Source organism: Scyliorhinus canicula, chromosome 18 (assembly GCF_902713615.1).
Source record: "Scyliorhinus canicula chromosome 18, sScyCan1.1, whole genome shotgun sequence".
Lineage (NCBI taxonomy): Eukaryota > Metazoa > Chordata > Chondrichthyes > Carcharhiniformes > Scyliorhinidae > Scyliorhinus > Scyliorhinus canicula.
In genome coordinates, this window is record NC_052163.1 from 99,112,446 (window position 1) to 99,256,624 (window position 144,179).

A 144,179-nucleotide genomic window follows, 5' to 3' on the forward strand; every position below is an offset into this window, starting at 1 on the left:
GGTGTTCGGGATCCCCCTGAGTCCCAGGTGGGGGTGTTGGGGGTTCCCCTGAGTTCCAGTTGGGGGTGTTGGGGGTTCCCCTGAGCCGCAGGTGGGGGTGTTGGGGGTTCCCCTGAGCCCCAGGTGGGGGTGTTGGGGTCCCCCTGGGTCCCAGGTTGGGGTGTTGGGGGTTCCCCTGAGTCCCAGGTGGGGGTGTTGGGGGTTACCCTGAGTTCCAGGTGGGGGTGTTGGGGGTTCCCCTGAGCCACAGGTGGGGGTGTTGGGGGTTCCCCCTGGGTGCCAGGTGGGGGTGTTGGGGATCCCCATGGGTCCCAGGTGGGGGTGTTGGGGGTTCCCCTGAGTCCCAGGTGGGGGTGTTGGGGATCCCCCTGAGTCCCAGGTGGGGGTGTTGGGGGTTCCCCTGAGTCCCAGGTGGGGGTGTTGGGGTTCCCCTGAGCCCCAGGTGGGGGTGTTGGGGGTTCCCCTGAGTTCCAAGTGGGGGTGTTGGGGGTTCCCCTGAGTCCCAGGTGGGGGTGTTGGGGTTCCCCTGAGTCCCAGGTGGGGGTGTTGGGGTTCCCCTGAGCCACAGGTGGGGGTGTTGGGGGTTCCCCTGAGTTCCAAGTGGGGGTGTTGGGGGTTCCCCTGAGTCCCAGGTGGGGGTGTTGGGGTTCCCCTGAGTCCCAGGTGGGGGTGTTGGGGTTCCCCTGAGCCACAGGTGGGGGTGTTGGGGGTTCCCCTGAGTTCCAGGTGGGGGTGTTGGGGTTCCCCTGAGCCACAGGGTGTGGGGGGGGGGGGTGGGGGGTGTCTCCCCCAATCCACATCTGGACCTGGATATGTGCAGCTGATCAATTGGAAGTCTCCACCCCGCCTGTTAGAGGCTCTCTGGTAGTTGGAGACTTTGCGCTAGGTGGCAGCTTTAGTTCAGCTCTGCTCTTGGCCAGGCTGAGTGAGAATCCTCTACCTGGAATTCACTCTGCCGGCTGAGCCGTGTCCTACTCCCGCCTTCTCGGCTGCTGCTTTACCAAATTATCAAACCAGTGTCGAAGTCACATCAGCTGCAAGCGGCAGGTGGGTGAGAAACTTTAACTCAGAAACGGTTACCGGAACTTTCCCGGTTGTATGAATGAAATGAAAGGGTTGTGGACGGAGGGATGGGAAGAGAAGGAGAAGGAGGTGGAGTGGGAGAGAGGAGGGGGGTAGGGGTAGAAAGAGGGAGAGAGACAGAACCTCGGGGCAGGAAGGTTAGAATTGTTCAGCTTACTGGAAACGAGTGAAGAGACAGCACCGAGAATAATGGGGCAGGTATGAAGTGGGCAGAGTGCGAAGGAGGCTTGTTTATGCTTCATTATTTACTTTCGTGTTTTGTCTTAGGACATTTGCAGTTATTGTCTTTTAATTTTTATTTGCGATTGTGCAGTTAGACAACTGCCTGAAATTCTGGGATTAACCCTCCACTGAATTCAATATGTGTATTTTAAAGTTGGAGATTTCTGTTTGGTAAATTGGTAGAAAAACTATCCCTGAGCACTTTTCTCCCCCCTCCCTCCCCCTTCCTCATCTGGAACATTCTCAATGCTGTGTTGTGCGTTATGTTTTCAACCTGGGGGTTGGCTGGATGATTGTAAAGGATTTTTTTTTTGTCTGGTTGTGCAGGCTCAAAGGGTACTTTGATATGACCCAGGTCAAAGTGGTTGTGTGTATATGATCTGTTGGAATCGTGCTCCTTCAGGATATCCACATGGAGCAATGGCCCATGCTTACATAGAAACACAGAAAATAGGAGCTGCTGTAGGCCATTTGGCCAACTGAGCCTGTTCTACCATTCAGTGTGATCATGGCCGTATGCTGGCAGTGTTTGGCACTGCTGCCTCACTGTGCCAGGGACCTGGGTTGAATTCGGGCTGTGGGTGACTAGGTGGAGTTTGCATATTCTCCCTGTGTCTGCGTGGGCTTCCTCCAGGTGCTCCGGTTTCCTCCCACAGTCCGAAAGAAGTGCAGGTTAGATGGATTGGCCATGCTAAATTGCCCCTTAGTGTCCAAAGATGTGTAGGTTAGGTGGGGTTATGGAATTATAGGGATAGGGTGGGTGCTCTTTCAGAAAGTCAGTGCAGACTCGACCGGCCGAACAGCTTCCTTTTGCACGGCAGGGGTTCTACGGCTGATCCTCGATTTCGACTCCGTACTTCCCGTGCTCTCTCCCCATACCTTAAGAGTTTAGAAATCTACCTATTTCCTTCTTAAATATATTTAGTGATTTGGCCTCCATAGTCTTCTGTGGTAGAGAATTCCACTTGAGTGAGGAAGTTTCTCCTCACCTCCATCCGAAATGGCCTACCTCGTGTCCTGAGACTGTGACTCCTTGCTCGGGACCTTCCCCAACCAGAGGAAACAGAATTCCACCATCCAGTCTGTCCAGCACTTTTGCAAAGCGCATATCTCCATACAGAACTTTGAAATGTTGTATATCCGGTATTATCTGTGGAAAGAGTATCCAAGTTCATGTTACAAATTCAATATGCCTCTTCACATTCAGACAGACTCAAAACATTGATTCTGTTTCTCGTTGCTGACTTTTTCCAGCATTTTCTGTTTTTATTTCAGACTTTCAGCATCTGCAGTATTTTACTTTTATTTGGAATCGATAGAAAAATATTTTTTGGGTGTTTTATAAACATAATTGTTCTTTTTGACCACCGTTCCTAATCACGGATTAAAGCAAGTCATGCAAATGAGGTAATTTTCTGGAGAAGAATTAGGTTTTTTTAGTGGGGCAGAGTAATTCTTAAGACTATATTATGCAGGTTGCTGTCTCTACCACCCTTTCAGGCAGCGAGTTCCAGACTCCCACCACCCTCTGGGTGAAAATATTTTCCTCGCATTCCCTCTAAACGTCCTGCCCCAACCCTAACCCCCTGGATATTGATCCCTCCACCAAGTGGAAAAGTTTCTTCCTGTCTACTCTGTCAATGCCCCTCGTAATTCTATACATCTCAATCATGTCCCCCCCTCGGTCGCCTCTTCTCCATGGATGAGATGCTATTTGGCCTATCTTCAGTCTTTCATTCGCTTGATCTGTTTCCTGGATGAGCATCCAGAGAGATCGGTGTTGAACACACTCTGTTATCTCTTTCATTAGGAAAGAGGTGGAGAGTTGGACAATGCCACAAAGTTTAAATTGGACGGAATTATCAGCAGCCAGTGTTGACAAAATGTTTGGATATGGGGAGGGATGTAGGAAGCACGGGTGAGAGGAGCCAGGTATGGCGTGTGTCCAGGTAGAGCCTGTGAGCAGGAGGAGCCGAGGACCTGAGGGATAGGGATGTGGGCAAGGTTACAATTTACAGTGGGATAGGAGCACATCCTGCTTGAATGAAGAACAACGATTTTTAGAACCACTTTTTGTACCCCCCCCCCCCCCCCCGGCCCTGGATTGCAACAAAGTCCCATTAGACCATGTGGTCTTTCTCACCACTGAGAGTGCCAGGAAGCACCCGGTTAAACACGCTTGACATGGGACTCTGCTGCAGTTCGGTTAGATCGTGCCCAATGTCAACATTTAAGAATAGGCTAGAAAGGTGGTGGATGATGAGGAAGACCATGGCATCATGGGAATTTCTGAACAGCAGTAAGCCCTTAAGCCTGCTCCAATATTCAATAAGAAGGCTAATCTGGTTCAGCTCCACTTTCCTGTCTGCCTCCCTCCTCCCTCCACATTACCCTTAAGTAACAAAAATCTGTCTAAGTCAGCCTTGAATAAATTTAATGACCCAGCCTCCACTATCTTCTGGGGAAGTGAATTCCACACTAATGAGCCTCTGGGAGAAAACATTTCTCCTCAACTCTGTCTGAAAAGTAAGACTACTTATTTGAGACCACAACTATGTTCCCTCCTTCTAGTTTCCTCCACAAGTGAAAACGGCCCTTCAGTATCTACCCCCAAAAATCCCCTTGTGTTCTTGTATCCTTTAATACCTCTCATTCTTTTAAACTCTACCGGGTATAGGCCTAACCTGTTCGGCCTTCCTTCATAGGCTTTTCATCCAAGTAATGGAGTTTCAAAGCGGTTTTTATAAAACTGTAAATTGGAAGGCCGCTCGTCTTTCTCCCCTTCTAGGTGATGTGATGTGGAGGTAATAAAGAGGTTCATTAATAAGAGCTCCTCAACAAACCTTTTGCACTTGAGAAAGGATAGTAACTGTAGAACAAGCCCAACCACAATATTCAGGGATTCTCCAGTACATCCAACACACTCAGGCCGGTATTAATCTTCACCAAAAGCTGCATGCAAATTCTCCAGTATGAACATTCAGACTAACTGAGAAACAAACAACAGCCTATTGTAAAATCCTGAAAAGGGGACTGCAACCAGACCTTAATTTTAAAAACTGGATTTGAATTTTCGATTTGCTGTGGTGCATTAATTATCTAAGTTAAAACAGACGGACTTGAGAGCGACTTTACACAGTGGGAGCTGTACATGGTATAAAACCACGTTTGTACACAGCATAGCTGTCAACCTGCCTGAGTTGGTTGTGCCTTTGCCTCATGAGTCAGGAGGTTGAAGACCTGTTTTGCTAAGCTGCTTATCCACCCCTCTTTCATGAGATCAGCAATGGGGCTCTTTGCTCCACTATATTCAGCTCTATGTAGGGGGTTGGTTTAGCTCAGTTGGCTGGACAGCTGGTTCATGATGCGGAGCAACGTCAACAGCATGGGTTCAATGCCCGTACTGGCCCTGCCTTCTCAACCAAGCCATTGGGTGAGATGGCCGAAACATTGGTTAGAAGTAAGATTTGAAAAGCCTCTTGGAGGGAAAGGAGGGGTCCACATGGATTATTCAGCATTCAGCCTGCCATCAGGCTCAACTGTGTGCTGGTGTTTATAATCCACACAAGTCTCTCCCATTCCATCTGTCTTTTCTCAGCCACTCCTCATATTGTTCACTTTTCCCTTGTACTTGTAAAAGAAAACTAGATGAGTACATCTGCTCTTTGTTTCTATTTCCTGTGGTAATGAGTTCCACATTCTAACTGAATAAAGAAATTTTTCCTGATTTTTTTTTTCCTGTCAGATTTGTTAACTATCTAGTATTTATGGCCTTTAGTTTTGAACTCTCCCACAAGTGGAAACATTGCACATCCAGAATGTTCAACTCATTAATATTTTAAAGGTCTCAATCAGGCCTTCTATAAGTCTTCTCTTTTACAAAGAGTACCAATCTGGTATGAGGTCCTCCGTTCCAATACCTTTTCTTATAAATCTCTTTTGCGCTTTTTCGAATACTTAAGCCCTTATGGGGAAAAAAAAAACAGAACTGTGCACAACATTCTGAATGAGGCCTAACCATGGTTTTATGCATGATAATTTCACACATTTTGAATTCTATAGAAATAAAAAAAGTGCTTTGGTAGCATTTTAATTACCTTTCTGACCTGTCGTGCTACTTTTAAATTTGTTCACTTGAATCCCTAGATCCCTTTGCTCTTGTACTACTTATTTTCTAATTCAATGTTTTCTCTTTTTCTTATGAAAATGTTTGGGGATATAATTCTAGAGCTGGGGCCTAGGTAGCAGAGGCCTCAGCCACCAAAGATCTTGCCATAGAAATCAAGGACGCTGAAGCATTCAAAACTGAAAGAGTGAAAAGACCTCGGAGGGTTGTAGGTCTGGAGGAGGTTACAGAGGATCGGCAGGGCGAGACCATGGAGAGATTTGAATGAGTGCATGAGAATTTTTTGAGTTGTGGTTAAAGATCTTGCGAGCAAGTGCTTCCAAGTGTAAAGATGTGTGCGAGTAGCAAACCATGTTTGCAGAGAAGCAGTCAGGAAAGATGAGCTGTATCTAATTATCATAGAAGCCCTACAGTGCAAAAGGAGGCCATTTAGCCAATCAAGTCTGTACCAACCCTCTGAAAGAGTACCCTACCTAGGCCCATACCCCAGTAACCCCACCTAACCTTTTGGACACTAAGGGGCAATTTATTGTGGCCAATCCACCTAACCTGCACATCTTTGGACTGAAGCAGGAAACCAGAGAACCCGGAAGAAACCCCCACAGACACAGGGAGAACATACAAACTCCACACAGTCACCTAAGGCTGGAATTGAACTTGGGTCCCTGGAGCTGTGAGGCAGCAGTGCTAACTACCGTATCTCCCTTTCTCCTATGCATTTTCTCATGTGCTTTCTTTTCGTTTCCCCATTAGTTCTAACCACACGTCTATTGGTTTTCCCACTCACTTCATACCTTTCTTTAAGATAATTGTTGGGTGTGACCATTGGTAGCTCAATGCCTGATCCAGTAAGTTAGCAGCAAAGGTGGATCTCTGGTATTCCTGATTAGTCAGTGGCTTGCAGAATTGACCATTATTAGTGTCTCCTTATTGGTGACTTCAGGTTTATTTTCAGCAAGAGAATGGCAGGCTTTGAGAGATTTCAGTGTTAAAAGAAAAGGAGGCAACACTGAGACTAAGTAAGCAGCATGGATGGTGCATGTTGTGCAAAAGTAATAACCAATTATAATGCAAGAGCTTTCTAAATTGTTCAGCTTTAACTGTAGCTGCAGGGATTGAGTTTCAAAGGTATTCTTCGCCACAGCCCCGCCTGTTCCATTAGTTAGTTCCTGCTGCCACCATCATCTGATGTTTGTGTTGTAAGAAAGCTTGGCAAGAGTCACAAGTTTGAAAATAGGTAGCGTGAGGAGGCAGGGAATTGGGAATCAGGTGACGCCCAGTTTGGGTTTTGAACACCTGCAGATTCTAGGTGGTAGCTGAGAGTAACAGAGAGAGAGGAATTTACCAGTCTTATTACATAAAGGGAAAGTGGGTGATCAGGAGCAATGTTGACCCACTACAAACTGGAAGCAGGGATATTGTCAATGAATATGGGAAAAAGGCAGACATGTTGAATAATTACTTTGCCTCAGTATTTACAGTGGAAAAGGAGGATAGCTTGCCAGAGGTCCAGAAGACATTGAGTGGATTGGGGACAAGGACTAATTGAAATTAGCGTAAGCAAAACATTAATAATGAGGAAATTAATGGAACTGAAGAGTGACAAATCTCCCGGACGATGGTTTCCATTCAAGAGTGTTAAAGAAAGTAGGGGAGCACATTGTACATGCCCAAGAACAATCTTTCAGAGTTCTGTATTTTCAGGAGTCCCTCCGGATTGGAAAATTCCCATGTCACTCCGCTTTTTAAAAAGGACAAAGAGGAAAACCAGGGAATTATAAACCAGTTAGTCTAACATCTATGGTGGGGAAATTGTTGCCGTCTATAATCAAGGATAGGATAACTGAACACCTCAAATTTTCAGTTAATCAGGGACAGCCAGCATGGATTCATGACAGGTAGGTCATGCCAGACTCACTTTTTTATTAAAAAAAAATAAAAAAAATAAAAATTTAGAGTACCCAATTATTTTTTTTCCCCCCAATGAATGGGCAATTTAGCGTGGCCAATCCAGCTAGCCTGCACATCTTTTGGGTTGAGGGGGTGAGACCCACGCAGACACGGGGAGAATGTGAAAAGTTCACGAACAAATGATAAGTATGGGAAGTTGAGAGAGCTTTGGATAATGAGGGATATTATGAACCTTGTCAAAAAGAAAAAGGAGACTTTTGTATGGTCTAGAAGGGTGGGGATTGTCAAAACCATTGAGGAGTACAAAGCAAGTAGGAAGGTACTGAAGTAGGAAAGAAGGAGGGCTAGGAGGGGTCATGAAAAGTCCTTGGTAAGTAGAATTAAGGTGAATCCCAAAGCTTTTTATTCATATGTAAAACACAAGAGAATGGCAGGGAAAGGATTGGACCATTTAAGGACGGGGGGGGGGGGGGGGGGGGGGGGGGGGGGGTGGAATCAGTGTTGAGCCACAGGAAATGAAATGAAAATTGCTTACTGTCACGAGTAGGCTTCAATGAAGTTACTGTGAAAAGCCCCTAGTCGCCACATTCCGGCACCTGTCCGGGGAGGCTGGTACGGGAATGCTTTAAAAGTCAGCGATTTAGCCTGGTGAGCTAAACCAAGCGAGGTACTGAATGAATGCTTTGCATCAATGTTCACCAAAGAAAGATTTTGTGGAAGATGATTCTTGGGTAGGGTGTGCGGACAGTCTGGATCATGTTAACATCGAAAAGGAGGAGGTATTGGGTCTTCTAAAAGATATTAAGATAGAGAAGTCTCCTGAGCCGGATGGGATTTATGATTTACCCCAAAATACTGAGGGAAGCAAGGGTGGAAATTGCTGGGGCCTTGACATTTTTGTATCATCAATGGCTACAAGTGAGATCCCAGAGGACTGGATAATAGCTAATGTGGAACTGCTGTTTAAGAAAGGTAGCAGGGATAATCCTGGAAACTGTAGGCCGGTGAGCCTCACATCGGTAGTAGGTAGATTACTGGAGAGAATTCTCAGGGACAGGATTTATACCCATTTGGAAACAAGTGGTGATGGATGTCAGTAGAGTCAACCAAAGATGTCAGGAGTTTAGAGAGCACTTCTATTGGTGAGGTTTTCTGAAAAGGGAATAAATGGGATCTCCTCAGCCTCTTGTCCTTATTCATTTGGCTCTGGGTAATTTGGGATGGGGTGGAGGATGTTTTGTTGAAATTTAATTGCATTGCATCCCCTTTTATATACTTGTATTTTGACTTGAAGCTTCACACAGGCATTGCTTAGGAAACAGTGACAGAATGATTCCACAGGGGACTGTTCTGGTACCCTGGCTAACTACCTGTCTGTAGTGATCTGCTTAATAGAAATATTTTCAAAAGTTAAAAACTAAAGAGTTTTGAATATCCTCTTGAGATTTAGACCAATAATGTGGGAACTTTAAATGTGGGATTGGGTAGAGCTAGTATATATAATCTGAAAGGTATTATTTTTAGATGGCCTTTACCCAATCCTGTGCTCCCACTGATCTTGGAAAAAGCATCCCTGAGAAAATAACAGGAAAATTCCGGCCGGGGACTCCAATTCAAAAAGCCTCCTATAAAACTCCTCAAATACTCCATTAACGGTGGGATGGTGGTGCCAGCGAGATGAGCTGCTTCCTGTGCTTGCCCACTGTCGTCTCCACTTTCCGAGCAGCCTGGCCCTGGGACACCAGCCTCTTGTTCCCGCAATCAATTCCTGCTTTCAGCAGTTCCATCGTCCTTGCTAGGTCCTCCTGGGCTTCCCCCTCTGCTGGCAGAACTTCTCATTCAAGAAGTCATCCATTTGCTCCGTTGATCACTGGGCAGGCAGGACATTTAGACAGGCAAGGGCTAATTAGGGAAAGCCAGCATAGCAATGAAATGAAAAGAAAATTGCTTTTTGTCCTAAGTAGGCTTCAAATGAAGTTACTGTGAAAAGCCCCTCGTCGCCACATTCCGGATCCTGTTCAGGGAGGCTGGTACGGAAATTGAACCATGCTGCTGGCCTGCCTTGGTCTGCTTTTAAAAGCCAGCTCTTTAGCCCTGTGCTAAACCAGTCCCTTTTGTAAGGGGAAAGTCATGCCTAATGAATTTGATTGAGTTTTTTTGAAGGGGTAACCAAGAAGGTAGATGAGGGCGGTGCAGTCGACGTTGCCTACATGGACTTTAGCAAGGCCTTTGACAAGGTACCACATGGTAGGCTGCTGCAAAAGGTTAAATCTCACTGTATCCAGGGTGAGGTAGCCAATTAGATCCAAAATTGGCTTGCTGACTGAAGCCAATGGGTGGTTGTGGAGGGTTGTTTTTCAAACTGGAGTCCTGTGACCAGCGGTATGCCTTGGGGATTGGTGCTGGGTCCACTGTTATTTGTTATACATATTAATGATTTGGATGAGAATGTAGGAGGCATGGTTAGTATGTTTGCAGATGACACCAAGATTGGTGGCATAGTGGATAGTGAAGGTTATATAAGATTGCAACAGGATCTTGACCAGTAGGCCGATGAATGGCAGATGGAGTTTAATTTGGATAAATGTGAGGCGATGCATTTTGGTAGATCAAATCAGGGCAGGACCTACTCAATTAATGGTAGGGAATTGGGGAGAGTTACAGAACAATGAGATCTAGGGGTACAGGTTCGTAGCTCCTTGAAGGTAGAGTCGGACAGCACGGCGCATTGGTTAGCACTGCTGCCTCACGGCGCCGAGGTCCCAGATTCGATACCGCTCTGGGTCACTGTCTCTGTGGAGTTTGCACATTCTCTCTGTTTCCATGGGTTTCACCCCCACAACCCAAAAGATGAGCAGGGTAGGTGGATTGGCCATGTCAAATTGCCCCTTAATTGGAAAAAATTAATTGGGTGCACTAAATGTTTTTTAAAGAAGGTGGAGTCGCAGGTGGACAGGGTGATGAAGAAGGCATTCAGCATGCTAGGTTTTATTGGTCAGACTATTGAATACAGGAGTTAGGATGTCTTGTTGAAGTTGTACAAGATATTGGTAAGACCACCCATGGAATACTGTGTTCAGGTCTGGTCACCCTATTACAGAAGGGATATTGTTAAACTATAAAGTGTGCAGAAGAGATTTATGAGGATGCTACCAGGACTTGATGGTCTGAGTTATAAGGAGAGGCTGGGACTTTTTTCCCTGGAGCATAGGAGGCTTAGGGGGGGGATCTTATAGAGGTCTATAAAATAATGAGGAGCATGGATAAGGTAGATAGTCAATATATTTTCCCAAAGGTAGAGGAGTCTAGAATTAGAGGGCATAGGTTTAAGGTAAGAGGGGGGAGGTACAAAATAGGCCAGAGTGGAAATTTTTTCACACAGAGGGTGGTGAGCATCTGGAACAAGCTGTCAGAGGCAGGTACAATGTTTCCCGCTCCCTTCTTTTCAACTCACTTCTGGTCAGTGGATCCATCCACCAGCCACACCAGTGGGGTTTCGCTTTCTCCAATCACTCCTGCAGCTTTTCTCATCAAAACATCCACCCTACGAGCAGGGAAAAGATCCAAAAAATCTGCCTTGAGCGGGAGCTGCCAAATGTAGTATATCAAGAACCTCTGTTTGAGGGAGACTGGGTTAGGGGTCCCTGTAATCCCTTCTGGGTGCAAGATGGATTCGATTTGGATGTCATATCCCTTGTGTTCAAATCCCTAACTGGCATTGGCTGGACACATATGATGAATATCCACTTGGGCAGTGTACCGAAAAGAGCCCAGCAAACATCGACCCAGTGAGAGCCCCCACCTTCATGAGATGGATGGGGCAAGGAAAGGAGTTATGACGGGGTCGTTGAGGTGTCAGTACTGGTTTCACTGGGTGAAAGGACCTGTATCTTGTCTCGAGTTTAGACGTTTTGGACATGAGGTAGCACTCTCCCATTTTGAGACTAAATGCTGTGGTGGGGACGGGAACACAGGAGTGTTCCTCGCTGCAGTATCCGACGGAAAAACAGGCCATATCTTCCGAGCCTGATCTCATTAATTATACACCCAGGTATGCACCATGTTAGGTGGTGGGGCAGACCTGGGATTGCGTATATTCTGCTCTTTGTATTCGGCCGCTATATTGAAAAGGTGCCGAACACACTTTTGATGAAAGAAGGCGGACCTCCTGAAAATTGAAGATGGATCTCCAGGAACGTTCTAAGACTGTCCCTCCAGGACACTGAATCTGGTAGGTTGACATGTGGATGCACCCCCGACCCACTGCAAGGTTGTGGGCGGCCTCCACCTTTGGAGCAATCCCAGGTATTGTTCGGATGAATCACGTCGTCAGGAGCTTTGGAGAAGTCTGCCAACGATCTCCATTTTAGTACAAGATCAATAAGCTCCTGCAGCACCCTTAACTGAACCCAGCTACTTTGTGTCATGAAGTTTGCCAGGAGTGGAGCCATGACAACTGCAATGTTATGATTAGCAGCTTGTTGTGTCAACCCTGCTGGTGAATGACTTTCCTTGTTGGGGGTGGAAACAGGGCTTGGCCCCAGCTCTGAGATCGGAGATCATCCTGCACGAAGGCTAAGGCTGGCGTTTGTGCACCAAGGCTTTCTAAATTGTGCCAATAATTTAAACTGACAGCTGATCTGCTCCCTCTGAAAATAGCCTTGCCTTTGATATTCGCAGAACAATGGCCTGATCACATCTTGGGCAGTAAACCAATGTAATGGAAATTTACGGGGGAGATACATAAGGGGCTAACTCGCCTCACCTGGGGGTTAACAGAAACCACTTGTGATCAGGATCAGGAAATTACAAGTGATGGAATGTGATTTAAGATAAAATTACATCAGCACGAATAATTTTTAAAATATTTCAGGTTTGGGTTCTCTTTTCTGCTCTAAACTGGACATCCAACACCTTTGGGCTTAAAAAGCGGATGGTCTGAAGTGTTAATTGTATATCAATTATGTTTAAATATATACTGGTAGAGGGCATTAATTAGGGATTTTACCTGAGCACATATAAAGAGACGCTTGTGGAAATTGGCCACAGGGTAGCATTGTGGACAGCACAATCGCTTAACAGCTCCAGGGTCCCAGGTTCGATTCCGACTTGGGTCACTGTCTGTGCGGAGTCTGCACATCCTCCTTGTGTGTGCGTGGGTTTTCTCCGGGTGCTCCGGTTTCCTTCCACAGTCCAAAGATGTGCAGGTTAGGTGGATTGGCCATGATAAATTGCTCTTAGTGTCCAAAATTGCCCTTAGTGTTGGGTGGGGTTACTGGGTTGTGGGGATAGGGTAGAGGTGTTAACCTTGGGTAGGGTGCTCTTTCCAGGAGCCGGTGCAGACTTGATGGGCCGAATGGCCTCCTTCTGCACTGTAAATTCTATGATTGTGTGGTTACACTAGCTGTATGCTTGTAATATTGCACTCGGTAAATTAATAGACTGGAATAAAGATTTGATTCATGATCATCCTTCAACTACTTTCCAGATTATGACAGTAATTTGATTTTGTATTTTTTCTTATTTAAATTCTGCTCTTTGATCTAAGATCCATCAGCTGTATCTTCATCGGATCTCGGTTGGCAAAAGGCCCCAGTTAAAGGCTAATATTCATTTCTAACTAATTGACAACACAGTCAACTCTGGGTTTTTTTAAAACAAGAAACAGCTAAACGATTTGTTTCTATCTACTTTGCTATGCTTACCCCTCCTGTCCTGCATTTGCTGGAAAACTAAATCCTGATGACTCAATATTGCTGCTGGAAGGTGTTTGGGCTCGAGGCCTGGTCTGGCCAGAGAGGTAGGTTTAAGGAGCGTACTACAGGGGAAGATCTGGGGTTTGCATATTCTCCCCGTGTCTGCATAGGTTTCACCCCCACAACCTAAAGATAGGCAGAGTAGGTGGATTGGCCATGCTAAATTGCCCCTTAAATGGGATTTTGTTTTTTTAAAAGGGGAAGAGTGAAGTACAGAGGGAATTCCAGATTTTGGTGACTGAAGCTACAGGCACCGGGCCAGTTTAGGAGGGCCAGTTTAGGAGGGCATGAAAAGCAAGAATACAAGTGTCATAATATACATCCATGTATATAATGGGGTGCAGACAGGCAGTGATTGACACACAGGATGACCAGTGAGCACACAGCACAGTGCAGCCAATCACCAGACAGGACACGACCACTATAAAGCCAGAGGGCACCAGTTTTCCCGCTGTCTCGGGATCCAGCCTCTGAGACAGTCAGAGCTCGTGAGCATAGCCAGTGCAAGCACCATGTGGTAGTCAGTAAGTCTGATCAGGCTAGCCTCAGGTCTCCAGTCAAGTCAACGTAGTGTCAACCCATAGTTGAACATGTAAAATAGTTAGATGTGAAATAAAATCGTGTTGCATCTCATCAAGTGTTGGAAGTCTGTCTCTCGCTACACTGCATTAAACGCAGTCCACATAAACCCAGCTTACCCAACACATCAACAAGGGGAGATGAGAATTGGAGGAGTGCAGATGTCTCAGATGGTTGTAAATCTGGTGAAGGTCACTTACAATGAATGCCTTTGATCTCACCACTGTAAGTGGGATAATTACTGGAATGAAATTGATCCACACAGGACAGTTCAGCAGCTCCCTAAAAATAACAATTGAATCTCAAAAATACACATCCAGTTGCCCTTAATGTCCGATCCTTTCAATTGAGATTAATTTAAACAATTTCTGACATCATTGCCTGGACACTCACCTCTGAATCCATTTCTGTAATGCCAAGATTGTATAATTTAATGCCTTTAGGGCTGAATTTCCATTATGCTGTCTTTCACCTAGTTGACACATTTATGAAATTCTGGTGTATTGTTTTTATTTTGTTTTAAGTCACTACCCGTTTGAATTTTGAAATGCATGCAGGAATTTGATGCAAAATGATTTAGGGTGCTAAAGGTTCCACAGGGGGAGTTCAGCCTATTTGTGTTTCAGTTACATATAATACTGTGAAAATGATTGGTGGGGGGGGTGTAAAACAAAGATCTCACCCCCTTTCCCCCCCCCCCCCCCCCCCCCCCCCCGGCCACTGTGTCAACTCTCCGTTGCTGTTGTCATGGGGCAGTGTGTGGGGGTGATTCCACCATGGCTGTGTGGGCATGCGTTACTCTCATTGTACCAGGCAACAACACCTCGTGAACCCACTTGGGACCTTTACTCCCTTTGTGAAGTTTGAGTGGACGTACTCTTGAGGAACAGGCGCCAGAATGTGGCGACTAGGGGCTTTTCACAGCAACTTCATTGCAGTGTTAATGTAAGCCTAATTGTGACAATAAAGATTATTATAATTTCCCACCCCCAAATGTTTTGTCTGGTTAGACAGCCTTTCACCCATCTACAATACTTGCATAACTAATAAACAAAGGTGTTAAAATGACCAAAGATCATTATTATAATGTCCCTGAGTTTTAAGTGCCCAAAAGATTATTATTCGAAACACCAGGCCAAAAAGTCTGCGGTAATCCTGTTAGGCCTGGGGTAAGTGGGGGGGGGGGGGGGGGGGGGGGGGGGGGTCCAGAGGAATTGTTGCAAGTGAGATATTGCTGAAGAAGAACTCGTCCTGCCATTTCAAAATGAAGTTTCACCTTCTGCAGCACAGTTTCAGTGGGCCATTGTTAAGGGTGCTAGTAGTTGATCTTTGGTCCCTCCTGTTGATAACATGTAGAGGAGATGGATACAAGTTTTATCTTGCTATCACACTGAGTTATTAAATCTGATCACTGGATGTGGAATGATTTGAACTGTTTATAATTCTGACACAGCTTTCTCCTTCCTCATGTCAATACAGTTTCGAAGTGTGATTTTTTTGAAAGGGCAGGCCCTTGAGTATTGGTCCTCAATCATATCCTTTCACTTAGTTTTGACTGCAGAAAGTGCTGTCAAAGTTCAGCTTTGGGTTTGTGTCTGCCAGCAATTTGTGTGACACCAGCATTTAAGTACAGGGTTGTTGTGAGCACTTCACTTATCTCTCGAGTGTGTTAGTGTGGTATATTTATAGAATAATGCCAGTACACATTTAGAGCTTTGACATTATTCTTTGTGATGGTTTAAATAAAAGTGATCCAAATAAGTCCCTTTTCAATTTGAAGTGAGGAATATTGGAGGGATTGATTTTAAATTACTGGGTGCATTTTATACTGACTGCCTAACAGTGGAAAGGAAATTAAACTTGTCAAATAAGAGAGGTGTGTTTTAAGGATATAGTAGCAGGATATTCTAATTATACAAAGATAAAATTGGAATAGGTGAAATATTTGTTTCTGGTGAGAAGATTTTGCCAGTGCATTCCAGACAATTCTCACTGTGTGGTGCTATTTCAATAAGTCAAGAGTGCAACTTCATGTCCGAGGTAATGAAGGGAAACAAGTATAAAAACAGATGAGCCTTTGAGTAAAGTGATATTTATTCGGTTCTGTGTAGGAGGTAGCTGTGCTCCGAAAGCTTGTGATTCGAAACAAACCGTTTGGACTTTAACCTGGTGTTGTAAGACTCCTTACTGTGCTCACCCCAGTCCAACACTGGCATCGCCACACCATGGATCCTTTTATAGAACATGATCAGTCCACATTTAAAAAAATATATTTTTATTCAGATTTTTATCGAAACATTATTTTTTACATAACCATTAACAACATTAAACAAAACCAGGTGAACGTTAACATTATTTAAAGAAAAAAAACAAGAATATACAGTGAATGAACATCCTCTTTCTCTCTCTTTCCCACCTCCCCCACCCAAACTTTATTTTCTGAAGACTGAGAAACCCAGCCATGTCACTAACCCAGCTCTCTACACTCTGGAGGCTTCGAGTCCCTCCACATTAATAAGATCCGTCTCCGGGCTACCAGGGAGGCAAAGGCCAAAACCTCGGCCTCTTTCCCTTCCTGAACTCCCGGATCGTCTGACACGCCAAAGATCACTATCTCTGGACTCGGCACCACCCGCGTGTTTCGGATCTTGGACATTGCCTTAGCGAATCCCTGCCAGAATCCTTTGAGAGCCGGACATGCCCGGAACATATGGACATGGTTCGCTCGGCTTCCTGCACATCTCGCACATCTATCCTCAACCCCAAAGAACTTGCTCGTTCTCGCTGCCGTCATGTGTGCCCGATGGACCACCTTCAACTGAATTAAGCTAAGCCTGGCGCATGATGAGGCGGAATTAACCCTGCTTAGGGCATCCGCCCACAGGCCCGCATCTAGCTCCCCGCCTAGCTCCTCCTCCTCAAGTTCCACCACTGGGGCTTCCTCCGCCTCCTGTAGTTCTTGGTAGATGTTCGACACCTTCCCCTCCCCTACCAGGTGCCAGAGAACACCCTATCCTGTATCCTACGTGTGTGGGGCAGCGGAAATGTCACCACCTGTTTTTCTTTTAGAAAGGCGCGTACCTGAAGGTATCTGAAGGCATTTCCAGGGGGCAGATTAAATTTCTCCTCCAGCGCCTTCAAGCTGGGAAACATCCCATCTATAAACTGGTCCCCCCCCATCCTTTTAATACCTGCCCTATGCCAGCTTTGAAACCATCCATCTGTCTTGCCCGGGACAAATCTGTGATTGTTGCATGTCGGGGTCTGAACTAAGGCTCCCTCCACCTCCCTGTGCCTTCTCCACTGACCCCAGATCCTCAGGGCTGCCGCCACCACTAGACTAGAGGAGTAGCGTGCCGGTGGGAACGGCAGAGGTGCCGTTACGAGTGCCCCTAAACTGGTGCCTTTGCATGAGGCTGCCTCTAGCCGCTTCCACGTCGACCCCTCCCCTAATACCCATTTCCTAATCATGGCTACATTAGCCGCCCAGTAGTAGCTGCAAAAATTTGGCAGCGCCAGTCCACCCTCCTCTCTTTCTCTCTCTCTTCCCCCCCCCCCCCCCCCCCCCCCCCCCCCCTCCCAACCGACTGCACTCCAGGTACAGTCTCTTCACTCGCGGGGTCTTATTTGCCCATACAAATCCCGAAATGATCTTGTTCACCCGCTTGAAGAAGGACTTGGGGATGAAGATGGGAAGGCACTGGAAGACGAACAAAAATCTGGGGAGGACCATCATCTTAACGGTCTGCACCCTCCCCGCTAGAGAAAGCGGGAGCATTTCCCACCTTTTGAAGACCCCCTCCAGCTGATCTACCAGCCGGGATAAGTTAAGCTTGTGGAGGGCATCCCAGTTTCGAGCCACCTGTATGCCAAGGTACCGAAAGCTCTTCTCTATCACCTTAAGCAGAAGCTCTCCCAGTCTCATCTCCTGCCCCTTTAGCTTGGATCACAAACATCTCGCGTTTCTTCTCGTTTTAATTTGTACCCCGAAAAGTCACCGAAGTCCCTCGGAATCTGCATGACCTCCCCCATCCCCTCTAGTGGGTTTGAAATGTACAGGAGCAGATCATCCGCATAGAGCGAGACCAAATGCTCCCCCCCCCCCCCCCCCCCTCCCCGAAACAACCCCTGCCAGTTCTTTGAAGCCCTCAGCGCTATGGCCAATGGCTCTATTGCCGGGCAAATAGTAACGGGGAGAAGGGGCACCCCTGCCTCGTCCCTCGGTGAAGCCTAAAATACTCCGACCTCACCCTGTTCGTGCATACACTTGCTACAGGGGCCTGATAAAGTAGTTTGACCCACCCTATGAATCCCTCACTGAATCCAAACCATCTTGGCATTTCCCACAGGCACTCCCATTCCACCCGGTCAAAGGCTTTCTCTGCATCCATCGCAGCCACTACTTCTGCCTCCCCTCCTTCTGAGGGCATTATAATAATGTTTAGGAGCCTCCGTACATTGGAGTTCAGTTGCCTGCCCTTAATGAAGCCTGTCTGATCCTCCCCTATCATCCCTGGGACACAGTCCTCTATTCTAGTGGCCAAAATCTTGGTCAGCAATTTGGCATCTACATTCAAGAGCGATATTGGTCGAGGGGGGAGCAAGAAGAAGGAAAAGGGGAGGGGGGAGCAAGAAGAAGGGAGGGGGAGCAAGAAGATGGGAGGGGGGAGCAAGAAGAAGGAAAAGGGGAGGGGGAGCAAGAAAAAAAAAAAAAAGAGCGATATTGGTCTGTCGGACCCACACTGTAGCGGATCTTTCTCGCTGATTGTACCATCAATTCACTACAAGACGATGAGAAGGATTGAACATAGGCTTTATTATCCAAGAACTTGTCTGCCTGTGACTGCTGTAACAATGAGCGCCGCCCACAGGTGGCCGGTCTATATACTGCCCCGAGGGGGTGGAGCCCACCAGGGTTCCAGTACAATACGTGGAAGGAGATCATATTACCATTCCTTGCCGATAGGCCACAGTACTATACAGACAACTTATATTATGGTGAATATATTCACCACACTCCCGTTTGAGAATGAGTGAGATCGAGGCCTGTGACATTGTTGGGGGGAGGGTCCCCCTCTCTTCAGCCTCGTTAAAGGTCCTTGGCAGGAGTGGGCTCAACAGTTCCGAAAATTTCTTGTAGAGTTCTACAGGATAGCCGTCTGGCCCAGGGGCCTTGCCCGACTGCATACTCTCTAGGCCCTTAACAATCTCCTCCAACTCTATCGGGGCCCCCAGTCCATCCACCAGATCCTCTTCCACCTTTTGGAAACCTCAACTGGTCCATGAATTGCTTCATCCCTCCTCTTCCACCGGGGTTCTGACTTGTACAGTTTACCATAAAACTCCTTAAAGACTTTGTTCACCTCTTCTGGGTCCAAGACCGTGTTACCTTCCTTATCCCTGACACCCCAATTTCCCTGGCCGCCCCCTCTCCTACGAAGTTGGTGCGCCAGCATTCTACTCGCTTTCTCCCCATACTCGTATACTGCCCCTTTTACCTTCTTCAGCTGAGCTACCGCTTTGCCCTGTGGTCAGCAGATCAAACTCCGCCTGCAGTCTCCGGCGCTCCTTTAACAATCCCTCCTCGGAGGGTATCCGCGTACTTCTGTCTACTCGGAGTATCTCCTCTACTAGCCTCTCTCTCTCCCCTGCCCTCTCCCTCTTATCCCTATGGGACCTAATATAAATCAACTCCCCTCTAATGGCTGCCTTCAGAGCCTACCAAACCATAGTCACCATTATCTCTCCCGTATCGTTTGTCTCCAAGTAGTTTTGGATGTTCCTATTTATCTGCCCCCAAACCTCGTCATCCGCTAGCAGTCCCACATCTAGCCTCCAGAGTGGGCGCTGCCCTCTCTCTCCACCAAGTCGCAAGACCACCCAGTGCAGAGCATGGTCAGAGACTGCAATGGCCGAGTATTCCGTCCCTTCCCCCCGTTTGGGATTAACTCCCTGCTCACAGCAAAAAAATCTGAGAATAAATTTTGTGAACGTGGGGGGAAAAAGAGAACTCCTTCGCCCTCAGCCGAGTGAACCTCCTTGGGTCTACGCCCCCAAACTGTTCCATGAAACCCCTCAGTTCCTTAGCCGCTGCCGGTCGCTTTCCTGACCTGGACTTTGGCCGTTCCAATACAGGGTCAATGACTGTGTTAAAGTCACCCCCCATGATCAAATTATCTGAGTCTGATTCTGGGATTTTACCCAGCATGCTTCTCATGAATTCCACGTCATCCCAGTTCATGGCATAGACGTTCACTAATGCCACCCGGATCCCCTACAGCTTCCTGTTAACCATTATGTATCTGCCCCCCTTTATCAGTTACAATATTCCCTGCCTCGAATGCCACCTGTTTACTGACCAGGATTGCCACCCCTCTGGTCTTTGAATCCAGCCCTGAATGGAACACCTGGCCCACCCACTCCTTTCTCAATCTTGTTTGATCTGCGAGTTTTAGATGAGTCTCCTGAAGCATGGCTACGTCTGCCTTTAACCCCTTTAGGTGCAAGAACACGCGAGCCCTCTTGACCGGCCCATTCAGACCCCTCACATTCCATGTGATCAACCTGGATGGGGGGCCCCTCTCTTCCCATGGAAAGCCCAATTTAACTGCCTTTACCGCCCCAAAAGAATATTCCACCCCCCCCACCCCAGTGAAACAAGAAATAAACCGCAGGCGCTAACCCGGCCCCATAAAAGAAGCCGCTCCAGATTCTTGAAGAGCAGCCCTAAGTATAAAACCCCTCTCCCCGTCTTGTGCTGAGCTCCACAAAAGCAGAGAGCATGGCCAGAGAAACAGGAAACAAAAAGGGAAACAACATAACACAGCTCCCTCCAGCCACCTCCCCAGCCCCCTCCAGCATTTACTGGTAGCATGGTGGTTAGCATAAATGCTTCACAGCTCCAGGGTCCCAGGTTCGGTTCCCGGCTGGGTCACTGCCTGTGCGGAGTCTGCACGTCCTCCCCGTGTGTGCGTGGGTTTCCTCCGGGTGCTCCGGTTTCCTCCCACAGTCCAAAGATGTGCGGGTTAGGTGGATTGGCCATGCTAAATTGCCCGTAGTGTCCTAAAAAGTAAGGTTAAGGGGGTTGGCTTACGGGTATAGGGTGGATACGTGGGTTTGAGTAGGGTGATCATTGCTCGGCACAACATCGAGGGCCGAAGGGCCTGTTCTGTGCTGTACTGTTCTATGTTCTAATACTCCCAATCTTGTTAGGCCAGCATCATGTTACACTTCCCCACCACAGCGTTTCATCAAAGTGTAGCTGTCCTTTAGCTCGAGTCCAACTTTTCTTGTTTGATAAATGTCCACACCATGTCCGGTGTATCAAAGTAGTGATGCCGGTCTTGATACGTGACCCAAAGCCTCGCCGGATGCAGCAGCCCGAATTTCACCCCTTTGTTGCAGAGGACCGCCTTAGCCGGTTGAATCCAGCACGCCTCTTAGCCAGTTCTGCTCCCAGGTCCTGGTATATGCGAATTACACTGTTCTTCCAACTTGCTGCTCCGCTCCTTTTTGGCCCACCGCAAGGCGCATTCCTTGTCCGAGAAGCGGTGAAATCGTACCACCATTGCCCTCGGCGGTTCGTTAGTTGATGTGACCATCAATTCAACCAGAGTCATGAGTTGGAGTAAACTGTGGCTTTAATCGGCTTACAACTGAGCCTGTCTGCGACCGTGCTGAACTGGAGGCGGACTTGCAGGACCACAGCACTTATACTTCCTGTAGGGGGCGGAGCCAAGGGCGGAGCACTGTACATGCTCCTCATCTCCCCCTGTGGGCAGAGCCGTGCAACGGCTCACAGATGGAGCCCACAGGGGGCTCCCGGAGTCGAAGAGGCACGGTGTCTCGTGGCCGTTGATCCGGACGGCCATCATGGAGCTTTTGAGGTGCTTGGGCCGCGACTGGTCCAAGGTGACAGCGCTGAGTTGAGGGTAGATGGCGGTGTGGTCGGCGGTGCTGGAGTGGCCCCGCGATGACTGTTCGAGTTGGGTAGCGGATGATGGCCAGGACGGCGGCCCCCGTTAATCGCACGTGGCGGGCAGCGAGGAAGATGACATCCAAGCTGGACGCCCCATGGATCGCACGTGGCGGATGGTGAGCAAGATGGGCGCCCCCATGGATCGCACATGGGCGGCGAGGAAGATGGTGGCACCCATGGATCGCACGTGGCCGGCCACGTTGGGGAGGATGGCCAAGATGGCGGCCCCCGTGAGTCACACATGTTGTGCGGAGTCGGCAGACACACTGCCACGTTGCGGGGTCTGCGAGCCTGAGAATCAGAGGAGCGAGTGTTCGAGTTGGGGTTCAAGTTTTTGGATTTGGCCAGGCAGACCTTAGCGAAGTGCCCTTTCCGCCTGCAGCTGCTGCAGGTCGCGTTGCGGGCCGGGCATTGCTGTCGGGTGTTGGGGCTGGCCGCAAAAATGGCACGTTAGCCCTCTGATGGACGGGTGGCCGAGCGGCACAGGCCTGGGGCAGCCTTTGGTCGGGGGTCCACGATGGCGTGATCAGCCGGGAACGCAGTTAGGCTTTGGAAAGTGACCTCGCCAGTTTTACCGTGTCCTCCAGGTCCTGGGCCTCTTTTTCTCAAGAAGACGCTGCCGCACATAATATGATCGTACCCCCGATCATGAATGTACATGTCTCGGACGGCGAGTTCCATGTACTGAGAGGCTGTCACGGCCTGGAAGTTACAGTCGCAGGCTAGGGCTAGGGCATAGATAGTCATCTAACCACTCCCCAGGGCGTTGGCGACGAGTTGTGAAGATGTGTCGTGTGTAGACTTCGTTCATGGGCCGCACGTACAGGTGGTCGAGCATCGCAAGGGCTTCGGTGTAAGAGTCAACTTCATTAAGTTGAGTAGAAATACGATGGCTCACCCGTGCGTGGAGAAGACTTAGTTTCTGCTCATCTGTAACAGAGGAGGTCGTCGATGCAACCAGGTAGGCCTTGAAGCACCGAAGCCAATGCAAAAAAATTTCCTTTTCCTCTGCGGCCTGTGGATCGAGTTCCAAGTCGGTCAGGTTTTGAGGGCTGATTCCATAGTAGTTATTTAAGCCGATTAAATTGATGCAACCATCAATTCAACCAGAGACACGAGTTGGAGTAAACTGTGGCTTTAATCGACTTACAACTGAGCCTGCCTGCGACCGTGCTGAACTGGAGGGGGACTTGCAGGACCACAGCAATTATACTTCCTGTAGGGGGCGGAGCCAAGGGCTGAGCCCTGTAAATGCTCCTCATCTCCCCCTGTAGGCAGAGCCGCGCAACGGCTCACAGATGGAGCCCACAGGGACACAGTAATGTACAGTGTGAATTATAGTGGTTACACATTCACCACATTAGTCTTGGGCTTCCTTGCAAGGTCTCTGTGCGCCCCGTCCAGTTTCAGAGGCCTAGAGAATGCCCCCGTCCCCATCAGAGTCCCTGGCAACGAGGTCACAAATGCACTCGCATCAGCACCCTCAGGGAGGCCCAGAAGTTGCAGATTTTGTCTCCTGCACCTGTTTTCAAGGTCTTCCAATCTCTCCTGCCATTTCTTATACAAGGTATCATGTGCCTCCACCCTGACGGCCAGACCAAGTATCTCGTCTTCGTTATCATGAAACCTTTCTCTCTATCTCCTTAATCGCCTTTTCCTGCATCTTCTGGGTCTCAACCATCTTCTCCATAGCGGCCTTCAGCGGGGCCAGCATCTCAGTTTTAAGTTCGTGCAAAACAGCTTCTAAGGAAGTCCTGCTGTTCCCGCGACCACCAGGCCCACGCTGCCTGATCCAAGCCGGCTGCCATTTTGTGTTCCCGCGCCTGTTCCACCCACTTCTCGGCACTCGCTTGCTTCTCCGCCCTACTTGTCCCCTCCATAAACCGATGCGGGGAACTCTTCTAGCGCTGTTTGCCCCGCCGAATTTCACCGATGGAGAGCCGCTAAAGCTCCTGAAAAGTGCCCGTAAGTCTGTTCGCGGCGGGAGCTGCCGTTGCGACCTACTCTCGCATGGCCGCCACCGGAAGTCGGCCGATCAGTCCACATTTTATGGTGAACCTTCTCTGAGTCACTTTGTTATTGATTTATAAACCATTTTGTGCCCAAGAACCCAACAACAGCACTAAACAAATGACCAGTTAATTGGTTTTGGGCATTGATTGAGGGATGTTAGTTAGGCCATTGGAATAACTCCTGCATTTTTATAAATGAGCAGGTAGGTGGGGCCTTATTTTAATACCTCTGTAAAAAGACGATTTATTTTGCAATACGTACTCTATCTGGATTGTGTTCGGGTACGTTGTGCTTGAACCCATAAACTTCTGTTTTAAGAGGAGGAGAAAATATCAACTGAGCTAAGCAAACACCATCAGAGTTAACTTCATCTTCAAAAATGTCCAAATTAATCTGCAGAAATTGCCAATCTGCTTTTACCCTCCCCAATAACACAACTGATGGAAGGTTGGGCAGAGAGGCATCTTCTAACATGAGAAGTTCCTGGCCCACGGGATTCCCGTTGCTATTTTTGCACATGCTGAGTGAAATTATTGGATTTCTGTTTTGACGAAAACAAACTGACTTGCGGTGTGCAATCTGACAACATTTACTGGGGTTGAGAGTTTATTTTTAAAGTGAGAATTTAAATTCAAGCCGTAAGTCGTTAAATTTTTTTTAATTGGACTGTTTTTCAATTGTCAGCATTTTATTTTGGCACAGCACAGCTCAATAGATATTCATCAGCTTTTGCAGGTTAGCATGATGCACCCAATTAGTCTGCATGGGGAAACCGTGGACAGTGCTCGTAACCCTGGCTGACCTCCCTTTTCCTTTCTATGTCCAGGGAGTTCAGGCCAATTGTGATGCTCTGTTCCTGCCCTTGTTGAGAATGCTCATTTCTGCCTTGATCAGAGAATGCCTGAGGCAGAGATCAGCAAATCTTTTAAGCAGATGTTGGAGATTGGACAGGATACCAGCAGGGCAGTGAATTAGAACAATTCAAAACTAATCGAGGGCTAGCATGCACCTGATGGGCCAGATGGCCCCTTTCTGTGCACCAGGCTTCTGTGGTTCCCTTTGAACTGCAGCCTGTGACTTTGCACTATTAAGTGACTCGGCTCCACACCACACCGTGCGTTTACCCACTGAGCCATTGTATATCTAAGCACCAGTTAAAAGACTCATAAAGGGGGTCTTTGCTTTCTGTGTAGATAGTGTTTGATCAGGTGGCACAGTGGTAGCACTGTTGCCTCACAGTGCCAGGGACCTGGGTTCAATTCCTGCCGCAGGCACTGTGTGGAGTTCGCACTTTCTCCTCTTGTCTGTGTGGGATTCCTCCGGGTGCTCCGGTTTCCTCCCACAGTCCAAAAGTCTGCAGGTCGGATGGATTGGCCATGATCAAATTGCCCATTTAGTGTCCAAACAATGTGTAGGTTAGGTAGGGTGGGGGTGGCACGGTTGTGCAGTGGTTAGCACTGCTGCATCACGGCACAAAGGGCCCAGGTTCAATCCTGCCACGGGTCACTGTCGATGTGGAGTTTGCACATTTTCCCCATGACTGTGTGGGTCTCACCCCCACAAAACCAAAAGATGTGTAGTGTAGATAGATTGGCCGCACTAAATTGCCCCTTAATTGGAAAAAATAATTGGAAACTCTAAAAAAAAATTTTAAAGGTGGGGTTATGGCAATAGGGCAAGGGGAGTGAGCCAAGGTAGGGTGCTCTTTCAGAGAGTTGGTGCAGACTTGATGCGCCAAATGGCCTCCTACACTGTAGAAATTCTATGATTCTTTTATGATTCTATGGAGCAGAGGAATGTTACAAGCATATTGTTTGGTTAGAAATATTACTTCCTCAAAGCTACAATATGACTCTCAACAGCATTTATTATGATGCAATGAAATAAACATGATCGGAAACTGGTTCAACAAGAAACCCATGGAAAGTGACTTGTAATTAATTACTGTAAAGAAAAGCACTGTGGGTGGAATGGGGAACCAATGCGTTTTCTTTTTGGCGGCCTGACTAATTGGGTAAATAAAGACACCTGAATTGACCTTGGTTGGTGAGAATGGAGACGGCCACAGGCCCATCCCATTGCACACCAGCATACCGATCAGATCCTTATCACCTTCACCTAGTTTTTTTACTTTTCTCCCATCATGTCCAGAAGGGACAATTCCCTCACTTTGGTTGTTGTTCCATGTTGCCTGTGCATTTTCAGGTGCTTGGGCAAGGTTTCAGCCTTCATATCTAAACTTTGAGGAAGTACTGATTGAAGTTCCTCGGAACTGGGCCTAATTCCGTCATCTTCTGGTGCCTTCCCCACACTTGACTGTTCACCAACTGGGGTTTCTGCTGAGCAATGAAGATGCCAGAGCCCGAATGTCCCTCTTTGGATAGTGATTCCCAAAGTAATATCGGGTTACGATGGAAACATTTGCTTGTCTGAGATATGCACTTGTGGTTCATTACTGAAAAAAAAGTATGGTCACCTTACTCCATGTTCACCAAACTTCATCTGGGACGGTGTGAAATTCTGCCATGTCCGTTTTTGTTATTGAAATCCCAGTGACTGCACTGGAAACAAAACCAAACCATTGGTGAGAAGTGGTGCCTTTAAACAGAACATATGAAAAGTCCTGCATTTATATGGTGCTTTTCATGACTACTGAATCATCTTGAAGCAAAGTGTTGTGAGGTAGAAAATGTGACAGCCAACTTGCACACAACAAACTCCCTCAGAGCACAATGCGATAATGATCAGATGACCTGTTATCTATGATGTTGTTTGAAGGGTAAATATAGGTAAGGGTGCAAGGAATAACTACTCCTATGGTTGTCTTTGAAATAGTGCCATGGGATCTTTTACAATCACCTGAGTGGTGGATGGGGCCTCAGTTTAATGTCTCCTCCAAAACACTCTGCTCCTCACAGTGCAGCACTCCCAAGGACTACGCTGGAATGCCGGCCTTAATTTTTTTTTGTGCTCGAGTCGTGGAGTGTTTTCATGGAGTGGATGTGATGTTATGGAAGGAATTGTGTGAAAATCTTTTTTTTTTAATCTTCAAAACTGTCCTCGCCCAAGACATACAACTAGGAATTCTGCCTATGTATCCTCTGTATTCGGGATCATGTTTTGATATGAAATGGGATTCCTTTAATGTATTAGGTTTGTGCACTGCACTTGAGCTCAAATTTGGGTTAATAGCTTATTTGCAAAATAGGATTGAGGCAGAATTCAGGGAAGTGCAAGAAAATGAACTGAAAGCTCTCGGCATTGACTTTTGTTTGACCACCTCATTTCCTCCCACCCCCCAACCTTGCCTCTAGGATGTCTTCTGTCCTGGACAAGTGGCTGTGGCACCACGAATACTGGCTTCCACCAGGTATCACATGGAAAGATATGGAAGATTCTGAACATGCCCGATATCCCCGACCTCGTGACCTTGCCATCGCTATCCCATATGCCTTTGTGTTTATCGCTGTACGCTTTCTGTTTGAAAGGTAAGTTTAGCGTCAACTCGCCAATATTCCTATGTTTGGTACTCATTTATTTCTATATTATGTTCTCGTTTGCATGGCTATAATTAGAAGATCCTCTTTAATAATTTATAGTCTAGTCTAGATAAAACTATTTCAACTTAAGATTGTTGTTTAAAAACCATTTGGCAGGATTGAAGTAAGAAATATGATCAGGGTATCGGCTCAATATTTTGAAAGGCTGGCAATTATATTGGTACCTTTCGTGACCACTGTTTGCTTTGCAACCAATGAAATCCTTTTGAAGCATTGTTCCGATAGTAATGTAAGAAATGTGGCAGCCAATATGCCCTTGGCAAACTCCCACAAACTGTTGGGTGATAATGACCAGCTATGTTGTGAGGTTCCGAGAAAGAGACATATTGGACGCTATGTTAATTCTGTATTTTTCTCTCCGTAGATGCTGCCAGATCTGCTGAGTTTTTCCAGCATTTTCTATTTTCGTTTCAGATATATTGTGATGCTGATTGAGGCATAGATGTTGACCAGGGCGATCTCCCTTGTCCTTATTCTGTGACCGTGGGATCATTGAGATGCAGCCGAGAGGGAATGGGTCTCGTGTAAAAGATGGCAGCACAAGACAATGCAGCACTCCCACGGTACTGCACTGGATTGTCAGCCTACTCGATTAACCTCCTGGTTAACCGGCACCAAAATTGAAATCCAAGCAGCAAAGTTAGTACGCAAGTACAGCAAGTGATTAGGAAGGCACGTGGAGTGTTGGCATTCATGGTAAGGGGCAGAAAGTGTAAAAGTAGCAAATTGTTGTGGCAGCTGATGGTTTTCATGATGTGGTCATGTTCCAGAGAGGCTCAAAAACTGAGAAAGCTGGGGATATTGGGCCCAGAGATAGTGGATTTGAGTGAAGTGGAACTATTAAGTGTAAACCCATTTTGTTACATAGATATATAAAAAACACGTAAAAGGATTTTCTGTTTTTTAGTTCCAAACCATTTTTCAAGCCACAATTGTAAACTTGATCTCTCCTCTTGATTAAAAGTCTCTTATTGTTAGTTGGGAACTGTCACAGCTTTCTAGACTTGTTGATACAATCTTATATAAAATAAATTTCGAGTACCCAATTCATTTTTCCAATTAAGGGGCAGTTTAGCGTGGCCAATCCACCTACCCTGCACATCTTTGGGTTGTGGGGGCGAAACCCACGCAAACACAGTGAGAATGTGCAAACTCCACACAGACAGTGACCCAGGTCCGGGATCGAACCTGGGACCTCGGTGCCATGAGGCAGCAGTGCTAACCACTGCGCCACTGTGCTGCCCCCGGCAGTGGTTTATAGAGCATGACTACTGCCCGTGTGATTTTTAATTCCCAACTTCCTGGTCACCTCGAGTTTCAATAACTCGCACTTGACTAAGACAAATAAAGCTAATCCTTCTAAAGAGAAAGTAGAGCTTAAAGAACTTAATATTAGTAAAGAAATAGTATGAGAGTAATTAATGAGGCTAAATGTTATCGCCTACAATCTAGGTTTTTAAGAGATGGCTGCAGAAATTTTGGATATGTTGATTTCCGTCTTTCAGAATATCCAAAATTCAAGAATGGTCTCCATGAATTGGATGGGAGCGAATATAACGACACTCTTTTTAGAAAGGAGGAGAATGAAAATAAAGCATTCATAGTCCATTTAACCTGACATCATCATTAGTAGAGGAAACATAGGAAACTAGTAGAGACTTGGACAAATGATACATAAATCCACATTTGATTGATGGGGAGAGTAGACACTGATTTATGAAAGGGAAGTGGGGTTTGACAAATCAGTTAATGTTTTGAGGATATAACTTTCAAGGGTCGATTCGGGGAACCAGTCAGTGGATTTGGATTTGAATTTTTTTTTTTTAAACCATCAATAAAATGCAACAAGAAGTTGCTTTACGCGTGGAACTCGTAGGATTGGGGCCAATATATTAGTATTGATTGAGGATTTGTGATGGTGCTGATAATCGAGTGAGTTAGCCATTCCTTTTTGGGTTCACAGGCTTTGACTGGAGGAATATTGGGCCTCCGCTATTTGCAATCTTTATCAATGCCTTGGATTCTGCATAATGTAACCAAGTTTGCTAATGATACAAATGGGAAAATAAACTGAGAATGACCCGAAGACACAGATGGGCAAGAACATGGCAGATGTAGTATAATCCCGTACCAGCCTCCCCGGACAGGCGCCGGAATGTGGCGACTAGGGGCTTTTCACAGTAACTTAATTGAAGCCTACTCGTGACAATAAGCGATTTTCATTTTCATTTCACTTTCAATGTGGAGAAGACTCAAATTATCCTCTTTTTAAAAATAAATTTAGAGTACCCAAGTATTTTTTCCAATTAAGGGGCAATTTAGCATGGCCACTCCACCTAACCTGCACATCTTTTGGGTTGCAGGGTCAGACCCTTGCAGACATGGGGAGAATGTGCAAACTCCACACAGACAGTGACTCAGAGCCAGAATCGAACCTGGGACCTCGGTGCTAGGAGGCAACAGTGTTAACCACTGCACTACCCTGCTGCCCCTATTATCCCTTTTTTATGGTGAATAGAAAAGCAGGATATATTTTGAATGGTTTCAGAGGAATATAGGTGCCCCTGTGCACAAACTGCAGTAAGTAAAGCATAGAATCCCTACAGTGCAGAAGGAAGCCCAATCGGCCCATCAAGTCCGCGCCAACCCTATAAAAGAGCACCCTACCTGAGCCCACTCCCCACTCTATCCCCTTAATCCCATAATCTGCACATCCTTGGACACTAAGCCATTTAGCATGGCCAATCCACCTAACCGGTATAATTTTGGACTGTGGGAGGAAACTGGAGCACCCAGAGGAAACCCATGCAAACAGAAGGAAAACGTGCAAACTGCACACACACCCAAGACCTGAATCATGCCCGATCCTGGGTCCTCTGAGGTGCCCAAGGCTGGAACTGAACCCGGGCAGCAGTGCAAACCACTGTGATGCCCTCAGATACAGCAAACACTTCAGAGCAATTGGTATGTCAAACTTTATTACAAGGGAATTGGAGTACAAGGGTAAAGAATTCTTACTACAATTCTATAGGGCATTGGTGAGACCACACTAGAGTACGATGTACAGTTTTGATCTCCTTGCCCAAGGAAGACTAGACTTTCTTTGGGAGTCGAACAGATGGTTCACTAGGCTCCTTATTGGCATGAGGAGAGATTAAGTAGACTAGGGCTACAATCCCTAAAGTTTTGAGGGATGATTTACCAAAATATAAAAAGATTCTGAAGAGGTTTGACGGGGCAGATGCAGGGCGGATGTTTCCCCTGACTGGGGAGTCAAGAATTAGAAGTCACCTTCTCAAAAAAGGGATCAACCATTTAGAATTGAGATGAGAAATATCTTCACACAAAGGTCTGTAAATCTTTCGAATTCATTGAATATATCCAATGCAGATATGAATAGATTCTTGGATACTAAGGGAATCCAGGCATATTGGGGATAGTGTGGGAAGGTGTAGCTAAAGTAGGCAGTCAGTTATGATCCAATTGCATGGTGGAACAGGATCAAAAGGCCTGAATGGCCTACCCCTCCAATTCCATGTGCCCTTGTGTTGTGTGGCACCTTGTATTGGTCAGAGATTGTACATGCAAACCTTCATTGAGGAATTTCAAGCTTTGGGCAACCTGCAGTAGTGAGGTGATGCTGACTATTTCCATTTTTAAAAAATAAATTTAGTGTACCCAATCATTTTTCCAATTAAAGGTCATTTAGAATGGCCAATCCACCTAGCTTGTACGTTTTTGGGTTGTGGGGGCGAAACCCACGCAAACACGGGGAGAATGTGCAAACTCCACACGGACAGTGACCCAGAGCCGGGATCGAACCTGGAACCTCAGCGCCGTGAGGCCGCAGTGCTAACCCACTGCGCCACCGTGCTGCCCCTGCTGACTATTTCCATGTCTGTGCAAAAAATATTCATGTTCATGTAGCAAAATCAGGATTTAACTGAAGAAGCAACTGCTGGGCCGTGAATAGCGGCAACTGACTCTGATCTCCTTGCAGTAAAAATAGTTCAATTTTTCACCCAGCATTCTGTGGCTCTATATATGTCCTGGACTGCTACTGTTCAAAGTATTTGCATTGACAGTTATGCCTTTTCTGCTTATTCAGGTTTATTGCTTTACCTCTGAGCAAACATATGGGTGTGAAAGAGAAATCCCGAAAGATCGCACCTTCTCAGCCGACCTTGGAGAAGGTGTATGCAACACAGAACACGTGTCCCAAGAAGGTGGGCGAGTATATTCTATATCATTCCAACATGGGGTGGGAGGGACTTGCAGCTCGATAATACAATTCAGTACTCTCCCAATAAGCTTCACAGCAAATGGGCAGTTTTCATCAGGTGGCCAGCATTTCATGTGATCTGAAATTTGCATCCTTATCCGTGACATAAATGAGTTAGTATGGCACAGGACAATGATTACCTTCTATACTATTGTGCATTCACAACTGATTTCCTGGAATCACCGGTCCATTCTCCAATGCGGAAAATCAAAGTCCCATTTACATACAGAAAATTAATTAGCAGAATAATATTTGACTTGCACCATATTTTAACTGTACTGAGGGTGGGTGGGTGGGGAGATGGTGTAGGGATAAGGGAATGCAATAAAGTACATATCCTAAAGGACACTCTGGAGTGACACGGGCACATTCTGGTTCTCAGTTCCCTCCATTCCTGAAAAGATTTTTTGGAAACGTTCCCTCATTTCTCTGATTTCCTTAACTAGCTTGCCTTTAGGTTTCCAGTATGTTTTTTTTAACCTTTACTCCATCGTATTGCTTTTCTACTAGCAAGACTAAGAGATTCAACCTCTTTAGCCTTCTAAAACACATTTGTTTTCAGCAGAGCTGTGAGCGCTACCTATCTCCAACTGCAATCAATTTCAGCTAACTAAAACTTAAAAGCCCCTCTGCCTTACAAGGCTGCAGTTGCTAATGTTGCACGTTTTACTGTGGTTGTAAAACGCGTTTATTGGAGTGTATTAACACGCCTCCGTATTCGACGTGTGCTTAACACTACTAGGCTCTGTTCTATGTAATTATTCAGCTCTGGAGTCGCCAGTTGCCGTATAGACAACGTCACAAGTATTCCAAGGTCAAGTTCAAAGTAATAAAGACGATACACCGATTAGTAAAGTTCAAATGATCAATATTTATTATACAGTTATAATAAATACTCATGCACACACTAAGAGACTAAGCTATAACTAAACTTAAGTGAACAGAATACTTATCTAACAGGAACAGGCAAGGTCAGAGAACGAGGCCTTCGTCCTGGTCTTGTACTGCAGCCTTCAGCAAGCGTTCTGGTACTGGGGGTCTAGTGGGCTTGGATCGCGTAGCGAGCGTTGAACTTACGGTTTCGGCGGCTGGTGCTCAACGGCTGGAGTCAGGATGCAAGATGTCAGTCAGAGCCGGAGCACGGGTTTAACAGACCGGGCTCTGTGGGGAATTTGCCTTTATACCCCTCTCTAGTGTCCTTGCCCCCTTCTAGGCGGGCTCTACCTTTCGGTACCGATTGGAGCGTTTCCAAACGGCTACCTTCGAAATCCTCCAATGCGGGGGCTTCCCTCGATGTTGGGGGGTGGTTTCGATATTCTTTACTCTGGTGCCATCCTGTCTGCGCAACCAATTAAGTGTTACATTGAGATGGAAATGTTGCCATTGTCCGTGCCTGGATCTGGGCTGCCTCATCAGAATGCTAAGCGCTTTGCCATTAACACCTTTGGCTTGGAGATCTTGCACCTGGCCAGAAACTGGTTTGCTGCTTGCAAAATGCTAATTAGTTGAGAGCAGGCTGTCTGCTCACTAAACAGGCTTTTCCTTCTGTCTTCCATTTTAGTTTGGCTCAGTGTCCATTTTGCGTGGCCAGCATGGCTACACTAAGCAATCACTGCTACTTCTATTTATTCTTCACACCATAACCCTCTCTAAGCACAATAGAATCACAGTTGGAATTGAAATCAACCCCCACACATACAAACCTTTGTCCAACATGACTCTAACTGCAGCTTTTACCTTTTCAGGCACATAAGCATTAATTTAAACGCACATAGAGCTATATCTTATTTCAAATATTTACCAATACATATATAAAATCCCTTAAAACTATCTTTGTTTTCCTAACACAGTAATAGTGACCATGAAATTCAGTAATTATTGTAAAAACCCATTTTCTTCACTAATGTTCTTTTTGGGAAGGAAATCTGCCATCCTTACCTGGTCTAGCCTCCATGTGACTCCAGGCCCACAACAATGTTGGTTGACCCTGAAATACTCTCTGAAATGGCGTAGCAAGCAACTCGGTTCAAGGGCAATTAGGGATGGGCAACAAACGCATCCAATGAAAGAACAAAGAAATTGGTGGCCAACTGGAGACCAGGGGAACACCAGTGCTATTCAGGCCAAGAAACGGGGAAATGAGCAGCACTTGGGGGGGAAAAATGGGGATGGTGGATGAACGGCTCCAAAAGGAGGTTCCAATACTCCCAAGAAATAATTTGCTGACTGTGCAAGCGTAGAACGTTCGATCAATTCGAGTATGTAGGCCTTGGCTACTTTTTTTTTTAAATTTAGAGTACCCAATTATTTTTTCCAATTAAGGGGCAATTTAGCGTGGTCAATTCACCTAACCTGCACATCTTTGGGTTGTGGGGGCGAAACCCACGCAGACACGGGGAGAATGTGCAAACTCCACACGAACAGTGACCCAGGGCCGGGATTCGAACCTGGGTCCTCAGCGCCGTAGGCAGCAATGCTAACCACTGTGCCACCGTGCTGCCCAGAGGCCTTGGCTACTTGACGGGTTTCATTTGTTGTTGTCAGAAAATAGTAGAGGGCGCAGTACAACATCTTTTTATAAAATAGAAGTATTAAGTAACCCTGTAGTTGATGTTTGGAGACTTCATTGTGGTTTTTACTATGTAATACTTGTCGCAATTGCTGACTGGCGAACATTTCAAAACCTAGCTCTTGTATCAATTATTCACCTCTATATCCCTGGCTGGTAACCTGATCCCACGAGAGCTGAATTCCATGTGAGACGAGGGATTTGTACAGAAGAGGGAGAGTGTGTAAGTCTGCCGTTCGGCCACTATCTCATGCAGTGTCTGAATGGATTTGACTTTTGACAACTCCCTTATTTGTCGAAGGAGCGGCCAGATGCCATCCTGTAGCTGACGTCCTCTGGATCATTGGAATTCCATAAAATAGAAAGTTCTTAAACACTTAGTATGTGACGTATTTGCTGGAGGTTCCTGCTTATCATGTGATGATATCGAACAAATATTTTATCAACTTGCTGACTTGTGTGCCCAAGAGTGAGCCTCACCTAATGGGTCTGAGCATTCATCAGGGTGGGGTATCTTGCGGAATGAATTAGATTGAAAGGAATGCTCGTACTGTAATGGGCAAGGACTGGAAACGGTTTGAGAAAAGGTCAGTGAGCAACTCGGAGAAAAAGTCATTCTAATATTAGGACCCTTCGTTAGAAAGCGTACAAGCACTCTGCTGAAATATAGACCTGATTTTTCTCTTGTCACTTGTGTCAAAAATGGACTCCGAAATCAAGTTAGTGTTGTCCATTCTTCTGGAAAATAGTTACCAAAGCTCCACTTTTCTGTCAACACTCTGCAAGGCTCCTGGACTTTATTTTTGTCTCTCCTCCTAACTGGGATGAAATGAGGGGTTTAAAGCTAAATTTGAGGCTTGTTTTGAATGCTTTTGGAGAAGCTAGTGTAAGTGCTGTCTGACTGAAGCTATGCTGCAGTGTAAATAACCTTTCTGGTACAAGCTGTGCATTCATAAGATTGAGCAAGCCAGGTTGATCAGTGTGCTTTGCTCTCTGTTTATTGCAGAGTGTTCTCCTTGCCCTTTCCAAGCAGTGTGACATCCCGGTGCAGCAGGTGACGACGTGGTTTCGGCATCGGAGAAATCAGGACAGACCCAGCATCACCCAGAAATTCTGTGAAGCCAGGTGAGGAGGATGGTGTTGAAACAATTAAACCAAGTTCATCCTCATTTCAGACATAGAGATGGCTCCAATATATCAGCATTGAATAATTCTGAGATCACAGAGTTTGTTCTGTTGTGTAGATGCTGCTTTTTCTTTGTCTGGGTTACGGTCCCGTACAAGAATCCCAACAATTTGCAATTTGGAAGACTGAGGGAAGACCACTAAACCACAGGACTGATAACGTGACCAATAGGTATCTTTTATGCAAAAACAAACTTTAATTTTCCCCATATCTGTGTGGTTATATCGCTCCCACAACCCAAAGATGTGGAAGGTGGATTGGCCATGCTAAATTGCCCCTTAATTGGAAAAGTAAAAGAAAAATCAAACTTTACAGAGTTAACCATATTAATCTCAAAGAAGTAGCTTTCCAATTAACAGTTAAAACAGTTCTTAAATAAAAGGGAAAAAACTTTAACACACTGTCTACACCTGCCACTGTGCATTCCAATTAAGTAACAGTTCAAATGCCACTTAGAAATAAAGTTACTTGCTTCCCTGTACTGATCTTTGGAGAGAGATTCAGGAACAACCTAAAAATCCTTCTGTCTTGTCTGACACTTACTGTTCACCTTAAAATACTATGGCAAAACTACAGATGGACCTGGCTCCTCACATGAATTACGTCATCTCATTCCCAAGCATAAGGCATTCTCCAGTCTCTTTCTCCAAGCTAAATTGATCCTTGGTGTTAATAGATGTGCAGGTTAGGTGGATTGGCCAAGCTAAATTGATCCTTGGTGTTAATAGATGTGCAGGTTAGGTGGATTGGCCAAGCTAAATTGATCCTTGGTGTTAATAGATGTGCTGGTTAGGTGGGGTGAAGAGGATTGGGCAGGTAGTGGCCCTAGGTAGGCTGCTCTTTTGGCGGTTCAGTGCAGGCTGAATGGCCTCCTTCACTGTAGGGATTATATGTAAACGTCCTACTCCCACACTTCCTATCGGGTGGAATATGTCTACTTGAAGCACTGCGTCCAACAATTTATTTGGTGGAGGGTTTTTTTTAGTGAGTGTTTAAACCAAGTTTGTAATAGCCCAATAAATATTTATTGGATCTGTGTTGATAGATTTGAGAAAAGGTGATTGAGTACCTATTAAGCAAGAAGAGGATGTCCCACCATGTCATGAAAGAGGGATAATTGGACTGAAGAATAAGGAGTGTTAACTGCCGAAATGTGTAGTCGGAATAGAATGTCCAGGGATGTCAACTTAATCTGTTTGTTCTTTACGTAGCAAGATTACAATAGTGAGAAATCTGAAAATGTGAGATCCATGAATGGCCTACTCGGATAATTAGATTAAGCTTAATTTGGAAAGACCCTTTCAAAATGGATTTCTGCCTTTTGAGAAACATTTGGCCCCATGGAATCGTGAGTGTTGAGTGGGAGGCCTGCCTTTCGGGTGGTTTATTCACAGATATTTTGTTTGCTACCTCTGGGGAATAGGTTGCACATTCCCCACTGTGTGCAATAGAAATAGTGAAAATAATCTGGAATTCATCGTAGGGTGGGAAGCTGGGATAGCTGAGAGCACAGGGGGAGCAGGGTCTTGGGGACAGAGAGAGCAGGGGCTGTGGGGTGATGGTATTGAGGGTGTGTGCATGGTGCTGAGCAGGGGGAGGGTCAGATGTGTTGAGAGTGGGGGATGTGTGTGTGTGTGGGGGGAGGGGGGGGGGGGGGGGGGGAAGGGGCCGGGGGAGTGCTCTAGGTTCACTGGTTGAGAATGATGGGACCACAGAAACCAAGATCAGGGTGGCTGCGTGAGCAGCATCGGATAGTGAATACTGTAAGACAGTGTGAGGGTCCTAAACAGGATAACTGAGTTAGAGCAGCTGAACACAGTGGGGATCAGCATCACAAGGGCTGAATGGAGGTCCGGGGGCAGGATTGTTGGGGTGACTGGCAAGATACTGAAATATGAGTAGATCCTGAATAATTGTGGTGTTTCCCAGTTCCTCATTCTATTTAGAGAAATAGAATTTATAAAGAATGACTCGTACACACAAAGGAAGTTTTAAACCTAACCATACCATATACAATCACTGTTGAGATGGAGTGATTGTTTGTGAATATTTCATTGAGGAAGATTCTTTTAATTGCATTGTACTAAACAGTGTGTGATTTGAGTCATATGGGGAAAGAGAATTGCAGGTTTCATCCCTGGCCTTAGCTTGACAGATCAGATTAATGCATGCATGGTATTAAGATGCTAGATTTTACCCCAGCCAGTCTGTACTATGGATTCACACACCAGATTATTATTCTGTGACCCCAATGCTGGAAAATGTGTCCTCATCTGTCTAACATGTCATACATGGCGATGTGAGTTAGGAACAGGAGGATACCAGCTGAACACAAACCAATATCCCAGTAACAGATTATGTTTGGGATGAAATGAAATGAAAATGGCTTATTGTCATGAGTAGGCTTCAATTAAGTTACTGTGAAAAGCCCCTAGTCGCCACATTCCAGCGCCTGTCCGGGGAGGCTGGTACGGGAATCGAACCGTGCTGCTGGCCTGCCTTGGTCTGCTTTAAAAGCCAACGATTTAGCCTGGTGAGCTAAACCAGGATGTTGCAGCCTGAAGAGAATCCATGCCCTCAGGAGTATCATGTAACCAATATTCCAGCCTGTTTTATTGGAGCTGTACGGATGGGTTGGAACCAGTCCAAGGATGACCTCACCCAGTCCTACCAAAACTCCCTCCATTACTATCACATTCTCCAATCCCTCTACCACCCAGGTCGGCGCAACATCGCCGAAGAGCCCGTACTGCGCTGTAATGTTCTATGTACCCTAACTAAACATCTGTGAATGAGATGGGGAAAGGAATATTGAACGATAATTTTTTAAAATAAATTTTTAAAAATAAACCCAATTATTCTCCAATTAAGGGGCAATTTAGAGTGGCCAATCCACCTAACCTGCACATCTGTGGGTTGTAGAACGTAGAACATACAACATACAGTACAGAAGGAGGCCATTGAGTCTGCACCAACCCACTTAAGCCCTCACTTCCACCCTATCCTGGTACCCAATAACCCCTCCTAACCTTTTTGGTCACTAAGGGCAATTTTTTACCATGGCCAATCCACCTAACCTGCATGTCTTTGGACTGTGGGAAGAAACCGGAGCACCCGGAGGAAACCCACTCAGACACTGGGAGAACGTGCAGACTCCGTACAGATAGTGACTCAGTGGGGAATTGAACCTGGGACCCTGCCGCTGTGAAGCCACAGTGCTATCCACTTGTGCTGCCGGGTTGTGGGTGGGTGAAACCCACGCAGACATGGGGAGAATGTGCAAACTCCACGTGGACAGTGACCCAGGGCTGGGATTCGAACCCGGGTCCTCAGCGCCGCAGTCCCAGTGCTAACCACTGCGCCACATGCCACCCCTATTGAACGATTAATGTTGAAGAGCATCCCCCCCTGTGGTTTCCATAGGAAGATCGGTAGTTGATGATCTCAATCCTCAAATCATCAATGAGGGGTTGGGGTGAGGAAGGAAAAGGGGGGTATGGGTCAATGAGAGGGAATTTCTGCTTCCTTTTCTGATACGTTTTTAGTAACTGAAGCTTTTACATTGTCAAGGCACAAACGGGAGAGAAACCAGACTTGTCGTCTCTGTGTCACATCAGTAAAGTGCCCAGATTGTCCTTTAAATATTCTGACTGTTCCCCTGCCTGGTCTAGATCATTTGTACAGTAGGGGCCATGAAATGGTCTATTTAATATCAGCAAAGGTTTAAGACTGAGTAAAGGGGCTTTTTCCCTTTTACTTTACTTTGATTGTTCTGGCTCCTTGTGTTTCTGAGCACATCTTCACTTTATCTGTTGCAGTTGGAGGTTTGCGTTTTACCTGCTTGCTTTTGTTGCTGGTCTCTGTGTGCTCCTCGATGTAAGTATAAATCCTCCCTGTTTGACTGCATTGTTAGCCGTGTTGGAAAAAGGCCCTGGCTTTAAAGGGCTTGGCAGGCAATTCCTAATGCTGTCCTCGCACCCCCTTCTCTTGTTGGGATTGCCATGGTGACTGCAACTGCTTCTAATGGTTAATTTTACAGCATGTCGGAGTTTGCTGATAGCCAGCCACATCCTAGTGAAACATACAATATTTCGAAAGACAGGATGATAGAGAAGAAAGCTTATAGCTTCCCATGAACTACCCATGAAGCATTTTATCATGATTCTGTTTTACTGTAATTTTTACTGTCTGTACTTTAGTACAAAGGTTTAATTGGTTCTCAGATAACGAATGTTTTGCATTAAGCTGCAGAGTAGTGAACTATCCACTTTAGTGCCTGTTTTCATCAGCAAAGACCATATTTATGGCAGGTGATTTGGAGTGTGCTGATTTGATTCAGTTATTTTTCCCTCTTTCCTGAAAGATATAATAGCCTGTGACTTTCTGGTTCCCCAGCGTTGAATTTGGGAAGTACCCAAAGGTGCACTGGGGAATCCCTCTTGGAAGTTCCCACGTAAGGATTTACCCAGTAATTGTCCAGAAGAGCTAACTTTCCCTGGACAATTGCGTTGGGCTAGGAACCATCAAACAAAGCGATTTGAATCGCTAATTTCAGATGCCAGTTTTACCCTCATAGTTACTCTGAAAGTGAAGGAATAAAACCACTTCTAACTTCAGTGTAACTATTTTAAACACCCAGACTGAGCTCCACATGAGACATCACTCCCAACGTTCACCCCCTCCCCCCATTTCCAATCCTCAGGGCCGACTCTAAGACACCACCCCCCCCCGGCTTCTCAACCCGATCCGACTCTTTAACCCCAACCTAGCTCACCTCCCAGAGCGGGCCCTTCAAATTGCATGCACTTACCCAGATGCTTACCTTCCAGCTGGCCCATCAGGGCCCTGGGGACATTGTGCCCCTCGGCTGGGGCCTGCGGGTTCTCTTTTGCCGCAGATCCCAAGTAGCTCCAACCAGCCAAGGTTTGAACAAAGTTTTCCAGAGTCGGTAAATGCACTTTAAACTTGTAATTTTGTGTGGCTTGGTTAAATGTTCATGTTAGCAACACTGCAAATGTGGGATTTGTGAGCCCACTCTGTTGGGTGTTGCACAGAACGTAAGGCTTGTTCCATCCCAACAACACCATGTGAACACATCCGATAACATAAAACTTTGTTAATTGGATGACTGTCTGTAGTAATCATACTTGGCAGATGCACAAGAAAAGGATGGATGCAAGAAAAGTTACATTCTGGTTGTAGTGATCTGCATATCTGTAACAAGGGGTTAATGTAAATACACTACATTAATCACTAAACGGAGCACAGGAGATGTATAAAATAGACAGACGGAAGCCAGGAACTCTCTCTCTTCACAGGAACAGCAGCTAGTGGCAGACACAGCTCAGATGTAGTATCTAGTTTAAGCTCTGGAGAAAGAACAGACTTACTCAATAAAGCATTTACTTCAACTGGAAGGCTACGAGCTTTATTCGGACATAAGAAATAATATACTGGTCCTGATCTCCAAAACCTCTTTGAAGGCTAACTTGCTTCTCAATGGAGGGGAATGGTTAACCGCAGATCTCCCAGCTCCATTCTGATTAAACTTTTGGTACCCGAGATACTCCCCACCCAACAATGGGGTAGGTGGCCCTGCCAAAACTTCTACCTGCTCCACCCATACACACCTCTCGGAAGATTCTCATGAACTAACATGGCGGAGGCTTCTCTGTCAGTTCAGTGTCAAAAGGGGAGAAATGAGGGAAAGGATATTGCTGTTTTGAGAGTTTTTCTAGTGTCCTGAACAAAATATAGGGCTTTTGATTAATGCTCCCTCTAAACTGCATGGATGCACAGCAACCAAGAGGATTCCACATGGGATGCACAACCCAAACTCACATGTGCGTGGCTATGGTTTTAAATAAATAAATAAATAAAGGCCCCATGACCTTAATCGGTTGTGCAGTTGCACTGAAAAATTAAAGGGTACGTTATTCTTCAGTATAATCATTGGCAACAATAGTTTTTAAAGGGGTTACCAAGGTTCCAGCATGGACCCAGTTGAGTGTAACAAATTCTTCTGCTCCAATTGTTATGTTCTTGCTGAGCAGAAAGGTCTAACAGGTGAAAGATGTGGCTGTAATAAAAAATCCAGAAAAACACAAGTTAAGACCGGGAAATGGGCCATTTTGGCCCATCCACCTTTGCCCTCGGTACCAGCAAATAGTTCTAATCACTGTTATTTCCCCTGTTCCTATATCCCTTTTATCAACATTTTTCTTCACCCACCTCTCCATTCAGCCTGTCAGTCACTGCAATACACTTGTCTTTTGTTTACAGAAACCATGGTTCTGGGATCAAAAGGAGTGCTGGAAAGGATACCCTCAGCAAGTATGTACTGGCTGTGTTTCCAAAGTAAATCTATCCAAGGAGCGATGCTTAAACTATCCCAACAATCCCCGAGTGGGCAACCTATCCCTAGCAATATTCTCAGCATGTTCAATTGATATTGTTTGTCGTGTTAGGGACACTGGTCTAACGCTTTCTGCAACTGGATGCGGCTTAGATCAGAAAGATACTCCAGACCTTGAAGTTAGTTCAGTCAGGTTTATTGAACTGTTAGAACAGTTCTTTGTGAGTTCGACTCTCTGCTAACTTAAGTGTGGTTACTCTGTCTGACTGAACCACGTCATGGAGGTGTGAGATTGTAACAACACCCTTGACTGACTCTCTAGATGTTCATCAGTGGAAAGAGGCAGAGTGTGAGTGCCTCGTGTCTTTTATAGTCAGATCCCACCCCGAGTGTCCTGCCTGCATATTGGTCATGTCCTGTCCTCTGTGTCCATTAGCTGCTTGTCTGTATATCATTATGTGTGTGTCTGCATATCATGACATTGTTAATCCACTTTGGGCAGGAGACATGGTGCAGTGACCTGGCACCAAAATGATTGTGTTGTGGTGAGGCTGCGGCCTTTAATGTCTGAGGTGATGTTTGTTGATGTATAAAAGATTACAGGGCAGATATAGGGGACAATGTGGTGGCCATTGTACAGGCCATTAATTTAAATCGCCATGGCAATTAATAAAATAGTTAATTTGTGGGATGGTCAGAGTAAATGAATGTGAAAGCTTCTGGATTGTGAATGTCCTTCGTGGAAATGGACTGACCACCCAGTCTTGCTCACGTGGGTTGACTCTGATTTAGAGCAACAAATGTTGTCTGGTTTGTGTCACCCCCCTCTTGGGGAAAAGGGGAATTTAGGACCTGATGTAAACTCCTGGAATTGTTTGAGACCGGATGCTGTGCCTGAAGGAGAGAGGTTAATGGTGACCAGCAGCTCTCTGCTGGAGGTGCTGAAAGTGGAGATGATTCATGATTTCAAAAGGAAATTTGGTGGACGCAAACCACTGTCGGAATGAGTCTGTGGATTGTTCGGAAAGAGTTGGCATGAACGTGATGGGCTGAATGGCTGCCTCCAGTGCTGTTCTGACTCCATGTATGACACCGCTTACTACAACCTATGATCCAATTGCAAACAATCTGCAGAAAAGATTTTAAAAATCAAATTCCTGATTACGGGCCATTACCGGTCGGTCGTTACTTCCTGATTGTTTTGCCCTTCCCCCTCCTGAAACATGCGGGATCAAATCTAGATTTTGTATTTGGTTCAGTGCTTAACCCTGTTTTGTTTTCTTGCATGTGTTCCTTTTATACAAAATACCTTTGTTATTTGTATCTCTTGCTCTCATCTTGGTTTCAGTTTTTAGCCCTATTTTTCTTAAGTTCCTGCTTCTGTTTCAGATGTTGCTGCCCTCCCATTACTGGTACTATATGATAGAGCTGGCTTTCTACTGGTCCCTCCTCCTCAGAGTCTCGTTGGATGTGAAGAGGAAAGTAAGTGACTTCCTGATCTAATTAGTGATAAACATTAACATCTTCTCAACAACGATCAACACAACAGTGGGTGTGCCTACACCTCAAGGACTGCAGCGGTTCAAGAAGGCAGCTCACCACCACCTTCTGAAGGGCAACTGGAGATGGGCAATAAATGCTGGCCTGGCCAGCGCCTCCCACATCCCGTAAATGAATAAAAGTAGTAACGATAATAAGGGATCCGGCCACTACAGCAATATTGCTGAAGGAACTGGATGGCCAACAGCTCTCCCAAGGTGGGAATTCCTTGCAAGTGATGCATAAAATGGCAGCGGGGCTTTGGGAGTTAGTAAGGATGTGCTCTGCTCCCACTATCCTAAACATTTTGGCTGTGGAGTTTGTGGACTTAATTTGACACTTTTTTACACAATCTTCAACAATTGTCTCTCAATCATAGATTCTATTTATTGTTCCGCTATCTCAACATAGAACAGCACAGAACAGGCCCTTCGGCCCTCGATGTTGTGCCGAGCCATGATCACCCTACACAAACCCACGTATCCACCCTATACCCGTAACCCAACAACCCCCCACTTAACCTTACTTTTTAGGACACTACGGGCAATTTAGCATGGCCAATCCACCTAACCCGCACATCTTTGGACTGTGGGAGGAAACCGGAGCACCCGGAAGAAACCCACGCACACACGGGGAGGACGTGCAGACTCCGCACAGACAGTGACCCAGCCGGGAATCGAACCTGGGACCCTGGAGCTGTGAAACATTTATGCTAACCACCATGCTACCGTGCTGCCCATCTGACCTAGATTTTTTTTTAAGCTTCAGTTTTGAATTGCTTCTGCATTAAAAGTTTACTATAGTTTTTGAATACACTAGGCTGACTTTTTGGAAGGGAATGTTTGGAATTCCATGGCATAGTTGGTTTCTTTACATCAAAAGTCCCCGAAGGAGTTACCAGTGGAACAAGATGATCTTTCGGTGTCCTGTTTCAGCATCATGTGACACAGAGAATTGAATTAACGACTGGAGTTCAGCCCTCACCTTGGACCAATGCAACCAAAATCACCTGGTGCTGCCCTTACTGAAATCTTGGGCTTCATTCCACCTCGTTTAAAATCTCATTGAGGTATTAAATACCAGAACTCTTGGCGTCAGTCTGAGATATTTAAGACCAGCTCCTGTCAGGATTGCCTGCTGGTCCAGAGGTTGACGTGATTCAAGAAACAATTTAGAATGAGACAGGCTTTTGAAACTTTCCTATTTGTTTGCTGCAATCATCAAGAGTCTGAAATAAATATTTCTAGCAAGGTCAACAGCTCAAGTTGAAGTTGGCTCTCTGTGTGGAGCACTGGCTGAAGAGCCTGGTTCCACAGTGTTGGATCAAGCTAGGTTGGAGCATCGAGGAAAGGAGCTAACGAGACGAGTATTGATCAGCTGACAGCAAACTTGGATTGAAGGTTGACCTAAGGTTTGCAATTTTGAATGCTAACCGAGAATTAGATTAGGAAGCAATGTGTCTGCGTGGGTTTCCTCCGGGTGCTCTGGTTTCCTCCCACAGTCTTAAAGATAAGCACGTTAGGTGGACTGGCATGCTAAATTGTCCCTTAGTGTCCAAAGATGTGCAGGTTAACTGGGGTTACGGGGATAAGGCAAGGTAGTGGGTCTAGGTAGGCTGCTTTATCAGATTACCAGTGCTAATTCGATGGGCCGAATGGCCGCCTTCACAGTGGGGATTTGATTCATTAAAGTCTTATTGAATTTAACACTCTCTTCATTGGACTGTGCTTCTGGACTCCTGCCCCCCTGCCCCCCCCCCCCCCCCCCCCCCCCCCCGCAGTGTAAAAGTAGTTTGCTTCTGTGAAATGTTTTTAGACGGCGGCAAATTAGGGAGGATTGTCAAACTGAGGATGACTGCACCGAATTATAGGAGAACATTAATAGACTTGCAGAATGGGCAACTAATTAGCAAATTAAGCTCAACACTGATAAATGTAGTACTTTTTCTGGTAGGAAGAATAGGGAGATCAATTCTTTCTTCAATGTTGCAAGTTTGGGTGAAGTAGAGAAGCAAAGGGATCTGGGTACAAATGCAACCATCACTAAAGGTTGTGTATTAAACACTAAAATAAAAGCAAAATACTGCAGATGCTGGTGTCGTGTTAGGTACATTGGTCTAACACTGGCTGCAACTGGATGCAGCTTAGATCAGAAAGATACTCCAGACTTCAGTGTGTGTGTGTGTTTGTGTACATGCAATGAATGTGAACGTATGTACATGTGAAAACAGCTGTCTAATGCGAGAACACAGAACACAGAACATAGCAAACAGAACAAATGTTCATAAGGCCAGTCTCTGTGGCTTGCATCTGATCCTTGTCGACCGCCGGAGCAGCCTGTCGAACAACGACAGCTGGAGCTGACCAGCCTCCATCAGGGATCTTGACCCGCACAATGTCTGACTGGGATAACACGGGCAAATCGGTGGCATGAGCATCGTAGCCCTGTTTTTGCCAGTCTCAGAGTTGCTGCAACTTCTGCAGCACCGGGAGGTGATCCAGGTTGGGCAAGTGTATGGCTGGAAGTGTCGTTCGCAGGTCCCTGTTCATCAGGAGTTGAGCCGGCGACATGCCAGTGGACAGTGGGGGTCGCCCTGTACGCAAGCAGCGCAAGGTGAATGTCAGATGCAGAATCCGCGACCTTGCAGATGAGCTGCTTCACTATGTGTACCCCTTTCTCAAATTTTCCGTTTGACTGCGGATAGTGTGGGCTGGAAGTGACGTGTTTGAACTGATACAACGGGGCAAACAGAGACCATTCATGGCTGCTGAAGCACGGGCCATTGTCACTCATGACAGTGAGTGGGATACTATGCCTGGAGAACGTCTCCTTGCAGGCCTTGATGACGGTCCGAGATGTGAGGTCTGAGAGCTTCATGACTTCAGGGTAATTGGAAAGGTTGCACAGTTAAGGACCATCTTCACGATGTCCTGGCTGATCCCGGGCCAGTAGACAGCCTGCCTGGCTCTGCGTCTGCACTTTTCCACACCCAGTGGCCCTCATGGATTTGACAGAGCACCAAGCTCTGGAGACTGTGTGGAATTGCAATCCGGTCCAGTTTGAGGAGGATACCATCAACCACCGTCAGGTCGTCCTTTACATTGAAAAATTGGGGGCACTGTCCTTTTTGCCAGCCATTGGCTAGGTGTTGCATAACACGCTGCAAGAGGGGATCTTTGCATGTCTCCTCACGGATACAAATCACCTTCTCATCAAATGCCGGGAGGGTGCTAGCACACAGCTGCACCTGTGACTCAACCTGTGACTCAATTTGCCGGATGACATTCAGTGGATCACTAGGCACGGTGATGGAGCGGGACAGTGTATCAGCAATGATGGGCTCCTTGCCAGGCATGTAGACCAGGTCAAAGTCATACCTTCTGAGTTTGAGGAGGATGCGCTGCAACCGAGGCGTCATGTCATTAAGGTCCTTGTGGATAATGTGGACCAGGGGCCTGTGATCCGTCTCGACTGTGAATGTCAGCAGGCCATAGACATAGTCGTGGAACTTGAGAATGCCAGTGAGAAGGCCCAGGCATTTCTTTTCAATTTGTGCATACCTTTGTTTAGTGGGCGTCATTGCCCTTGATGTGTACACAACCGGTGCCCAGGATGAAGTGTCATCGCGTTGCAGCAGGACCGCACCGATGCCATCCTGGCTCACATCTGTCAAGATTTCCGTTTCCCTGTCTGGGTCGAAAAATGCCAATACGGGTGCAGTGGTGAGCTTGGCATTCAGCTCCAAACACTCTGTCTGATGGGTCGCCTTCGACTCGAAGGCAGTGGACTTCTTCACTAGGTTCCGTAGGGCCATCGTGAGGCCATGTTTGGGATGAACTTGCCCAGAAAATTGACCATACCCTGGAAGTGCAATACCGCCTTCTAGTCTTCCGGGACCTTCATGGCTGCGATGGCCTTGACCTTGTCTGTGTCAGGGCACACGCCCTGCTGAGAGATCTGGTCTCGTAGGAACTTCTGTGTCGACATGACAAAGCAAATTTGGACCTGCTCAGCTTCAGGCCATTGGTGTGGACACGGCGGAATACCTGCTAGAGACAGAAACATGCTCCTCGGGTCCTGGACCATATGATGACGTTGTCCACAAACACCCGAACCCCTTCGATGCCCTCCATCCGCTCCATGATGCGATGAAATATCTCCAATGCCAAGACTATACCGAACGACATACGGTTATAGCAGCACCTGCCAAACGGTGTGTTGAAGGTGCAGAGCCTTCTGCTGGACTCATCCAGCTGGATTTGCCAGAATCCATGTGACCCATCTAACTTCGTGAAAAACCGTGCATGTGCCACCTCACTGGTGAGTTCCTCCTGCTTCGGGATGGGGTATTGTTCCCGCATTATATTCTGGCTAAAATCCTTGGGATCAATGCAGATGCGCAGGTCTCCATAGGATTTTTTAACCACCACCATCGAGCTGACCCAGTCAGTTGGTTCGGTTACCCTGGAAATGATCTCCTGCTGCTGCAACTCCTTGAGCTGTTCCTTCAGGCGCTCCTTCAGCGGAGCCGGGACCCAGCGTGGTGCATGGACCACTGGCTTGGCATCAGGTTGCAGTAGGATCTTGTACCAATATGGCAAAGTGCCCATCCCGTCAAATACATCTGGATACGGGCCACACGGTGGCGCAGTGGGTTAGCCCTGTTGCCTCACGGCGCTGAGGTCCCAGGTTCGATCCCGCCTCTGGCTCACTGCCCGTGTGAAGTTTGCACATTCTCCCCGTGTTTGCGTGGGTTTCACCCCCACAACCCAAAGATGTGCAGGGTAGGTGGATTGGCCATTCTAAATTGCCCCTTAATTGAAAAAAAATAAAATAATTGGATACACTAAATTTATTTAAAAAAAAAAAAAAATACATCTGGATACTGAGCGAGGATGTAGTCCATGCCAGCTTGAAGATCCATGTTGGAGGATGTCATCGAATAAACCCGCTGCACCAGGTTTAGCTTTTTGCAGGCACGTGCGCCCAGTAGGGATGCCCTGTCCGGCTTGACAATTTCAAACCTTAGCCGTGCATGGGTACTCCGGTTGGAGACGAGTAGATGGCAGGACCCCAGTGCCGTGATGGCATTACCGTTATAGTCCAGGAGCTGGCAGGCTGCTGGAGGAACCATGGGGGGGCTTCTTGGTGTGTTTAAAGTCTGCCTGTGAGAGGAGGTTGGCAGAAGGACCTGTGTCCAGCTTGAACTGGATGGAGCAGCGGTTGACCTGCATCACCGCACACCATTCGTCCTTCAAATCCACAGCGAGGAAGGACTGAATGTGAGATGAGTTAGGTGTGGCATGTTCACGTGTGGTAATGATGTCCACTTGGTAGGCGGACTCCAGGCACTCGTCCTCTGGATCCGTTTAACTGCCAGGATCAGAATCCTGTAATTGTCATTGCACATTCTGGACACGCTTTCGACGGAATTGGGAGCGCTGGCCTCTGACTGGTGGTGCAGACCTGCACAAGGCTGCATGGTGTCCAGGCTTCCTGCAGTTTAAACATCGCCTGCCTCTTGCAGTGCAGTGCCCCTTTAAGTAGGCGTTGCCACAGTTCGGGCATGTCATGACGTCGACATCGTGACACGGTGTACCTTGTTGCACATGCGCAGTGTGGTCGGCAGACGTCTGCACCTGTGCACCGTGGGTGTCAGCCCCTTCGTTATCCCATTCGCATCATGCATGGGGCTCCGGAAAAGCGCGCGAGCTGGCCGCTGTCTTCAATGCTGAGGCGCTGTATCCGGGAGATGGCCTGCACACTCTCTGCCTCATGGGAGGCAAGTTTCTCATTTTCAGTCGATTTGTATTGGGAATACCAATTTTTTTGCGTGCGCATGCACTGTACATGTTTCAATCGCGATTGGCAGGGTCATATGCTTGATTTTTAAGAGCTGCTCTCTGAGGATCCGAGTGAACCCCAAACACGATTTGGTCTCTGATCATGGAGTCAGCAATATCACCAAAGCTGCAGGACAGCGCTAGCAGGCGGAGGCTAGTTAAGAAGGCACTGAAAGATTCATCTTTACCTTGAAGACGTTGTTTGAATATGTAGCGCTCGAAGATTTCATTGGTGTCCACTTCAGTGACTATCAAACTTGTCCAGATGGTCTGAAATTTTGTCTTGTCCTGGCCTTCGGTGAAGTTAAACGAGTTGAACAGTTTGATGGCTTGATCACCCGCTGTTGAGAGGAGAAGCACGATCTTTCCTGCATCAGATACACCCTCGAGGTCTGAGGCTTCGATGTACAGCAGAAACATTTGCTTGAATATCCGCCGGTTGGCACTGAGATTGCCGGATGTCCTGAGCTGGTGAGGAGCCTGTATCTTCTCCATGGTGCCGGGATACATTCGCTGGTCATTACGGAACGGACTGAGGTAAGCCACCTTAAATTGTAGTCTCCCGGTATCATGTCGTGTTAAGTACACTGGTCTAACATTGGCTGCAACTGGATGCAGCTTAGATCAGAAAGATACTCCAGACCTTTAAGTTAGTTCAATCAGGTTTATTGAACTAATAGCACAATTCTTTGTGAGTTCGACTCTCTGCTAACTTAAGTGTGGTTACTCTGACTGACTGAACCAGACTAGCTCTTAGCCATGTGCTGGAGGAGTGAGATTGTAACAACACCCTTAACTGACTCTCTAGATGTTCATCAGTGGAAAGAGGCAGAGTGTGAGAGCCTTGTGTCTTTTTATAGTCCGATCCCACCCCTGCGTATCCTGCCTGCTTATTGGTCATGTCCTGTTCTGTGTCCATTAGCTGCTTGCCTGTATATCATTGTGTGTGTGTCTGCATATCATAACAGCTGGCAATCTGAAATAAAAACAGAAAATGATGCAAAGGTTCAGCTGGTCTGTCAGCATTTGTGGAGAGAAACCAAGTTAATGGTTTCGAGTCTGTATGGCTCTTCGGAGAGTGCATATGGACACAAAACGTTAACTCTTGTTTCTCTCTCCACATACGCTTCCAGAGCTGCTGAGCTTCTCCAACATTTTCTAAGTTATGCCATGGCAATTGCTCGAGAGAGAGAGAGAGAGAGAGAGAGAATGCAAAGCAGGGAAGTGATGCAAAATCTGTGTTGAATTTTGGTTAGACCTTGGGAGAAATGTGTGTCTTGGATATGGAGGCATTGCAGAAACCTATTTACAAGGATGATACCAGAAATATGTGGGTATACAGCTTCCTTTTCTCAAGAGGTGACCTAATGAGATGCTTTTCAAATTGTGACAGATTTTAACAGGGTTGATGCAGAGAAAAATGTTGCTGCCTGTGGGGAAGGACATGATGAGAGGACATAAATATAAACTAGTCACAAAGTAATACAATACACCGTTCGTAAGAGCTTCCTTACTCACACTTGCAGTCATGAGTGAATAGCATAGATGCATTTTAGGGGAAACTAGATAAGGAGAGGGTGAAACAAATAGTTGGTTATGATGGTAGATTTGGATGGGATGAGGCTTGAGTGGAGCATAAATACTACCATGGACTGGTTGGGCTGTATGGCCTGATTCTGCAGAATATATCCTTGGTATGACATTCCCCTATATAATTACAGGGATCATAATTTATTTTTCAGTCATGTTTTCAGGTGTACAGTGCAGGAGGGATCCTACCTTTATGATTAAGCAGAGAACCTGATAAAACGTTACAGACTTGAAATGTTAACTTTATTTCTCCCTTTGCAGATGCTGCCAGACCTGGGCATTTTCAGCTTTGTCCTGTTTATGGGAAATTATCCAAACCCATTTGAACCCAGCTTCAGGTCGGGTGTTGTTCTAAATCTGGAGAAGTGTGCAAACTCTAGGGACGGCGGATCCTAGTTGTTTTGGAGAGTTTATCTGAAATACTTATTGCTCTAAGGCATTACTCTGCTTTTAACCTGATCTCCAGGGTTGTGTATTCCGTTCGCTTGGATCTAAATTGCTTCTGTTTACTTCTGCTGCAGGACTTCAAGGAGCAGATTATTCACCACATTGCCACCATCTTTTTGATTGGCTTCTCCTACTGTGCAAACTACATTCGGGTGGGGACCCTAGTGATGTTAGTCCATGATGCATCTGATTATATTATGGAGGTGAGATACTTTTGCAAGATGCAACACTATAGCGATCCTTGTCTCCCCCTGGTCTTTTAGGATATGTCCCGATTTTCCCAGATTGGGTCAGTTTGGAATTTGGACTCTAGTTTCTCAGCAAGCTAATTTTGGGTGAAGTTTCCAAAGCACCCATAGATGGCCCGTGAAACAAATTGTAAATTTTGAATCCTGCTACAACTGCGAGATTTGTAGGATTGTTTTGGAATTGTCAACTTGCAGTAAAATGAGGGGACCACATGACCTGTTCTGAAGCCTGCCTGAGTGGCTTGTTTGTTAAAGATTAAAGGGGGCTGAGGTTATTTTACTGGGCAAAGGTGCAAGGTGTTCGCATCTGGAGACAATGTCAAAGGACTACCTGCTAACAGTGAATAGACTGAGTATCTAAAGTTCCAGTGTTGAGAATGTGGTTCTTGAGGATAGTTTTTTGAAAATTTCTTTTAATTTTTAGAGTACCCAATTTTTTTTTTTCCAATTAAGGGGCAACCTGCACATTTTTGGGTGTGGGAGTGAAACCCACAGAGAGAATGTGAAAACTCCACACACACTCAGTGACCCGGGTCCTCAGCGCCATACGCTGCAGTGCTAACCAGTGCCGCCCCAGTTTTCGAGGATAGTTAATCAACATTTCTACCTGGATACACAGCCCACATTATTCATATTACCATGGAAATGGGTTTTGAGAAGGGAAGGGTTTCTAAGGTTTCCCAATAGCTCTATTCCACGGGTTAGTCTACCAAGGTCCGGGGTAATGAAAGCAGCTAAAGGCCAAATGTCTCTATGATTCTCAGTGTTTGAATGCGACTGTAAACTCTCATTCGGATTGAAAAGACCAATGAACGGGAAATTAAAACCAGGCTGGACTATTCACCTAGCTTGTGCTAGAGGGAGAATCTCCAGTAATAATCTCACCATGAGGACAGTTCTGGGGGTTAGAAGTTACCAGGTTGAGAATAGTTTTTGACTGATTCTGGGAGAATTAAAAGGGTAATGTAAAGTATACCTGTGAGGTGTTTTTCTTTCAGTTGTGCCGTGGTATAAAGTGCAAGTTGCCTACAAAAGTAATGTTTAGTCAATAAAGTTTTTAGTCTGATGTTACAGTAAAAGTTTTAAAACATGAAATCTTGTCAGATTATCCTTTCAGCTACTAACTGTAAATTCAAACTTCTTTTTTTAATGTTATCCGTCTCTACTGGGATTGTAACAATCCGTGGTAAGGTTTAGAACTTGCTATTGAAATGTTGTTGCTGTTGAATTGACTGGAAATTGACCAGCACAGAATGTCAAGTACAAGCTTTTGTTGGCTAGATAGACTAATGCACCATATGGTGTCATACACATTTGGAAAATGCAAGGTGTGATCACCAGTCTGTGCTGTGTTGGCTGATCTGACGTGGGTTCGGAGTTGTGGAGGGTCTAAGGGGGAGGTAATGGGCAGAGGAGATGGCTATACCTACATCTTGTCGGCATGTTCAATGCCACTGTTTCCCAGCCTATACTTCTCACCAGAAAGCACCAGTTTTGTAACATCCGAGAGGCCAATAACAAGACTGACTCATTAAAATCTGTGTTGTGTATAGAATTTTCTGTGTGATATGTAATTCAGGGGCCCATCCCAGAGAGGTTTCACTCCAGCGCACCTGACACGTGACAGTCCCAGTCCATCTGAAAATAGCTGAAAATAACACCTCAACTTAATATAGCAGTGTTTTACAGGATTGTTAGCCGACATAATTTGACAGCCATGTAGTGATATTAGGACAAATAACCTTGGTCAAAGGGGTAGACAGGTAAAGAGTTTTAATAAAGGAATGCCAGGGGTTGGGTTCTATGCTCCAATGGTGGAGCAAAGGAAATCACAGCTGGGGGAGATTGGAGTAATGCAGAGAGCTCGGAGTATTGTACTTTTTCTTTATTCTTTCATGGTATGTGGGTGCCATTGACGGGGCCATCGTTTATTACCCATCCCTAAATGCCCTTGAACTGAGGTTTGCTTCGTCATTTCAGAGGGCAGTTGAGTCAACCACTTCACTATGGATCTGGAGTTGCATGTAGACCAGACCAGGCAAGGATGGAGGGTTTCCTTCCCTACCGGACATTAGTGAACCAGATGGGTTTTTATGACAATCTATGATCCGTTCATGCTCATCAAGTCCAAGTTTTATTCATTGAATATAAATTCCACCAGCTGCAGTGGTGGGATTTGAACCTGTGTCCCCAGAGCCTCTGGATTAATAGTCCAATGATGTTACCTCTACACCAGTGTCTTCTCCCATGCTGGATGGAGGATTATAGAGATGGGTAAGGACCGGAGACAGATTTGAACACCAGGATGCGAATATCAAAATGGAGGTGATTCCGTGCAGGTGCCTGTCAGACTAGGAGAGCAAGCACTAGTGATGGGTGAACAGGGCTTAGTGCAAATTAGGGCACAAGCAACAGAGTTTTTGGATAGGCTCAGATTTATTGGTGGAGCATGGAAACCAATCAAGAAGATATCAAAATAGTCAAGGTATTGAACCTTCGCAGCAGTGAGCTGAGGTGGCGCACAAACAGATTATATCACAGAATGGCTTTGGTTATATGAGGTCGGAAGCTCACATCAGGATGAAATAAGATACCAGGGTCACAAGCCATCCAGTTCAATCTCAGGCACTGTTATGGAAGGAGGTGGTGTCAGTGACTGAGGAATAAAGTTTGTGGTTGGGACTGAAGACAAATGGCTTCAGTTTTCCAAATATTTAATAAGTCAACGTTCACCGAGGAATCTGAAATGAACCCTGTGCTTGAGGAGTAAATCCAAGACCTGAATTTTATTGAATTTGCAGTGTGCCAAAATGTTGAACTACGCAGGATGGCGAAGGAGCTGTGACGTGTTGTTTGTGGCCTTCGCTGTGGTCTTTCTGATTACGCGTCTGATCATCTTTCCAAATGTGTGAGTATTTCTTTACTTGGGGATGTTATGTTTTTCCACACTGGGTAATTGGGGACTGTCCAATCGGGTTCAGGTTGCCGATGAGAAAACAATCAATCACTATTCAAACTGAAAAGAAGCTCTTCTACTCCAGAACCAAGACAAAGGTCTATCGAAGGCTGCCAACTGTACTGGACATGAGACCCAACCTTTCTAAAAGCACTGTGAAAACAGTCATACCATATAGGAAGCCATTTGGCCCATTGTTCTTGTGCTAGCTTTCTAAAGGAGCTATCTAATTAGTTGCGCACTCCTGCTCTGCCAATTGTTCATTCCAGCTATCTACCCAATTCCCTTTTTAAAAGTTACCTTTGAAGCAGTGCTCCTGCAGTTCGAATTAAGGCCCATTTTAACACTCTTACTACAATAGTCACAAAGGCTGTAATGAATAGGATTCTTGTTGCTGAAGTGCCAATTCTTTTATTTCTTTTTGCTTGGCAAATGCTGAGATAGATCAAGGGAGGGACAATATAAAAGCAAATTATTGCGGATGCTGAAATCTGAAACCAAAGAGAAAATGCTGGGAAATCTCAGCAGGTCTGGCAGCATCTGTAGGGAGATCTGGCAGCATCTGTAGGGAGATAAAGGTGCTAACGTTTCGAGTTCAGATGACTTTGATAAAGGGTCATCTGGACTCGAAACTATAGCTCTTTTATCTCCCTATAGACGCTGCCAGACCTGCTGAGATTTTCCAACATTTTCTTTTTGGGTTCAAGGCAGGGACAATGCCCTTCTTGAATCTTGGCAACCATTCCTGTCACTCTGATGTGGAGTGTACGGATGCATGATTCTGGTCTTAGTTTCCTGCAGGTATGTCTTACACTAAACAACTCCTTCAGAAAGAGCAGAAGACTGACTGGCCTGTAGCCAGAGTGCTGCACAGGATTGAAAAAATTGGCAAGAATTAAATACAAACAACTCTAGGGATTTTGAGCAGAAAATGCTGAAAACACACAACTGCCGGTCAGCCAAGTTACACTTTCAGGTGAAAAAGCCTTCATATGTCCCAGTTAGTTCTGGAAATTATCAGACACTCCAAGTTTATTATTCAAATATTTTACCCAGGTGTCCTTATTTGTGAGGTGACCAAAGGACAGACACACACAAGTTAACAATGCAACCCAAGTTTATTTTCAAACGCAATGTATCCTCCCAAATATAACGTGGCCAGGATTCTAATACTACCCGGGCTGATGGACGTGATCGAGCTGCGGGTCCAATCCTCTGAACCTCTGTCATCTCTCGGCCCTCGTCGGCGAAGGTGGATCTTGTCTTCTATCCGTACTTTCGTCCGCCGTCGGGTCTTCTCTGTTGCCTCTGCATGGGGAATTCATTGGGAAGGGTCCCAGGGTTATCCCCCCTTTGCCGCCTTCCACAGGTTTCTCTGGCCCTCAACCAATGAGGTCACTGGGCAGGGGTCGCAACATCCAATGGAGTTTGCTGTTTGCAACTGTGCAGAACACTAGGAACTCTTTTCACACCCCCACCGCCCCACGTGTCCCTCCTCTGGTGTATTGTCCGTATGTAATCTTATCCCATATAAGGTAATGATTGGAAATCTAGGTGCCCGAAAGTTTGGCTTCGTCTGGGCGATTCACAATTGATCTATTTGAATAGGGCCAATTATGTTCTGATCCTGTTTACAGAACAGGCCCGGACTTACTCCGGCTGTTTGTCTCTGTTCAGTATATTCAAACTTGGCTGTTTAAATTTCCATCAGGCCTGTCTGACTGTGTCCAGTTGTATATCGGGCCTAAGATTGATGCCATTGGCCATGTTACAAAATGCATTTAAATGTCTGACCCAACCCGAAGTAGGAATCCACAATTAAGCTTGTAAATGTTAATTGTGCCCAAGGCTAAACTACTCTTTTTTTTTTTTAAACTCCAATCTTGAAAACTGAACAAAGGTTTCAAATAAAAACAATATTGACCCGACAGAGAGATATTTCCCCCAAGCCTGGGAGAGAATATGATGGGAAGGCCCATAAATGTGTTTCACGCCCGTGTGAATTTACAGAGGGGGATGCAGATGATGGCCGAAACACCGTCCCCGCCCAAACACCAGATTCACCACGATGCCGGCAGTAAAACTCACCGGTGTGAAACGCGTTCAGAAAAACGTGGCGTACAGATGTCAGGACTCGCATAAACAATGGCTGGGTCTGCATTTGGAGCTCCGGATGAGGCCACCCACAACCCTGGAGCCAAAGCGGTTGGCCAGGGGTGCATCTGCAAGCGGAACTTCCAGATTCAGTGTCGTGGAGGAAGTCCATCTTCCAGTCTCAAATGTTCCAGAAGGTCCATTCTTCCGATCTCGATGCTCCACGAGGTCCATCTTCTTTCTTCAATAGTGGGTCAGTGATGTTGGGCATCTTTCAATATGGTATCTGGACAAGACGATGGACTACGCACCACTCAGGCTTGCCCTGCCGTTGAATACGGCGTGAAACACCCGGGTACATAATTAATGAGGTCGGGCTGAATGTTTTGTTATGTTTTCCCACCGGCCATTCCCGTCCCTGCCATGGCCTTTAGTCTCAAAATGGGAGGATTGTGTCCTATGCTGTTCATTGCAGCCCATTTGTGACAGTACTGGAAGAGTTGGGTGTAAATTGCACCCGAGTTAAGGTTTCAGTAATGTGACGTCCTACAGATGGTGCTGTTGAGTAAATTGGCCTGTGCAAGCTCAGTAATACCACCATCAGAGCCTTGATGGTACAGCAGCTTCTTGGGGCACAGCTATTTTTGAATCTTAATTCTAAGTTGACTGCATGTATCTGTATTTTAGAGCTAGTGGGTATCATTGGCAACTTTCCTTACTCTTTAGGTGTCGATTAAAGCACCAAATAGAGGTTAGACAGGCAAAATGCTAGTGGAACTTGAATACACTGAAGAATGGCTATGGGTTTACCTACAATAAATATTTTGGGCAGGATTCTCCCATCTGAAGGCAAAGTGTTGATGCCGTCATAAAAACTGGAGAGTTTAACGACGGTGTCATCGGACCTCTATGTGTAGCGATCCTCTGCGCTACAGTAGGCCAGCACGGCACTGGAGCGACCCACCGTGGGCAGCACGGTAGCATTGTGGATAGCACAATCGCTTAACAGCTCGAGGGTCCCAGGTTCGATTCCGGCCTAGGTCACTCTCTGTGCGGAGTCTGCACATCCTCCCCGTGTGTGCGTGGGTTTCCTCCGGGTGCTCCGGTTTCCTCCCACAGTCCAAAGATGTGCAGGTTAGGTGGATTGGACATGATAAATTGCGCTTAGTGTCCAAAATTGCCCTTATTGTTGGATGGGGTTACTGGGTTATGGGGATAGGGTGGAGGTGTTAACCTTGGGAAGGGTGCTCTTTCCAGGAGCCGGCGCAGACTCGATGGGCCGAATGGCCTCCTTCTGCACTGTAAATTCTATGATTTAAAAAAAACACACTGTTCCAGCTGCCGATACCGGCGTCAAATGGGCACCGTGGGTCTGTGCATGTGCGCTACGACCAGTGCGACTTCACGCATGCGCGGTAGCTCCTTTCTCCGCGCCAGCCCTGACTCAACATGGCGTAAGGCAGCAGGGGCCGGTGCGGAGCAAAAGAGGCCCCCACCAGAGAGGTCGGCCTGCCGATCGGTAGGCCCCGATCGTGGGCCAGGCCACGGTGAAGGCTCCCGCTGGGGTCGGACACCCACCAGGCCGCCCCAGACAGGATGGATGCCGAGGTCCTGCCGGGTAAGACTAGGTGTGAACGCCGCAGGTGTGACTCTGGCTTTCTTTGGGCGGCAGCTTGGCCCATCCCGGGCGGAGAATCGCCGGGGGAGGGCTGGCGCTGTGCCGGCACCAATGGCGCTGATTCTCCGGTCACCGGAGAATCGGCGGGTCGGCGTCACACGAATGGCACCTGGCCCAGCGATTCTCTGACCCAGCGTGTGCTGAGAGAATCCTGCCCATGGTTTCCCACTGGTTTAGGTGCAGCTGGCCCTTAACTCTGCATTACCTAGTTTTTTTTTAAAATTTCAAATACCCAATTTCGTTTTCCCAATTAAGTGGCAATTTAGGGTGCCTAATCCACCTACGTGGGACATCTTTTGGTTGTGGGGATGAGACCATGCAGTCACGGTGAGAATGTGCCAACTCCACACAGACAGTGACCCGGGGCCGGGATCAAACCTGGGTCATTGGCACCAAGAGGCAGCTGTGCTAACTACTGTGCCACCACGCTGCCCACAATCACCTAATATCTGACCGAGGTGGCGGGTGGGAGTAAAGTTGATAAGGAACTGTTGTTGTGAACTCTGACTATTAATGCCCAGCTGAAACCCTTTAATACATGTAAATTGCTGTACAGATTCCATGCAAAACATCATTTTAACCCCACCCCTCCAGGAGCCATCCTTTGAACATAAAATCTTCCCACCAGCAACCCTACAGAGAGATACGGTTATTGAGATGAGAACTAGGAGCAAGTTTAGGCAAGTCAGTCCCTCGAGCCTGCTCTGCCATTCAATATGATCATGGCTGATCGCCTCTCAGTCTCAACACCACTTTCCTACCCGTTCTCCATAATCCTTCAAAAAGTCTATCTATCTCCTCAAATTTACGCAATGTCCCGGCATTCACCGTATTTTGGGGCAGTGAATTCCACAGAGATGAGTGAACCGAGTGCCAATGCATCCAGGAGTCTCGAGCCAAAAGATGTGAGAATTGAGGTCCCTCGATCTCTTGTATGCTGCTGTCTTTCCCTGTCACACTTGCTAACTGTTGTAAACTGTCATTTGCAGGGTAATTTATACCACCTTCTACCACTCCATGGAGGTCTTCCAGCCCTTCTTTGGTTACTATTTTTTCAATGTTCTCCTGATGATTCTGCAGCTGTTACACATATTTTGGGCCTACCTCATCCTGAGAATGGTAGCCAAGTTTGTGTTTGTTGGAAAGGTAAGGATGTGCTGCGTGTGAAATGATTTGGAAATGCACGTGAGCAGATGTTTTGAGGGTGGCAGCAACGATTCTGGGGTGGGTGAACCTGGCTGGTTACCAGAGTTGACTTGGGTTCACGACAGGATCTTTGAACTCGCCTCATTGGGCTTGGTCATTCATCAACTGGAACCATAAGTTTGGAAATAGAGCTTGATGGTCCCAAATCCACAGATGCCCAAATCTCTCCCCCTTCCATTTAACTTTATTGCCTATTGCTCTGTGACAACAGATTAACAGAATGCCCAAATGAAAGTATGATGACAAGTCTTTATTCTTTTTTAAAATAAATTTAGCGTACCCAATTATTATTTTTTTCCCAATTAAGGGCCAATTTAGTGTGGCCAATCCACCTACCCTGCTCATTTTTGGGTTGTGGGGGCGAAACCCACGCAAACACGGGGAGAATGTGCAAACTCCACATGGAAAGTGACCCAGGGCCAGGATCGAACCTGCTAACCACTGCCACCATGCTGCCCAGGGATTGAGATTCTTTTGGAAATTGCAGATCTCAGCATGTGAGCTTAATGATCCAGTTTTGTTGAGCAGCACTCTTCCACGTTTAATATTCCCATCTTATCTTGTTGGATTCCCTACGGATAGAGGTCAGAATATTCTTTTGAGTGGAAGAGGTGAGTAATGGGTGTTTATTCTCCACTCTGCTCCTTTCCCCCTCCCACCTGAGACTGGGAGATTTCCGAGGTGGGGGGGGGGGGGGGGGTGAATTAACGGGACTAACGAGAGTGATGTAGATTTTACAGAGAGATTGCAGAGAAGGCCAGCGGAGGGGATCTTGCAATGGATAACTTATGTGGCTGATTATTTAATGTGTAGACTCCCTTTGGAAATTTGAGAGCTTGTTTTTGGATCTGCTACAGATTGACAAGGATGAAAGGAGTGATGATGAAGAAAGCGATGAGGCTGAGGAGGTGGAAGATGGGAGGATGGAATCAAAGTCTGCATCATCGACCAATCACAATGGTGTACTAAATAAAATGACAAATGGGATGAGGAGCAAATCAAATGAAAGGAATAAGCTACCCAAAGCAAGGTAGCTGCTGGCTGCGTAAATAAGGACGAGTTTAGCACCAACTGTTATTAAAGGATTTGTTCTTTAGATTTTTGCTGATGAACACGAACAACTGCCTGCTCTTTGACACTTGTCCTATATGTTTGTTTAAAAAAAAAAGGGTCTCCGCTACAAAATCTATAATTCAACTGGATCAGGCATGTCTCTACTTTGTGATTTGTCAACTCTCACTCAAAACCTTCATATGTTTCATGGGAGGGCACAAATTGTTTTCATTTTTGTGCATCTCATTGTCACTATTGAGACCTTTGTGCTGATAGAGAACTTGGCGTGATCCAGGAAACTCTTTTTAAAAATTGAAATACTGATGAGCAAAGTGAAGTTGTTTGAATGATTCTGTAGAAGTGATCAGTTTTATTTCTCTTCTTCCCCCCCCCCCCCCCCCCAACCTTGCATTGGGCCACTAATTCCCCAGGACTTTTCAGTATGGTTCCCATAGTGGACACTAGTTTGTGCGCAAGACTAGTCTGGGCCGATTTGTTCTTGGGAGAAGCCTGAACTGGTTATCAGCACATCTGAGATGGAGAACCCACTGGGATACTAACAAGACAATCCAGACCCCAGCGTAAACAGTTTTTGTCTGGATATGCTAAACATTTGTCGTTTTTAGCGTTACATTTTTTCATGTTTTTATTCTGAAGCAGAATTGTTGGATGCATTTTGGGGTGTCCTTTTGAATTTATAGCGCTTGACCGAGCAAGTATCACTGGGCTGATCACAGAGCATCAAATTGGAATACAAACCCAGCTTCTGATCGACGGGATTTTTAATTGTGTTTTGCTAGTTCTCTCTGAAGCTACATGGAAATGATCAAAGTGCTCGGATATGATGGCGATCCAGCTTGCAACACCATTTTATTACTGGAATTAGCATATTCACGAAGACGTTGAGCAGGAAAGGGACGTGCTTCAGGGGTTTTGACTTTTTGCGGCTCTGCCTCCTTACCCCACTGGAAGGAAACCCAATGGATTCTGTTGTAACCAGCCGGTAAAGCGTTGCAGCATTTATGGGGCACTATTCCTTTTAACTTCCAGTGCACTGTGGGTAAGCTGGCATCACTTGGAATGGAGGTTAACTTTTCCACAAACTTTCCAAGTTGGAATTCAAATTTTTGGGGGCATTATCGGGTTGAGCTGCAATGATATCCGATTTTACCCAGGGTTCCCTAAAGGCAGAAATCCCTGCAGACGTGAAAAACATGCAGTGACACAAGATGGCTTCCAGGAATGGACAGTCGGGATGGGGCGTGATCGATTTCACATGGTTCCGTGGCATTTATTTGCAGGATGCACAAGTGTACCTGCTGTTTTCTTGGATCTAAGCCTCACAAAAGTGGACCATTTTAAAGACGTGAGGTGCTGCAGTCTCCAAATATTTTGTGCATAACTAACTCTGCCATGGGGAAAGAAGTCAATGGGCCCAGAGGGATCTTGTTTTAAGACTCGAGACCATGCCAATCGTGTTGACTTTAGGACCAATTATTGAATAGAGTCTGAACTCTGAAGGGCAGAAGATGGGTTGTGGCAGGACTGTGACAGTTTGAAAGAAACTCCTTTTCAATCATGAACACTGTAGGGCATGAGGTGCAACAACCAAGACTGAAATAATCTTATGGACTTTCTCATTTCATGTTCATGTTGCTCATGCGCCCTCTTACTCCTGTTTATTTAATCATTTTGGAGTTGAACCATATCTGGACTGAATGACGCTGTTGTACAGATGACAGTCTTAGTTACACTGTTTGTAAATATATTAAAATATGAGTGCACATCTTTAAGTACCTGAACTGATTGACATTTGATTGACATATTACAAGTGTCTGATTCTGCCCCAGTCAATTTAAGTAGAAATTTAAATAAGATTTCAGTAGAAATTTAAATACGTTTTTATGTTTTGAAATATCTGAATAAATTAAATAATTTTAAAACCTTTTTTCCATCAATGGCTCTGATATTAATTGAAATTGAGAGATTGCCAGCCAAGATGTCTCTTGTACGGATACTGCTGGATTTATAACTCCTTATGCATTGCTTCATGATAGATCTTTGGAAGAATTATTTAAACACTTTGGGGATCAGTGTTCAAATCTAGCCCAGACTGATAGAAAGAACGAAATAGAACTGGCATTTTTCACTTTTTTCATAATCAAATCCTAGTGGTGTAGCTGTACTGAAACAGCTTGGCTTGGTGCATGGCTAGTTCTAGAGCACGTCTTCAGTACTATTTGCCAGAATGTTGCCAGAGCCAAGAGACTTGGTAGTTTATAATGCATTCTGCCATTTCTTGATATCATGTAGAGTGGATCAGATTAGCTGAAGAATGGCATCTGTGATGCTGGGGAGGCTGAGATGGATCATCCACAGTACCTCCGGTGGAAGATGTGAATGCTTCAGCCTTGTCTTTTGCACTGATGGCTGGGCTCCCCTGAGGATGGAGATATCTATGGAACTACCTCCTCTTCTTGTTTGTTTAATTGTCCACCACCATTAATGACTGGATGTGGCATGACTGCAGAGCTTAGATCTGACCCATTCATTTTGGGATCGCTTAGCTCTGTCTGCCACATGTTGTGTATATTGTTTGGCATGAAAGCAGTCCTATGGTGTAGCTTCAACAGGCTGACATCTCATTTTTAGGTATACCTAGTGTTGCTCCTGGCTTATCCTTCTGTGTACTTGGGTTGATCCCCTAGCTTGGTGGTAGAGTAGGGGATATGCTGGGCCATGAAGTTACAGATTGTGGTGACTACAATTCTGCTGCTGATGGCCCACTACACCTCATGGCTTCCCAGTTGTGAGTTACAAGATCTGTTTGAAATCTACCCCATTTAGCACAATGGTAGTGTCACACAACACGTTGAAGAGTATTCTCAATATGAAAAGGGGATTTTTGTCTCCACAAGGACTGTGCAGCAGTCACTCCTACCAGTACTGTCAACGGGTAAATTGGTGAGGTTGAGGTCAAGCAGTTTTTCCTTCTTAGTCCCCTCACCACCAGCTACAGATTAGCATCTACCTACTTCCTGGCACTACCAAGCTATTCTTGGTGATCGATATTGAAATCCTCCACCCAGAGTACATTCTGTACCACTGATTCCCTTTGTGCTTCCTCCAATTGTTCAACATGAAGTACTGATTCATCAGCTGAAAGTGGGAACGAAAAGGGTTGGGCAGTTGGTGGTAATCAGCAGGAGACCTAATTGCCCATGCTTGACCAGATGCCATGAGATTTTATGTAACTAGTCAATTATTGAAAACTCTCAAGGCAACTCCATGCTGACTGTATACCACAGTGCTGCCACCTCTGTTGGATATGTCCTGCCAATTGGAAAGGATATACCCAGGGATGGTGATTGTTGACATTACTCTCACTGGGACGTTGTACGGTCTGGTTCTGTGAGCATGACTATGTCAGGGTGTTGCTTGACTAGTCTGTGAAGCAGCTATCCCAATTTTGGGACAAATCTTTAGATGTTAGTAAGGAGATCTTTTGCAGGGTCAACGGGGCTGGGTGCACCATTGTAGTTTCCAGTGCCTCGGTCGATGCTGAGGGATCCATACGGTTTCATTCCTTATTGACTATGCTGTGGTGGGTTGATGCAACAGAGTGACTTGTTGGACCATTTCAGAGGGCAGTTAAGAGTCGACCACATTGCTGTGAGCCTGGAATCCCATGTAGACCAGACCAGGTAAGGATGATAGATTTCCTTCACTCATGAGCGAACCAGATGCGTTTGGTTTTTAACAACAATGGTTTTGTGGTCATCATTACATAGACTTGCTTAATTCCAGATTTGTTCATTTAAATTCCACTGGTTGCAATGGTGGGATTTGAACCCATATGTCCCAAGAAGATTAGCCTGGGTTTCTGGATTGCTTGTCCGGTAACAACTGCTGCCATGTTAGTTCTCCCAAGTGCCACACTGTAGTAAAGGCTTTGCTCATGAATTTTTATCAGTGCAACATCAGCTTGACTACACCCATCCCTGGCAGGGCCCTCACGAGGGGAGGGGAGTGGGAGGTTGGAATTTAGTCTAATAGGTCATTGTGTCTCCCGGAGCAGTACAGGGCACTGTGTGAATGTGACTAGGGCTTTCTGTTTTGGGATAATCTACTTCCCTATGAGTCAGATTACCAACTCTAGCATGTAACCAATAACACGGAGCTGTTTGAAGTTTTATTTTAATTGCAAACACTTGGTTTGCAATGCTCACCAACTGGGAGTACAATATATTTTTCAGGCATTTGAGGGGGGGGGGGGGGGTGTGTAGGGGGAATAAAACTACTGATGTCATGGAGGAAATGCCTCATCGCAAATAACTCTGAAATGACGGAAGAAACGGAGCTAAAAGAGAAGTGTGTCCACATCTATAATCTACAGTCCTAACACACGAGAAGGAAGACTTCTAACTGAACTATTTAGAAGGGTTAAGGGTCTGGACCAGAATCCCAATTTATTTTACTTTGGAAAACTGAGGAAATCTTACTGCACCACAGGAGTGAAAACACTGACCAGCGGACAGTTTGTAGTAAAACAAACTTTAAACACATTAGCACCAGGAAATAGCAGCAAATTGAAACCTGTCTAACCAGCTTAGTGCTCCAGAAACAACTCACAAACTGGATCCTTCTCATTAACTATGCCACCCGCAATCCAAAAGCACAATCCGAAATAGTATGGTCATTGAGGTTAAACTAATTGTGTTCTTTTTCATATATATTTTGTATGTCCAACATTAAAGGAAAATCCACAATTTTCTACCACTTATCTATCATAATTAAGATTAAAATATTCTGGACACAACATACAGTGTGTCCTTTTTAAAAAATAAATTTAGAGTACCCAATTCATTTTCGTTTTCAATTAAGGGGCAATTTAGCGTGGCCAATCCACCTACCCTGCACATCTTTTTTGGGTTGTGGGAGCGAAACACGGGAAGAATGTGCAAACTAATTTTGTTTAACTCTCAACAGGGTGGCACGGTGGTACAGTGGTTAGCACTGCTGCCTCACCCGGGTTCGATCTCTGGTCACTGTCCATATGGAGTTTGCACAGTGTCTGCGTGGGTCTCACCCCCACAATCCAAAGATGTGCAGGGTAGGTGGATTGCCCCTTAACTGAAGAAGAAAAAAGAATTGGGTACTCTAAATTTATTTAAACAAAGGACCCCACGTTCTTGTGTCCTGTTCAAAAAAGGTTACATTGCCCCTGCAAAAATCAACGATTCTCTCTTTAATTCACAGCAAAAACACCAAATAAAAACTTGTATAGAATATGAAAATTTCTTTCATTATTCACAGATGAGTATGGTAGTTTGGTGGTTATTACTGAATTAGCAATGTGGAGACATGAATTCAAATCACAGCCTGCCAATTAATTAAATAAATCCAGAATAAAAAGCTAGTGTCGATAAGGAAGGCCAGTATACTGCTGTGTTATCATTTTTTAAAAACCCTCTGTTTCATTAGTTTCATTTAAGGAAAGAAAGTGACTGTCCTTGTCTATGATGTGACTCACTACCTTCATGTCACTCCTTAACTGCGCAATATGGTTGATTTTTAACTGGTCATTTAGTTGTAGCTAACCACGACAGAAAAGCTGAACATTAATTAAATCTGGATCCACTATCAGGCATTAACTGAGGTGCCAAACATGTCATGGGCATACCTCCCCTCTGGACCCTGCAACAACATCCTCCTCCCTAACAGCTGGGGCTTGTGCTAACATTGGGAGGGTGGTTCCCCATTACTAGCTGAGCAATAGCATAACATACTAATTCCCACTAAATCGAACCTCTCAGCCAACATACCAGACTCTTCCTCCACCACCTCTCGGTATGAAGTGTCATAATGCTCAACAGTCAGGAGTGAATGTTCCTAGAAATGACTCTGGGCCTCAATCTCATGGCATCAGGTCAAAGATGGGGAAAGAAACGTCCTGACACCCATTAGGTGGGGGGGGGAGGGAGGGAGGGAGGAAGAGAGGAGTGGGCAGGGGAGAGGATGGAGGAGAAGGTGATGATGAATACAATGTCCATCACTAAGACTGGATCAGTAGCACCAGTGGGTAGGTCCTGAATGACATCGCTGCCAGACTGAGCCTGCGGCTGGCGGTGGGAGAACAGCCTCACCAATCTCTTCCACAAATGTATCGATCCATGGTAGGAATGATCACTGCACAGTCCCTATGATGAATGCAGTCCTGTGTCCGTTCTGTTGTGTGATATTACCACCACGCTAAAGAAGCTAGATTCAGAGAGATCTAGTAGCTTAAAACTTGGCAATCGTGAAGCGGTAAATACCATCAGCGGCAACACAGCATGATCTGTAACCTTGTACCTAGACATATCCTTCACTTTACCATTACCATAAAGCCAGCGAATCTGCCTTGTTTTCATTGAGGAGTATATGTGACAGGAGCAGTGACTGCCACCTTGTGCAGGTTAGGTGGGGTTACGGGGATGGGGTAGGCCTCGATGGGGTGCTCTTTTGTAGGGTCTATGTATGCTCGATGGGCCAAATGGCCTCCTTCTTCACTGTAGGGATTCTATAAAAATGAGTTCCCAAGCTGGTGAAGCTTAAACACAGGACTGCGTGTAGGCTGACCAGTGGGCGCAGCATGCTATAGCCAGAACCAAGCAAACCCACAACCAGCAAATCCGATCAAAGCTTTGCTGTCCTGTTACATCCCCTTGTGAATGATGGATAACTAAGAGGAGGAGGGGCTTCATTAAAATCCTATCCTCAATAATGGCGTAGCCCAGCACCTGAGAGGAAAACTCAAGTTTCTGTCTTCAATGTCATCTTTAGCCAGAAATGCTAAGTGAATGATCCATCCTAGCCACTATTCAAGAGTCGCAGCATCACAGATGCCAGTCTTCAATCAATTTGATTTTGTCTCGTGTATTTAGAAATGGCTTTGTGGAATGCATACAGAAAAGGCTATGGGCCACAACAATATCCCGGCTGTAGATACTGAAGATTTGTGGTCCTGAAATAGCCATGCTCCTAGGCATGCTGTTCCAGTAAAGCTACATCACTGGCATCTACCCAACAATGTGGAAAATTGCTCAGGTATGTACTGCCCATAAAAAGCTGGGTAAATCCAACCTGGCCGATTAATACCTCATCAGCCCACTCTCGATCATCAGTAAAGTGATGAAATCTGTCACTGACCGTGCTATCAGATAGCACTTACCATTAACCTGCCCTCCGATGCTCAGTTTGAATTCTGCCAGGCCACTCAGCTCCTGGACTCAGTACTGCCTCAGCCCAAATGTGAACAAAAGAGCTGAATTCCAGAGGGGTGGTGAGAGTGACTGTCCTTGACATAAGACAGCATTCTTATTCAAGCAGTCCGATCCAAATTAAACTCAATGGAACTCTCAACTTTGAGTTATGTCTATCACAAAAGAAGATAATTGTGATTTTCGGAGGCCAATCATCTCAGTCCCAGGACATCGCTGCAGAGGTTCTTCATAGTAGGCCTAACCTCCTTCAGCTGCTTCATCGATCATTTTTCTTCCAACACAAGGTCAGAAGTGGGGATATTTGCTGAATATTGCACTGTGCAGTACCATTCGTAAGAACACAACATACAAAATAAGAACATGAGTAGAACATATGGCACTTTATGCCTGCTCCACTACTCAACATGATCATGGCTAATCTTTGGCTCCGACTTCAGTCCCCCATCCACTCCCGATAAGCCTTGATTTTCCTTGACACCAAAAATCTGTTTATCTCAGCCTTAAATATATTCAATGATGGAGCATCCACTAGCTTCTAGTGTGAAATATCTGGACAACATTCAGGCTTGGGCTGATAAAGAGCAAGTAAACGTTTTGCCGCACGAATGCCAGGCAATGATCATCACCACAAAAAGAGAATCTAACCGTCTCTCCTTGATAGTCAACAGCATTATCATTGCTGAATCCACCAACGTTAACATCCCAGGGATATTCACTGTCCAGAAATTCAACAGAACCAGCCACATAAATACTGTGACTACAGATGGCATGGTGACACAGTGGTTAGCACTGCTGCGTCACAGCGCAAGGGACGTGGGTTCCATTCCGGCCTTGGTGACTGAGTGGAATTTGCACATTTTCCCCGTGTCTGTGTGGGTTTCCTCTGGGTGCTCTGCTTTCCTCAGTCCAAAGACATGGAGGTTAGGTGGATTGGCCATGCTAAATTTCCCTTTAGGTCCAAAGATGTGTAGGTTAAGTTATGGGGATAATAACAATAATCTTTATTATTGTCACAAGTAGGCTTACATTAACACTGCAATGAAGTTACCGTGAAAATCCCCTAGTCACCACATTCCGGCGCCTGTTCGGGTACACAGAAGGAGAATTCAGGATGTCCAAATCACCTAACAACATATCTTTCGAGACCTGTGAGAGGAAACGGAGCACCCGGAGGAAACCCACGCACACACGGGGAGAACGTACAGATTCCGCACAGACAGTGACCCAAGCGGGAGTCGGACCTGGGACCCTGGCACTGTGAAGCAACAGTGCTAACCACTGTATAAGGGCAGAGCAATTGGGTCTAGGTAGAGAGGTCATCGGAGGGTCGGTGCAGACTTGATGGGCCAAATGGCCTCCTGCACTGTACGGATTCTTGTTGCAAGAACAGGTCACAGGATGCGAATTCTGAAGGGAGTATTTCACCTCCTGGCTTCTCAAATCCTGTGCACTAGGCATAATTCAGGAGTGTGATGGAATACTCTCCAATTGCCCAGATGAGTGCAGCACCAACAGCACTTGAGATTTGACACCATCCAGGACAAAGCAGCCTGCTTGATCAGCAGCTCATTCACTCCCTTAAATACTCATTCCCTCCACCACTGATACACAGTGGCAGCAGTGTGTTTCATCAAGGTGCACTGCAGCAACTTACCAACGCTCCTTTGACAGCATCTTCTAAACCTGTAACCTCTACGACCTAATAAAATGAGGGCAGCAAACGCATGGGAACGCCACCACCTGGATGTTCCCCTCCAAGCTACACAGCATCCTGACTTGGGAAATGTATCGCCGCCGATCATTCAGTCGCTGGGTCTAAATACCCCTCCTAACAGCACGGTGGGTGTAACTACACCAGTCGGGACTGAAGTGTTTCAGGAAGGCAGCTCACCATCACCTTCTCAAGGGCCGTTAAGGAATGGACAACAAATGCTGGCCTGACCAGGGCCATCCACATCCGAGGAGCTAGATTATCTTTCCTTCATGTCACGAGGTCAGATTTCTAGACTTCCCTCCCTAACAGCAGTGTGTATACACCTACCCCATAGGAATTAGCACTTCAATAAAATGGCTCACTCTGTCGGGTGATTAGGGATGAGTAAGAAATACTGGCTGTGCTAGCACTGCCTACTTCCAATGAAGTTTTTAAAACATCCTGGTTTTCATTTGGCCATGAAGGAATTAATGAAAGTCACCATAGTCCCTGAGGGCCATAGGTCACTCTCCCCTTTGAGAGAGAGCTGATTGATGGTGATTTAGCCTGAGGGTCACCATACCTCAGGCGAGGGGCAAGGTTGGGAATTGAACCTGCGCTGTTGCCGTTGCTCCGGATCACAAACCAGCCTATTGGCCAACTGAGCCAATATTTTGGACACTAAGGGGCTCAAGAAATCCCTTCTTATCCCATGATTAGCACTGCTGCTTTGCGGCGCCGAGGTCCCAGGTTCGATCCTTGCCCTGGGTCACTGTCGGTGTGGAGTTTGCACGTTCTCCCTGTGTCTGCATAGGTCTCACCCCTACAACCCAAAGATGTGCAGGGTAAGTGGACTGGCCATGCTAAATTGCCCCTTAATTGGAAAAAAAATAATTGGATACTCTAAAATTAAAAAAAAATTATACCATGTTTTTCGCAGCAAAGCAGACTGATTTCACCCAATCATGCCCGAGCTACCATTTGAATGGACCAGCTAGAAAACCTGTGACCACCCAGGCCGCATCAAACTTTTAAACAACTGCCTTCCTATGCTCTGTCCCTTGTACAAGATGTCAGTATTCCCATGCCAAGCAGTGAAGACATGGTGGCCTTGACATCCAGGAGTTTTGTCTGGGATTCACTGCACTATTGTTTCTCTGTCCTCTGGGAGTTGTTTTTTTCCTCTTGTTCCCTCAACAAATTGTCTGTTCTCACACTTTACTGGAGCTATTGCTGAAGTTTTCTCTTTGACCATTTGGCCTCTCCCACACCTTTCAGCTTATAAAACGTTTGGTCAGTGAAGGCCCAAACCACAATTTTTTATCTTCTCACCAGTCAGCCGTCCTTACTCAGAGTATAATCACAACAGAAATAAAAATGGGGTAAGTGCAACAATAACATTTTAAAAATAAGCATTTAATTTAGTTTTCATTAATAGCAAGAAAAATCAAAGTAGACATGCACCAGATCCTTAATAACAAACAAAGACACCAACGTCACACTGTACTTGCCCAGACTTGTACCAATATTAGACTATACTCGTTCAGACCTGTACCAATATTAGACTGTACTCGTTCAGACCTGTACCAGTATTAGACAGTACTTGTTCAGACCTGTACCAATATTAGACAGTACTTGTTCAGATCTTTACCAATATTAGACTGTACTCGTTCAGATCTGTACCAATATTATACAGTACCTGTACCAATATAAGATAGTACACACCCAGGCCTGTACCAGTACCTGGCAGGATCTGCCTGGGTGTGTAACAATTTCAGACAATATCTGCCCAGATCTGTATCAATACTCTCAATTTTCTTCATCCAGCACAGCCTGTTCAAAATCATTTTTATGCTTTTATATTTTAAAAATGCGGTGACAAAATAAAAATCGCAAAAAAAAGCTATTCGTTGCAAGTCAAATCAAAATTATTTCACCACGAGAGAGGTAAATTGAGCTAAAATAAAAGATTCTTTGTGCTGTTGCCAATATTTTTTTTTAAATTAGGGGCAATTTAGCGTGGCCAATCCACCTATCCTGCACATTTTGTTTGGATTCTGGGATGAGACCCATGCAGACACAGAGAACGTGCGAACTCCAGATGGACAGTGACCCGGGACCGTGATCGAACCCGGGTCCTCGTCGCCGTGAAGCAGCAGTGCTAACCATTGCGCCACCGTGGCGTCCCAAATTATTATTTTTTTTAATGCAGCCTCTGCTAGCTATTGTACCAGAACACCTCGGACAAAACAAAGCATTTTTCTTTGTAAGCTTTGGAAGTGAATATCTGGCAAGGACAAGTATCATCTTGTAGTATGATATAGTCTGCTAGTCCAAGCAGTGGGAAAAGCACAAAGCTCCATTCAGAGACAGAGACTGAATTACAGCCTCCATTTATAGTTAGTAACTTTGATAAATATCCTCACTTCATACCCAAACCAGCAGAAGGAACAGTTACGCCAATCAGTCATAGCTCAAGAAAAGACTGTAAGACGTCTTACACCACCAGGTTAAAGTCCAACAGGTTTGTTTCAAACACGAGCTTTCGGAGCACTGCTCCTTCCTCAGGTGAATGGAGAGGTATGTTCCAGAAACATTTATATAGACAAAGTCAGAGATGCCAGACAATGCTTGGAATGCGAGCATTTGCGGGTAATCAAATCATTACAGATCCAGAGATAGGGGGTAATCCCAGGTTAAAGTGGTGTGAATTGTCTCAAGCCAGGACAGTTGATAGGATTTTGCAAGTCCAGGCCAGATGGTGGGGGGGTGAATGTAATGCGACATGAATCCAAGATCCCGGTTGAGGCCGCACTCATGCGTGCGGAACTTAGCTATAAGTTTTTGCTCGGCAATTCTGCGTTGTCGCGTGTCCTGAAGACCGCCTTGGAGAACGCTTAACCGGAGATCAGAGGCTGAATGCCTTTGACTGCTGAAGTGTTCCCCGACTGGAAGGGAACCTTCCTGCCTGGTGATTGTCGCACGATGCCCATTCATTCGTTGTCGCAGTGTCTGAATGGTCTCGCCAATGTACCACGCTTCAGGACATCCTTTCCTGCAGCGTATGAGGTAGACTACATTGGTCGAGTCGCACGAGTATATGCCGCGTACCTGGTGGGTGGTGTTTCCATGTGTAATGGTGGTATTCGTGTCAATGATCTGGCATGTCTTGCAGAGATTGCCCTGGCAGGGTTGTGTGGTGTCGTGGTCGCTGTTCTGATGGCTGGGTAATTTGCTGCAAACAATGGTTTGGTTGAGGTTGCGCGGTTGTTTGAAGGCAAGTAGTGGGGGTGTGGGGATGACCTTGGCAAGATGTGCATCTTCATTGATGATGTGTTGAAGGCTGCGAAGAAGATGTCGTAGTTTCTCCACCCCAGGAAAGACTGTCAGTGGTGTTACACATCGATGTATCGGGAACTAAATTGGAGTCGTGCACCTGGTGTTGAGAATTGAGCTGATGTCATATACTGAGATGCCATGGGCTGGTATGCCACATGAATGATATGGCGGTGGATCCAGACTCAGCAGTTGTCTTCAAATGGGAATTGGACAAACATTTGAAGGAGAAAGAAACGGCAGGGATATGGTGAAAGAGCAGGGGAGTGGGACTAAGATAAAAGCAAATTACTGCGGTTGTTGGAATCTGAAACAAGAACAAAAAATGCTGGACAATCTCAGCACATCTGACAGCATTTGTGGAGAATGGAGCTAATGTGTCGAGTCTGGATGACTTTTTGTCAAACTTGATTACTCTTTTAAAGAACTAGCAGACTCTATTGGCTAAATGGCCTCCTCCCATTCTATGAACGCAGTGTTGGGAGGTGATGCAACTTTGGTGCTGTTGCTGATACACTGAAGTATCACACACTGCTACTTATAAAGGTGAACATAGACTGACCATTCAATTTTCCCAGGAAGATCCCTTAGAGTCCTGGCGATTGATAGAAATCTGGCATAGATGTTTAAAAAGAAGATTTCTGTCACAGATACAGTAGCTGATTCACAGGACTCTTGAGCTTTCTGGTGTTTTTCTCTTTCTATTGCAGTGAAACCTTAGCTGCCTCTCATGCCCAGTGCTGGAAGTCAATCTTCTCCTAGCTAATTCCACAACCCCAGCAAAAGAGTGTTTCTATTTAGTGATCCATTAGGGACAGACAGATGCACATGAAGAGCTGATCGGGCTCGATCTGCTGAATAGGTGTAATTTCTATGATTTTGATAGTCCGTAATTCAACTCCTGGCATCTTACTGCCTACCAGTAACAACCACTAATAAGATGTGACAAAAGAGATTTCTGCAATGTCGGTGCCACAGCTGAGGTTGGTAAAATTAGACACACCTATAACCCAGCCTGCAGTAAATTTGAAGCTGCAAGGGCAAACAATGCTGACAATGTGAAACAAAAAGAAAAATCTGGATCGACACCGCAGACTTGTCAGTATCCAAGAGTGAAAAAGCAGGTTAACATTTAAGTCTCCAACCTCAACCATGGCTCCAACCCTCAACACAGGGGCAGCACGGTGGCGCAGTGGGTTATCCCTGTTGCCTCACGGCACCGAGGTCCCAGGTTCGATCCCGGCTCTGTCACTGTCCGTGTGGAGTTTGCACATTCTCCCCATGTTTGCGTGGGTTTCACCACCACAACCCAAAGATGTACAAGGTAGGTGGATTGAACACGCTAAATTGCCCCTTAATTGGAAAAAAATGAATTGGGTACACTAAATTTATCAAAAAAACACAGGCTTGTTTGTCCTTTTTCTTTGATGCTAAAGGACTTGCTCTGTATTTCTAGAATTTCCTGCCCTGTTAGCACAGTGAAGTGACATTAGATGTTTTGATTTCAGTTTTAGACCATCCAGATGCTTGTGAGTACGTCGGATGAGTACTGCTGAATATAAATCATTTATTCAAATAATCTGGTTTCCTGCCAACATCCAGTTTCTTCTCTTGAATCTTTCACTTTGTGCATTTCAGTGATGCTGCAAACAGAGACAGGGAAATACAACATTGCTTTCAGTCCGTAATACACACCCACAGTGAACAGAAACAAAAATACCGAAAGAGGTCAACTGATTGCAGATCAGCAGGAAGAAGTAGGGCTCTACTAATACCTCTCTAATGTAGAACAACATTCCAAGGCATAAGGAAAATGGATACTGAGCAAAAGAAAGATAGGAGGTGGGTTTTAAGGAGGATCTTAAAACAGCAAAGAGGGAGCTGGAGAGGTGGGGAGGGGTTTATGAATGAATTGCAGTGGTCTAGATGGTGGTAGGTATTACTGCTAATAGTGGAGTGAAGGGGGAGAGTGGAGGGGGATGAATGCAAAAGAGGCTGGATTCAGAGTAAGCTTAAGGGGCTACTGGAGATTACAGAGATAGAGAGGAGTCTGGTTGTGGGGAGATGTTTATTTGGCACATTAGGTTATCAATCCAAGTCAGTAAGGAGGGAGGTGAAGAGCAAACGAGACTTGTGGGATAGGGCCAACGGCAGAGCTTTGGTTGAGTTGAGAGATAGGACACTATGGCTAGGAACTTAGTTCCTCTGTTCCCATGCAGGCGGTGACTGGGAAAACATTAATCAAGTCTGGAAGCAAGAAAAGCATGGATGAGGGAGAGAAAAAGTTGGAAAGCAGGATAAGGAGCCATAGAGGGAACAGCTGGTAGGTAGGAGCTTATAATTAATGCATACTCTCTGCATTATTAACGGGCAGGTTTCAAGGTGCCTTTTGATAGTACCAATAAGGACCCCCAGAATCTGTTTGTGGTATCCCCAGAGTGGTAATGATTGCAGTCTCTCCCATACAGGGTAAGTTGGCATAGGGATTCCCCAGTCTTTACGCCACTCTCAAAAGGTGGCATTGATCTGAGGCCAGCAATACAAATGATTCATCCTCTCTTAAACTGCATCTGATTAGACCCCAGACCTCACATTGAACTTTTGGATGGATACACAGCCCCGTACAGGGAGTGGGCAGGGCACAGCCACATCCACCACCTGACATGTGTCTGTATAAGGGTCGAAGAGCATCATGTTTGGGATCGATGTGTTCCCTCTCCTCTCTGCCAGGAGAAAGATCCTCCCGTTAACTGTAGTGCAACCGCTGAAGAATTTTTGATTCAAGCATTCCTCATCCACTGGGGTCCATTCATCAGTGTCTGTGTCCAGACGGAATGTCTGACCTCCCACTATGTAGAATGCACCATTCAGAATGGTGGCACAGAGATCGTACCTTAAACGGGTAAAGAAAACACCAGTGTCAGTGAAATTGCTGCTGAACTGTATTTAATTCTGAGATATCTGATACAGTGCAACTAACTTATGCTTAGTTACAGCTCATCACAGGCAAAGCTAACTTTAAACAGGATGGCCACAAAATGTTCAGAAAATTCAGCAGGTCAAATGGTAACTGTGCAGCAGAAAACACAATTAACGTTTCATGTTTGTGACCTTACAAGATGCACTGCAGGAACTCACCAAGGTTCCTCAGCCAGCACCTTCCAAACCCACGACCACTATCATCTAGAAGAACAAGGGCAGAAGATACATGGGAACACCACAAGCTGAAACATCTCCTCCAAGCCACTCGCCATCCTGATTTAGGAATATATTGCCGTTCCTTCACTGTCGCTAAGTTGAGATCCTGGATCTCCCTCCCTAACAGCACTGTGGGTGTACCTACACCACATGGACTGCAGAGGTTCAAGAAGGCTCACCACAACCATCTCAAGGGCAAGTAGGGACGGGCAACGAATGCTGGACTAGCCAGAGAAGCCCATATCCCGTAAAAATGAATTCTATAAAAAAAGATGTAGGAACAGAAGTAGGCTCTGCCATTCGATGAGATTGTGATTGATCTGAGGTGATAATCCTCAAACCACTTACCCGCCTTATCCCCATAACCCTTGGTTCCTTTACTGATTAAAAATGTCTATCTCAGCCTTAGAAAAAGTTAGAGACGTAACATTTTCAGGAAGTGCAGAAGCAAGGAAAAGAGGGAAGCAGTATGAGGGAAGTACTCTGATAAGGTGGGAGGCATGAGAGATTGTAATGGCAAAGGAATGATGGGGCAAGGCAGACTGGGCAGAGGCAATGGGACAAGAAATAGAAGATGGGTCCAGATGGGCCAGGCATGAGGCTAGACTGAGAGCTTAAATAAGGTCAATCTAAATTGAAAGCCATCAGGGAAGCTGTAGGCATACACACAACTGCAAGGTAGTGTCAAATTAACAAACTTCATCATGAAAATTAAACAGGACCTACCGCGGACGTGGGGAGAAGGAGATTACATCCCAAACATCACACTCCACATCCAGCCGCTGCACCCCACTGTAAACATCGCCGTTTTCATCTAGTCCGCACAAAACATAGATATTGGTGCCGACACTAACCACTGCAGCCCTCTCCACGGGTTCCACCATCGGCTGCATGTCCTCCCATTCTGTGGCCATCAATGGCAGCCGCTCAACATCAGCAATGACGGCTGTGTCAGTACTCCCTCCCAGCACATAAAGGTACATGCCAACACCTACTGCACAGTGCCAGTTGCGAGACTGCTTCATCGCCGGCCCTTCCGTCCAGCTGTCTTCACAGTGGTTATAAATCAGCACCCAGTCCACACAGTACCACACCATCTCATCTCGGAAGTAACCTCCCGTCACAAAGATGAAATTCCCTGTTACAGAAAAAGACATAGAACAGCTTTATCTGAAAGTGGGAAACGTTCCTAAATCAGGCTTTGTACAGACTGAAAAAGGATAATCTCCCAGACTTTCACCCAATGAAATACAAATGTTTCTGTGTTGAACACACGGTAAATAAAATAAGAACCTGCAGCTTCAAATCTTGCAACTTAGAATCAAAACCTGTTTTTGCTAAAAGACACAATTTTTTGTAATCTAGTTCCCGGGTTGTCAATTACACAGAACTAATAGCATTGCCCATTTTTTATTGAGGAACATAATTTCCTTGGTCATTCATTGACTTTAGCTATTGATTCGTAAAGCTTCATCTTTACTGTTTCGTGATTATGCAAGCAAGTAATTCACAGTTAGTTCTCATTCAACTAATAAAAGCTACCACACACTTCAAAGACTTGCTTAACAATAGGGTACACAGCATTTAGCACTGCTGCCTCACAGCGTCAGGACCCTGGGTGACCGTGTGGAGTTTGCAGGTCCTCCCGTGTCTGCGTGGGTTTCCTCCGGGTGCCTTCCACAGTCCAAAGATGCGCAGGTTAGGTGGATTGGCCATGATCAATGCGCGGGGGTAGGACTGTGGAGTGGGCCGAGGTAGATTGCTCCTTTGGAGGGTTGGTGCAGACTCAAAGGGGTGAATGGCCTGCTTCTGCACTGAAGGGATTCTATGAATAATCTAAATTACTACCGAATTGTAATGTGACATAGATTGTTCTGGTGAACTATGGTTATTGTGGTCCCTCAGAACCATGGTGTAAGTATAACTTTTTTAAAATTAATTTTTACAGGATGTGGGCTTCAGTTGCTAGGTCAGCATTTGTTGCCCATCCCTATTTACCCTTGAGAAGGTGGTGGTGAGTCCTTCTTGAGCTACTGCAAACCGTGTGATGTAGGTGCACCCACAGTGCCGTTAGCAAGGGAGTTCCTGGTTTTGACCCAACAACAGTGAAGAAACAGCAAAATATTTCCAAGGCAGGATGGTGAGTGACTTGGAGGGGAACCTTCGGATGGTGGGGTTCCCATGTATCTGCTGCCCTTGTCCTTCTAGATGGTAGTGATCATGGCTTCGGAAGGTGCTGCATCAGGAGCCTTGGTGAGTTACTGCAGTGCATCTTGTAGATGGTACACACGGCTTCTACTTTGCTTCGGTGGTGGAGAGAGTGAATGTTTGTGGAAGGGGTGCCAATCAAGCAGGTTGCTTTGTCCTGGATGGTGTTGAGCTACTTGAGTGTTGTTGGAGCTGCACTCATCCAGGTAAGTGGGGAATATTCCTTCTTGTTCTTTGTAGGTGGTGGACAGGTTTTGGGGAGTCAGCGGGGTGATACTCACCGCAGGATTTCTAGACTCTGACCTGGTCTTGTAGCCACAGTGTTTAAATGGCTAGTCCATTTCAGTTTCTGATTAATGGTAACCCCCAGGATAGTCAGTGATGATAATATAATTGAACGTCAAGGGGCGATGGTTTGATTCTCTCTTAATTGGAGATGGTCATTGTCTGGTACTTTTGTGATGCAAATGTAACTTGCCACTTGTCAGCCCAAGACTGGATATTGTCCAGGTCTTGTTGCATTTGCACATGCACTGCATAGAGTGTCTGATGAGTCACAACTGGTGCTGAACATTGTGCAATCATCAGCGAACATCCCCAAATCTGACCTTATATTGGAAAGAAGGTCATTGATGAAGCAGCTTAAGATGGTTGGGCCTAGGACACTACCATGCAGTGATGCCCTGGGACTGAGATGACTGACCTCCAACAACCACAGCCATCTTCCTTTGTACCAGGTATGACTCCAACCAGTGGAGAGGTGTCCGTCCGCCCCCCCCCCCCACCCCGATTCACATTGATTCCCGTTTTGCTACGGCTGCTTCATGCTTTACTCGATGAAATGCTGCCTTTATGTCAAGAGCAGTGACCCTCACCTCAACTCTTTTGTCGATGTTTTAGCAAAGGCTGTAATGAGGTCAGGAGTTGAGTGACCCTGGCAGAAGCCAAAATTAGTGTCCATAAGCAGGTTATTTCTAAGTGTCGCATGTGAGCCCTTGGTGACCCCTCCCATCATTTTGCTGACGATTGAGAGTAGACTGATAGGACGGTAATTGGCTGAGTTGGATTTGTCCTGATTTTTTTTGACAGGAAATACCTGGCCACTTTTCCACATAGCCAGTGTTGTCACTGCACTGGAACAGCTTGGCTAGGGGCGTGCCAAGTTCTGGAGCACAAGTCTTCAGTAGTATTGTTGGAATAGTGTCAGGGTCCATAGCTTTTGCTATATTCAATGCCTTTAGCATTTCCTGATACCACATGGGGTGAATCAAATAGGCTCAAGGTTGTCATCTATGATGCTAGGGACCTCAGGAGGAGGACGAGATGGATCATCCACTCAGCACTTCTGGATGAAGATTATTGCGAATGTTTCAGCCTTGTCATTTGCACTGATATACTGGGTTCCTTCATTATTGAGGATGGGGATATTTGTGGAGCCTCTTCCTCTAGTGTGTTTAAATGTCCACCACCATTCACGACTGGATGTGGCAGCACTGGAGAGCTTAGATCTGATCCGTGGGTTGTGGGATCGCTTAGCTGCTTATGTTGTTTGGTATGTAAGTAGTCGTGCAATTTAGCGTGGCCAGTTCACCTACCTGCACATCTTTTCAGACACAGGGAGAATGTACAAACTCCACTCGGACTGTGACCCGGAGCCAGGATCGAACCCGGGTCCTTGGCGACGTGAGACAGTAATGCTAACCACTGTGCCGCCGTGCTGCCTATTCTCTTTGTTATGATATATAATTGGGTTTTTTTTTGTTAAATTTAGAGTATCCAATTATTTTTTTTCCAATTAAGGGGCAATTTAGCACGGCCAATCCACCTAACCTGCACATCTTTGGGTTGTGGGAGTGAAACCCACGAAGACACGGGGAGAATGTGCAAACTCCACGTGGACAGTGACCCAGGGCCGGAATTCGAACCATGGTCCTCAGCGCATAGGCAGCAGTGCTAACCACTGTGCCACGTACCGCCCTATAACTGTTATTTTTAACTATGAAAAAGCACTTTTGTTACCATCCCAGACCAGATCCCAACATTTGCTCGGATACCAGGTAGAATCCCCAATATTTTATTTAATTTGTAAGACCGTGAGGAAAGGGTACTTCACTCCAGGAGTGACTCAATGCACAAATACAGATATGGTATCACAAAACAAACTTTATTACTGACACAGCACTTCTGGATGAAGATTATTACTAACTAACCTAACTTTAACATCTTACAAGAAAATAGTTTACAATTAACAGTTAAACAATGCTTAACAATAACACAAAATATGTAACTGCGCGCCTCCGCCGGTTGCAGCCGGCCAATGGGCTTCCCATTGTGGGCACCCCTAAGTTGTCAGGAAATCCGTGGGCGTGAGTGTGCTGCCGGCAAAGCGGAGGATCCCACCGACGGAGAATCCAGCCCAATGTCTCTAATTATCTACTGCCCACAGAACCTTCTTTCTATAAACAAAATTCCATTAGTCCTATTTCAGCAAACAATATCCATGGCTGAAATGAATTAGGATCTTACTTTTAATTGCACCTCTGTAGTCCCAAAGTCTAGCTGCCTTTCAAACCTGGATTTTTAAAAAAACATTACTGCAGCAGTCAGAACACACCCTGACTCAGGTTTTTAACCATTACTGCACCAGCTACATACAATACATATATATCCGAAATTCCTACATTTATCACAGTTTGTACTTTTAGTCCTATCACAAACTCAGGGTGTCCTAAAGCACTTTACAGCCATTTTTGAAGTGTAGTCACTGTTGTAATGAAATGTGATAATGAGCAGATAGATGATCAGACTTGGTGCTGATTAAGGGATAAATGTTGGCCAAGGCACTACTGATAACCCTTTTGTGCTTCTTCAAATAGTGTTGTGGGATCTGTTACCCCTGCACATGAAATGGTAGGTTTTATTTTCATTTGAAAGACAGCTCTTCCGACGATAGCACTTTCTTGGTATCGTCAGTCTATAGATTGTGTGCTCAAGTCCCTGCAGTGGGAGTTAAACCCACAATCTTCTGACTCAGAGGCTTTAGCACAGAGCTAACCGACATGCAGTACACTGACGTCAACAGGCAGCAAACAAAGTCTGAAGAAATTACTTGATTTGTTGGTTTTGCTATACTTACTATTTTGAAAAAAAAAGATTTACTTACTCAACTTTTTCTGGGTTACTCAGTCTTGATTGCTACTTGTGATTCACAGTGAATCAGATGTTTGATTGACAACTTAACAAATAAGTGGTCAATTCAGCCAAACACTACATTTGTGCTAAGGATATGTGACAGCTCTGACATATGATGTCCTTGACATGTGACACGACAAATGTGGCTAAACCTGTTACGGGAAGACAGAAATGAACCTGGATCACTTTTCTGATTTTCCCACCGAGGAAACTGCTTGATCATCTTTTGGAATCTCACTGAAATGGATAGTTGAGCATTTTAGTTGAGGTTCAAATTTGCTGACTGAGGATTACGGACATAAAATCAGGATAAATGCAAATGAGAGGTAGACACATTTGTGGAGACAGAGATGAAGGAATGCATTGAGAAGAGCTAAGGGAGGTTAATCTATTAAAAGGCCTAGAATGTTTTTTATTCATATGTACTGACCCCGCACTCAAGCACTTGATATTGAACATGCGATGTCTGAAATTTATATTGGCACCACCAAACCCTGAATTTTATTTATTTTACCAAGTTTGTTCACATATTCTTAATAGCTGATGAACTGGCACTAAGTACCTGAGGCTGAATGTCACAGTGGAATTAAACGCTATACACATAGAGTAGAATCGATGCAGTTCAGGAGACCATTCTGTTCATCAAGTCTGCACCGATCGTCCGAAAGAGCGCCCTACCCAAGTGCACTCCTCTGCCCTATCCCCGTAACCCCACCTAATCTGCACATCTTTGGAGTGTAGGAGGAAACCAGAACACCCAGACGAAACCCAAGGAGAGAACATGCAAACTCTACAGTCAAGGCCGGATTTGAATCTGGGTCCCTGGTGCAGTATGGCTGCAGTGCTTACCACTGTGCCACCATGTCTTTAACATCTGTATTTAGATTAATTCCAGACTGAAAGGTCGGAATTGTCCTCTGCCTCCTGGGCTATAAAGGTGCTAGGAAAATTATTTCTGCAGCCTCAGTTGTGAAAATTCACACTGGACGCTCTAAGATTGGGTTTGAGGGAGCGTTATTCTGCAACTAACCAGGCCTGCATTTCACCTGTGAGTGTTTGTAAGGAGAACTTTACATTTAACCCACGCAGTCAAAGTAAAGTTCTAACCAGGTTTGTTTCAGACACTAGAGGTGGGATTCTCCCAGGCTGGGCAATCCCTGCAACCGGGCCACACCGCCCTGATGTCACCACTCCGTGGTGCTGAGAATCGCGCCACTGACGCTGGTGCGTTTGGCGTGGCGCCAGTCCCTCTACGTGGCCGGGCCACCGATTCTCGGCCCGGGATGGGCCGAGCAGCCGCTGTAAAAGGCAGAGTCCCGCCGGCGCCGCTCACAACAGGTCGCAGCTGGCAGGAACTCTGCGTGCCGGGTCAGGTGGCGGCCTGTGGCGGTGGGGGGGGTGCTCCGACCCCGGGGGGGGGGGGGGGGGGGGGGCTCCTAAGGGGGCTGGCCTGCTGATCGGTGGGCCCCGATCGCGGATCGTTCCCCAGGCCTATTTTCTTCCACACCGGCCCCTGAACTCTCGTGCCATGTTGCGTCGGGATCGGCACGTTGAGGGAGGCTACCGCGCATGTGTGGGTTGCCGCTGGCGCCACTGCGCATGCGCGGATCCCGCGGCGCACAGTTCGTGCCAGGATGGGAGGCTGGAGTGGCGTGAACCACTCCAGCGTCGTGCTGGCCCCTTACAGGGGCCAGAATTTGTACTCCCAGCGGTCCGGTCACACTGTCGTAAAATGTGACGGCCTTTCCGACGGCGTGGACACTCTGCCGGCAATGGGAGAATCCCGCCCAAGGTGCCTGGAAGGGAAATATTTCATGCCCCAGCAAAGGCAACCATGAACATGTTGAGCGGTGGAGCAGGTTTGAAGGGCTGAATGGCCTACTTCTGCTCTTATTTTTTTTTCTTCTTTGTATTTCCTTTTTTAATTTTTCCAATTTTTTCAATTTTTAAAAATAAATTTAGAGTATCCAATTATTGTTTTTTCCAATTCAGGGCAATTTAGCTTTGTCAATTCACCTACCCGGCACATCTTTGCGTTCTGGAGGGGGGGGGGGCGAGACCCATGCAGTCACGAGTAGAATGTGCAAACTCCACACGGACAGTGACCTGGGGCTGGGCTTGAACCCGGGTCCTCATCAACGGTGCTAACCACTGTGCCACCCTCTTTTCTATGTTTATATGACATGTATTATCTTGATGGGCATTGAAACACATTTTAAATAGCCAACAAACGTAATTTTATAGCATTCATTTGAATAAGCAGTTAAATCATAAATTATCCCAAAATATACAACAGTGCCAAGCAGTTTACGCAACCTACTGCATTGTAATTTGCACACACTGTTACCTACTGCTGCTACCGCGTATTGGGTGAGGTTTCTGCGTCGAAGAGGAGAGCAGGCTTGCCAGGTGTTGGTTTTAGGATGAAACTGAAATAGTTCCTGTTGTTCTTGGTCGTGTTTGCCCCCTAGGACATACATGGTCTCATACCTCCTGTTGCTATGGGGCTGGGGTTGAGCCATTGTCCAGCTCAGTGGAAGGTTGTGATTTAATATTCTCAGGAACCTGCTGTGAGGGTCATCCTGCAGACTGCGCTTGGAGCGTTTAATAAGCAGGTCAAGGAAGGACAGGCTGAGTAAGGGGGCCCTGACCAAGGCCAGCAGATCCAGAACTTGACCTTCTCTGCTGTGGTGGTGGCTGGCCCACTTCATCACTGCTTCAAACACCTGGTCTTCCCTGGTTACGTACAGGTGGTCACTGGCCAGGAGCTCGACCAGAGCCTCTTTGGGAAGCTGCAGGAACTCTTCCTCCTCAGCCATGAGGGCGGCCAGATGGGTGAGGGCCACCCCGCGGGCGGCGGCAGCCAGGCCCGGGCAGGCCAGGCGCTGGGCCAAGGCCAGGAGCCCCGCGCAGTTTCCCACCCGCAGCTCACGCTGCAGGAAGGCGGCGCACAGCCGCTTGACCCGCTCGAAGAGTAGGAAGTCGGCCGCCTCCAGCAGAGCCTCCACATTCTGCCGGTCCACACTCACTCGGCCCCGGGCGGCGAAGCCCAGCAGAAGCCGGAAGGCTTCGGGATCCAGGCCTCGCAGAACGATGTGGCTCTCCGAGCTTTCCCTGGCGCCGCCGCCGAACAAGGCCCGGAAATACTCGCTGGCCGACGCCAGCATCCCCCTGTTAACATTGAAAAGCCTCTGGCCAACTTCAAGCACAGTGTCGGCGGCCGGATCCTGGCCCCTGTGGTTGGCCATTTCCCCCTGATCCAGAGAGCAGCTGGAGGGTCAGAACTATGTCTGGCATCTGGGCTTGGTTTAATGGACAGATCAGGGTTACACCAATGCCCTTTTAGGGCACCACTGGTCTAATAAGCATAAAAAGTAAACCCAACAAAATCAAAGTGAACCTAGCCTGCCCAACTAAATCAAATTATTGTCTGTTTAAAACACTGGAGACCCTGCAGTGCCCACATGGTCCTAAGGCCTGAAACATGCCAGCAGACACTTCATGTTCCCTGTCCAAGCGACAGTCAGAATGCCATGGGAGAAAATCAGGTGTCAGGGCAACACTTCCACAGTGTAACATCTGGCAACCCGCAGCTAAAAAAGCAAGTCTTCAAGTGCTCCATCATAGCAACTTGTGTACTATTTATAGGTATTGCGCCAAGTGCAGGGAGCATACCACGGCATTAAACACCAGGGAGACCAAGTCTCGAGGAAGATAAGGGATACTTAAATAGGGCAAACACATGTCATCTTCTATTTTTTTTACCGGTGTTTTGGCTTGTCTTGTTTGAATTTTTATCTTCAATGTAGTCAAAATTGCAGGTAGTCCAGTACCTGGAGTGCATTATTTATGGATATAGACAATGATGCTGCACCTGGGCAGTTTAGCTCAGTTGGTTGGACAGCTGGTTTGTGATACAGAACGAAGCCAACAGCACGGGTTCCATTCCCGTACTGGGCGAGGTCATTCATGAAGGCTCTGCCTTCTCAACCTTGCCCCTTGCCTGAGGTGTGATGATGCTCAGGTTAAATCACCAACAGGAAAAGCAGCTTATGGTCATCTGGGACTATGCTGACTTTAGTTACTGCTACACCTCAAACAATACACATAATTTACTGATACCCAGACATTGGTGGTAGAATTCTGTCTCTAGCTTTCCCAACACTTATGTCTGCATTCACTGTCAAAAGGTAATTTCCATAAACAAGTTAAGGCTTCAATAATGTAAGAATTGGATAGTGTGTCCAATGTTAAGAAGCACCCTTACACAATCCAGTCCTGGTTAGTATCCCAGCAGAATATTAAAAATTCCCCTTACAAATCTTATCTCTAGGGCAGCACGGTGGCATAGTGGTTAGCACTGCTGCCTCACTGCGACGCTGATCTGGGTTCGATACCAGTCCCAAGTCATTGTGTGTGGGGAGTGATGTGACCATCAATTCACACGAGACGGAGAATTGAAGTGAACAGTGGTTTTAATCAGCTAGAACTGTGCCTGCCTGCGACTGCTCGGTGCTGAGAACAGCCTGCAGGCAGCAGATCTATATACCTCCCCCGAGGGGACGGAGCCAGGGGCAGAGCCCACAAGGGCACCAACATGATACAATGTAACGTAATACAATGATCCATGGGTGGAGCCCACAAGGGCATCAACATAGTACAATGTAATGTAATGTAATACAGTTGTGAATGGTTGCCGTAATACATTCACCACATTCACCCCCTGTTAAAAAAATTAAGTCCAGCGGGGGTGAAGTGGCTCACAGGTGGTGTCTGTCTGGCGCCTTGATCGTCTGCGGTGATCGCCTGAGCTCTGGTTTCACTGCGGGCATGGGTGTTGATTCCGGGAGCGTGTCTTCTGGAGCATCACCCCTATAGGTCGGTTATGGGGGGGGGGGGGGGGGGGGGGGTGTAGGCCATACAGGGGCGGGGGCGATGCTCGGTGTAGGGTGGGGTAGGTGATGGTCGTAGGGGAACCTGCGGGTGCCAGGTGCCGGAGGGAGACTGTATCTTGTCGGCCGTCATGGTGCGCCACGTAGGCATACTGGGGGTTGGCGTGAAGGAGCTGGACTCTCTCGACCAGGGGGTCGGACTTATGGCTCCTCACATGTTTTCGGAGGAGTACAGGCCCCAGTGTCGTCAGCCAGGACGGAAATGAGATCCCGGAGGTGGATTTCCGAGGGAAAACAAATAGGCGGTCATGAGGGTTCTCGTTCGTGGCTGTGCAAAGGAGTGACCTAATGGAGTGGAGCGCGTCGGGGAGGACATCCTGCCAGCGGGAAACTGGGAGACTCCTAGAGCATAGGGCCAGGAGGACGGCCTTCCATGCCGTTGCGTTCTCCCTCTCCACCAGTCCGTTTCCCCGGAGGTTGTAACTGGTAGTGCTGCTCGAGGCGATGCCCTTACTGAGCAGGTACTAACGCAGTTCGTTGCTCACAAACGAGGAGCCCCGGTCACTGTGGACATAAGTGGGGAAACCAAACAAGGTGAAGATACTATGCAAAGCCTTAATGACAGTGGCCGCGGTCATGTCGGGGCAAGGGATTGCAAAGGGGAAGTGGAAGTACTCGTCAACAACGTTGAGAAAATACGCATTGCGGTCGGTAGAGGGGAGGGGCCCTTTGAAGTCGATGCTGAGGCGCTCGAAGGGCCGGGATGCCTTCACCAGGTGGGCCTTATCTGGTCGATAGAAGTGCGGCTTACACTCCACGCAGATTTGGCAGTCCCACATCATAGCCCTGACCTCCTCGGTGGAGTAGGGCAGGTTGCGGGCCTTGATGTAGTGGAGAAGCTAGGTGACCCCCGGGTGACAGAGATCGTTGTGGATGGCCCGGAGTCGGTCATCTTGTGCACTGTCACATGTGCCGTGGGGCAGGGCACCTGGGGCTCATTGAGCTTCCCAGGATGATACGCAATATCGTAATCATAGGTGGAGAGTTCGATCCTCCACCTCAAGATTTTATCATTCTTGATCTTGCCCCGCTGTGTATTGTTGAACATGAAGGCTACTGACCATTGGTCGGTGATGAGGTTGAACCTCCTACCAGCGAGGTAGTGCCTCGAATGCCGCACAGCTTCCACAATGGCTTGAGCTTCTTTTTCGACTGAGGAGTTTTGAATCTCGGAGACGTTGAGGGTACGGGAGAAAAAGGATACGGGCCTGCCTGCCTGATTAAGGGTAGCGGTGAGGGAGACCTCTGACACGTCGCTCTCCATCTGGAAGGGGATGGACTTGTCCACCGCGCGCATCGCGGCTTTGGCAATATCTGCCTTGATGCGGCTGAAGGCCTGGCGGGCCTCAGCCGTCAGTGAGAAGATGGTGGCTTTGATCAGTGGGCGGGCTTTATCCGCATAGTTGGGGACCCACTGGGCATAATATGAAAAGAACCCGAGGCATCTTTTCAGGGCCGTGGGGCAGTGGGGGAGGGGGAGTTGCAGGGGGGGCACATGCGGTCGGGCCCCGAGGACTCCATTTTCCATGACATAGTCAAGGATGGCCAATTGGATTGTGCGGAAAATGCATTTCTCCTTGTTATAAGTGAGGTTGAGGGCTTGGAAAAACGTCTGAAGGTTGGCGTCGTGGTCCTGCTGATTGTGGCCGCAGATGGTGATGTTGTCCAAGTACGGAAATGTGGCCCGCAGCTCGTACTGGTCCACCATTTGGTCCATCGTTCTTTGGAAGACCAAGACCCCGTTGGTGACGCCAAAGGGGACCCGGAGGAAGTGGAAGAGGCAGCCGTCTGCCTCAAAGGTCGTGTAGTGGCGATCTTCCGGGCGAATTGGGAGCTGGTGGTATGCGGACTTCAGATCTACCGCGGAGAACACCTGGTAGTGTGCAATCTGATTCACCATGTCCGCTATCCGGGGAAGAAGGTACGCATCGAGATGCGTGTACCGGTTTATGGTTTGTCTGTAGTCTACAATCATCCGGTTCTTCTCCCCAGTCCTGACGACCATCACCTGGGCTCTCAAGGGGCTATTGCTGACCTCGATGATCCCCTCCCACAAGAGCCGCTGGACTTCGGACTTGATAAAAGTCCTGTCCTGGATACTGTACAGCCTGCTCCTGGTAGCAACGGGTTTACAGTCGGCGGTGAGGTTCGTGAAGAGCGGGGGGGGAGGGTCGACCTTTAGTGTCGCGAGGCTACATACGGTGAGAGGGGGTAGGGGCCTGCCGAACTTCAGGGTCCTGCCGAACTTCAGGGTCAGGCTCCTGAGGTTGCATCGGAAGTCCAGTCCCAACAGGAGAGGAGCGCAGAGATCGGGGAGGACATATAGTTCAAAATTGGCGGACTTGGCGCCCTGTATCGCGAGGTTCGCGACACAGTACCCCCGGATCTGCACTGAATGCGAGCCGGAAGCGAGGGAGATTGGAATGCGGGGGAAATTTGGAGAGAACAGCGCCTTACTGTGTCTGAATATACGAAGCTCTCCGTGCTCCCGGAGTCAAACAGGCAGAGCATTTCGTGCCCATTGACCCAGACAGTCAACGTCGAGTTCCTGAGGTGCTTGGGGCGTGACTAGTCGAGGGTGACCGCGCCATGTTGCGGGTAGCCGGCGTGGTCAGAGGTGGTTGGGTGGTCCCAAGATGGCTGCCCCCGTCGGTCGCACGTGTCGGGCGGCGATGAAGATGGCGGCTACTGTCGGTCGCACGTTTCGGGCGGCGATGAAGATGGCGGCTCCCATGAGTCGCATATGGCAGGCTGTGTGGGAGCTGGTGGCCAAGATGGCGGCCCCCGTGAGTCGCACGTGTTGGGTAGAGTCAAAGATGGCTGCTTGGGGTGTGGGTGCTGGCCGCAGAAATAGCACGGCAGCCCCGGCGGGCAGCCGCGCAGCACAGGCCTGGGGCACCCTCTGGTCGGGTGTCCACGAGGGGGTTGCGTGTTCGGAGGGGAAAGCGTTGAGGCTGTGACAGCCTTGTAGTTGCAGCTTTGCGCGAGTACTTTCAGGTCGCGTAGGTATTCCTCCAGCGATTCCCCGGGGTGTTGGCGGCGAGTGGTGAGATGCCGCGTTCACCGGCCTCACATATTGCCTTTTCAGGATCGCGACCGTGTCTGTGACTTGGTCGCTTCCTCGATCTGCACGGAGATTCTGTGGCTCACCCGGGCGTGGAGGAGGCTCAGTTTTGGTTCGTCAGTGACGAAGGACGAGGAGGATGTGGCGAGGTAGGCCTCAAAACAGCGGAGCCAGTGCAAAAAAATCCCTTTGGCTTCAGTGGCCAGTGGGTTGAGTTCCAGTCGATCAGGTTTGAGGGCTGCCTCCATCGCATTGTTGTAGCTGATTAAATTGATGCGACCATCAATTCACACGAGACGGAGAGTTGAAGTGAACAGTGGCTTTAATCAGCTAGAACTGTGCCTGTCTGCGACTGCTCTGCACTGAGAGCCGCCTGCAGGGCAGCAGATCTATATACCTCCCCCCAAGAGGGCGGAGCCCCCAAGGGCACAACCATGAAATGTAATACACTGGTCCATAGGTGGAGCCCACAAGGGCATCAACATAGTACAATGTAATGTGATAAAGTGGTGAATGGTTGCCGAAATACATTCACCACAGGGAGTTTGCACATTCTCCCTGTGTCTGCGTGGGTCTCACCCCCATAATCCAAAGATATGCAGGGTAGGTGGATTGGCCATGCTAAATTGCCTCTTAATTGAAAAAAATAGACATTGGGCACTTTAAATTTGAAATAAAAACAAATCTCATCTCTGGGATAGTGGCCCCATTATAAAAAATTGCCCTTTCCCAGGCCCATGCCTGCAACCCCACTCTAAGGGGCAATTTATCAAGGCCAAACACCTAACCAGTCCATCTTTGGACTGTGGGAGGAAACCCATGCAGCCATGGGGAGAATGTGCAAACACCACACAGTCATCCAAGGTCGGAATTGAACCCGGAACCCTGGCGCAATGAGGCCTGTGCTAACCACTGTGCTGCCCCAACATCTCATTTTTAGGATAATATGCCTAGTATTAACAATTACCCTTACACATCCCATTACTGAGATAAAATTAACATACTGCAGATGTGGGAAATCTGAAATAAAAACAGAAATTGCCGGATAGATTAAGCTTGACTGGCAGCATATGTGGGCACTGGGTGACATAAACTTTAAGTTTTAAAGCCCAATGAGTGTGGAAGGAAGGGGGAGGGGGCGGTCTTATGATTTCATTTATATTGATTTAAAATGCATGGCCCTTTCTTAAGCTATCATTGTCACTGTTGGTATTGCATGCTGTATTTTTTAAATTATGCAATGTTGGGACCTTCTTGCTAAGCTTGTAGCAGGATGACAAAGGGCACATTACCAGCAGACATCAGTTGAGTCACACTGACAATTAATCTAAAATGTCAAAAGAAATAAATGAAATACATGATTTCATTACCCCTTCACAAAAAATATTTTCGTTGATTCTTTTTTTGTGATGAGATTAGCTCTGGGTATGATAACCAGGCACAGGGGGAAAAAAATTGTCTTTTCAGCTGTATTCACAGTACAAGTCAGCCATTCAGGGCAAGCCAAAGTAATTGTAAACATTGCTCCTCATCCTAAAATTTACCGAATTTCAGTGAAAGAAATGGTCCAATAGGGGCTGGAGAAGCTGTTAATGGTTAGGTTGGATAATTAAACTTTAACCTGTGCTTCTGTATATCAGAAAATATTCCCACACTAATCTTTGATTTGCAGGTCCTTGTCCAAATACAATTTTCCAAAAGCAGCCTCAATCCACTGAGCAATTTCTCATACCAGAAAAGAAGCCATAATATATATACATGGAAAGCTAAGTTGCATTGAAATTTGCAGGAATTAAAAGAGAAATAAATGTTATATGTCACATATTATTGTGTATACCTAGACATACTCACACATGTTAAGCTACAGCAGTTTACAACATTTGACCTCTTATATTTTCCTACTTTAAGGGTGCTACGTATGTTGTTTTGCTGTTCAGGACTGGTTTGTACCGGAGGTGAAGATTAATTGTTAGACTGTTGATTCAATATTAAACCTTAGATGAGCCATAATTTCCTCAGGTAAAACATTGGGGATGTTGCAGCCATTAGCTTCAGTTCCCGTCATCAACTCCACCTCCTTCTCAGTCACTGTCTCAGGCTGAACTTTTTGCAAACTTGGTCTCCTGTTCAAGCACCACTGGAGCTTCCGACTCCAATTCATTGCCATCACCAGACCAGTCCCAGGCTAGCCACACGGATCCCCACCGTCTATGGCAAGGTCTGCAAGACATAACAGGCTACAAGATGAAGGCACGTAAAATCGTCGGCTCCAACACACCCCTCCCTAATGAGCTCAACGCATTCTATGCCCGCTTTGAGCAAGAGGTCAGCGAGAGCGAGAGCGAGCCCTCCACCCCAGAAGCCACGGATGAACTTGTATCTGAGATCACCACTGCAGACGTCAGAGCAGCCTTCTCGAAGGTCAACCCACAGAAAGCCACTGGCCCGGATGGGGTACCCGGACGGGCACTCAGGTCTTGCGCGGATCAGCTGGCGGGAGTATTCGCAGACATCTTCAACCTCTCTTTACAACAATCTGAGGTCTCTATCTGCTTCAAGAAGACGACCATCATCCCTGTACCAAAAAAAAGTCAAGCAGCGTGTCTTAATGACTATCGTCCAGTGGCTCTGACATCCATCATCATGAAGTGCTTCGAAAGGTTAGTCATGGCACGAATCAACTCCAGCCTCCCAGATTGCCTTGATCCACTACAGTTTGCCTATCACTACAACAGTTCCACAGCAGATGCCATCTCCATGACCCTGCGCTCTACCCTGGAACACCTAGATAACAAAGACACCTGTGTCAGACTCCTATTTATCGACTACAGCTCAGCTTTCAAAACCATAATTCCTACGAAACTCATCTTCAAACTCTGTGGCTTTGGCCTCGGCTCCTCCCTCTGCGACTGGATCCTGAACTTTCTAACCCACAGACCACAATCAGTAAAGATAGGCAACAACACCTCCTCCATGATCATCCTCAACACCGGTGCCCCACAAGGCTGTGTCCTTAGCCCCCTACTATACTCCTTACACACCTATGACTGTGTGGCCAAATTCCCCTCCAATTCGATTTTCAAATTTGCTAATGACACCACCATAGTGGGTCGGATTTCAAACAATGACGAGACAGGGTATGGGAATGAGATAGAGAATCTGGTGAACTGGTGCAACGACAATAATCTCGCCCTCAATGTCAACAAAACGAAGGAGATTACCATCGACTTCAGGAAGCGTAATGGAGAACATGCACCTGTCTACGTCAATGGGAACGAAGTAGAAAGGGTCGAAAGCTTCAAGTTTTTAGGTGTACAGATCACCAACAGCCTGTCTTGGTCCCCCCCCCCCCCCCCCCCCCCATGCCGACACTATAGTTAAGAAAGCCCACCAACTACTCTACTTTCTCAGAAGACTGAGGAAATTTGGCATGGCAGCTACGACCCTCGCCAACTTCTACAGATGCACCATAGAAAGCATTCTTTCTGGTTGTATCACAGCTTGGTATGGAGCTTGTTCTACCCAAGACCGCAGGAAACTACAAAAGGTCGTGAATGTAGCCCAGTCCATCACGCAAACCAGCCTCCCATCCATTGACTCTATCTATAATTCCCGCTGCTTCAGAAAGGCAGCCAGCATAATTAAGGACCCCATGCACCCTGGACATACTCTCTTCCACGACCTTCCATCAGGAAAAAGATACCAAAGTTTGAGGTCACGTACCAACCGACTCAAGAATAGCTTCTTCCCTACTGCCATCAGACTTTTGAATGGACCTACCTCGTATCAAGTTGATCTTTTCTCTACACCTTGGTATAACTGTAACATTATATTCTGCAGTCTCTCCTTCCTTCCTTATGTACGGTATGTATTGTTTGTACAGCATGCAAGAAACAATACTTTTCACTGTGACAATAATAAATCAAATCAAAAAAACTTACGTTCAGCTCCAAAACATTGCCCCCTCTACCCTTATCTCAGCCTCATATGCCACTAGAACCCTTAAATATGCTACAGTCAGGGTACTTTTTCCAAGAGGCGGTGCAGACTTGATGGGCCGAATGGCCTCCTTCTGCACTGTAAATTCTATGATTCTCTCCCTGGATGCAGAAAAGGCCTTCAACAGTCTAGTGGAAATACCTCATTGAGGTAACACAGTGGTTTGGGCTAGGGACAGGGTCCACCTCATGGCATAACTCATGGTCAACACCCCCAAGGCGAGTGTACGGACCAACGCCACCAACTCTTAATACTTCCAGCTGCAAAGAGGCCCAAGGCATCGATGCCTGCTGTCCTGCACTTATTCGCCTTGGCAATTGAGCCACTGGTGATCGCTGGGAGAACTACGAGAAGCTGGAAGGATATCTGAAGAGAAGACAGTGAGCACAGATTTTTGTTCTATGCGGATGACCTGCACCTCTACATCTCGGACCCACGAAGCAGCAAGGAAGGAGTCATGAAGCTCCTGAGAGAGTTTGGAGCCTTTTCAAGCTACAAACTCAACCAGAGCATAAGTGAAGTATTCCCTATGAACCCGAGAGGAAGAGGGGCAGAACTGGAGGGATTAGTATTTAAACCAGCCCAAAACAAATTCTGCTACCTACGGATCCAGATTGTCCATGACTGGACAGGGATCCACAAGTGGAACCTGACCAGTCTGGCAGAGGAAGTAAAAAAGGACCTACAGAGCTGGGATACGCTCCTGCTCTCCTGGCGGGGAGGGAACAGACGATCAAGATGAACGTACTGCCCAGGTTCCTCTCCCTGTTCAGGTCCATGCCGATCTGCATCCCCAAGGCCTTTTTCAACTCGACAGACAAGATGATTATGGTGTTTGTGTGTGGGGGGAAAGAGTCCAACGATCCATAAAAAAGTCCTACAAATAAGAAGAAACATGGGGGCCTGACCCTCACAAACCTACAGTACTACCACTGGGCAGTCATGTGGAAAGAGTGAGTGGGTGGGTTAAAGAACCAGAAATGGAATGGATGAGGATGGAGGAAAGCTCCTGTACAGGAATGACCCTCCGGGTCCTCGCAATGGCAGCGCTCCCACCCCTGCCAACAAAGCACTCAACAAGCCCAGTGATGGTAGCAACCCTCAGAACCTGGAACCAGATGACGCAGCACTTCAGTTTGACCAAAATGTCCACCATGGCGCCCATCTGCTACCATAGGTTCGCACTAGACATGCTTGTTGGCACTTTTAAGAGGTGGAGACAGGATGGGGGAGCGACACTGACGGTCATGAACCTTTACACTGAGGACAGAGTAGTGACTCTAGAGGAACTGACGGAGAGACTACCTAATGGAAACAAACTCTGACATCTACAGTCAAGAACTTTCTACTCAGGAAATGACAGCTTACCCACGGACCCTGAGAAACACAATGCTTCAGGAATTACTGAACGCGGACTATATGGGGAAGGGTACTGCGGGGACGTGTACGGATGACTGTTAGAAAAAACTGACCAGTGGACGAAGCACAAGAAAAATGGAAGAGCTAGGGATGGAAATAGAGTGGGGATTCTGGAGCGAAGCACTGAACAGGACCAACTACACTCGCTCATGCAGCTGAAAGTGGTGCACGGACCGCACCTAACATGAACCCAAATGAGCTGATTCTTCCTGGAAGGGGAGGACAGATGTGAACGGTGCCAGGGAGGCCTGACCAACCACATCCACATGTTCTGGGCATGTCCCAGACTTATTATATTTTGGACAGCCTTGTTCGAGGCCAAGTCCAAGGTTGTGGGGGTGAGGATAGAGCCGTGCTCAAGAGTGGCAGTCTTCGAGTATTGGACCAGCCAGAACTATTCACAGGAAAGAGGGCCAACGCCCTTGCCTTTGCTTCCCTAATTGCCTGAATCCTGCTCGGCTGGCGTTCTGCAGCACCAGTCACAGCTGTGGACTGGCAGGCAGACCTGTTGGAATGTCTCCATCGGGAGAAGATCAAATTCATCATCCGAGGGTGAGAAGATGGCTTCCCCAAAGCGTGGAGGCCATTCACCAACTTGTTCCGAGACCTGTTCGAGGTCAACTGCCAATAGAGGAGGGAGCCAACGAGGCTGCAAGGAACTGAAAGAGATGAGGGGCGGGGGCAGAGAGAGAAGAGGCGGGGGCTAGAAAACAAGGGAGGAGTTATGACCGCTTGAGAGAGGCGCTATGTAAATGCAAAGGGCGGGCTGCTGGGAGGAGCTTCAGCCGAGATTGAGGAGCAACCAGTGTGAATGACATTTGACATGTCGGTCCCCTGACCTCAGCGCCGGCAGTTTGGGATTGAGCGGGCGGACGCTGCAGGTTTGACTCTCGCTCGGCTCGGCTCCGGAATTGAGCGTCCGCTCCGGCGCAACCTATTGTGATGGTGGGCGGGAGACGGTTGGTGGTGATTGACGGGGCGGGTACGGCCAATCAGGAGCAGGCGCGCGGGCCCGCTATTGGTGCGTTGTTGCTAGGGGGGCGGGCGCTGGCGGGGCGGCAGCAAGGTCGGTTGAGGAGACCGTCAGCCGGGCCGGGTTGGGCCTGTCTCTCTTGGGCTGGCCGGGCGGTGAGTGTGAGTGGATTGTCATTGTGCGCTGGTGCGGGGTGTATATAATTACACTGTCTCTCATCTACACCTGCTAAATAGGAAATCCGAATAGTTTGACAACCGAGGTCTGATAGAGGGCGAGGGCAATGATAAATTCCCGGCTGCACATCAGAAGCACCGAGTAAGAAATTAGGTCTCTGTTGAATTGTGATCAATTAAGTTTTGACAGATTTGCATTGGACTCTGGTCTTTAATATATATGTATGAAGATGTTTCCCAATGGATGATCTGGCATTCGTTCCTCCACCTCTTTTTTTTTTGCCCAGTTTTCTTTTCCTCCAACATAAGACATCTTCTGTTTCAGCTTCCAGCATTCGCAGTATTTTGCTCATTTTCCAGATATTTTCTTCTTGTAGAGTATGCATTCCACGATCACTTTGTTAGCATTTAAGTACCACCTCCTATTTGAATTCTTGTGTAAGCCTTAGTTGGGTATCAAACAATGCAAGGTGCATTACAGTGGAGATGCATCCAATCTGCATAGGAATTACGTGGCTGGCTACCCTTTCCTCCCCTGACCTGCCTCAATCCCTTGCAAAGCTACAGGGACTAACTCAGTCCCTGCCAGGACTTGAGCTGAGGTAGAATTTGTAGAGAACTTGGATTAATTAATTAGAGAATGTTCATGGTTTGCTTCATGAATACAGTGCCACATGATGGAAAGATACAAAATCCTCAGAAAGGCATGGTATTATGCCATGTTCTAAAGTAATCAGGTGTGAGCTTGTTTCTCAGTGGAGATGACTGAATCCGTGACTCAAATTGGATCAGGCTGTGTCCTCAGTAAATTTGAACCCCTGAGGATATTCAACCTGTGTCTGGATCAGTGAAAATATTGCCGACAGTGGAATCAGTAAAAATTTGCTTTGACTAATGGTTTAAGTTAATTAGAATTTGGAACATTGCAATACCATCTCAAAAGAAAAGTACATGCCTGTATGCATCTTAGAAGCAAGGACGCAAGTTGCTGATGGAGCTATCTTGTATTTCAAATGTTTTCCCTTCTTAATTTTAGATTCCCTGCATTTTTATTTTATCTCAAAATTCAGTTCATTTTGTGCACATTCTTCATCTCCATCTCCATGGTAACAAAACTCCACAAGAGTGAAAATCCCCTTGAATCACGATACGGGTCTCATCCAAACTGACCCTTTTTTCATTTTGGTGTTTATGGACCATTTTATATTTTAATTCCTCGTATGGCATTTTGAATGGAAAATCTCACTCACTAACAGAAACACACTGCCATAGAAGAGATCACATTATACACAAGATATCGATTTCTACTTGGCATACAGTGTAAAAACCATAATCCCTGTGCCTTCTAGCCTCAGTCAGCTTTATAAATGCACAGATGTCCTCACAAGTATACGCAACACTAGAAATTTCCAGAGCTTTCCCAATGACTCAGTGAGTTTATCTAGTGAGTACCTAAGTCACACACAAAGCTTTCCGATTCCTTTCAGTCTGTTTGATTACCTGATCTCTAGCATAAATGCAATAAGGGTACTATGACTGACTGTATCATTCATCAATTATGTAGGGGGGAAAGAGCCATAGTTTTGTTACCTAATCACTTTCACAAACCAGTGGTTCCTGCTGCAGTAAGGAAGGAGTGATTGTTCCAATGGGACATTATCCCAGTATGGAGAGGTGACCATCCCTGTAGGACAGTGCCCAATGACTTCAACGTCGTCATTGGAGAAAATTGGTGAAAAATATCGAAAGAAGAATCGCTTTCAGATAACTTAGTCAAAACTAGTGGGTTTTTTAAAACTCAAAATTCCCCGTTTTCAGTTTTCATGTGGTGTTATAGAATACAGTGTTGCTAGTGTGAAATGACCCAATAATCCGGTTATGATCTAACAGACCAGAAATGTTTTCCAATGACTTCAGAATGGTGGAGTCTCAGATTGTATTAAACTTTATTCTATTTTAATTTTACTGGAGCAGCTGACTGAGTATGATTCAGCAACAGAATCAGCTAAACTGGGACTAGCTTTGTGTGGAGTTACAGATTAGGTATAAAAGGATTGAAGAATCTCCAGTTATAGTGTCCTGGGTTTTACACTATGAACTGTATGGTCCAACCACTAAATGTACCTTTACTGAAGATATAGTTTTAGTTCAATGTTCCAACATTTACCACAATGTCTGACTAACTGGGTAATGACTACTTTGTAGAGACACTGACACACACTGTGAATGTCTGAGTCATGGGGAAAGCTACCAAAATATTTCCCAGTGGAAAGTGCTGCTTCCCATGGCTTGCGCAAACAGATAAAAATCCAACTGCCGAGCAGAACACCAGAGTCCTGTCCGACAGTCAGAGGGACACCATCCATTTAAAACCATTGGCTGTGCTGCATATTTAGGTGAGAGTATTGCTGTGGAGAGGCTGGGAGGGAGTTGTAGGGGTAGATGCTTACATGGTGCATTTTTCTGACATTGATGCTCTTCAGAGAAGTTTGACAGAATTCATAAGTAAGATGACTATTTAAACTTTGCTCACAGTTTTTATATATTTAGATTTTTCCCTCCTGTGCCAATTTTATTCTTTGCTGAAGAAGTAGCTCTCTCAGGGTTTGGTTGCTGAGCACTGTCGACACTCACTGTCGTTCGGTCCTATATGTGCTGACTCTCACTGAGGTTTCTGTTCCCTGGATATTGACTCACCTTGGGATTTGTGTATCCCATGTGCTGATTTTCAGTGAGGTTCAGGATCCCCATGTGCCTGCTCTCGCTGGCGTTTAGGTTTCCTGAATACTAACTCTGACTGGGATAGGAGTTCCCCATATGCTGACTCTTAAGTAGGAGGACAAGTTCCCTAGAAATTGAATATTCCTGATGTTTGGGTGTCTGGGTTCCATCTCACACTTGGGTTTAGCCTCCATGGGCGCTGACTCTTGCTTAGGCAGAATCCCTAGTCACTGATTCTTGTGGCATGGGGACTTCTGAACCGAGCCAACATCACACACGGTCATCCTAGAAGGATCAGTTGTTAGTAATCAGGAGTCAGATTATTTTTCATCTTCCTTGTGTTGCAAGCAACGAGGCCAATTATACCTCTTTTCCCCATCCGGCCCCGGAACTCTGCCAGCTCAAATCAGCTAGCTAAACACAACTAAGATTAAAGTTTGGGCCTTGTTGCACTATTTTAATTGGATAATCACTGGATATGCTCTGTAACCCACCATGAGAATTGTATTTTCTGTTTTTAAAGTTAATTAAAAGCTGCATAGTGTTCATTGCTTGGAAGCTGGGTGATGCCTCACTACTTGGTCCAAAATAAATGAAAAAATATAAAACCAGTTCTCTGATTTAAACATTAATTTTGTTTCTGCAGCTTGGTTTAGGCAGCACTGGCTATGCACTAAGCTAATGCAGCATTGGTAGGAGAAACCATTTCACAGGAAGACTGATCATCAACTGCCAGATTCCTGAACTCTAGATTGACGGCACAAGTACCTGAAGTGGAGTGTCTTGTTACGTTCACGTTGCACGCCCAGGTTTCTTTAGAGACTGCTAACGTAGCCCCAGTGATCCTGGATTTGTCAAACACGGCAAATTAATTTGTAACAATGAGTGAATTCTGGTTATGTTTTAACTGCTGCATTGCAGAACAACCGCAGCCAGTGAGTATGCTTTTTAAATGAACAAATCTCATAATTTTAACTGTTTACTGAATTTATTATTGTACAGAGCCATACTGTTGGATTTCAGTGGCTTGTTATATACTTACTAAAGAGCAGGGACAGGGATTAGAATGGAATATCTGCTGTTTCTTTTGGATTTCTGGGAACTGATATCGCATTTGTGTTTTATTGAGTAGGGTGGTGAGGGAAATTAGCGCAATAACCATCTAAAATACATGCAATGTCTGTGATGCTTGGTTACTTTTTAAAGCATTTTCTTCAGAGATTAGACTGATTGCACAGTATTTATGTTGAGATGGGGTATAACTTTCATCATGAGAATGCCTTCAGTGGCTGCATGTATTAACAAATCTGTTGGATAATCTCTGCGATGTCATTGCTACAATTGACATATCCATGCGTTATCGTAGTGCAGGATCTCACTCCTGATCTTGGTGCATCTTTTGACAGAAAAGACGGAGGCGAATAGATAGAAGTATGATTGGAGAGCCAACAAATTTTGTTCACACATCTCACATGGGGGCCGGAGATATTTTCGGGGATCGAATGAGCTCTGTAAGTGCCTCTAAAATATTTTGTATGGCTATTAAATCATCTTCGGTGTCTGCCTCATTATTTGCTTTGTTATAGCTTTGGAACTGGAGGGGGGCTGAGAGGGTGAGCAGGCAGGAGCAAGCCACATGAGGTTGACTACAGTGATGTTTCATGCCTGCCTGTCTTGTAGGTCAGCACACTACTATTAGTGAGGTTGGAAATTAATTGTGCGAGGAGACTGCAGATGCCAAAATAAGTTTTATTTTAATGTTACTATTCACTGTAGTGTTGCAGTACAAGGAAGTTCAGCTGTTGATTCTTGTGTTAACCACTGAGTTCAACGACTCAAATTCAAGATATAAAAGACTTTTGTCACATTTTGTCAAATAAACCAGGATATAAATGGCCCATTTAGTGTTAATGACATTCATACTTTGTTCGAGCCTTCTCCTGACCTAAGTATCTCTTCCCATCCTGACCCCATATCTCTCCATCACATCTCACTCCGATGTTTCAGTGTTATGTGCTTCACCCACTTCATGGGGCAGCATGTTTCACCACTGTGTAAATAACATCCTCTGAAATTCTATATTTGCCTTGTTTGTCACCCTGATCCACTTAGTCTGGACTCTCTTCTGAGTTTCTCTATATCCACTACCTTGAACCACTTCACTGAACCCCCGTAAAGACAGCTGTCAGGTCTCTTCCTTAATGTTCTATTTGCAGAGAGCAAATTCTAAACTGCATACAATCTTCTCTAATAGCCGTTCTGGTAACATTCTTATAATTCTTTGCTGTACTTTCTCCAGTTTTTAAATATCTTTTCTGTACTATGAGATGACACTTCACAATGGCAGACTTTTTTTTAAATTTAGAGTGCTCAATTCATTTTTTCCAATTAAGGGGCAATTTAGCGTAGCCAATCTACCTTACACACACATCTTTGGTTTGTGGGGGCGAAACCCACACAAACACGGGGAGAATGTGCAAACTCTTTTTTAAAAAAATAATTGTTATTGAAAAATTTTGAATTTATACACCAACATCGAACCATAATAAAATACCAAAAATAACAATAATAGTAGCAATCATAAACATTCGCCCCTCCTCCATGAACAACACAACATATTAACAACAACGTAAATTAACACAATGTTAAGTTACATAATAGAAACTACAATAAGGAACACACCCTGCTATTGACCAAGTTGCTGCTGCTATTGACCAAGATACCTATCTTTGAGCCAGGAAGTCCAGAAAAGGCTGCCACCGTTTATAGAACCCTTGTATTGATCCTCTCGGGGCAAATTTGACCCTTTCCAATTTTATAAATCCCGCCATGTCACTGATCCAGGTCTCCACACTTGGTGGCCTCGCATCCTTCCACTGCAGCAAGATCCTTCGTCGGGCTACTAGGGACGCAAAGGCCAAATGTTGCACGTTTTGCTATGGGTGTAAAACGCGTTTATTGGGGTGTATTAACTTGCCTCTGTTAAAGGCCGTGTGCTTAACACCACTAGGCTCTGTCTATGTATCTTTCAGCTCAGGAGTCGCCAGTTGCCGTATAGACAACTCACAAATATCTCAAGGTCAGGTTCAAAGTAATAAAACGATACACCGATTAGTAAGTTCCAAACGATCAATATTTATTATACAATTATAATAAATACGCATGCACACACTAAGGGACTAAGCTATGACTAAACTAAGCAAACAGAATACTTAACTACACAGGAACAGGCAAGGTCAGGGAGCGAGGCGTTCGTCCCGGTCTTGGTCTGCAACCTTCAGAAAGCGTGCTGGTCACTGGGGGTCTAGCGGGCTTGGTTCGCGTAGCGAGCGTCGTATTGGCACTTACGGTTCGGCGGCTGGTGCTCAACGGCTGGAGTCAGGATACACGTTCAAGGTCTTGGTCAAAGCCGGAGCACGAAACAACAGACAGGACCATGTGTGGGGGTCTATTTTTATAGGGGTCCCCAATGTCCTTGCCTTTTCCTGGGCGGGCTTTACCTTCAGGTATCGATTGGATCGCTTCCAATCGATATCTTTTGAATTCCTCCAATGTGAGGGTCTTTCTCGATGGTGGGGGCGGTTTCTATAGTGGATACTTCTGGTGCCGCTCTGTCTGGACATCCACTCAAGTATCTTATTCAAACCCAAATGTAGCCATTGTGTGTGCCTAGATCTGGACTGCCTCATTAGTATGTAAAACGTTCTGCCATTATCACCTTTGGTTTGAGATCTTCCACCTGGCCAGAAACTGGTTTTGCTGCTTGCAAAATGCTAATGAGTGTTTGCAGGCTGTTTGCCTTGGCTAAACTGTTTTTCCCTGCAGTCTTAGCGATTCTCCATTTTGTTTAGTTCAGTGTCCATTTTAGGTGGCTACAGTGGCTACACAGGACACCGGCCTCTTTCGCCTCCTGCACTCCCGGCTCTACCGCAACTCCAAAAATCGCGAGTCCCCACCCTGGTTTGACCCTGGATCCAACCACCCCAACACCGTCCCCGCCACCCTCTTCCAGAATTCTTCCAGTGCTGGGCATGCCCAGAACATATGGGTGTGGTTCGCTGTACTCCCGGAACATCTGGTGCACCTGTCCTCACCCCCAAAGAACCTACTCATCCTAGTCCCGGACATGTGGGCCCGGTGCAGCACCTTAAATTGGATGAGACTAAGCCTCGCACATGAGGAGGAAGAGTTGACTCTCTCCAAGGCATCCGCCCAAGTCCCGTCCTCTATCTGCTCCCCAAGTTCCCCCTCCCATTTAGCCGTCAGCTCCTCCACTGACTACTCCTCCACCTCCTGCATTACCTTATAGATGTCAGACACCTTCCCCTCTCCGACCCACACCCCCGAAAGCACTCTGTCCATCGTCCCCCGCGAGGGCAGCAAAGGGAATCCCTCTACCTGTCGCCTAGCAAACGCCTTTACCTGCAAGTATCTGAACATGTTCCCTTGGGGAAGCCCAAATTTATCTTCCAGTTCCCCCAGGCCTGCAAACCTCCCGTCAATAAACAGGTCCCTCAATTTACTGATGCCCACCCTTTGCCACCCCCTAAATCCCCCATCCTTGTTCCCTGGGATGAACCGATGATTGCCACCCAATGGAGCCTCCATCGAGCCCCCTGTTTCCCCCCTATGCTGTCTCCACTGTCCCCAGATTCTTAGGGTCGCCGCCACCACCGGGCTCGTGGTAAACCTCTTAGGGGAGAACGGCAACGGCGCCGTCACCATGGCACCCAGGCTCGTACCTCTACATGACGCCATCTCCATTCTTTTCCACGCCGCCCCTCCCCCCTCCATCACCCATTTACGCACCATTGACACATTAGCCGCCCAATAGTACCCCAAAAGGTTGGGCAGCGCCAGCCCACCTCTATCCCTCCCTCGCTCCAGGAAAACCCTCTTCACTCTTGGAGTCCCATGTGCCCACACAAAGCTCAAGATACTGCTAGTCACTCTCCTAAAGAAGGCCCTGGGGATAAAGATGGGCAGGCACTGAAAGAGGAACAAGAACCTCGGAAGCACCGTCATTTTGACGGACTGCACCCTCCCCGCCAACGACAATGGCAGCAGGTCCCACCTCTTGAACTCCTCCTCCATCTGATCTACAATCTGGTGAAATTATGTTTGTGAAGAGTCCCCCAGTCCCTGGCCACCTTCACCCCCAGGTAACTAAAACACGCCCCTGCCCGCCTAAGCGGGAGCCTACCAATTCCTTCCCCCTGGTCTCCAGGGTGCACCACAAACACCTCACTCTTGCCTAAATTTAGTTTATAACCTGAAAAGGTCCCAAACTCAGCTAGCAGCTCCATCACTCCCGGCATCCCTCCCACCGGGTCCGCCACATACAGTAACAGGTCATCGGCATACAACGACACCCTATGTTCCTCCCCACCTCGCACCAAACCTCTCCACCTCTCTGAATCCCTCAACGCCATTGCCAGCGGCTCGATTGCCAGTGCAAACAACAAGGGGGACAGGGGGCAACCCTGCCTGGTCCCTCGGTAAAGCCGGAAGTACTCCGACCTCCTCCCATTCGTAGCCACGCACGCCATCGGGGCCTCATATAGCAGCCTCACCCATCTAATAAACCCTTCACCAAATCCAAACCTCCCCAACACCTCCCATAAGTACCCCCACTCCACTCGTATCGAAGGCCTTCTCCGCATCCAGCGCCACCACTATCTCTGGCTCCCCCTCAATCGCCGGCATCATGATGACATTCAACAATCTCCGCACATTCGTGTTCAGCTGCCTTCCCTTCACAAACCCTGTCTGGTCCTCGTGTACAACCCCTGGCACACAGTCCTCGATCCTGGTGGCCAGGATTTGTGCCAGCACCTTGGCATCTACGTTGAGGAGAGATATGGGCCTGTATGAACCACACTGCTGGGGGTCCTTGTCCCTCTTTAAGATTAACGAGATCAGCGCCCGTGACATCATCGGGGGAAAGGTCCCCCCTTCCCACGCTTCATTAAGTGTCCGCACCAGCAAGGGGCCCACTAGGTCCACAAACTTTTTATAAAATTCCACCGGGAACCCATCCGGCCCCGGTACCTTCCCTGACTGCATCTGCCCGATCCCCTTAACTAGCTCCTCCAGCTCAATTGGCGCACCCAACCCCTCCACCTGCTCCTCCTGCACCTTTGGGAAAGAAAGCCCGTCGAGGAACCTCTTCATTCCCCTCCTCTCCCCCGTTGGCTCCGACCGGTACAGTTCCCCGTAAAAGTCCTTGAAGACCTCATTCACCTCTACCCTCTTCCGCACCACATTCCCACTCTTGTCTCTCACTCCAGCAATTTCCTTTGCCACATCCCGCTTGCGGAGCTGATGAGCCAGCATACTACTCGCCTTTTCACCATGTTCGTACACTGCCCCTTGTGCCTTCCTCCACTGTGCCTCCGCCTTTCTAGTGGTCAGCAAATCAAATTTAGCCTGCAGGCTGCGCCTCTCCCCCAGCAGTCCCTCCTCTGGTGCCTCTGCGTACCTCCTGTCTACCTCCAGCATCCTTCCCACCAGTCTATCCCTCTCACTCCTCTCGCTCCTCTCCCTGTGTGCCCGGATGGATATCAGCTCCCCACGAATCACTGCTTTCAGGGCTTCCCAGACCACCCCCACCTGAACCTCCCCCGTATCATTCACCTCGAGGTACCCCTCAATACTTGCCCAGACCCTCCTACACACCTCCTCCTCCGCCAACAACCCCACATCCAACCGCCACAACGGCGCTGGTCCCGCACCTCCCCCATCTCCAACTCTATCCAATGCGGAGCGTGGTCGGAGATTGCAATGGCCGAATACTCGGCCTCCTCCACTCTCGGAATCAGTCCCCTACTCACCACGAAGAAGTCTATCCGAGAGTAGACCCTATGTACGTGGGAGAAAAAAGAGTACTCCCGTGCCCTCGACCTCACAAAACTCCATGGATCCACCCTACCCATCTGGTCCATAAACCCTCTCAGTACCTTGGCCGCCGCCGGCCTCCTGTCCGTCCTAAAGCTGGACCGATCCAGTGAAGGATCCAACACCGTATTGAAGTCCCCCCCCCCCCCCCCCCCCCCCCCCCCCCCCAATGATCAGACCTCCCGCCTCCAGATCCGGGACCCGTCCCAACATACGCCTCATAAAGCCCGCATCGTCCCAATTTGGGGCATACACACTAGCAAGTACCACCTTCTCTCCTTGTAGCCTGCCCCTAACCATAACATACCTACCCCCCTTATCCGCCACCACCTCCGATGCCTCAAACGACACATTTTTCCCCACCAGAATCGCCACCCCCCCCGGTTCTTCACATCCAACCCAGAGTGGAAAACCTACCCCACCCATCCCTTCCTTAGACGGACCTGGTCCGCCACCTTCAGGTGGGTCTCCTGAAGCATTGCCACATCTGCCTTTAGCCCCCTCAGATGAGCAAGTACCCTCGACCGCTTCACCGGCCCATTCAGTCCTCTCGCATTCCAGGTGACCAACCGGATCAGAGGGCATCCCGACCCCCTCCCCCGTCGACTAGCCATAGCCCGTCGACTGCCCGCCCCAGGCCAGCACCCCCTGCCCGACCCAGTTCCCACAACAACAACACCTCACCTCTGTCCCCCCGGCCCCCACCAGCTCCTTCCTGACCCTGCCAGCAGCAACCCGGTATTCCCCTTTCCCCCCCTCCCTCCCCGCCCAGGCTAGGAACCCTCCTAGCCGCGAACCGTCCTCCATTGTACTTCCGTGGGTCAGCTAACTTCTGCTGACCCCGGAAACTCCCGCCAATAACCCGACCCCTCCCAAAGTGGGATCATCCCCCAACCTATCCCTCCTCCAGGCACCGCTCCAGCGCGGGGAAGAACCAGTTAAGGCCCCGCCTCCCCCCGTCATTGTCTCCACCCCCAGCCCCGCAGCGCGGGAAACCAGAGGAAAGCCCGCGCTTTCGCACTGCCCCACCACACCCTTCTGACGCAGCTCCCAAATACCAGCCCCACTCCATACCCCCAACCCGACATAGAATACAACAAACCCCCCCCAACCCTCCCCGCGAGATACAAAACTCAAACAATGCCCCACAGCAAAAAAATAACAGAACAACACCCCCATAAATAACCATATCAAAATTGCAAAAGTACAGAAAAAGAGATCACAGCAACAGCAGAATCCAGCAATAAAGTATTACAACCGACCCCCCAACCCCTAGTTCAAGTCCAGTTTCTCCGTCCGCACGAAGGCCCACGCCTCCTCCGGGGAATCGAAATAATAATGCCGGTCCAAATAAGTTACCCACAGGCGCGCAGGCTGCAACATTCCAAACTTTATCTTTTTCTTGTAAAGCACCTCTTTCGTCCAATTAAACCCGGACCGCCGCTTAGCCACCTCGGCACTCCAATCCTGGTAGATCCGTACTACCCCATTCTCCCAGTTGCTGCTCTTCACCTTCTTGGCCCAGCGCAGCACACACTCCCGATCACTGAACCGGTGGAACCTCACCAGCACCGCACGCGGGCGTTCATTCTCCTTAGGCCTCCTGGCCAGTACTCTGTGTGCTCCCTCCAGCTCCAAGGGCAGATGGAAAGACCCGGCCCCCACTAGCGAGTTCAGCATCGCGGCCACATAGGTTGTCAGGTCCGACCCCTCCGCAAGGCCCAAGATCCGCAGATTTTTCCGCCTCATGCGGTGATCAAGCTCCTCGAAGCGGTCCTGCCACTTCTTGTGGAGTGCCTCGTGTCCCTCCACCTTACTCACGAGGATCCCGGCCTCCTCCTCTCGTTCAGTGGCCTGCGTCTGCAACTCTTGATGGCAGCACCCTGGGTCGTCTGAATCTCCGAGAGCCTTTTGTTCGTTTCCTGCAGAGAGCTCAGTACCTCAGCCTTGAAATCTGCAAAACAGCGCAGGAGAGCAGCTTGTTGCGCCTGGGCCCACTGCTTCAACTCCTCTGGAGCTCCGCCGGCCGCCATCTTGGATTCCTTCCCCTGTTTTTTCTGTGGAGCTGCTGCCGTTTTTTCCCCCTTTCCACTCCGAGTTCGAGTCATGGACTGCGGGGAAAGTCGATCAGCACACCTTCTCCCACCGGGAGACGTTGAAAAATTTTCGTTTTGGGCTCTAAAAAGAGCCGAAAAGTCAGTTTGAAACGGGAACTCCCAAATGTGCGGCTTCCTACGTCATCGCCGCCACCGGAAGTCGAGAATGTGCAAACTCCACACGGACAGTGACCCAGAGCCGGGATTGAACCTGTGACCTCACGCTGTGAGACAGCTGTGCTAACCACTACACCACCATGCTGCCTGTACAATAGCAGACTTAAGTATGTTATCACCAAGGTTCTATGTAAATTTAACACTAGCTCCCTATTTTCGTAATCTATTCCTCGAGAAATGAACCGTAGTTCTTTGTACTCCTAGGCCTTAACAACGTGTTTTGAGTTTGTGCAGATAGTTCCCAGATTTGTTTGCCCCTCTACCCCATTTAGTATCTCAACTTTTCAAGAATAAAAGGTCTTCCTATTCTTGCTAACAAATTGAATGAACTCACACTTGCTACATTGAATTTAATTTATATTTTAGCCACCCAGTTTGCAAGCCTTTTAATGTCTTTATTTGGTCCAGCTGGTGACATGATCAGCTTTATTTCCCCATTGCATAACGTCCACAAATGTTGACACATTTCTTAATCTAAATGATTTAGATTTAAGTGTCTGATGAAAGCAATGGTCTCAGCATGTCCCCTGCGGGCCAGCACATCTCCCTTGCTGCTAGTCTGAAACAGTTCCCCTGGCTCCTACTGTGTGTTTTCTAATTATTTTTCAATTCATTATGCCACCTGATTCTTGACTCCACATGCCATGATCCTTGTAATGAATTCTCTCACGTGGCACCTTTTTGAAGACCTTTTGAAAATCCATGTATACCACATCCACTGCATTGCCCTTGTCTACTATTTCTGTTATTTCTTTAAAAGGTTTCAATAAGGTTTGTGTAACATTACTTTCCATTATATTCTCTGTCTAATGATGTAACAAAACATCAATAATGTTAAACTAATTTGTCTGTAGTTCCCCAGTTTTATTTCCCTTTTGAAGATAGGAGTTACATTTGCTGTCCACTAATTATTTGCCACTATTTCTTCGAATTTTACAGAATCTTTATATAAGCTACGGTGTTTTTGTTGCCTCCTCCCTAGTCTCATTGACTATACATGGGTACAATCCATCTAGACCAAGGACCTGACCTGCTTACGTTTGGCTAGTTTATCTATTAGCTTTCCTCCCATCTTAACTGCTGCAATATCTATCTTGACTCTTTTTTACCATTGTAATTTCCTCTTCAGTAAAAGCTGAGATACTGTACTTGTTCATTATCCCTGCCATTTCATTATAATTTCCTGTGAGCTTATCTTCCACGGCCCTTAGTTCTCATATCCTTATCTTAATTCTCCTTTTGTTATTTATGGACCTATAGAACATTTCTCTACTTTGTATATTCTTTATCATATGCATTTCATCTTTCTTCTTTGTTTCCTAATTGTTTTATTTATGTGACTATAGAGGGTTTTTCTAGTTTGTACCATTTCAATTTCATCTTTCTTCTTTGCCTTTCTAATTTAAAAAAAAAACTCTTTGTAAACTCATTGTATTTCTTTTGTCATTCTCTCATTGTTGCTTATATACGTTGGGTATGCTCTTTAGTTTCCATTTTATCATCACCGTTTTATTTTTCCATGACATCTCACTTTTTGCTTGGTTGTTCTTTTTTTTTTATTTCACCCAACTTTTATTGATCTCTTAAATATTACTCATTGTTCGTTTTTGTTATTTTGCGTTCTTCCAATTTACCCTGCTAATCTCCATCCTCGTTCCCTCGTGGTTCATTTCTTTCCCACTTTATTCCTTTGTGACCTGTCTACGGCCTTTGACATGGTCGACCGCACCATTCTCCTCCAAAGCCTCTGCTGTTGTTCAGCTGGGTGCGACTGCTCTTGCCATAATTTGTCTATTTGTAGCCAGAATATCACCTGCAGCGGCTTCTCTTCCTGCTCCCACACTATCATTGGTATGCCCCAATAATCTTTCCTTGGTCCCTTCCTATTTCTTATCTATGTGTTGCTCCTCTGCAACATCATTGGAAAACTCAGCGTTAGTTTCTACATGTATGCTGACTACATCAAACTCACCAATTTGCTTGACCTCCCTCACTGTTGCCAAATTATCTGACTGCTTATCCCACATCCAGTACTGTATAATTGTACATTCAAATATATGTTTATATGTTAAGAATGGTAAACATTATTTAAGTTTCATTAGATTTTGTTTATAAACTTTGGTGCCTGGGATAGACTTGTGACTAAAAGGTTTCAGGTCTTTTGGGTTTCTTTGTATACATTCACTTTTAGTGAGGTCTTACAACCCCCAAAGTTAAACAGATGGGTTAAAAGGGGTTTAAAGCTTGGTGATTCAGGGGGAAAAAAAGCAGAAAACTGTTGCTGAGCGACAGTGCTCCAGTAACAGACAGAAAAGATAGGAACTGAGAGAGGGGCTATTCAGTGTGGCTCGGGAGAGAAGATAAGGGTTTTTTGCTCTCCGAGAAAAAAACTGCAAGGTTTGTGGGACAGTAGTTAACTGAATAATCAGTTAGAGGACTCAGTGATGGGCAGCATGGTACCGCAGTGGTTAGCACTGCTGTCTCACGGCACCAAGGTCCCAGGTTTGAGCCCGGTTCTGGGTCGCTGTCCGTGTGGAATTTGCATATTTCCCTCCATGTTTGCATGGGTTTAGTCCCCACAACCCAAAAAGATGTGCAGGGTAGGTGGCTTGGTCACGCTAAATTGCCCCTTAATTGGATAAAATGAATTGTGCTCTCTATTTAAGACAAAAAAAAGAGGACTCCGGAGGTGCTACTGGAAGACTAGTTTAGGGAATTCATTTTTTTGCTCTGCAATTGAAGAAACAATGAGTTTAGAGTGCAATTTTGACTGTCTCTGAGAGAGATGTGAGTTAGATGAGAAGCAACAAGTGAATGCTTAGGAATTCACTGGAGGAAACCCATTTGCAGTTGTCCCCAGCACATCTACCCCACATAGCCAACAAAAACTAATCTCAGCATCTCCTCATAAATATCCTTTGAACTCTACCGTTCCAAAATATGAAAATCTTTAATATTTTCCTCTTGTATCCTTTTTCTGTTCAAATAAAATTTAATAACCGTCTCTTATTTACCCATGAAACTTTTGTAAGTTGTAGAATCTATACTCCGCATTGAAATTTAACAGCTGAAAAGCCAAGTCTATATGTATCTCCTAGTGCAGATGTGTAAACCTAACCTATTTACTTATAAATCCATTTAACCATGGCTTCTTATTACAGATGTATGCTAGTACCTCCACCCCTTTTATCTCTCAACTCTTTCAGACATGTTATCAATAATGTGCTCTATTAATAATGTTGGTGAGTCACAAGCCTTCCCTTATATCGATCAAATGATCACACAACCAGTTAGTTAGTTCAAAAGATGATTTATTTATATACACAAGAGTTATCTCGACATGCAAACACAATATCTACTACGTGTTACACTACACCTATCAGCTACAATAACCTATACTTAACTTCAGGGCGACCGGCACTGCAAATGGATAAGGCCTTTACCTGGATTTCACTTGGCTGGTTCGAAGAAAGTGGCTCTGTCTCTGCTGGGCTCATCCGTCAGATAGCGATCGTTGGTTTTGAACTGTAGAGATGGTGAATGCATTGGTGGTTATTTTCCAAACTTTTATAGATGGTATTTTCAGATTCAAAGCTTTTTGTCTTACTCTCATCAGGATATTTGCAATAATACCAAATGTAAAGGGAACAACCACAGCTGTTTGCCTGGCATCAGTAATAAGGAAAATGCTAAAGGGAACAACCACAGCTGTTTGCCTGGCATCAGTAATAAGGAAAATGCTAAAATCTATTCTGAAGGATGTGATAACTGGACACTTGGAAAATAATGTTAGGATTGGGCAGTGTCAACATGAATTTATGAAAGGGAAATTTGACAAACCTAATAGTGTTTTAGAGGCTGTAACTAGCAGACCTTATAAGGGGAACCAGTGGATATGGTGTATTTGGATTTTCCGAAGCCTTTTTGATAAGGTCTCACACAAGAGTTTAGGAAATGAAACGAGCGAGTGCATGGGATTGGAGTAATACACTGGCATGGATTGAGAATTGGTGAATGGACAGAAAACAGAGTCATAATAAACTGGTCTTTCTCAGCTTGGCAGGCTGTGATTAGTGGGATACCACAAGGATCAGTGGTTGGGGCCCCAAGTATTCACAATCTACTTCAATATTTTGGATGTGGGGACCAAATGTAAGATTTCCAGGTTTGCTGATGACCTAAAACTAGGTGGCAATGTGAGTTTTGTGGAGGATGCAAAGAGGCTTCACAAGGATTTCAACAGGCATAGTGAGTGGGCATGAACATGGCAGATAGAATAGTCATAGAGTTTTACAGCACAGAAGGATTAAGATGAGCATTTGAAATAGAGCATATAAGGCTACAGACCAAGGGCTGGAATATAATGTGAAAAAATGTACCGTTATCCACTTTGGTAGGATAAAAGATTAAGGATGCGATTCTCCCAAAAAAGTTTGAAGTTCATTTATGGTGGACCTTTAAGATGAGTTTCCAAGTCGACTGCTGGCGTGTTCCCCATTGCTATTGAATGACACGTAGTCACTTTTGTGGGCCCTGAGAAGTTTCTCACTGGTTTAGGCCACACTTCTAATTTTCTTTTAGCACTGGGGAGCTGAACTCCGAGATCGGGCTGCCATTTTGTAATGGTGCCCCGATCTCTAAGTGAGCTTGTGCATCAGCAAACCCCACCCATGGACAATGTCACCCCCCACATACATATACACTACCTCCGCCCCAAGTGAGGACACCCCACTCTGGGGCCTGCCCCCTTACAGTACCCCTCCCTTCCAAGACCCCCACACCCGCCACCCCCCCTCCAACCTTGCGAGGGCCCCTACTTACCTGCCCTGCACTCCCCATCCTTCAAACCCCTCCTCCACCCTCATTTCATGGGCATGGCCCCCTCAGCCCCTGACCATTGGCAGTGCCATCCTGGCACTTGGTCACCTTTGAACTGACACCCAGGCAGTGCTTGGCAGTAACATCCGGGCATCTTGGCAGTGCTGAAGTGGCAATGCCAAGGTGCCAGCTGGGCAGTGCCCAGGTGTCCACGTTTCAGGGGAAGGGCCAGGGAGTTACCCTGACCACTCGGGGATCTCCGATGGCCTGAGAGACCCCCTCGGTTGCCGTTCCACCTGGTCCACGTTTGTGTGGACCAGTACTGATCGGCGCCCGGCTGCAGCCTCCCTGGGGAGGCCCGGAATCGAGGGAGACCGGTGGATCCCGGGCAGGTAGGTCATAAGTAGGTTTACGACCTACATCCGTGAGCTTGTGTCCCCCCCCACCCATTGCTAATGTTACCCCCCACACAAATGGGTACTACTCCATTCTGGTGTCCCTGGGCGTCCCTCCTTGTCAGGCCCTCGTATGCCCACTTACATGCCCGTCCCCTTCCATACCCCCACCATTACCCCCCAACCGCCCAGAGGCCCGTACGTACATGCCCTGCACAGTTAGGACTAAGGGGAGGAGAAAATTCTTTGATCAGATAGTGGTGAATCTTTGGAATTCTCTACACCAAGAAAGGCTGTGAAGATTCGGTTCATTGAGCATGTTCAAGAGGGAAATCAATAGATTTCTAGAGTAAAGACATCAAGGCACATGGGGATGGTGCAGAGAAATGGCATTGAGGTAGAAGATCAGCTGTGATCTCATTGAATGGCAGAGCACAGCTGAGCGACCAAATAGCCTACTCCTCCTGTTCCCTGTGTACCTTCTGTAAACTAGTCATCTAAAACTCTGCTGCCTTCTATCTTAACTTGCACCATATCCTGTTCACTTATCACTCCTGTGCTCACTGGCCTACATTGGCTCCCAGTCCAGCAATGTCTTGATTTTAAAATTCTCATCCTTGTTTTCAAATCCCTGTCTATCTTTGTAACTTCCACTCCACAACACTCCCAAGATATCTGTACACATTTTGTTCTGTTATCTTCATTATTTCTACTTCCTTCCCTGTTTCCCTGTACACGGTTAATCTAACATTCTGTTATTTTTATTACCTCTGTTTATTTCTGTCAAGCATTTTATTGTTACTTTACATAACTTTTTCAATTCCTTGAGTATTGTTATCTTTATCTTTTTATAGTCTGATCTTTACTCTCATCACTGTTTTTTCCTTACCTTTAAATTGTTATTATATCTGCCTGAACCCTTCTCGCCCCTCCTTTATAAGTTTATAGTCCTGACAACAACCATTTTTATACTTTCTGTAGTATGTATTAGAATATAAAAGATCCAGGACAAATACCACCAACATCAATTTGCACTTTTAATGTAGCAAAACTACCCAAAATGGCTTCACAAAGGAATGCAGAAAAACTAGCTAAAGAAGAAGACGTTAGTAAAGGTGACTTAAAGCTTGGTCAAAGAGAGGGGTTTTAAGGAAGGTCCTTTAAAAAAGAAAGTTGGAGTGACAATTCTAATTCTAGAATGGGGACTTTAAGCCAGCTGAAGACTTGGCTGTCAATGATGGGACGAAGGGAGAGGGTAATGTGTAAAAGGTTGGAGTCCCAGCAACTGAGTATGCAGCAAGGACAACAATTACATCCCTCACTGCAAGAAGTCTTACAATACCAGGTTAAAGTCCAACGTGTTTGTTTCAAACACTAGCTTTCGGAGCACTGCTCCTTCCTCAGATGAATCCCTCACTGCATCCACCAAAGATGGAGGTGGAGCTTTATAGTATTGCTGTCACCTACAGATCATGTATCAAAAAGAGGAACAGATGAAAGGTTCTCATATTGCAGTACAGCCCCTCTCGGTTTTCAGGCCATAAGGGTGTAGGGACTGTACGAGTATAGGGAGAACGAAACTTGTCCTAAAATGTTGTAATGGCTCCACCTAGCTGTGGTAATGCAAACTATCAGATTTATAATTAAAATGTCAAGTTAAAATGGGTTTCCTGTCCTATTTTCCTCCACTCTCCTCTTCCCCTAAGGTATTGATGTTGGGTTACACTTCCAGCACTACCCAAGTGTCTGGTGGTCTTGTGTGAGTTCCAAGCATTAGTATTGTCTGTTGAGCTCTGAGAAGATCCCACACACAACCTGAGGAGGCCAATCATTTTTAAATATAAATTTAGAGTACCTAATTCTTTTTTTTCCAATTAAGGGGCAATTTAGCGTGGCCAATCCACCTACTCTGCACATCTTTGGGTTGTGGGGGTGAGACCACATAAACACGGGGAGAATGTGCATACTCCACATGGACAGTGACCCAAGGGCCGGGATTGAACCCGGGTCCTCGGCATCGTGAGGTAGCAATGCTAATGACCGTGCCGCCTTGAGGCCGATCACTTTTGAAAGACTAATTGTTTTCATGTCAAGTCTACAGGCTCTCAACTAACATACCGGTCGTGGACTAAACTTGGTACCTTGATCTTTGCCCTGTTACTTACAGTAGAAAGTGCTACTAAATGAAAGATCAACTGATTGACTTGCTATAGAAATGACAACTCATGGTGCTAGCCCTGAGGGAGTTAGTGACAGAGGTCTGAGACTTGGAGCATTGGTAGTTTATAGAAAGATAAACATTTTCAAAAAATGTTTGCATTTTGAACAAGCAAAATGGAAAGAGTGCAGTGTTCATGAGGAATGAGTGCAATCAGGGCAGCACGGTGGCCTAGTGGTTAGCACAACCGCCTCACGGCGCTGAGGTCCCAGGTTCGATCCCGGCTCTGGGTCACTGTCCGTGTGGAGTTTGCACATTCTCCCCGTGTCCGCTTGGGTTTCGCCCCCACAACCCAAAAACGTGCAGAGTAGGTGGATTGGCCACGCTAAATTGCCCCTTAATAGAAAAAATAATTGGGTAATCTAAATTTATAAAAAAAAAAGGAATGAGTGCAATGTCCAAAGATGTGCAGGTTAGGTGGATTGGCCATGCTAAATTGCCCTTAGTGTCCAAAAAAGGTAGGTGGGATCACTGGGTTGAGGGGATAGGGTGAAGGTGTGGGTTTAAGTAGTGTGCTTGTTCCAAGGATCAGTACACTTGATGGGTCGAATGGCCTCCTTCTGCACTGTAAATTCTATGATTCTATGAATTGGAATGAGAACTACAGGTGGGTGAGTTTTGACAGTACTGTATTACATTAACCTGATCTTCCATACTAATCTTCTTCCTGTCACAGGTGATTGATGTACATGGTCAAATGCAGTCTAAGGGTGGCTACAGTGACACAGTGCCAATTAGTATTCCAACAATGCAGCTTATCGATACGTCAGCAGCATAGCGTCACTTGGCTAACGAATAACATAACTCAGGTAAATCCATTAGTAAGTATCGCTGTTACTGTGAGCATTCTCAAGATCAAAGTCATTGGCTTTGGCTCCTGCCACAAACTCCGTTTCTTCACCACGTTTCCTCCACAACCCTTTCTCTGGCCACTGTTTGGGGCTGGTTGCAACTTTGACATCTGTATTTTCAATTGACATCCTGTGATAAGCTTCTGATCATATATCCTTGGCAGCACCAATATCACCACTCTGTAAAATCTCCCGACTCTGCCCTGCTATAGCCCTTCAGCTGCCGAAAGCCTCTTCTGTGCTTTTGTTACCTCCAGAGTTGACTATTCCAGTCCTCTTCTGTTCGGTCTCCCATATTCCACTCTACATAAATTTGTGCTCATCCAAAACTCTGCTGCTCATATACTAACCTGCACCAAGTTCTTTTTACTTGCCACCCTGTGCTCACTGGCCAACATTGAAACTAGGTCCACCAATGCCTTGATTTTAAAATTCTCATTGACATGTTCAACTCTCTTCACGGCCTCACCCCTTCCTGTCTCTGTAACTTCCTCCAGAATACAAGCTTCTGGTAAATCATTTCAATTCTGACCTCTTGCGTGCCTCCAAATTTAATTAGCTTTTTAAAATCTTTGTCATTGACACCTCTTGGTCACCAGTCCTTCTTTGTCTTTTGTTTAAATTTTTGTTTGTTTGTGCTCTTGCGTACTTTGGAGGTATTATGTTATAAATGCAACTTATTGTAACAAATTACTCTCTCCTCCTCCTCCCCCTCCCTCCCTCTCTCTCTCTCTCTCTCTCTCTCTCTCTCTTCTCCCCCCCCCCCCCCTTCCCCCTGCATCCCCACCACCACTTTTTCTTTCCTGGATAGTGCCTGTGTGATGATATCAGCTGAGGATATTCTCCATGTTTTTCTAGTGTTTTTTAAGATATAAAATCAGTATAATTCATCCCTTCCAGCAAAAGTTTATTTTTTTCTGGTTTTTGTGTGTTTTAAACATTTCTGTAACTTGCTGGTATCTGACCGACGTCTTAGCCAACAGGATGTGACTGGCAACTAAATAGCTGTATTTGACCATAATCTTAAAGTACATGTTGTTTCTCTTTTTTTTCCAGATTCCTCTGTCTTCCTTAAAGTATTTGTGATCCATTGCCTTCCCCTGTCAACTAAACCAAGGTGAAATCTGTGTTTTGAGTATTAAAGGATTCAACGTTGTGTTGAAAGTGGCCACATTCCTTCAAGAGGAAACCATTGCTCGTGATGCCAGTTGAAGTGTACAGAGAAACTGCTTCTTGTATTCCCTGAATTGACTGACATTTGTTTTTACTAAGATTGCCTGAACCAATCAAATTGGAGGTGGTTTTTGTCCTTGCAATAAACCCTGAAGTTAAAGATTCCCACACACAATGGAGGATTACAGCTTTTCATCAGACTGGAAATTACTGTGTATCTGTGTTTTAGAATAATGTTTAATTATTGTGTTCCATAGTTCTATTATATGGACAGACTTTCTTATCATGCTGTTTATGATCCTGGATTTTAGTGTGGAGTTGCAACTTTAGTGAGATGCAGGGATCCAGGTGACCTGATGATCCCAACATCCAGCTTTCTCCTCTTCATTCATGAAAGGGCTGATTGGATGGCGCAGTGGTTAGCACTGCTGCCTCACAGCGCCGAAGACCTGGGTTTGATCCCGGCCCTGGGTCACTGTCCATGTGGAGTTTGCACATTTTCCCCGTGTCTGCGTGGGTTTTGCCCCCACAACCCAAAGATGTGCAGAATAGGTTGGATTGGTCATGCTAAATTGCCCCTTAATTGGGTGGAAAAAATTGGGTATTCTAAATTTATTTTCCTTAAATGAAAGAGCTGGCACCCGCGAGGCTACAGCTCCCCTGTTCCTGGAGTACAGTTCCCCACATGTCAGTCACCTTATCCAGTTTTCCTGTGACTCAGTGAATGTTTGCAGACCATTGAATAGCATTGGGCATTCCAGCCAAGACATTCGTTACAGGTCTTGAACGAATATGCTGAATGATTTCATCTCAGCAGCACTAAGGACCAATGTAGCATCACGGCTGTTGTCTTTTGCTCATTCTCAGCTGAGAACGGTTTAGTGAGACTTAGTGTGGAGGAAGGCAATCCTGGTGCTCTAGTGTCTGTGGCGAAAAAGTGTAGGAATCCTCATTGTTTTACTAAATTGTTGCTGGGTTTGATGCTGTGTTCACAATAGAGTGTGTCGTTCACGAGAGTAGTGGTGTTGTAGTGGAATGTGGAACATGAATGGAGCCTCTGAATCTGCACTGATACTGCTGCTCACTTTGAAAGGTGGAATGCAATTGCAGAGTGAAAAACACGCACAAGCTGGGTGAATACAACAACTACCTATGGAGTAAAAACTTATTAGGTTGACTTCTATGACAGTTTGCAGTTAACCTAACACTGGATTCACATTTGGCTGTGGTTGCTCTGGGGTATTATCATTTGATTGTTTTTTAAAACCACACGCAGTGCCAGCTTTGGTGACTTATTGTAAAACAAGCTTTGTACAAAGATTGGTACAGGAATCTTGTCATTTCTGAACTCATCTGCTTGCTAATTTGGCTTGAAAAGATCCTAGTAAACTCTTTCTTGCCCTCAATCTGGTCTGTACCTCTCACACACTATTCAAGGGTCGTTCTGTTGTCTAGCAGCAACAAAGCACTTGAATGATCAGCTGCTCCTTGGCTGGGAGTATGGTAATCATACTAAATCTCTGATTTCACGGAGGGTAAAACCATATGTGAGATAATAATGTCTCTTGGTCATGATAGGTTTACTGTAATTTACCAACGTCAAAACCAGACAGAGTGAAGTGGAGCTAGGTAGAGAGACCGTGCGAGTGGAAGGGACCGGATAGAGGCAGAGTATGCTTGGGATAATGGTGTGGGGTAGCGACTGGGATCATGATTTGAGTTGTGAGCTTTGCTTTGCTGATGGATGTAAATTCATTAACAAAATAATCAGTATCTGCACATTAAAAGTGAATGGATGTCTATTTTTAAAATGTTGATTTTTTTAAAAATCTGGTGCACATGTGAGAAATGTTCAGACTGGTGACTGTAGGTAAGATTGCATAATGTATAAGTTCTGCTTTTGTAATTTTAATTGGATCTAAGTGAGGCTCACTACTGGCTTATGGATTTTAAATGACTTTTTTCCTTCAGCTGTTAAAATTTTGAAGGTCCGATAATAAACATAAAGCCAGAATATAACAAAGAATTTGGATCCATTTATTTATATAAAGATCTGTACTTGCTCCAGGGAGAGGACACCAGATTAAGGGCGGAATTTATCAGCCATTCATGCTGGCGGGATCTTCTGGTCTCACCGACAGTGCAACCCCGCCTCGAGTTTACCAGCAACGAGGGTGTATTCAATGGGAAATCCCGTTGACAACGGCACGACCAGAAGATCCCACTGGTGGGCCATTTCCGTCAAAAAACACGTGGCAGGTTGCGCAAAACCTCCCGCCCAAGGTGTTTTGTAAAGTGACTTGGTGCTATTTTTCTGGGCATATACGACAGCTGTCCAAAGAAGATATATGCCAGAGCAGGTTCACAGACTCTAAACAGTCACTATTCATCATACCATTATTGCTAATTGAAGCTGCTGTTTTAATTTCCCCAACACGCCTATTCAATTTGAGGTGGAACTGATCATACGGAAACCTGTAATCAGTCCGTTTACACTGTTAAAGTACCGAGGACAATCTAAGCAGCAGGAACTTTACATTCAACGTCTGCATTGTTCCACATTATCTCAGAGTAGCATCAAACTCTGAAATTGGAACAGAAAGACACTAATTGATAGCCATGTGGAAGAGTATCACCGATAATGTAGTTTGGAAAACTACATTAGACACCAGAAATGGTTCTGTTCAGGCAGTTCACATATTCAAAAACCTTTGCTATAGTCACCTTTGTGTCTTTTTACGTAACAAAAACATATTTTGAGTCCACCAACAATTTACTATTGTAATGACCTGTTTCGCAGGAGCATTACAAACCAAAGTGTGACGCTAAGCCACATAAGATGTTAAGCCAGATGACCAATATCTTGATCAAAGAATCCCTTTTAAGGAGTGTATTAAAAGAGGAAAATAAGATGGAGAGGTGCAGGGAGGGAGTTCCAGAGGTTAGGCTTTAGGCCCTTATTGTCCACAAGACAGTTGTCAGTGTGTTCACTAATCACCACAGCTGCGGTAAATCCATTGAAAAAGTGACAAACTCATTTTCTTAGCTTTTCCTTTTTCATACTTGGTGTGTTTTAAAACTGAGATACTATCTCACAAATCGCCCTGATTTGTGCGAGCTTTGAAAAAAAAAAATTATTTTCAGCAATATTCAAGTTCTGTACTACCAAACAACTATTTGAACCTATTGTCAGTCTTCCCTCTGTCTCTCAGTTTTTCACCTCAAGAGCCATCCATTCACTAACTGCCTCATCCTTTCATCCACTGACAATGACCTGTCCCGTTGCTCACTTTCACATAGGATAAAACTTATTTTAAATTCATTCAAGGAATGTGGGTATTGCTACCGCTGCAGTCCATGTGATGTAGGTATACCCACAGCATTAGGGAGTGAGTTCCAGGATTTTGAAGTGGGATGTATGGTTTGAACTAGCAGTTGGTGGTGACCCATGTATCTGCTGCCTCTGTCCTCAGTGGTAGCAGTTATGGATTTGGAAGCAGCCATGGGTTTGGAAGGTGCTACAGAGCCTTGGTGACTTCTTGGGAGTGTATCTTGTAGATGGCAGACGCTGCTGAATTTGTGTGTTGGAGGGGATTGAATGTGGACGGGCCAAAGAAGCAGGCTGCTTTGACCTGAATAGTGGTGAGCTTCTTGAGTGTTGTTGGAGCTGCGCTCATCCAGGCAAGTGGAGAGTAGTCCATCACACTCATGACTTGTGCCCTGTGGCTAGTGAACAGGTTTTTAAAGAGTCAAGAAGAGTTACTTGACACAGGAATCCTAGCCCCTGGCTTGCTTTTGTAGTCACAGTATTTATATGGCTAATCCAGTTCAGTTTCTGATCAATGAAGGGGGAACAGTGGTTAACACTGCTGCCTCACGGTGCTGAGGACGAGTTTGATCTAATGGAGTTTGCACATTCTCCCTGCGTCTGTGTGGGTCTCACCCCCACATCCTAAAAATGTGCAGGGTATGTGGATTGGACACCCTAAATGGCCCCTTAATTGGGAGTGGGGGGGAAAGGTTCCTGGTCAATGATAACCCCAGGTTGTTAATAGTCAAATTTCAGATTGAAATGGATTCATAGAATAGAATCATAGAATTCCTACAGTGCAGAAGATTCCTGATGGGAGTTGAAAATACCAATGTTTCCAGCAGAAACCTTACTCCATAATGAACTTAATATGTCAAGTTACTATATCAAGGATCAACATCACTCAACCAGCTTATTTATTGTCCAATGAAAGATTAAGAAAAAATGAATTTAGGGTACACAATTCATTTTTTCGAATTAAGGGTAATTTAGCATAGCCAATCCACCTGCCCTGCACATCTTTGGGTTGTGGGGGCGAAACCCATGCAAACATGGGGAAAATGTGCAAACTCTACACGGAGAGTGACCCAGGGTCGGGATCGGACCTCGGCTACATGAGGCAGCTGTGCTAATCACTGTGCCGCCCACCAATGAAAGACGGATCTGAAATGTAAACGTTGGGTCTCTTCACAGATGCTATTAGACTTTTTTTGAAAATATTTTTATTGAACATGTTTTGATAAATACAAAACAAGAAAAACACCCCCCTCCCCCCACAGCTGATGGTGACTAGCTCTTTAAAGAACAGGATAAACGGCTACCATCGTTTGTAGAACCTTACAGTTGCAGCCCCTTATGATGTACTGAATTTTCTCAAGGTGTACAAACTCCATACGATCCCCTAGCCATACTGAGGCATTGAGTGGAGAAGCTGACATCCATTCTCAACGGAACCTGCCTGTGAGCGATCAGCAAGGCGATGGCTAAGACATCCACCCCTGCACCCATCTGCAGCCCCAGCAGGTCTGACACCCCAAATATGACCCTAAGGGACTGGGGGCTCCAATTCCGTTTGCAGAATCACTGACATGGTGCTGAAAAGGGAGACCCAGAATATCACTGGCAGAGGAAATACCCAGAACATATGCACATGATTTGCAACGCCCCCCCCCCCCTCCCCCCACATCTCTCACACATCCTCCACCTGCTTAACATGCCGAATTATCCTAGCCCTTGTTAAATGCGCCCAGTGTACCACCTTTAACTGTATAAGTCTAAGTCTCACACAGGACGAAAGTGGCATTCGTCCTTTGCAGGGCTTCACACCACACAATCTCCTCCAATTCCGCCCCTATCTCCTCCTCCCATTTAACCTTAATCCCCTCCAGGGATGCAGCATCCTCCGCCAAGTTCCTCCTGTAAATTCCAGTACTCCCCTCCTCCTCACAATTCTTGCAAAGTTCTCTACACTTTGGGTAAATGTATACTATTCTGCATGAAGTTTTATGATAGCTATATATCAATAATAAATATGAATTAGACTGTAACTAGCTTCAGAAATCTGTAAAAGGGATAGGGAAGGATTTAGTCAATGCAGCTGTGTGCAGATGAAACATTTTCCACAATCTTCAGCCAGAAGTATCCAGCTGTACCTCCTCCTGGAGTCCCCAGCATTACAGATTCCAATTTTCAACCAAGTCACTGCACTGTGATATGAAGAAACAGCTGAAGGCCCTGACATCCCAGTAATAATACAGTATTACAGAAGACTTGTGCTCCAGAAGTAGCCACACTCCTAGTCAAGTTCTTCCAGTACAGCTACAATACCAACATCTACCCAGCAACGTGGAAAATTGCCCAGGTATGTCCTGTCAAAAAAATGTAGGACAAATCCCATCCAGCCAATTACTGCCCGATCATCCTCCTCTGGATCAGGAAGGTATCACTGACAGCATATCAAATGGTCAATGGCAGCTACATTGCAGTAACTGCTACTCAGTTTAGGTTCTGCCAGGGTCACTTGGTTCATCGTTACAGCCTTGGTCCAAATAAGGGTTATGGAGCTGAATTCCAGAGGGGAGGCGAGAGTGACTGCTCAGAAGGAGCTCTGGCAAAATTGAAGTCAATGGAATTGGGGAAAAACTCTCCAAAGGTTGGAACCATACCTAGCACAAAGTAAGATGGTTGTGGTTGTTGGAAGGCCAATTGTCTCAGTCCCAGGTCATTGGTGCAAGTGTTCAGGCAGCACGGTGGCGCAGTGGGTTAGCCCTGCTGCCTCACGGCGCCGAGGTCCCAGGTTCGATCCCGGCTCTGGGTCACTGTCCGTGTGGAGTTTGCACATTCTCCCCATGTTTGCGTGGGTTTCACCCCCACAACCCAAGGATGTGCAGGCTAGACAGACTTCCGGTGTGCACCATGGAGTAAGTGCACACAAAAGGCAGCACCTGCCCAAGGTTACAGAAAAGAGCTCTTTTTTAAGCAATATGGGGTCGAAGTTTTATGAAAAAGCATATGTGAATGTTGGAGGAGTACTTTCCCCCAGGAATGGTATGTTTCTTGGTTACCAGACCCACAGAAACAGTGAAAGATTTGGCTGGAGCTACAGCAGAGAGACAAAAGCCTCTTCCAGCATGCAGGCGGGGGAAGGGCGAGTTTAAAGGCTTCAAGCTGACCTGAGGCCCTTCATGAAAGCTGAATTCTAGCAGCAGAGGGAACAACTGGGAAAAGATCTCACCAAGGGCTCTTTTAAGGGCCCGCAACGGCGCTGATTTGATTTTTCCCCGGGTGGGAACGCAGCCTCTGTGCTTGGCGGCCGATGGATGGGCTGGACTAGAAGTGGAGCGACCAGAAAATCAACTTTGCAGCAGAAAAGGAGCGAGACAAAAAGGACAAGATGGCGGCATGCGGGGAACCGGCAGCGTGGCAGCAGTGGGCAAGGGAGCAGCAGGAGCTGCTGTTGCGCTCCTTCCAGGAACTAAAAGCTGAGATCTTGGAGCCGTTGAGGGCATCGCTGGACAGGCTCGGGGTGACTCAAGACGGCTCAGGCTGCGGAGATTCGGGAGCTGCAGCAGAAGGCTTCGGAGAACGAGGACGAACTTCTCGGCCTGGCGGTGAAGGTGGAGTCGCACGAGGCGCTTCACAAGAAATGGTTGGCAAGGATGGAGGAGATGGAGAACCACTCCCGCCGGAAGAATCTGCGGGTTTTGGGCCTCCCGCAGGGGCTGGAAGGTTCAGATTTGGGGGCCTATGTGGTCCTGATGCTGAACCCGCTGATGGGCGCGGGGTCGTTCCGGGGACCCCTGGAGCTGGAGAGTGCCCATCGGGTGCGGCTGCGGAAGCCCGGGCCGAACGAGCTGCCCAGGGCGGTTCTGGTCCAATTTCAACGCTTGGTCGACCGTGCGTGTGTGCTTCGTTGGGCGAAGAGGGAGAGGAGTAGTAAGTGGGAGAATACGGAGATCAGGATTTACCAGGACTGGAGTGCGGAGGTGGCGAAGAGAAGGGCTGGGTTTAACCGGGCGAAGGTAGTGCTCCACAAGAAGGGGGTCAAGTTTGGCCTGTTACAGCCGGCACGCCTGTGGGTCACTTATAAAGACCTCCAACTTTATTTTGACTCCCCGGAGGAGGCCTGGACCTTTGTCCAGGCAGAGAAGCTGGACTTGAACTGAGGACTGGGGAACGTTGTACGCAGCCTGGAGGCTTTGTCCTCCTTGATATCCTTTCGCTCTTTTTGGTTCTATTGGACAATGTTTTTTTTGCTGTCTTGCCTTTTCTTTTCTGCTTTTCGGGACTGTTATCTGTTTACTTGGGTGTTTTATCATATCATGTTGGGATTTTTATTATTTCACTGGTTGCGGGTTTGGGTGGGGTTCGCGGCCCTGTTGGGTCATGTGCCTGTCTTCCCGCGTTTTGGGTCGGGGGGGGCGGGGCGTGGGATGGGGGGCGCGGGCCTCTCTCCTGCGCTGGAGAAGCAGGGGGCGGGGTCAGCATTGGGGGAATGGTTGGGGGACACTGGGGAGGGTAATTGGGGTGGCAGGAGCAGCCGGGGTCAGCAGGGGTTGGCTGACTTACGGAAGTACAATGACCGGAGTTACGCAGCTAGGGAGGCCCTAGCTTGGTGGTGGTGGTGGTGGGGGGGGGGGGGGGGGGGGGGAGAGAGAGAAGAGGAGTGGATATCGGGTTGCTGCTGGAATGGCCAAGAAGGAGCTGGAGTGTGCAGAGGGGGTAGGGATGGGGGTCTGTCGCTGTGGGGAACGGGCTGAGCGGGGGGCACAGGCACGTGGTGGATTACGGAAGGGTGATGGCTAGTCGACGGGGGAGGGGGGCAGGTGGCCCTCCGATCCGGCTGATCACCTGGAATGTGAGGGGAATGAATGGGCCGGTCAAACGGTCCCGCGTGTTCGCGCAACTGAGGGGGCTGAAGGCGGATGTGGCTATGCTTCAGGAGACGCACCTGAAGGTGGCGGATCAGGTCAGGTTGAGGAAGGGGTGTGTGGGCCAAGTGTTTCATTCGGGGTTGGGTGCAAAAAACCGGGGGGTGGCGATCCTGGTGGGGAAGAGGGTGTCGTTTGAGGCGTCGAGTGTGGTGGCAGACAGCGGCGGGAGGTACGTGATGGTGAGCGGCAAACTGCAAGGGGAGTGGGTGGTGCTGGTCAATGTATATGCCCCGAATTGGGATGATGCGGGTTTCATGCGGCGCATGTTGGGCCGGATTCCAGATTTGGAGGCGGGGGTCTGATAATTGGGGGGGATTTCAACACGGTGCTGGATCCACCACTGTATCGATCCAGTTCCAGGACGGGTAGGAGGCCTGTGGCGGCTAAGGTGCTGAGGGGGTTTATGGACCAGATGGGAGGGGTGGATCCATGGAGGTTCGCGAGGCCGAGGGCCAGGGAATTTTCATACTTCTCCCATGTGCATAAGGCCTACTCCCGGATCGATTTCTTTGTTTTGAGTAGGGCGCTGATTGCGGGGGTAGTAGACGCTGAGTACTTGGCGATAGCCATTTCTGACCGTGCCCCGCATTGGGTGGACCTCGAGCTGGGGGAGGAGAGGGACCAGCGCCCGTTGTGGCGCTTGGAGATAGGGCTGCTGGCGGACGAGGATGTGAGGGGGCGGGTTCAAGGATGCATCGAGAGGTACCTGGAGGCCAACGATAATGGGGAGGTCCGAGTGGGGACGGTCTGAGAGGCGCTGAAGGCGGTGGTTCGGGGGGAGTTGATCTCCATTCGGGCCCACAGGGAGAGAGGGGAGCAGAGAGAAAGGGAGAGATTGGTGGGGGAGATGGTGAGGGTGGACAGGAGGTACGCGGAGGCCCCGGAGGAGGGATTGTTGCGGGGGCGGCGCAGCCTTCGTGCTGAGTTTGACTTGTTGACCACCAGAAAGGCGGAGGCTCAATGGTGAAAGGCTCAGGGTGCGGTGTACGAGTATGGAGAGAAGGCGAGTAGGATGCTGTACACCAGCTCCGTAAGTGGGATGCAGCTAGGGAGATTGGTGGAGTTAAGGACCGGGGAGGAAATGTGGTGCGGAGGGGGGTAGACATTAATGGGGTCTTCAGGGACTTTTATGAGACTATATCGGTCCGAACCTCCGGCAGAGAAGGGGGGGATGGGGCGTTTTTGGACCGGCTGAGATTCCCGAGGGTGGAGGAGGGACGGGTGGAGGGTCTGGGGGCGCCAGTTGAGCTTGAGGAGCTGGTTAAAGGGATAGGGAATATGCAGTCGGGGAAGGCACTGGGGCTGGATGGGTTCCCGGTTGAATTTTACATGGCGTATTCAGACCTGCTGGGCCCCCTGTTGGTTAGGACCTTCAACGAGGCGAGGGAGGGGTGGGCTTTGCCCTTGACGATGTCTTGGGCGCTGATCTCCTTGATCCTTAAGCGAGCCAAGGATCCCCTGCAGTGTGGGTCATACAGGCCAATCTAACTCCTGAATGTGGACACCGAGTTGTTGGCAAAGATCTTAGCCACGAGGATAGAAGATTGTGTGCCGCAGGTTATCCACGAGGATCAAACGGGGTTTGTGAAGGGGAGGCAGCTGAACACTAATATACGGAGGCTCTTGAACGTTATTATGATGCCGGCGGTGGAAGGGGAGGCGGAGATAGTGGTGGCGCTAGATGCGGAGAAGGCCTTTGATAGGATCGAGTGGGGGTACTTGTGGGAGGTGCTGGAAAGGTTCGGGTTTGGGGAGGGGTTTGTCAGTTGGGTGAGGCTGTTGTATGAAGCCCCGATGGCGAGTGTGGCCACGAATAAGAGGTCGGAATATTTTCGACCATACCGAGGGATGAGGCAGGGGTGTCCCCTGTTGATGTAACCATCAATTCACCAGACACGTGTTTCCGATATGAATCTAGGCTTTAATCGACTTACTTCAGAGCCAGCCTGTTACCCGTTGATGAACTCGTAGTGAACTCAGGCTGACTCTGGACAAGGATATTTATACAGCTGCACTAGGGGGAGGAGCCGTGGGCGGAGCCAAGGGTGGAGCCCAGTACAAGTTCCTGAGTGCTCCAGCGCTACCCCCCCTAGTGGTAGGATAGCGCTACTGCGCTTACAAAGACATTGTGAATTATCATATGTACACATATATTACATTCACCTTCACCCCCTGCAAAAAAATCAAGTCCGGCGGGGGTGGTGGTCTACAACGTCAGTCTGACCGGTGGTCGAATTGTCCGCTGTGATCTGCGGAGCACCGGGGTTGCAGCCTCTTGCGGTGGCTGGATGGGTGTTGTGTGGTGGGGTACGATGGCTTCATACTCTCCTGGTTCGACCAGGGCCTGGGGGCGCTGGGGGCTGGCCGGCGCGGGGGCGCGGAACTGGTGGAGCGAGCTCGTGGGCACGGGAGCGCAAGGGGGCGGCAGCATGGGGTGTAGGGTGAGAGGTCCTTCTGTGGGGGTAGAGGGGGCGCTGGATCCGGCGGGTGCCAGATCCCGGAGGGATACTGTGTCCTGACGGCCGTCAGGGAACTCGACAAATGCGTACTGGGGTTTGGAGTGGAGCAGGCGCACCTTCTCAACAAGGGGGTCGGTTTTGTGTGCCCTGACGTGTTTCCTCAGGAGTACGGGGCCCGGTGTCCTCAGCCATGCCGGAAGTGAGACCCCCGTGGTAGTGCCCCTGGAAAAAATGAAGAGCCTCTCGTGAGGGGTCTGATTGATCGCCGTACACAAAAGGGACCTAATAGCTTGGAGCGCGTCTGGGAGGACTTCCTGCCACTGGGAGACTTGGAGCTTTCTAGACCGGAGGGTCAGTAGGACGGTCTTACAGACCGTCGCGTTCTCCCTTTCCACCTGCCAGTTCCCCCTGGGGTTGTAGCTGGTAGTCCTGCTCGAGGCGATGCCCTTGTCGAGCAAGTACTGACGCAGCTCGTCGCTCATGAAGGACAAACCCCGGTCGCTGTGTACGTAGCTGGGGAAACCAAACAGGGTGAAGATGCTATGCAGGGCCCTAATGACTGTGTGGGAGGTCATGTCGGGGCACGGGATAGCAAATGGGAAACGGGAGAACTCGTCTACGACGTTTAAGAAGTAAACGTTCTTGTTAGTTGAGGGGAGTGGCCCTTTCAAATCAATCGCGAGGCGTTCAAAGGGCCTAGAAGCCTTGACCAGGTGGGCCCTGTCTGGTCTATAGAAGTGCGGTTTGCACTCCGCACAGATCGGGCAGACCCTGGTGACCGCTTTTACCTCCTCGTTGGAGAAAGGCAGGTTTCGGGCCCTGGTGTAGTGGGCGGGCCGGGTGACCCCCGGGTGGCAGAGGTCATTGTGGATGACTTTCAATCGGTCAATCTGCGCGCTGGTGCCTGTCCCGCGGGATAGGGCATCCGGAGGCTCGTTGAGCTTCCCGGGTCGATATTTGATATCGTAATTGTAGGTGGAGAGTTCGATCCTCCACCTCAGAATTTTGCCGTTTTTTATTTTGCCCCTTTGCGAGTTGTCGAACATGAAGGCAACCGATCTTTGGTCGGTGATGAGGGTGAACCTCCTACCTGCGAGGTAGTGCCTCCAGTGACGGATAGCCTCCACAATGGCTTGTGCTTCTTTCTCGACTGAGGAGTGTCGGAGTTCTGAAGCGGAGAGGGTACGGGAGAAAAATGCAACGGGCCTCCCTGCCTGATTTAATGTGGCTGCAAGAGCTACCTCTGAGGTGTCGCTCTCTACCTGAAATGGGGTGGATTCATCCACCGCCCGCATGGCCGCTTTGGCGATGTCCTCCTTGATGCCACCAAAGGCCTGGCGTGCCTCGGCTCACAGGGGGAATCGTGTGGCCCTAAAGAGTGGGCGGGCTTTGTCCGCATATTGAGGGACCCACTGGGCGTAGTAGAAAAAAACTCCCAAGCACCTTTTGAGGGTTTTGGGACAATGAGGGGGAGGGAGTTCGCATACGGTCCGGGTCGGGGCCAAGGACTCCGCTTTCCACGACATAGCCGAGGATGGCTAGTCTGGTTGTGCGGAAAACGCATTTCTCCTTGTACGTGAGGTTCAGTTTCTGTGCCGTCTGGAGAAAACGGTGGAGGTTGGCGTCGTGGTCCTGCTGGTCATAGCCGCAGATGGTGACATTGTCCAAGTACGGAAACGTGGCCCGCAGCCCGTACTGGTCCACCATTCGGTCCATTGCTCGTTGGAACACTGAGACCCCATTAGTGACGCCGAAAGGGACCCGGAAGAAATGGAAGAGGCGGCCATCGGCCTCGAATGCCGTGTAGTGGCGGTCCTCCGGGCGGATTGGGAGCTGGTGGTATGCTGACCTCAGATCCACCGTGGAAAAGAGCCGGTACTGGGCGATCTGGTTTACCATGTCTGCAATCCTGGGGCGGGGATACGCGTCGAGGAGCGTAAATCTATTTATGGTCTGGCTGTAGTCGACCACCATACGGAATTTTCCCCCGGTCTTAACGACCACCACCTGAGCTCTCCAGGGACTATTGCTGGCCTCTATAACCCCCTCACTGAGTAGCCTTCGGACCTCTGCTCTGACAAATACCTTATCCTGCAGGCTATACCGCCTGCTACGAGTGGCTACGGGTTTACAGTCCTTAGTGAGATTGGCAAAGAGAGGAGGGGGGGGATTCGCAGCATAGCGAGGCTGCAGATCGTGAGTGGGGGCAGGGGCCCTCCGAAGCTGAGGGTGAGGCTCTTGAGGTTGCATTGGAAGTCTAGGCCTAATAAGAGCCTGAAGCGAGCGAGACAGTTTGCTGCACGGAGAAAACGGGAAGCGAACAGCGTCTTACCAGGTCTGGATGTATGAAGCTCTCCGTGCTCCCGGAATCGAAAAGGCATGGCGTTCTGTACCCGTTGATTTGGACCTCTGCCATCGAGATTCGTAGATTCTTTGGTCGTGATTGGTCCAGGGTGACCACGCTGAGTTGCGGGTAGTCGGCGGCTCGATCAGCTGTGCTGGAGTGGCCCCGTGATGACTGCCCTCTGAGTTCATGGTCGAATTCGAATTTTTCCGCAGAGTTGTCCGAGCGCTGAGATGCCGATCGGGCCAGTGGGTCGCACGTGGCGGGCGGCGAGTAAGATGGCGTCCAAGATGGCGGCCCCCATGAGTCGCACGTGGCCGGCCTCGTGGTGGAGGTTTTCCAAGATGGCGGCCCCCATAGATCGTACGTGGCTGGAGGGGGCGGAGTCGGGGCATAGGCCCACCGTTTCGGGCCCCGCGGGCCTGCGAGTGAGGGGAGTGATTACTGCGAGTCGCTGGGGAGTTGGAAGCTGGGGCCCTTTTTGCGAGGCACACTCTTGCGTAATGGCCTTTTCGCCCGCAGCTGCTGCAGGTCGCGTTGTGGGTCGGGCAGTGCTACCGCGGGTGCTGGTTCTGGCCGCAGAAATGGTAGGCTGGAGCAGCATAGTGGCTGGCTGGAACAGCATAGCGGCTGGCTGGGGCAGCATGGTGGCTGGGCGGCTGCGTAGCACAGGCCTGGGGGATTCGCTGGTCGGGGGCCCATGATTGGGTCGCGGGGTCCGCGGGGAACGGGTTAAGGCTGCGGAAGGAGACCTCCATCGTGGTAACAGCTTCCACAGTTGTTTCTAAGTCCTGGGCCCCCTTTTCCAGCAGTTGTTGGCGCACATAGTTAGACCTGAGGCCCGCTACAAAAACATTGCGTACCGCCAATTCCCTGTGTTCAGCCGCGGTAACCGCTTGGTAATTACAGTCATTGGACAAATTATTGAGTACCCTTAGGAATTCGGCGAGTGATTCTGTAGGCCGCTGGTGGCGAGTCGTGAACACATCATAGATTATCATAGAATTTACAGTGCAGAAGGAGGCCACTCGGCCCATCGAGTCTGCACCGGCTGTTTTAAAGAGCACCCTACCCAAGGTCAACACCTCCACCCTTTCCCCATAACCCAGTAACCCCACCCAACACTAAGGGAAATTTTGGACACTAAGGGCAATTTATCATGGCCAATCCACCTAACCTGCACGTCTTTGGACTGTGGGAGGAAACCGGAGTACCCGGAGGAAACCCACGCACACACGGGGAGGATGTGCAGACTCCACACAGACAGTGACCCAAGCCAGAATCGAACCTGGGACCCTGGAGCTGTGAAGCGATTGTGCTAGCCACAATGCTACCATGCTGCCCATGGCGAGCGTAAACTTCATTAATGGGCCTTACATAAATTTTATCGAGAACTGCTAGCGCCGCAGTATATGAACTGGCCGAGTTTAGTTGCGTAGAGATTCTGTGGCTCACCCTCACGTGCAGTAGACTTAGCTTCTGATCCTCTGTCGTTTCGGCTGTGCTCGCTTCTGCCAGGTAGGCCTTGAAGCACCGGATCCAGTGGGAGAAGATTTCTTTAGCCTCTGCATCCTGCGGGTCGAGTTCCAGGCGTCCAGGGTTGAGGGCCGATTCCATAATCGATCTTTACTGTTCTTAAGTCGATTAATTTGATGGAACCATCAATTCACCAGACACGTATTTCCGATATGAATATAGGCTTTAATCGACTTACTTCAGAGCCAGCCTGTTACCCGTTGATGAACTCGTAGTGAACTCAGGCTGACTCTGGACAAGGGTATTTATACAGCTGCACTAGGGGGAGGAGTCATGGGCGGAGCCAAGGGTGGAGCCCAGTACGAGTTCCTGAGTGCTCCCAGCGCTACTCCCCCTAGTGGTAGGATAGCACTACTGCGCTTACAAAGACAGTGTGAATTAACATATATACATCTATATATTACATTCACCACACCTGTCCCCCTTTCTTTTTGCGCTGGCAATTGAACCCCTGGCTATGGCGCTGAGGGAGTAGGGGGATTGGAGGGGGCTTGCCCGGGGTGGGGAGGAGCACCGAGTGTCGCTCTATGCGGACGACCTATTGTTGTATGTGGCGGATCGGTGGAGGGAATGCCGGCGGTGATGGGGATTCTCCGGGAATTTGGGGATTTCTCAGGGTATAAGCTTAACTTTGGGAAAAGCGAGCTGTTTGTGGTACACCCGGGGGACCAGGAGGGGGGGATTGGGAGGCTCCCACTGAAAAGGGCGGAGAGGAGCTTCAGGTACTTGGGGGTGCAGGTGGCCAGGAGCTGGGGGGCCTTGCATAAGCTAAACCTCACAAGGCTGGTGGAGCAAATGGAGGAGGAGTTTAAGAGGTGGGACATGCTGCCGCTGTCTTTGGCGGGTAGGGTGCAGTCAGTCAAGATGACGGTGCTCCCGAGGTTTCTGTTCCTGTTCCAGTGCCTCCCCATCCTTATCCCGAAGGCCTTTTTCAGGCAGGTTAACAGGAGCATTACGGGGTTTGTGTGGGCCCACGGGACACCAAGGGTGAGATGGGTGTTCTTGGAGCGGGGCAGGGATGGAGGGGGCTGGCATTGCCCAACCTCCGTGGGTATTATTGGGCTGCCAACGCAGCGATAGTGCGTAAGTGGGTAATGGACGGGGAGGGGGCAGCATGGAAGAGGATGGAGATGGCATCCAGTGTGGGCACGAGCCTGGAAGCGCTGGCAACGGCGCCGCTGCTGCTCCCTCCGACAAGGTATACCACGAGCCCGGTGGTGGCAGCTACCCTCAAGATTTGGGGGCAATGGAGGCGGCACAGGGGGGAGGTGGGGGCCTCGATGGGGTCCCCGATACGGGGGAACCACCGGTTTGTTCCGGGGAGAATTGATGGCGGGTTCCTGAGTTGGCACAGGGCAGATGTCAGGAGGCTGGGGGACCTGTTCATAGACGGGAAGTTTGCGAGCCTGGGTGAGCTGGAGGGGAAGTTTGGGCTTCCCCCGGGGAACACCTTTAGGTACATGCAAGTAAGGGCGTTTGTCAGGCGGCAGGTGGTGGGGTTCCCTCTGCTGCTGCCGCATGGGTGCTCTCGGGGGTGTGGGTTGGGGAGGGGAGGGGAGGATCTCGGCAACGTACCAAGTGATGCAGGAGGTAGACGAGGCCTCGGTGGAGGAGCTTAAAGATAAATGGGAGGAGGAGCTGGGTGAGGAGATTGAGTAGGGGACGTGGGCGGATGCCCTAGAAAGGGTGAACTCCTCCTCTTCGTGTGCGAGGCTTAGCCTCATACAGTTTAGGGCTCATTGGCCGGGACAAAGATGAGCCGGTTTTTTGGGAGCTAGGACAGGTGTATTAGGTGCTCAGGGAGCCCAACAAACCATGTCCACATGTTCTGGGCATGTCCAGCACTGGGGGAATTTTGGAAGGGTGTAGCAAGGACGGTATCGAGGGTGGTAGGATCCAGGGTCAATCCAGGCTGGGGACTCGCAATATTTGGGGTTGCAGTGGAGCCGGGAGTGCAGGAGGCGAAAGAGGCCGGTGTTCTGGCCTTTGCGTCCCTAGTAGCCCGGCAGAGGATTCTTCTTCAGTGGAAGGATGCGAGGCCCCCAACGATATGGCGGGGTTTATTAAATTGGAGAGGGTGAAATTTGCCCTAAGGGGTTCAGTGCAGGGGTTTTTCAGGAGATGGCAACCATTCCTAGATCTCCTGGCAGAACGGTAAAAACAAAAGGTCAGCAGCAGCAACCTGGGGGGTGGGGGTGGGGGGGAAGAAGAGGTGGGGAGGGGCTGTCTCTTTGTTTTTGTTTTGGGTTGAATATCTGTTTTTTGCCAACGACGGGCGTTAATTTATTGTTTCTCTTTTATATATACGGGGGGGGGGGGGGGGGGGGGGAGGTGGGGGAGGTGGGTTCTGTTCTTAGAATTTTCTGTTATTGTTTTCCTTTTTGTGAAAATGTGAAAAAGGATGTGCAGGCTAGGTGGATTGGCCACGCTAAATTGCCCCTAATCGGAAAAAATTAATTGGGTACTCTAAATTTTTTATTTTTTAAAAATTGTTGCAGGTGTTCCTCAGGGTAGTGTCATAGGCACAACCATCTTCAGCTGCTTCAGTGACCGTTTCTCCATCATGGTTGCATAATGTTCAGTACCATCCACAACTCCTCAGATCCTGACTGAGAACACATGCAGCAAGACCTGGACAACATTCAGGCTTGGGCTAATTTATGATGGGAATCTCATTTGCAAATGCCAGACAATGATCAAGTCCAACAAGATAATCTGACCATCTCCCCTTGACATTCAATGACAATATCAATCGCTAAATTCCCACTTGGGGATTTCCATTGACCAGAAACTTTAAAAAAAATATTTGGATTGAACATTTTTGATAAATACAAAACAATAAAACAGGAAAAAAAAACAGTAGTACCCACACCCCACAAAACCATCCCCTGACGGTGACTAGCTCCACCTTTTGTAGAAGATCCCTTCTCAGGGCGTATTTAATATTCTTCAAGGTATAAAAACTCCATAAGATCCCCTAGCCATACTGAGGCATTGGGTGGAGAAGCTGATCTCCACTCCAACAGAACCCATCTATGAGCAATCAGCAAGACGAAGGTTAGGACATTCGCCCCGCCCCAGTCTACAGCTCCGGCATGTCTGATACCCCAAATATGGCCCCTAAGGGACTGGGCACCAGTTCAATTTGCAGAATCGCTGACAGTAGCATTGTTGCTTCACAGTACCAGGGTCCCAGGTTTGATTCCCGGCTTGGGTCACTGCCTGTGCGGAGTCTGCACGTTCTCCCTGTGTCTGCGTGGGTTTCCTCCAGGTGCTCCGGTTTCCTCCCATGAGTCCCGAAAAACACACTGTTAGGTGAATTGGACATTCTGAATTCTCCGTCTGTGTACCCAAAAAGGCACCGGAATGTGGCAACTAGGGGATCTTCACAGTAACTTCATTGCAGTGTTAATGTAAGCATACTTGTGACAATAAAGATAGGCATGATCAACACCCTATCCATCAGCCTACACATTCACTTCCTCCACCAGCGACGCACGGTTGCAGCAGTGTGTTTTATATACAGGATGTACTGCAGAAATTCCAAAGGCTCTTTTAACAGCACCTTCCAAACCGACGACCTGTAACAACTGGAAGGACATGGGCAGCGGGTACATGGCAGGTACACTACCATCTGCACGTTCCCCCTCCAAAATATACATCAACCTGTCTTGGAACTATTTTGTTTCACACATTATCACGGGGTCAAAGTCCTGGAACTCCCTTCCCAACAGCACTGAGTGCCCCCACATGGCCAAATTAAGCTGTGCTCTTTTAAATAAATGAAATGACAACACCCAAGAGTTAATTGTAAAGATCCCTAGAATTCAGTTACTGAGTATTGATAGGAACCCACAACTGAAACATAATTTTCTGTCCTCTCCTCAGCTACTTCCTAATCCTGACTTTGTCTAGCTTTTTTTTATTTTTTTGTATTCATTTATTTATTTTTTAGTAAACTTAGAACCCAATTCATTTTTTTCCCAATTAAAGGGCAATTTAGCATGGCCAATCCATAGCTACACTGCACATCTATGGGTTTGTGGGGGGTGAGACCCACACAGACACGGGAAGAATGTGCAAACGCCACATGGAAAGATCGAGCTCGGGTCCTCGGTGCTGAGGCAGCAGTGATTGTGACACCGTGACGGCCTTTTATTTTTTGCATTGAACTTTGTTCCTAACTCAGGTTCACATTTTAAATGTCCCTGTGGGTAATTATCATAGAATCTTAGAACGTGATTCTCCGGCCGCATTGGCTCAAGCGAGAGCACAACGTGGCCGGAGAATCTCGGGAAAGCCCTCCAGCCAGCATCGCGAGAGCTTCCGCGCCTCGCAGGATTCTCCAAAATCCTGCGAGATGTCGGAGTAGCAACCCTGCTCCAAATGGCGGGACCGAATGATACTCGTGGAAGTAGGTCGTAAACCTACTTACGACCAACCTGCGATGGATCCACCAGCCTCCCCAGGGAGGCTGCAGCTGGGCGCTGATTAGTGCTGATCCACACAAGTGTGGACGAGGCGGAACAGTTTCCCGAGCCATCGGAAACCCCTGGGTGGTCAGAGTGAGTGCAGGGTGGCCCTCCGGAACATGCCAAGGTGCTCACCTTCACCTGCAAATGTGCCCAGGTGGCACTGCCATCAGGAGCACTGCCTGGGTACCAGTGTGGCATTGCCAAGGGTCGGGGGGGCCAGGCCCATTAAAGGAGGGTAAAGGAGTGCAGGCCAGGCAAGTGGGGGCCTCTGGACGGTTGGAGGAGTGATGGTAGCCTGAAGAGCGGGGTCCCTCACTTGGGAGGGTGTGGGGTAGTGTCCACGTGTGTGTGTGAGGCGGGGGGGGGGGGGGGGGGGGGGGGGGGGGGTGACATTGCCCATGGATACAACAAATCTAAGTGTGGGCTAAATTGGTGAGAATTAGTGTGCCTGATTTAGCGTGGCTGCTAGAGCTACCTCTGAGGCGTCGCTCTCAACTGGAATGGAGTGGATTCATCCACCGCCCGCATGACCGCTTTGGCGATGTCCTCCTTGATGCCGTCGAAGGCCTGGCGTGCCTCGGCTGACAGGGGAAATCGTGTGGTCCTAAAGAGTGGGCGGGCTTTGTCCGCATATTGAGGGACCCATTGGGCGTAGTAGAAGATGCCCAAGCACCATTTGAGGGCCTTGGGGCAATGGGTGGGTGGAAGTTCTAAGAGGGCGCATACGGTCCGGGTCTGGGCCCAAGACTCCGTTTTCCACGACGTAGCCGAGGATGGCTAGTCTGGTTGTGCGGAAAACGCATTTCTCCTTGTTGTATGTGAGATTCAGTTTCTGTGGCGTCTGGAGAAAACGGTGGAGGTTGGCGTCGTGGTCCTACTGGTCATAGCCGCAGATGGTGACATTGTCCAAGTACGGAAACGTGGCCCGCAGCCCGTACTGGTCCACCATTCGGTCCATTGCTCGTTGGAACACCGAGACCCCATTAGTGACGCCGAAAGGGACCCGGAGGAAATGGAAGAGGCGGCCATCGGCCTCGAATGCCGTTGAGTGGCGGTCCTCCGGGCGGATTGGGAGCTGGTGGTATGCAGACTTCAGATCCACCGTGGAAAAGAGCCGGTACTGGGCGATCTGGTTTACCATGTCTGCAATCCTGGGGAGGGGATACGCGTCGAGGAGCGTAAATCTATTTATGGTCTGACTATAGTCGACAACCATGCAGAATTTTTCCCCGGTCTTAACGACCACCACCTGAGCTCTCCAGGGACTATTGCTGGCCTCTATAATCCCCTCACTGAGAAGACTTCGGACCTCTGTTCTGATAAATACCCTATCCTGCAGGCTGTACCGCCTGCTACGAGTGGCTACGGGTTTACAGTCCTTTGTGAGATTGGCGAAGAAAGGAGGGGGGGGGGGATTCGCAGCGTAGCGAGGCTGCAGATAGTGAGTGGGGGCAGGGGCCCTCCGAAGCTGAGGGTGAGGCTCTTAAGGTTACATTGAAAGTCTAGGCCTAATAAGAGTGGCGCGCAGAGGTCGGGCAAAACGTAGAGTTTGAATTTTGAGTAGCTAGCGCCTCGGATTGTGAGTGTCGCGGCAGTACGTCCCTGGATCTGGACCGAATTGGAGCCTGAAGCGAGCGAGATAGTTTGTCGCACGGGGAAAACGGGGAGCGAACAGCGTCTTACCAGGTCTGGATGTATGAAGCTCTCAGTGCTCCCGGAGTCGAAGAGGCATGGCGTTTTGTACCCGTTGATTTGGACCTCTGCCATCGAATTTCGCAGACGCTTCGGGCGTGATTGGTCCAGAATGACTGCGCTGAGTTGCGGGTAGTCGGCAGCTCGATCAGCTGTGCTGGAGTGGCCCCGTGATGACTGCCCTCTGAGTTCATAGTCGTACTCTTCCGATGAGTAGTCCGAGCGTGGAGATGCAGGTCGGGCCCGTGGATCGCACGTGGCGGGCGGCGAGGAAGATGGCGTCCAAGATGGTGGCCCCCATGAGTCACACGTGGCCAGCCGTGTGGTGGAGGTTTGCCAAGATGGCGGCCCCCATGTATCGCACGTGGCGGGAGGGGGCGGAGTCGGGGCATAGGCCGCAGCGTTTCGGGCCCCGCGGGTGTGGGGAGCGATTACTTTGTGCCGCTGGGGAGTTGGAAGCTGGGGCCCTTTTAGCGAGGCACACTCTTGCGTAGTGGCCTTTCTGCCCGCAGCTGCTGCAGGTCACGTTGCGGGCCGGACAGTGCTGCCGCAAGTGCTGATTCTGGCCGCAGAAATGGCAGACTGGAGCAGTATAGTGGCTGGCTGGACCAGCATAGTGGTTGGCTGGGGCAGCATGGTGGCTGGGCGGCCGCGTAGCACAGACCTGGGGGAGTCGCTGGTCGGGGGCCCATGATTGGGTCGCGGGGTCCGCGGGGAACGAATTAAGGCTGCGGAAGGAGACCTCCATCGTGGTCGCAGCTTCCACAGTTGTTTCTGAGTCTTGGGCCTCCTTTTCCAGCAGTCGTTGGCGCACATTAGACCTGAGGCCCGCTACAAAAACATTGCGTACAGCAAGTTCTCTGTGTTCAGCCGCGGTAACCGCTTGATAATTACAGTCATTTGACAAATTATTGAGTTCCCTTAAAAATTCGGCGAGTGATTCTGTAGGCCGCTGGCGGCGAGTCGTGAACACATGGCGTGCGTAAACTTTGTTATGGGCCTTACATATATCTTATCGAGTACCGCTAGCGCTGCAGTATATGAACCGGCCGAGTTTAGTTGCGTAGAGATTCTGTGGCTCATCCTCGCGTGCAGTAGACTTAACTTCTGTTCCTCTGTTGTTTCGGCTGTGCTCGCTTCTGCCAGGTAGGCCTTAAAGCACCGCAGCCAGAGGGAGAAGATTTCTTTTGCCCCTGCATCCTGCGGGTCGTGTTCCAGGCGTCCAGGCTTGAGGGCCGATTCCATGATCGATCTTGACTGTTCTTAAGTAGATTAAATTGATGGAACCATCAATTCACCAGACGTGTGATTTCCGATATGAATATAGGCTTTAATCTGCTTACTACAGAGCCAGCCTGTTACCCATTGATGAACTCTCGGTGAACTGCAGGCTGACTCTGGACAAGGGTATTTATACAGCAGCACAAGGGGGAGGAGTCGTGGGCGGAGCCAAGGGTGGAGCCCTGTACAAGCTCCTGAGCATTCCCAGAGCTACTCCCCCTAGTGGTCGGATAACGCTACTGCGCTTACAAATATAGAACATAGAACAGTACAGCACAGCACAGCACAGAACAGGCCCTTCGGCCCTCGATGTTGTGCCGAGCAATGATCACCCTACTCAAACCCACATATCCACCCTATACCTGTAACCCAACAACTCCCCCCCTTAACCTTACTATTAGGACACTACGGGCAATTTAGCATGGCCAATCCACCTAACCTGCACATCTTTGGACTGTGGGAGGAAACCGGAGCACCCGGAGGAAACCCACGCAAACACGGGGAGGACGTGCAGACTCCGCACAGACAGTGACCCAGCTGGGAATCGAACCTGGGACCCTGGAGCTGTGAAGCATTTATGCTAACCACCATGCTACCGTCTTGTTCTGCACTCCCCAATAGAGGAAATGTTTCCTCTCTACCTACCCTGTTAACCATCTTAAACATCTCAGTCAAATCGCCTTCTAAATCCCTTATACTCGCGGGGAATAGAATTCTGGTTTGTATGTAACTTGTTCTTACAGTTTAATTCTTTTAGTCCCTGTATCGTTCAGCATTGCCAAAGATGAACACCTCCTGCCTGATATCCCAGTTTATTGGTATTTACTGGTCAATATAGTGCATACAGTGTGAATTACCATGTTACATTCACCACACATGGTCCAATAAACATTTCCACCCGCATCCCAATCTTCACGCACCCCAACCATAAAACAACAGTCCGGCCCTCCCCCCCTTTGGAATTCTGCTTCTCCTGACATTTTAAATTTCCCCGAGAAAGTCGATGAACGGCTGCCACTCCGAGTGAACCCTTACATTGACCCACTTAAGGTGAACTTTATTTTCTCGAGACTGAGAAACTCAGCCATGTCACTAACCCAGGTCTCTAAACTCGGGGGCTTCGAGTCCCTCCACATTAATAAAAACCGTCTCCGGGCTACCAGGGAGACAAAGGCCAAGATGTCGGCCTCTTTCGCCCCTGGACTCCCGGCTCTTCCGATACTCCAAAGATCGCCACCTCCGGACTCGGCACCACCCATGTTTTGAGTACCGTGGACATTGCCTTAGAGAAACCCTGCCAAAACCCTGTAAGCTTCGGGCATGCCCAAAACATGTGGACATGATTTGCTGGGCTTCCCACGGACCTTGCAAACCTGTCCTCTACCCCGAAATACTTGCTTATCCGGACCACCGTCATGTGTGCCTGCTGGACTACCTTGAACTGTATCAGGTCAAGCCTGGCACATGATGAGGAGGTATTAACCCTGCTTAGGGCATCTGCCCATAGACCACCTCTAGCTCTCCTTCTCGCTCATCCTCCCACTTCCTAATCATGGCTATATTAGCCACCCATAGTAATTACAAAAGTTCGGCAGCGTCAACCCACCTTTCCCTCCCCCCCCCCCCCCCCCCCCCCGACTGCGCTCCAGCAACACTTTCTTCATTCGTGGGGTTTACCCGCCCACACAAAGCCCAAAATAACCTTATTCCCCCGTTTAAAAAGGCCCTCGGGATGAAGATGGGGAGGCACTGAAAGACAAACAGAAATCTGAGGAGAACCGTCATTTTTACCATCTGTACCCTCCCCGCCAATGATAGCGGGAGCATGTACCATCTCTTAAAGTCCTCCTACATTTGTTCTACCAGCCCGGATAGGTTTAACTTGTGCAGTGCCTCCCATTCCCGGGCCACCTTGATTCCCAGATACCGAAAGCTCTTTCCTACCATTCTAAGTGGCAGCTCTCCCAGTCTCTTCTCCTGTCCTCTTGCCTAGATCGCGAACATCTCGCTTTTCCCCATGTTCAATTTATACCCCGAAAAATTACCAAATTGCCCCAGGATTCACATTACTTTCCCCATCCCCTTCAATGGGTCCGAAATGTACAAGAGCAGCTGTGTAAAGTGCAACCTCGTGCTCCACAAACCCCCCCCCCCCCCCCCCCCCCCCAACCACCGAACCAGCCCTGTCCAGTTCCTAGAGGTTCTTAACACCATGACCAATGGCTCTATGGCCAGAGCAAACAGTAACGGGGAGAGGACCTCGTCCCTCAGTGTAGTGTGAAATACCCCAACCTCAGCCAGTTCGTATGCACACTCGCTACTGGTGCCCGATAGAGCAACTGCACCCAGTCAATAAAGCCCTCACCAAACCCAAACCTTCCCAGCGCCTCCCACAGGTAATTCCACTCCACCCAATCAAAAGCCTTCTCTGTATCCATCGCTACCACCACCTCCATCTCCCTTCCTTTTGAGGGCACCATAATAACATTTAAAAGCCTTCGAACATTAGCCTTGAGTTGCCTGCCCTTTACAAATCCTGTCTGGTCTTCCCCTATCACCCCCGAACTGTCCTCTATCCTTGTGGCCAGTATCTTTTTTTTAAATTTAGAGTACCCAATTCATTTTTTCCAATTAAGGGGCAATTTAGCGCATTCAATCCACCTACCTTGCACATCTTTGGGTTGTGGGGGCGAAACCCACGCAAACACGGGGAGAATGTGCAAACTCCACACGAACAGTGACCCAGGGATTGAACCTGGGACCTCGGCGCCGTGAGGCGACAGGGCTAACCCACTGCACCACCGTGCTGCCCGTGGCCAGTATCTTAGCCAGCAGTTTGGTGCCCACATTCGGTAGAGAAATTGGCCTGTATGACCCACATTGCTCCAGATCCTTCTCCTGTTTCTGCATCAATGAAATCGAGGCCTACGACATTGTTGGGGGGAGGACTCCCTTCTCTCTTGCTTCATTAAATGCCCTCACCAGCAGTGGGCTCAATATCTCTGAAACGTCTTATAGAATTCCACCGGGTAGCCATCAGGCCCCGGGGCCTTACCCGACTGCATGCCCTCCAGCCCTTGATTATTTTCTCAATCGGAGCTCCCAGCCCTTCCACCAGATCCTCATCTACCCTTGGAAACCTCAACTGATCCAAAACCTGCCTCATCCCCTCCACCCCAGCTGGGGGTTCCGACTCATATAATTTACTATAGAAGTCCTTAAACACCTCATTCACCCCCACTGGGCCCAGGACAGCATTCCCACCTCTACTCTTTACCTATCTCCCTGGCCACCTCCCTTTTCCTGAGCTGGTGCGCTAACATTCTGCTTGCCTTTCCCCCGTAATTATAAATCATCCCCCTTGCCTTCCTCAACTGTTCCACTGCTTTCCCTGTGGTCAACAGCCCAAACTCCTCCTGTAACCTCCACCGCTCCCTCAGTAGCCCCGCGTCCGGGGCCTCCGAGTATCTCCTGTCCACCTGGAGTATCTCCTCCACTAACCTATCCCTCTCAGCCTGTTCCACTTTTTCTCTGTGGGCCCGTATCGAGATTAATTCCCCTCTGACCACTGCCTTCAAAGCTTCCCAGACCGTCACTGCAGAGACCTCCCCCGTATCATTTGTTTCCAGGTAGTTCTGGATGGACTTGTTAACCTGCCCACAGATCGCTTCATCCACTAGCAACCCCACATCCAGTCTCCACAGCGGGCGTTGCCCTCTCTCCACACTAACCCTTAGACCCACCCAATGCGGGACATGATCCGACACTGCGATTGCCGAGTACTCAGTATCCACCACCTCCGGTATTAGCACCCTGCTCAGAACAAAAAAAAAATTGATGCGAGAGTGTACCTTGTGGACATGAGAAAAAAAGCAAAACTCCTTCGCCCCCGGCTGTGCAAACCTCCATGGGTCTACTCCCCCATCTGTTCCATAAAACCCTTCAATTCCTTTGCTGCAGCCGGCCTCCTCCCTGTCCTGGATTTTGACCGGTCCAATTCTGGATCAATGACTGTGTTGAAGTCCCCTCCCATGATCAGGTTATGTGACTTTTAAGTCTGGGATCTTACCTAACACCCGCCTCATAAATTCCACGCCATCCCAATTCAGAGCATATATGTTCACGAGTACCACCAGCACCCCTCCAGCTTCCCACTCACCATTATGTACCTACCCCCCTTGTCTGACACGATTCTCCCTGCCTTGAATGCCACTCGTTTGCTGATCAAGATCGCTACCCCCTGGTCTTTGAATCCAGCCCGGAGTAGAATACTTGGTTAGCCCACCCCTTTCTCAATCTCGTCTGGTCTGTAACCTTTAGGTGTGTCTCTTGTAGCATTGCCACGTCCGCTTTCAGCCCCCTCAAATGCACGAAACGCGAGCCCTCTTGACTGGCCCATTCAACCCTCTTAACATTCCATGTAATCAGCCGGGTCAGGGGGGCTTCCCGCCCAACACCCCCTGCTGACTAGCCATCACCCTTTTTAGGCCAGCCTCTAGCTCGCGCCCTCCACCTCCTTGAGCCCCCCTCGGGCATTTGTCGTTCCCGACCTCCCATTTGTCCCCATGTAACAGTTCGTCCCGTCAGCAAAGCAGCTACCCCCCTCTCCCTCCCCCGCCTATCAACAACACTAGAAACCCAACCCACCCCCCCTTCCATCAACAACACTAGAAACCCAACCCACCCCCCCCCCCCCAAGTCAAGCTCCAGCTCAACACCTGTTCGCCCCCCACTGCGCTTCAGAGAGGGTGGCAGCCATGGAGGAGTAGGTTGCACATTTGATAGCTCCCACCCGTGACAGAACTTTGGACCTTTTTCTCCCGTTTTTCCCAGATTTTATTTGATGAATCGATGGAGAGTGAGACGGTGAGGAGAAATCCCCCTCCAGCATATGGAGAATTGGACTAGAAGTGGCCATGTAAGAAAACAAAGTTCTACAAGAAAGATATGAGCAGAGCTGGCAACGCGGGAAAGCATGGCGGACAGCCAGGGCTGCGGGGAGATGGCATAGTGGTCAACAGAGCAGCTGGTGAAGAGTTTTGAAGATTGCTTC

General features: G+C 47.6%; 2 protein-coding genes and 1 long non-coding RNA gene across 4 annotated transcripts; 2 read left to right on the forward strand and 1 right to left on the reverse strand.

Moving 5' to 3' along the window:
- Positions 1-876: 876 nt before the first annotated feature.
- Positions 877-62,232, forward strand: LOC119953636 (ceramide synthase 2-like). Of its 2 annotated transcripts, none has more exons than XM_038778098.1 (12): positions 877-1,047; positions 26,983-27,156; positions 31,337-31,454; positions 35,086-35,204; positions 39,084-39,141; positions 41,548-41,598; positions 43,010-43,102; positions 51,114-51,242; positions 54,089-54,195; positions 59,005-59,161; positions 60,079-60,251; positions 61,075-62,232. In XM_038778098.1, exons 2-12 carry the CDS (start codon positions 26,984-26,986, stop codon positions 61,082-61,084), a joined length of 1,188 nt encoding a protein of 395 aa, XP_038634026.1. In that variant the 5' UTR covers positions 877-1,047; position 26,983; the 3' UTR covers positions 61,085-62,232. The 2 variants fall into 2 exon arrangements, with proteins under 2 accessions (XP_038634026.1, XP_038634027.1); XM_038778099.1 differs by lacking the exon at positions 877-1,047 and adding an exon at positions 1,202-1,281.
- Positions 62,233-73,842: 11,610 nt separating this feature from the next.
- On the reverse strand, positions 73,843-84,979 carry LOC119953026 (kelch-like protein 23). Its single transcript, XM_038776801.1, has 3 exons — positions 83,514-84,979; positions 76,493-76,904; positions 73,843-75,461 (listed from the first exon to the last, which is right to left on the reverse strand). The coding sequence occupies exons 1-3, from the start codon at positions 84,412-84,414 to the stop codon at positions 75,143-75,145; spliced, it is 1,632 nt and encodes a 543-aa protein (XP_038632729.1). The 5' UTR covers positions 84,415-84,979; the 3' UTR covers positions 73,843-75,142.
- Positions 84,980-95,655: 10,676 nt separating this feature from the next.
- Positions 95,656-119,117, forward strand: LOC119953027. The gene is made up of 4 exons (XR_005457939.1): positions 95,656-95,728; positions 99,117-99,405; positions 115,748-115,880; positions 116,979-119,117. It is a non-coding gene; the product is annotated as an uncharacterized LOC119953027 (long non-coding RNA).
- The last annotated feature ends 25,062 nt before the right edge of the window (positions 119,118-144,179 follow it).

Coding starts and splice junctions, on each gene's coding strand:
- LOC119953026 (XM_038776801.1), bottom strand. CDS start 84,414: ATGGCCAACCACAGGGGCCAGGATCCGGCCGCCGACACTGTGCTTGAA. Junction 76,905..83,513: donor ATACGCGGTAGCAGCAGTAG/GTAACAGTGTGT, acceptor TTTCTGTAACAG/GGAATTTCATCTTTGTGACG. Junction 75,462..76,492: donor TCCTTCTCCCCACGTCCGCG/GTAGGTCCTGTT, acceptor TACCCGTTTAAG/GTACGATCTCTGTGCCACCA.
- LOC119953636 (XM_038778098.1), top strand. CDS start 26,984: ATGTCTTCTGTCCTGGACAAGTGGCTGTGGCACCACGAATACTGGCTT. Junction 35,205..39,083: donor CAGAAATTCTGTGAAGCCAG/GTGAGGAGGATG, acceptor TATCTGTTGCAG/TTGGAGGTTTGCGTTTTACC. Junction 41,599..43,009: donor GGAAAGGATACCCTCAGCAA/GTATGTACTGGC, acceptor CTTCTGTTTCAG/ATGTTGCTGCCCTCCCATTA.